Below are 142,482 nucleotides of genomic sequence, written 5' to 3'. Positions count from 1 at the left end.
TTTTCTGAGAGTTTATGGAGGAAAGTAACACAGATGAAATTATGCTTTTTGGGGGAAGATGTTACCAGAAAGGGTCCCAATCCAGACTCCAAGAAAGGGTTCTTGGATCTCTCCCAAGAAAATTTGGAGCAAGTCCACAGAGTAGAGTGAAAGCAAGTTTATCAAGAAAGTCAAGAACTGGGCTGGGCGCGGTGGCTCACGCCTGTAATCCCAGCACTTTGGGAGGCCAGCGGTGGCTCACGCCTGTAATCCCAGCACTTTGGGAGGCCAAGGTAGGCAGATCACAAGGTCAGGAGTTGAAGACCAGCCTGGCCAATATGGTGAAACCCTGTCTCTACTAAAAAAAAATACAAAATATTAGCCAGGCGTGGTGGCAGGTGCCTGTAGTCCCAGTTACTCAGGAGGCTGAGGCAGAAGAATCACTTGAACCCGGAAAACAGAGGTTGCAGTGAGCTGAGATCGCGCCATTGCACGCCAGCTTGCGTGACACAGCGAGACTCCGTCTCAAAAAAATAAAGTAAATAAAATAAAAAGAACTAAAGGAATGGCTACTCCATACAGCAGCCCCAAAAGCTGCTGGTTGGCTATTTTTATGGTTATTTCTTGATCATATGCTAAACGAGGGATGGATTATTCATCAAGTTTCTGGGAAAGGGGTGGAGATTTCCAAGAACAGAGTTCCTCTTCCTTTTAGACCATATAGGGTAACTTCTGGATGTTGCCATGACATTTGTAAACTGTCATAGTGCTGGCTGGAGTGTCTTTTAGCATGCTAATGCGTTATAATTAGCTATGACATGTGGTGAGGACGACCAGAGGTCACTTTTTTTTTTTTTTTTTTGGATATTCTGCCACTCAGGCTGGAGTGCAGTGGTGCGATCTCTGCTCACTACAACCTCGCCTCCTGGTTTCAAGAGATTCTCCCACCTCAGCCTCCTGAGTAGCTGAGATTACAGGCGCGTGCCAACATGCCCGGCTAATTTTTGTATATCTTTAATAGAGATGGGGTTCCGCCATGTTGACCAGGCTGGTCTTGAATTGCTGATCTCGAGTGCTGGGATTACAGGCATAAACCCCACTATGCCTGGCCGTAATTTTTTTTTCTTTGAGACAGAGTTTGCTCTGTTACAAAGGCTGGAGTGTGGAGTACAGTAGCACAATCTCTGCTCATTGCAACCTCCACCTCCTGGTTCAAGGTTTTCTCCTGCCTCAGCCTCCTGAGTAGCTGGGACTACAGGCACGTGCGACCACATCCGGCTAATCTATCTTTCTTTCTTTTCTTTCTTTCTTTTCTTTCTTTCTTTTCTTTCTTTTCTTTCTTTCTCTCTCTCTTTCTTTCTCCCTTTCTCCTTCTTTCCTTCCTCTTTCTTTCCTTTCTTTCTCTCTCTTTTTCCTTCCTTTTCTCCTTTCCTTTCCCTTCCTTCCTTCCTCCCTCCCTCCCTCCCTCTCCGCCTCCTTTCCTTCCTTCCTTTCCTTCCTTTCCTTCCTTCCCTTCCTTCCTTCCATGGAGTCTCGCTCTGTCGCCCAGGCTGGAGTGCAGTGGTGCGATCTTGGCTCACTGCAAGCTCTACCTCCCAGGTTCCCACCATTCTCCTGCCTCGGCCTCCCAAGTAGCTGGGACCACAGGCGCCCACCACCATGCCCGGCTAATTTTCTGTATTTTTAGTAGAGACGGGGTTTCACCATGTTAGTCAGGATGGTCTAGATCTCCTGACCTCTTGATCCACCCGTCTCGGCCCCCCAAAGTGCTGGGATTATAGGCGTGAGCCTCCGGCGCCTGGCCTCATTTTTGTATTTTTAATAGAGACGGGGTTTCACCATGTTGGCCAGGCTGGTTTCGAACTCCTGACTTCAAGTGATCCACCCACCTTGGCCTCCCAAAGTGCTGGGATTACAGGTATGACCACTGCGCCGGGCCCAGAGGTCACTTTAATTGCCATCTTGCATTTGTCAAATTTTGGCCAACTACTTTACTGCATTCTTTGTGATGAGCAGGGCCTTTGTGACCTGTATCGTTGCTGACCTGTCTCATCCTGTGACTAAGAATGACTAACCTCCTGGGAATGCAGCTCAGGTCCCAGCTTCATTTTCCCTAGCTCTTATTCAAGATAGGGTTGCTCTGGTTCAAATGCCTCTGACACGCTGGGTGCAGTGGCTCACACCTGTCATCTCAGTACTTTGGGAGGCCAAGGTGGGTGGATCACCTGAGGTCAGGAGTTCAAGACCAGCCTGACCAACATGGTGAAACCCCATCTCTACTAAAACTACAAAAATTAGCCAGGTGTGCTGGCAGATGCCTGTAATCCCAACTACTCGGGAGGCTGAGGCAGGAGAATCACTTGAATCCAGGAGGCAAAGGTTTCAGTGAGCCGAGATTGTGCCATTGCACTCCACCTTGGGTGACAGAGCAAGACTCTGTCTCAAAAAAAGAAAAAAAAATGCCTCTGACAAAAAATGTGTGGAATACAGGTGGACAGATGAAAGGGGGTAGGAAAAGCAAAGCTCATCTGCTTTAGTTTGTTACTTGATGACTGGTTATGTTATTACCTTGTTTCATGTTGAAACTAGATCATGCATCAGCCAGCCCTGTGTTCTCAGAGCATTTTTTCTTTCTGTTGAGGTTTTTCTTTTCTTTTCTTTTCTTTCTTTTTTTTTTAGGGACAGAGTCTTGCTTTGTTGCCTGGACTGGAGTGAAGTTTTGGGATCATAGTTTACTGAAGCCTTGAACTCCTGGGCTCAAGTGATCCTGCCGCCTCAGCCTCCTGAGTAGCTGAGACTACAGGTGTATGTCACCATGTCTAGCTTGTTTATTTAAATTTATTTAAATTATTTTCTGGCTGGGTGCGGTGGCTCACGCCTAGAATTCCAGCACTTTGGGAGGATCACGAGGTCAGGAGATCGAGACCATCCTGGCTAACACGGTGAAACCCTGTCTCTACTAAAAATACAAAAACAAAATTTAGCCGGGTGTGGTGGCAGGCGCCTGTAAGTCCCAGCTACTCGGTAGGCTGAGGCAGGAGAATGGCGTGAACCTGGGAGGTGGAGCTTACAGTGAGCTGAGATCGTACCACTGCACTCCAGTCTGGGCAACAGAGCGAGACTTTGTCTCAAAAAAAAAAAAAAAAAAAAAAAAATTAAAAAAAAATTTTTTGACATAGTTTGAGAGATAATTTTTTGAGATTTTTTTTTTCTCCGTCACCCAAGCTAGAGTACAGTAGCACAGTCTTAGCTCACTACAGCCTTGACCTCCTGGGCTCAAGTGATCCTCCCATCTCAGCCTCCCAAGTAGGTGGGACTATAGGCTTGTGCCACCACACCCTGCTAATTTTTTTTTTTTTTTTTTTTTTTTGAGGTGGAGTCTCACTCGATTGCCCAGGCTGGAGTGCAGTGGCGCAATCTCGGCTCACTGCAACCTCTGCCTCCCGGGTTCAAGCGATTCTCCTGCCTCAGCGGATCACTTGAAGCCAGGAGTTTGAGACCAGCCTGGCCAACATAGCAAAACCCCATCTCTACTAAAAATACAAAAAATTAGCTGGGCATGGTGGCACACACCTGTAATCCCTGTAATCCAGCTACTCGGGAGGCTGAGGCACAAGAATCACTTGAACTCAGAGGCAGGGGTAGCGGTGAGCCGAGATTGCACCATTGCAATCTGGGTGACAGAGCCTGGGTGACAGAGCATAACTCTGTCTTAAAAAAAAAAAAAAAAAATTAATGGAACATATACACACAAACACACAATTTTTTTTTTTTTTTTTTTTTTTTTTTGAGACGGAGTCTCGCTTTGTCTCCCGGGCTGGAGTGCAGTGGCCGGATCTCAGCTCACTGCAAGCTCCGCCTTCCAGGTTTACGCCATTCTCCTGCCTCAGCCTCCCGAGTAGCTGGGACTACAGGCGCCCACCACCTCGCCCGGCTAGTTTTTTGTATTTTTTTTTTTAGTAGAGACGGAGTTTCACCGTGTTAGCCAGGATGGTCTCGATCTCCTGACTTCGTGATCCGCCCATCTCGGCCTCCCAAAGTGCTGGGATTACAGGCTTGAGCCACCGCGCCCGGCCTTTTTTTTTTTTTTTTTGAGAGGGAGTCTTGCTCTGTCGCCCAGGCTGGAGTACAGTGGCGCAATCTTGGCTCACTGCAAGCTCTGCCTCCTGGGTTCATGCCATTCTACTGCCTCAGCCTCCTGAGTAGCTGGGACTGCAGGTGCCCACCAGCATGCCTGGCTAATTTTTTTGTAGTTTTAGTAGAGATGGGGTTTCACCGTGTTACCCAGAATAATCTCCTGACTTCGTGATCCACCTGCCTTGGCCTCCCAAAGTGCTGGGATTACAGGCGTGTGCCACTGCGCCCGGCCACACACACACACAATTTTGTATGCTACTTAAAAAGTGTGCCTGGTCAACATGGTGAAACCCTGTCTCTACAAAAAAAAAAAAAAAAAAAGTAAAAAGGGGCTGAGTGAGGTGTCTCAGGCCTGTAATCCCAGCACTTTGGGAAGCTAAGGCAGGCATATCCCTTGAGTTTAGGAATTTGAGATGAGCCTGGGAAATGTGGTAAGACCCCATCTCTATTATATAAAATTTTTTTTAAAAAAAGTATTTTTGAAAGGATATTAGGAGGCTTCTTTTTTTTTTTTTTTTTTTTTTTTTTATTATTTTGAGATGGAGTTTTGCTCTTGTTGTCCAGGCTGGAGTGCAGTGGAGAGATCTTGGCTCACTGCAACCTCCGCCTCCCCAGTTCCAGCAGTTCTCCTGCCTCAGCCTCCTGAGTTGCTGGGATTACAGGCACCTGTCACCACGCCCAGCTAATTTTTTGTATTTTTAGTAGAGACAGGGTTTCTTCATGTTGGCCAGGCTGGTCTCAAACCCCTGACCTCAGATGATCAACCTGCCTCTGCCTCCCAAAGTGCGGGGATTACAGGTGTGAGCCACCGCGCCTGGCTTTTTTTTTTTTTTTTTTTTTGATGGAGTCTCACTCTGTCGCCCCAGGCTGGAGTGCAGTGGCATGACCTCGGCTCACTGCAACTTCTGCCTCCCGGGTTCAAGCAATTCTCCTGCCTCAGCCTCCCAAGTAGCTGGGACTACAGGCACGTCCCACCATGCCTGGGTAATTTTTGTATTTTTAGTAGAGCCGGGGTTTCACCGTGTTAGCCAAGATAGTCTTGATCTCCTGACCTAGTGATCCGCCTGCCTCGGTCTCCCAAAGTGCTGGGATTACAGACATGAGCCACTGCGCCTGGCCTCTCCATTTAGTTCTAATTTGATTTCTGTCATCAGAGTTTTGTAGTTTTCCTCATATATATGTTGTATATATTTTGTCACTGTTATACCTAAGTATTTCTTTTTTGGGGGTGCAAATATAAATGGTTTTGTGTTTCTATTATTTAATTTTTTTGAGACAGTGGCATGATACAAAAATTAGCCGGGCATGGTGGCGTGTGCCTGTAATCCCAGCTACTCAGGAGAATTGCTTGAACCTAGGAGGCAAAGGTTACAGTGAGCCGAGATTGAGCCACGGCACTCCAGACTGGGTGACAAGAACAAAACTCCATTTCAAAAAAAAAAAAATTTTTTTCACAAATTGGATGGGAATATAGCTGCTGGAATGTCCTCATGTACACATAATAGTCACTAGTAATATTTGGAAAAAATTATTAACTTTCTTAATATTCATCTGTTCTTTCTAATAGGTATAACTGTAAGAAATGAATTTTAATGTCTGGAATATCAAAGAGATGCTCAGTATTCCTTCAGGCTCTGGGTAAGTTTTCTGGTTATATTCTCTGATCCTTAAGAGGATTTTCTAGTTTCATTGATTCCATAGAAAAAGTGTTCCTGGCCAGGCGTGGTGGCTCATGTCTGTAAATCCTGCACTTTGGAAGGCCGAGGCAGGTGGATCACCTGAGGTCAGGAGTTCAAGACTAGCTTGGCCAACATGACAAAACCCCGTCTCTACTAAAAAATTACAGAAATTGGCCGGGCGCGGTGGCTCAAGCCTGTAATCCCAGCACTTTGGGAGGCCGAGACGGGCGGATCACGAGGTCAGGAGATCGAGACCATCCTGGCGAACACGGTGAAACCCCGTCTCTACTAAAAATACAAAAAACTAGCCGGGCGAGGTGGCGGGCGCCTGTAGTCCCAGCTACTCCGGAGGCTGAGGCAGGAGAATGGCGTAAACCCGGGAGGCGGAGCTTGCAGTGAGCTGAGATCCGGCCACTGCACTCCAGCCTGGGCGACAGAGCCAGACTCCGTCTCAAAAAAAAAAAAAAAAAAAAAAAAAAAAAAAAAAAAAAAAATTACAGAAATTAGCGGGGGGAGCTGGTGTGCACCTGTAATCCCAGCTACTGGGGAGGCTGAGGCAGAATTGCTTGAGGTGGAGTTTGTGGTAGACCAAGATTGCGCCCCTGCACTCTAGCCTGGGCGACAGAGTGAGACTCAATCTCAAAAAAAAAAAAGAGGGTTCCCTTCCTATTAGGTTATAATAATGGAGGTACCCTATACAGCCTCTTCTTCTCTTCCTCTTCTCTGTCTCTGCTGCATCTTGTGCTTTTTTTTATTCTGTCCATTACAAAAATGGTACCATTCCAGCTCTGTGTGTTGAGTAATGACTTTGTATCCAGCATTGGGCCAGTTAGTGTCAGAGAAGGTCCAACATCTGGACACTCAGCCCAGTTGCAGCAACTGCTACTGAAATAGCAAGGAGCAAAATCGAGACAATGTTCAGATATATGTTCAGTTGTACAGTGCAATTTATAGGTACTGTGGAGATTAAGAGCCACTCTAGGTATTGACAAGGCTCATTGAGGTATTGCCCTTTCAACTACTCCACTAAGGTACTTAACATTGATGTCTACCATCCTGCAATAAGCCTGTCACTGCTAACTTGGTGAGTATGCCTGAGAAGTAGTGTGTATTTAAGGGATTTGTAATTGCTTATGGTATGCTTTATCACCGGATAATTTCTTTCCTCTTTAACACCTTCCTGAAGTTTTATCAATTGATCAGAAACTAGAGCACTGCTCTTTTTGTTTTTTTTTTTTTTTAATTTCTGAAAAAGAAAAAAAAAATGCTTACAGTTGGTAGGGAGTAGTGAAAAACTATCTTTACTTCCAGATCATAGTTTTTTTTGTTTGTTTGTTTTTTGAGATGGAGTTTCACTCTTCTTGCCCAGGCTAGAGTGCAATGGTGTGGTCTCAGCTCACTGCAACCTTCGCCTCCTGGGTTAAGCGATTATCTCACCTCAGCCTCCCAAGAAGCTGGGATTACAGGTACCCGCCACCACGCCCAGCTAATTTTTGTATTTTTAGTAGACATGGGGTTTCACCATGTTGGAAAGTCTGGTCTCAAACAACTGACAGGTGATCTGCCCTCCTTGGCCTTCCAAAGTGCTGGGATTACAGGTGTGAGCCACCATGCCCAGCAAATCTTCATTAAGTCCAATTTGTCTGTTGGACTTTTTTGTTTTTGTTGCTGCTTGTCCCTTTGGTATCATATCCAAGATTGCCAAATCCAGTGTCATGAAGCTTTTGCCTTCTGTTTTTTTTTTTCTGAGACAGAGTCTCACTCTGTTGCCCAGGCTGGAGTGTAGTGGCACGACCTCAGCTCATTGCAACCTCTGCCTCCCAGGTTCAAGCAATCCTCCTGCCTCAGTGCCCCCCAGTAGCTGGGATTACAGGCATGTGCCACCCAGCTAATTTTTGTAGTTTTTGTAGAGACGGGATTTCGCTATGTTGGCCAGGCTGGTCTTGGACTCCTGACCTCAGGTGATCCAATGGCATCAGCCTCCCAAAATGCTGGGATTACAGGTGTGAGCCACCGTGCCTGGCCTTCATAGTTTAAAGATATAAATCCTACATAATTTCAGTAGGCTCACAAAACTGTTCCTGGCCTACCAAGCCTAGCTAATTATTGTCTTTGGCCCAAAAGGAAAATCACAGAGAACTATTTTGAGCAATGATTATGTTACCCATATTATATGTTTGTAACCCATTTCTTAGTTTACCTCAAGAAATAGTTCTGTTACCAAAAGACCAGGGGTTCATTCTAGGTCCTGCTGCTCACCACACACAGAGCCAGTCACGAGATGAGGAATATTACCAAGGAAGAAGGCTTTAATTGGCAGCAGAGAAGATGGGAACTTGGTCTCAAATCCCTCTCCCTAACTAAAATTAAGGGTTTATTTAGCAGGGAGGAAATGTAACAATTTGTAAGAAAACAAGAACTAGGGGGGAGCAAGGAGGCATCTGGTGCAGTGATCTGGTGAGTTTCAGTTATTTGATACTTTTTTGAGAGGCCTGAAGGTCCTTTCCTGAGGAAGGAACTCAGAAAAAACATGGGAGTTTCAAGCTTTAACAGGAGAAGGGTCAATTTCTATGTTTATCCAAAAACAACTGTGTATGGGACTGGGGCTGGTTTCATTTCTGAGTAAAAATAATCACCCTTCTCTATCCTGAACTATTAGAGTTTCTTTTTGTTTTAAAAATAGTATGTTTATATCAAAATAGAAACAAGTAGTTTGTATTAATATTATAAAGGTTTCTTTGGCTCAGAATATGTACTTATATGTTATCTAATTGCTTTAAATTTAACATTTGATAAAGGAATGATTCGTGTGTGTGTTTTAATGCAGGAGTCCCTAAACTTTTTGGTAACAGGGACCAGTTTTGAGGAAGACAATTTTTCCACAGACCAGGATATGGAGAAATGATTTTGGGATGATTCAAGTGCATTAAATTTATCATGTACTTTATTTCTATTATTACATTGTAATATATAATGAAATAATTATGATCAGACACAGTGGCTCACACCTGTAATCCCAGCACCTTGGGAGGCCGAGGCAGGCAGATCGCTTGAGGTCAGGAGTTTGAAACCAGCCTGGCCAACATGGCAAAACCTTGTCTTTCCAAAAAATTACAAAAATTCGACGGGTGTGGTGGTGGGCTCCTGTAATCCCAGCTACCCAGGAGGCTGAGGCATGAGAATTGCTTAAATGTAAGGCCTAACACCATAAAAACCCTAAAAGGAAACCTAGGCAATACCATTCAGGACATAGGCATGGGCAAAGACTTCATGACTAAAACAACAAAAGCAATGGCAACAAAAGCCAAAATAGACAAATGGGATCTAACTAAACTAAAGAACTTCTGCACAGCAAAAGAAATTATCATCATGCAGCCCGCGATGCCTGAACTGCTCCCCGCGGTGGGCTCCAGCGCCGCCTGAGCCTCCCCAACAAGCACCGCCCCCTGCTCCGTTGGGCTCAGTCCTGTTGACCGCCCAAGGGCTGACGAGTGCAGGCGCAACTTGGGACTGGCGGGCAGCTCTGCCTGCAGCCCCTTCGCGGGATCCACTAGGTGAAGCCAGCTGGGCTCCTGAATCTAGTGGGGACTTGGAGAACTTTTATGTCTAGCTAAGGCATTGTAAATACATCAATCAACACTCTGTGTGTAGCTCAAGGTTTGTAAATACACCAATCAGCACTCTGTGTCTAGCTCAGGGTTTGTAAATACGCCAATTGGTACTCTGGACGAGTTGATGGGTGCAGCACACCAACATGGCACATGTATACATAAGTAATAAACCTGCACGTTGTGCACATGTACCCTAGAACTTAAAGTATAATATAAAAAGAAGAAAAAAATATACAGCTCACTGTGATGTAGAATTAGTGCGATCCCTGAGCTTGTTTTCCTGAGACTAGATGGTCCCATTTGGGGGTGATGGGAGACAGTGACAGATCATCAGGCATTAGATTCTCATAAGGAGTGCACAACCTAGATCCCTTGCATTGTGCAGTTCACAATAGGGTTTGTGCTCCTGTGAGAATCTAATGCTGGCACTGATCTGACAGAAGGCAGAGCTCAGATAGTAATATTATTGAGACCAGCCTGGGCAACATGACTGTCAGTTCCTGGGGTCTGGGTACAGCCCATGCTGAAGTCCAAGGGGAGTTGGTGGATAAGCAGAAAGAATATTTTGGAGTCTGTAGACAGATGAATATGGTTTTATTCTGCAGCTTTCTGATTAGCAGCTTACTCTCACACTGGCTTTCTTATTAGCAGCTTACTCTCACACTGTCCGCCCTGTCTTGTCTGCTTGAGCTGGCTGCCCCCATGCACAGGTGTGCAGCTGGCTCTCCCTTCCCTTCAGGATCAGCAGCTTAACTCTTTCTCTTGGCACAAGCAAGCTGAGGTGTATCCTGGTTCGCTCCTGTCAGTCTGCAAAGGACAGCTCCGGCTCTCTCTCTTTCTCTGGGCACCAGCATGCCCACCATATCAAGTCATGTTGAGCCGAGCCAAGCCAAACCCCCAAGAGATCCCTGTACAATGTCAGCAGGACAGTTATACCTTTTTTTTTTTTTTTTTTTTTGAGACAGTGTCTTGCTCTGTCACCCAGGCTGAAGTGCAGTGGTGTGATCTTGGCTCACTGCAGCCTCCGCCTCCTGGGTTCTAGTTATTATCCTGCCTCAGACTTCCAAGTAGCTGGGACTACAAGCACATGCCACCATGTCTGGCTAATTTTTGTATTTTTAGTAGAGATGGGGTTTCACCATGTTGGCCAGGCTGGTCTCGAACTCCTGACCTTATCCTTATGATCCACCCACCTTGGCCTCTCAAAGTGCTGGGATTACCGGCATGAGCCCCTGCACCTGGCTGCAGTTATACCTTTTTCAGACAATAGTGGCATAGAGCCAAGTATGAACTTACACAAACAGGTTATATAACAAGTAGAGTTATGCGCTTGCACACCAAACTCACCGAGTCATGCAGGCCTGAATATCCGCCTTTTCCTATTCCTTGACTAAAGCACATCCATGTACCTTACAATGACAAAACCCCATCTCTACAAAAAATAAAAAAATTAGCTGGGCGTGGTGGTGCATGCCTACTAGGGTGGCTGAGTTGGGAGGATCACCTGAGCAGAGGTTGCAGTGAGATGGGATCATGCCATGGCATTCCAGCCTGGGCGACAGAGCAAGATCTGTCTCAAAAAAAAAAAAAAAAAAAAAAAAAAAGAGGCTCATGCTTGTAATCCCAGCACTTTGGGAGGCCGAGGCAGGTGGATCACTTGAGGTCAGGAGTTTGAGACCAGCCTGGCCAACATGGTGAAACCCCATTGTTGAGAACAGACCCCCAAGTCTGGCCATAAATGGGCCCCAAAACTGGCCATAACCAAAATCTCTGCAGCATTGTGACATGTTTGTGATGGCCTTGACGCACACACTGAAGCTTGTGGGTTTACCGGCATGAGGTCAAGGAACATCTCGCCCACCCAGGGCAGAAAACCGCTTAAAGGCAATACTAAACCACAAACAATAGCATGAGTGATCTGTGCCTTAAGGACATGTTCCTGCTGCAGATAACTAGCCAGAGCCCCCTCTTTGTTTTGGCCCATCCCTTTGCTTCCCGTAAGGAATACTTTTAGTTAATCTATAATCTGTAGAAATAATGTTTATCACTGGCTTGATGTCAATAATATGTGGATCAAACTCTGTTCGGGGCTGTCGGCTCTGAAGCCTGTGAGTCCCCTAATTTCCCACTCCACACTCTATATTTCTGTGTGTGTCTTTAATTCCTCTAGCACCACTGGGTTAGGGTCTCAACAACTGAGCTGGTCTCAGCAAGTGATGCCCATATGTGGGGCTCGAATCCTGGCCAAAGGGTCGCCATAGCAACAGTTGGAGAATGTGGAACTAAGCTGGAGGACCCCTGAGTACTCTTAAGCAATCCCTGTGGTGAGTAAGAAGGGGAGCTCGGAAGCATCAGGGCAACAGTGGGACAAGTGTGGGCTCTGGTTCATTCCATCTTGGAACCTTTTCACACTAATCATGAGGAGTAACAGAAGAGGTAACAGAGCAGGTTTGTTTGCCAGCTAAAGCTAAAGTGGCAAAGGAGGAAGAGGTTCATCCCTACTCTTCTGCACCCCCTCCTTATTTTGAAGAAAAAGAGTGGCCTGACCCTCCAGATCTTTCTTTTCCAGAAGACACTGGGTGAAAAGTGGTTGCCTCAGTGACTCAGCAGTGCCTTGAGCAACCCCTCTCAGTTCTATTCACGCAGGAATTCAGTGAGCTAGACACGAGTGTGATATAGAGGCTTGGCAGTTACCTGTTAGGATACACCCCCTAGATCAACAGGGAAATATTATAGCTACATTTGAGCCTTTTCCTTTTAATTTTGGGAAATGCCATGAGGGTCCCATCCCAGGCTCTGTTCCAAACCGGGGCATTTCTGGTTCAGGCCATTCCCTCATCCCTGTACAATGCCTGTCCCCCACCATACCCGGTAATGCCACAGTAGATTTGTGTCCAGAATTTATTCCTTCCAGGGAGTTCTTGGTCTTGCTTACTTAAGGAATGAAGCCGCCAACCTTTGCAGTGAGTGTTAGAGTTTGTTCCTTCAGATGTTCAGATGTGTCTGGAGTCTCTTCCTTCTGGTGGATTCGTGGTCTCGCTGACTTCAGCAGTGAAGCCATAGACCTTTGTGGCAAGTGTCACAGCTCTTAAAGGTGGTATGGACCTGGTTGGGCACGGTGGCTCATGCCTATAATCCCAGCACTTTGGGAGGCCAAGGTGGGTGGATCACGAGGTCAGGAGATTGAGACCATACTGGCTGAGACAGTGAAACCCCATCTCTACTAAAAATACAAAAAATTAGCAGAGTGTGGTGGTGGGCACCTGTAGTCCCAGCTACTGAGGAGGCTGAGGCAGGAGAATGGCATGAACCCAGGAGGCAGAGCTTGCAGTGAGCCAAGATAGCGCCACTGAACTCCAGCTTGGGTGACAGTGCAAGACTCTGTCTTAAAAAAAAAAAAAAAAAAAAAAAAAAAAAGGTGATGTGGACCCAAAGAGAGCAGCAGCAAGATTTATTGTGAAGAGCAAAAGAACAAAGCTTCCACAGTGTGGAAGGGGACCCGAGTGGGTCGCCGCTGCTGGCTCAGGTGGCCAGCTTTTATTACCTTATTTGGCCCTGCCTACATCCTGCTGATGGGTCCATTTTACAGAGAACTGATTGGTCCATTTTACAGAGTGCTGATTGGTGCGTTTTTACAGAGTGCTAATTGGTGTGTTTTTACAGAGTGCTGATTGGTGCGTTTACAATCCTTTAGCTAGACACATAGTGCTTTCTGGTGCATTTTTACAAAGTGCTGATTGGTGCATTTACAGTCCTCTAGCTAGACACAAAAGTTCTCCAAGTCCTCACTCGAGCCAGGAAGTCCAGCTGGCTTCACCTCTCAATCCCTCCTCTAAACAGGACACTCCAATTGCTGTTGGGAATTGGGCAATGACTACTCTAGCTACTTCCTGCTGATTAGGGGCAAAGAAGGGGACCTGCAGCAGTAGTGTTCTCCAGAGGGGAACTCTCTAGGCCTGCCAAGGAGCCAGTGAGTTGATCTAGGGGTCCTCGGTAGAGGTTGTTAGTTGAGCTCATTTGGGGTTCCATTTGTGAGACCATCTGTAGCTTGATGGCCTCGATTCTAGAGGAAACAAATTTGACAAGGAGGTTAAAACACAGGGCCCAAAGGCAAGTAATAGCAAGACAGCTGTCATGGGACCTAGAAAGGGGAGAAGCCATGTCGCCCAACTCCAGAGGTTGGTATAAGAGTTTGAAAGGCATTGTCTGATTTCAGAAGCGTTTTCCTGTAAACGCTGGGTGGACCCATCTTGTACTATCCCTGACTGGTTGGTGTAAAAAAACACTCTTCCCCTAAGAAGGTGCAGAGTTCTCCTTTCTCAGCAGTGAGGAGGTCTAGGCCTCAGCGGTTTCGGAGAGTCACTGCTGCCAAAGAGTCTATTTGGGATTGTAGAGTAAGGATAGTTTTCATTATTTCTTGCAAACTGCCTGAGAAATCCTTTGAGAGTGTGTGGTAGTAGGATAATGAAGTAGATAAACCGGCTATTCTGGTTCCTATAGCCATTCCTAACCCTGTAAGTAGGGGTATTAGTTTTATGGCTCTGTGCTGATAGATAGACAGCTACAAAGCCAACAGTCATTTTCCAGGGAAGGATTGGACTGGTTTAACAGAGAGTGGGTTAAGTTGAGAATCTTGAAGAGGTAATTAGGAGCTAGTGTAAGGGGAGGGGCAATTGTATGAGGTGTCCAAGGAAGCAGGAGGGATGGATAGGCAAAGAGTAAATAGGAAGGTAAAGAGGGTGTTCCAGAAGACGAGATCATTTTATCTAGTCTGAGTTAAAGGTAGGAGTAAATTGCTGTCAGAAGGAAGGAAGATAGAAAAAAGGTTGATGTGATTATGATTTTCGTCCTGGCAGGAGCTACAGTGTGTAGTTCTATCACAAAGAGTATAGTTAATATGCTGCTTAATAATATGATGAAATAGTAAAAGGATTCCATTAAAGGGGCAAGGAGAGGTGTTAAAGATTATGTAGGCTTTCACTTAACTTTTTTAAAGAGGAAGGGGTTTTTCCTCAGGATCAGCTATAGGAGCCTTTTTAGTCTGGGATGTTTCCTTCTGAAATAGGAAATGCAAGTCCTCCAATGGTTTGCAGGCATATCGAGACTGATCTGGCTGATCTTGGGACTCCTGAGCTGACAGTCCTGCAGGTTCCTCAGGGGGTGTCCAAAATTTAACTTGGGTGTGGTGAATCTAAGATTCCACTCCTGCCACCTTAACTACAGTGAGGGTAGAGGGGATTACCGAGTATGGTCCTTCCCACAAAGAATCCGTAGATGGGCGGGGAGGTAGATGGGAGAGATTTGACCAACACTAGATCTCCTGGTTGAAACAACTCTGTTCCCTTTTCTCTGTGACATCCTTCAGGTAGATTTTTAAGGTTTCATTGATATTTTGTCAAAGAAATTATGTCTTTGACCAAGTTGGCCGTTTCCTGATCAAGTAGGAGGTCATTTGTGAGAAAAGGTTGTCCATACAGCATTTCATATGAACTGAGCCCCATATATATATATATATATATATATATATATATATGTATTTTTTTTTTTTTTTTTTTTTTTGAGACAGAGTCTCGCTCTGTCGCCGGGGCTGGAGTGCAGTGGCCGGATCTCAGCTCACTGCAAGCTCCGCCTCCCGGGTTCACGCCATTCTCCTGCCTCAGCCTCCCGAGTAGCTGGGACTACAGGCGCCTGCCACCTCGCCCGGCTAGTTTTTTTGTAGTTTTAGTAGAGACGGGGTTTCACCGTGTTAGCCAGGATGGTCTCGATCTTCTGACCTCGTGATCTGCCCGTCTCGGCCTCCCAAAGTGCTGGGATTACAGGCTTGAGCCACCGCGCCCGGCCGTGAGCCCCATATTGTGAGAAGAATTTCGGATTCTCAACAGGGCCGTGGGCAAAAGAGTAGGCCATGGGAGATGAATTTCTTGTGTTAGTTTCCTTAAGTCCCTCTTGAGTGTTTCATTTGCCTTCTCGACCTTCCCTGAGGATTGTGGCCTCCAGGCACAGTGAAGGTGGAAATTCCAGGAGTTATTGTGGCTTTAAAAGCTGGACCATTGGCCGGGTGCAGTGGCTCACGCCTGTAATCCCAGCACTTTGGGAGACTGATGTGGGCAGATCACAAGATCAGGACGTTGAGACCATCCTGGCTAACATGGTGAAACCCCGCCTCCAACTAAAAATACAAAAAATTAGCCCAGCGTGGTGGTGGGTGCTTATAGTCCCAACTGAGGCAGGAGAATGGCATGAACCCGGGAGGCGGAGCTTGCAGTGAGCTGAGATCGCGCCACTGCACTCCAGCCTGGGCAACAGAGTGAGACTCCGTCTCAAAAAAAAAAAAAAAAAAAAAGCCAGACCATTGTTGCTCTGTAAGCTTTGGGGAAGCCCAAATCTAGAAATTATTTCATGAGTTAGGACTTTAATCACTTCCTGAGCCTTCTCTGACTTGCAGGGGAAAGTGTCTATCCAATTTGTAAAGGTATCAACACACACACAAAGAAGTATTGAAATCCCTCTGACTTAGGCGTATGGGTGAAGTCTAACTGCCAGTCCTCTCCGGGATAGTGACTTATTCTTTGTTCCCCCAAAGGAGCCTTATGATGGACCAAAGCATTATTCCTTTGGCACATCTCACAGGCTTTGACTACCTGTCGGATGGTCCAGAGGAGCTTTGGCTCTGTAAATAGGGATTTGGCCATCTGATGAGTGTTTTTAATACCTGTATGTAAAGTTTGATGGAGGGTTTTAAGTATTTTCCAGTGACTGGCTTCCGGTATAAGTACCTTTCCTTCTTCTGTTGTTAACCACCCTGAGAGGAGAAAACTATGCCCCCGTGAAAGTCCCCATTCTGTTTCAGTCGGGGAATACTGGGACTTAATCTCTTGGAGGGGGTTGTTCCATACCAAGGGTCCTTCCGTAGGTATTTCTTTTTTTTTTTTTTTTTTTTTCTGAGATGGAGTTTTGCTCTGTCGCCCAGGCTGGAGTGCAGTGGCGCAATCTTGGCTTACTGCAAACTCCACTTCCCAGGTTCACACCATTCTCCTGCCTCAGCCTCCCGAGTGACTGGGTCTACAGGCGCCTGCCACCACGCCCAGCTAATTTTTTGTATTTTTAGTAGAGACGGGATTTCACCGTGTTAGCCAGGATGGTCTCGATCTCCTGACCTCGTGATCCGCCTACCTCGGCCTCCCAAGGTGCTGGGATTACAGGCGTGAGCCACCACGCCTGGCCCCATAGGTATTTCTAATGAGATGTTCCACCTGACAGCAATTTTGGCCTCAGCATCTGCCTGACAGTTTCCTTCTGTCTTTTCTCCTTCACCTTTCTGATGGCTTTGGCAGTGTAAGACTGCCACCTCCTTGGGTTTTTGCACTGTATGTAATAACTCCATAATTTCCTTGTGGTATTTAATGGGGGTTCCCCCCAGAGGTTAGGAACTCCCTTTCTTTCCATATTGCAACATGGGCATGTAGGATTAGGTAAGCATACTTGCTATCTGTATACACATTTATTCTTTTTCTTTTTCCCAGTTCTAAGGCTTGGGTAAGTGCCACTAGTTCTGCTGACTGGGTGCTGGTCCCTGGGGGAAGAAGCTTACTTTCAAGTACAGTTACATCACTAATTATGGCATAACCTGCCCTTCATATCCCATTCTCCACAAATGAACTTCCATCGGTATATAGGTTAAGGTCAGGATTAGCTAAGGGGACTTCTAAGAGATCATCTCAGGCAGTATAAGTCTGGACTATAATTTGTTGGCAGTCACGCTTGATTGGTTCCCCATCCGCTGGGAGAAAAGTGGCAAGGTTGAAGGCACGTACGTATTTGAAGCACTGTTCCCTCAAGGAGTAGCACCTGATATCTAAGTAGGCAGTTGTCTGATAGCCATAAACTTCCTTTGGCATCTAGTATGCCATTTATATCATGAGTAGTCCAGACAGTGAGATTCTTTTCTTGTATTATTTTGATAGCCTCTGTCACTAAGACTGCCACTGCTGCAACTACCCGTAAACAGTGAGGCCAGCCTTTTGCTACTACGTCAATTTCTTTACTTAGGTATGCCCCTGGTTGTGGGGTTGTCCCGCGAGTCTGAGTAAGGACTCCAGGAGCTATCTCTGCTCTCTCTGATGTATAAAGAGAAGTTTTGTCTTGTGGGATGGTTTAAGGCTGGAGCTTGAGTTTGTTCCTTCCAATGCCCAGACTTCAGGGTTGATTCCCTCCTCAAGTAGGGGACAACAAATGGGTAACTTGTTCCCCATATTCATGTAGATAATAGCTCCAGCTTTGGCTAATATATCCTTCCCTAATAAGGGTGTTAGACTTTCAGGCATAACATGAAAGGCATATGAAACTCTCAATTGCAACTGAGGAGGTGGGAGAAAAACCTGGTTACAGGCTGTCCCAGTATTCCTCGGATAGTAATGGGCCTTGAGGACAGTTGCCTGGGACAGGAGATTAACACTGAGAAGGCTGTGCCAGTGTCCAGGAGGAAGTCAATTTCTTGGCCCTCAATGGTTATGTGTACCTGGGGCTCAGTGAGAGTGATGACATGAGCTGGTGCTTGCCCCAGGCACCCTCAGTCCTATTGTTGGATCATCTGGTTGGGGGCTTCTGGCCCAGAGAACCTTTGTCCTCTGGGGCAGTGCACCTTCCAGTGATTGCCTTGGCATAGTGGACATGGGCGAGGGGGCAGTTTGTTTCTCATTGGACAATCTTTTTTAAAGTGTCCTTGCAAACCACACTGGTAACAAGTCCTACCAGGTGATTGGCCTGCTCCATTTTCTGTCCTCTCTGAACTACCAAGGTTTGTTTGTCTGAGGGCCATGACTAAGGCTGCGGCCTTTCTCTGATCTCGCTTTTCCTTTTGGGCCTGTTCCTCTTGGTCCCTATTATAGAACACTGAGAATGCCAGGTTTAATAATGCCTCCAGATTTTGTTTGGGGCTCAGGGCTTGCTTTTGGAGCTTTCTCCTGATATCTGTGGCTGATTGGGTAATAAACTTATCTTTTAGGATCAATTGACCCTCGAGTGAGTCGGGTGACAGGGGAATATATTTTCTTTCTTTCTTTTTTTTTTTTGAGGCGGAGTCTTGCTCTGTCACCCAGGCTGGAGTGCGGTGGCCGGATCTCAGCTCACTGCAAGCTCCGCCTCCCAGGTTTACGCCATTCTCCTGCCTCAGCCTCCCGAGTAGCTGGGACTACAGGCGCCTGCCACCTCGCCCTGCTAGATTTTTGTATTTTTTAGTAGAGACAGGGTTTCACCGTGTTAGCCAGGATGGTCTTGATCTCCCGACCTCGTGATCCACCCATCTCGGCCTCCCAAAGTGCTGGGATTACAGGCTTGAGCCACCGCGCCCGGCTGGGAATATATTTTCTTAAGGTCTCCCATAACCGCTCGAGGAAGGCAGAAGGATTTCCTTTCCCTGAGTTATGGTGGACATCATTGAATAATTCATGGGCTTTTTCCTAATTCTCCTTAGTCCTTCTAGAACACAGATCAACAGATGTTTGTGACTCAGTCCCCATGATCTAAGTCGAGGTCCCAATGGGGATCCATAGTGGGGATGGCTTGCTGACTGGTAGGGAATTTGTCCCTTTCTTCAGCTGTCATTCTATCATTTACTTGAGTAAGATACCAGGTATCTCCAAACTCTCAGGCTGCAGCTAAAGCCGCATTCTTTTCATTAAAGGCCAGTGTTTGATCTAGCAATAGCATGACATCTCTCCAAGAGAGATCAAAGGTTTGCCCTAGACCCTGTAGGACATCTATATACCTATCAGGATCATCTGAAAACTTCCCTAGATTGACCTTGATCTGCTTTAAATCAGAGAAGGAGAAGCGGACATGTACCCGGGTTGGGCCAAATTTCCCTCCCCCTACAGCTTGAAGGGGACATAACCGATAGCCTGGGGATTTTTGTGGTCCTTTGGAGATTTTTTTACTTGTTTCCTTCTGGGCAGGGGAGATTAGAGGAGGCTTATCATTAATAGGAAGGGGAGCTATAGGGAGGCTAGGATATGGAGGTAAGCTGAGAGGTCCTTCTGTGGGATGCAAGCTTTGCATAGTTGTGTATTCTCCTTCAATGAAAAGAAAGCTTGGACAGAAGGTATTTTACTCCATTTTCCTTCCCTCTTACAGAAAAGGTCAAGCTGCAGGATAGTATTGTAATTTATACTTCTCTCAGGTGGCCATTTTTCCCCATCAAAGAGAGAATATTGGGGCCAGGCCATAGTGCAGAAAAAAATGAGCTGCCTCTTTTTCACGGTTTGCAGGTCAAATTGGTCCCAATGGCTTAGGATGCATTTGAAGGGTGAGCCTATTGATGACTGAGTGTTTCCCATCTGAAAGACAAAACTGCCCATGGTTTTCGTTTGTTTGTTGCTACCCCCGGCCCAAGAACCTGCAATGGTCCCTGGACCCTGCTGATTGGAATAGTTGCGCTCACCAATGCACAGCAGAAACACCTCTTGCCCAAGAACGCACAACGGTCCCTGGACCCTGCTGATCGGAATAGTTGCACTCACCAACGCAGGAGCAGAAACAGTAGTTTTCCTCTTAGACCATAAGGAGGATCAAGGAAGGTTGGATTTAGTGGCCCTTACCGACACATTCTTGGAAACTTGCACCCTTGCCTGTCCTCCTAGATCACAAAGAGGACTGAGAAAAATCGGATTTAGTGGCCCTTACCAACACATTCTCAAAAACCTGTTAGAGTACTAAGCATTCTCCTGTTAGTACTGGGACTTTACCCCATCCTATAAAGATGTGAAGCCCTGGCCGGGCGCGGTGGCTCAAGCCTGTAATCCCAGCGCTTTGGGAGGCCGAGATGGGTGGATCACGAGGTTGGGAGATCAAGACCATCCTGGCTAACACGGTGAAACCCCGTCTCTACTAAAAAATGCAAAAAACTAGCCAGGTGAGGTGGCGGGCACCTGTAGTCCCAGCTACTCGGGAGGCTGAGGCAGGAGAATGGCATAAACTCAGGAGGCGGAGCTTGCAGTGAGCTGAGATCCCGCCACTGCACCCCAGCCTGGGCAACAGAGCAAGACTCCGTCTCAAAAAAAAAAAAAAAAAAAACAAACAAAGATGTGACGCCTCCAAAATGAAGTGGAGGGCCATACCCTGAGAGAAGGGAAGGATCTCCAGGGTTGGAAGAGTGACGCCTTTTATCCTTACTTGAATAGAAAGGATATCATATCTGAAGCTCCCCATATCCTAGCTTCAGGAATAGCTTTTGTTAGGCCTGGTAGTCTGAAGAGAGATCCTAGAATTCCAGATAGTACCCCCTATGGCAGGACTTTGGGCAAAAGTTATGTCTTTCTGATTGGTGAGCCTGGATGCCTCAAGAAGGGAATAGAGTCCTGGAGTTTATGCTAGAAATCATTCTTACAGGAGAAACTAGAAAAGCACCAGAGACAGGGAGTGGTTTTTAGAAGCAGGACTAGCCTCAGAGAAGAGAGGCAAGAGAAAGTTTATCTGACAAGCATTAGGACCCAGGAGGAAAGGGTCAGGATAGATAGGATAGATGGGCGAGTCTTGCTTGGGCGACATGACTTTGAGAGTTCCACTCATGGCCGCTGGGTCAACCAACTTGTCAGGACCCCAGAGCTGAATGACTTTTATCTCTGTCAACTGTTGGCTCAGCCCAGAAGTACAGGAAAAGCAGAAGCTGGTTCCAGGCAAACCAATGTTCCCCACTCCAAAGAGTCAGGAGTTGTTAAAGAGCCCTTTCCTAGAAAGCCTGACACCCATGTCCTTATTCTGGTGGCCACGCTAGTCACCTTTAACTGGCAGACAGGTGCCTGGTATTTAGCCCCTGAATTCTAAGGAAAAATAGAGTAACAAGCAAAAGGGGTGTGATGGTACTCATCGCTTGGCGAAGGCCCCACATTGGGCGCCAGAATGTGTCCAGAATGTATTCCTTCCAGTGGGTTCTTGGTCTCACTGACTTCAGGAATGAAGCCGTGGACCTTCACGGTGAGTGTTACAGCTCTTAAAGATGATATGTCCCGAGTTTGTTCCTTCAGATGTTCAGATGTCTCTGGAGTTTCTTCCTTCTGGTGGGTTCATGGTCTTGCTGACTTTGGGAGTGAAGCCACGGACCTTTGTGGTGAGTGTCACAGCTCTTCAAGGTGGTGCAGACCCAAAGAGTGAGCAGCAGCAACATTTATTGTGGAGAGCAAAAGAACAAAACTTCCACAGTGTGGAAGGGGACCCATGCAGGTTGCTGTTGCTGGCTCAGGTGGCCAGCTTTTACTCCCTTATTTGGCCTCACCCACATCCTGCTGATTGGTCCATTTTACAGAGAGCTGATTGGTCCATTTTACAGAGTGCTGATTGGTCCATTTTACAGAATGCTGATTGATGCATTTACAATCCTTTAGCTAGACACAGAGTGCTGATTGGTGCATTTATACAGAGTGCTGATTGGTGCATTTACAATCCTTTAGCTAGACACATAGTGCTGATTGGTGCATTTTCACAGAGTGCTGATTGGTGTGTTTACAATCCTTTAGCTAGACACATAGCGCTGATTGGTGCGTTTTTACAGAGTGCCAATTGGTGCATTTACAGTACTTTAGCTAGACACAGAGCACTGATTGGTGCATTTATAATCCTCTAGCTAGACAGAAAAGTTCTCCAAGTCCCCACTCAACCCAGGAAGTTCAGCTAGCTTCACCTCTCAGATTTACGCTGCACAAAAGCTGTGAGCCTTCTGCCTGGGGAACCCCTGCAAAAAGTTCCAACGGGTCTGTGGACCCTTGCCAGCGGGGATGATAGGATTACTTCTAGGTAGATCTAGTTTAAATTTAAAAGGAGTGCAAGTACAAACAGGAGTCATTGATTCAGATTACAATGGGGAAATTCAAATTGTTGTATCTACTTCTGTTCCCTGGAAAGCAGAGCCAGGAGAGCGTATAACACAACTCCTGATTGTGCCGTATGCAGAAATGGGGAAAAGTGAAATTAAATGAACAGGAGGATTTGGAAGCAGAAATAAGGCAAAGCAGGTTATTGGGTGAATCAAATTACTGTTAAACATCCTACCTGTGAAATAACTATTCAGGGAAAGAAATTTAAAGGTTTGGTAAATACAGGAGCGGACGTTTCAATCATTTCTCTACAGCACTGGCCGTCCACGTGGCCAATTCAGCCCGCTCAATTTAACATAGTTGGAGTAGGTAAAGCCCCTGAAGTATATCAAAGCAGTTATATTTTGCATTGTGAAGGGCCCGATGGACAACCCGGGACTATTCAACCATTTATAACTTCTGTACCTATAAATTTACGGGGAAGAGATTTATTACAACAATGGGGAGCACAGGTTCTAATTCCTGAGCAGTTATACAACCCTCAAAGTCAACGTATGATGCGTGAAACAGGGTATGTCCCTGGTATGGGACTAGGAAAAAATTTTCGAGGTTTGAAGGAACCACTTCAAGCGGAAAGACAAAGTTCGTGCCAAGGTTTAGGTTATCATTTTTGATGGCGGCCATTGTTAAGCCTCCAGAACCTATACCTTTAAAATGGTTAACAGATAAGCCAATTTGGATAGAACAACGGCCACTAAGTAAAGAGAAACTGGAGGCTTTAGCGGACCGACTTACTGAACAATTAGAAAAAAGGACACATAACTCCAACATTTTCCCCTTGAAATTCTCCACTCTTTGTTATTAAGAAAAAATCAGGTAAATGGAGTATATTAACTGACTTAGGAGCCATTAATTCAGTTACACAACCTATGGGGACATTACAACAAGGATTGCCTTCTCCTGCTATGATTCCGAAAAACTGGCCTTTAATAGTCATAGATTTAAAAGACTGTTTCTTTACTATCCCCTTAGCTGAGCAAGACTGTGAACGGTTTGCATTTATAATTCCTGCAGTAAACAACCTGCAGCCTGCTAAGCGTTTTCATTGGAAAGTGTTGCCACAAGGCATGTTAAACAGTCCAACAATTTGCCAGACTTATGTAGGGCAAGCAGTTGAACCTACTTATAAAAAATTTTCAGTGTTACATTATTCATTGTATGGATGATATATTTTGTGCTGCCCCCACTCAAGAAATATTACTCCAATGTTATGATCACTTGCAAAATTCAATTTCTCACACTGGTTTATTTATAGCTTCTGACAAAATTCAGACTAATACCCTTTACTCCTACTTGAGGACCTTAGCAAATGACACTACTATTGTGCCACAGAAAGTAACCATATGTAGGGATCAATTGAAAACATAAAATGACTTTCAAAAATTACTAGGGGAGGGAGGCCGAGATGGGCGGATCACGAGGTCAGGAGATCGAGACCATCCTGACTAACACGGTGAAACCCCGTCTCTACTAAAAATACAAAAATTAGCCGGGCGCGGTGGCGGGCGTCTGTAGTCCCAGCCACACGGGAGGCTGAGGCAGGAGAATGGCGAGAACCCGGGAGGCGGAGCTTGTAGTGAGTGGAGATTGCGCCACCACACTCCAGCCTGGGCGACAGAGCGAGACTCCGTCTCAAAAAAAAAAAACAAAAAAAAAAAACAAAAACAAAAATTACTAGGGGATATTAATTGGGTATGACCTGCTCTAGGCATTACTACCTATGCCATGAGTAATCTATTTTCTACCTTCAGAGGAGATCCTAGTCTCACTAGCCCTCAACAATTAACAGAGGCTGAGACAGAGTTACAGCTGATTGAAAAGCAAGTCCATAAGGCTCAAATAAATAGAATAGATCCAGAGAAGACTCTAGATTTGCTAATTTTTCCACTCATGATTCACCTACTGGTGTTACTGCCCAAGAGCACAACTTAGTAGAATGGCTTTTTCTTTCACATACTAATTCACAGACTCTAACTCCTTATTTGGATCAAATCGCTACTATGATGGGAAATGGGAGAACTTGGATTGTTAAATTACATGGATATGATCCTGGAAAAATTATTGTCCCTCTCACTAAGGCACAAATACAGCAAGCTTTTATAAATAGTCTTACTTGGCAAACCCATTTAGCTGACTTTGTGGGTATTCTTGATAATCATTTTCCTAAAACAAAACTGTTTCAATTTTTGAAATTAACTAATTGGATTCTCCTTAAAATAACTAAATTTAAACCAATTGAAGGTGCTGAGAATGTTTTTATAGATGGGTCTACAAATGGTAAAACTTCTTATTCTGGCTCGAAAGGTAAAGTTTTTCAGATGCCCTATACTTCACCTCAAAAAGCAGAGTTTGTAGCTGTAATTGAGGTATTGACTGTTTCTGATATGCCTATTAATGTGATTTTGGATTCTTTGTGGTTCATTCCACACAATTAATTGAAAATGCTCAGTTACGATTTCATACAGATGAACAACTGATAACTTTATTTACCCAATTACAAACAGCAGTTAGGAGTAGGATGAACCCTTTTTACATCACTCATATTAGGGCTCATATGCCTCTCCCAGGACCTTTAACTGAAGGGAATCAAATGACTGATTGCCTAGTTGCTACTGCAATATCTAATGCCAAATACTTTCACAATTTAACCAATGTTGATGCCTCTGGTCTCAAACACAGATACAGCATTACCTGGAAAGAAACTAAAGCTATCATGCAGTGATGCCCAACTTACCAAATGGTACATTCCTCATCTTTTACAAGAGGAGTTAATTCTCAAGGATTGGAACCTAATTCTCTTTGGCAAATGGATGTCACACATGTTCCCTCATTTGGGAGACTATCTTATACACATGTATGTGTGGACACCTTTTCTCACTTTGTCTGGGCTACATGCCAATCAGGAGAGTCTTCTGCCTGTGCTAAACGTCACCTTTTGCAGTATTTTGCAGTGATGGGCTTTCCAGCTTCTATTAAAACAGATAATGCCCCAGGCTATACTAGCCAAGCTCTAGCTACATTCTTCTCTCTATGGAATATTAAACACATTACTGGCATTCCATATAATTCTCAAGGACAAGCCATAGTAGAAAGAATGAATCTCTCCCTGAAGCAGTAGTTGCAAAAGCAAAAGGGGAGAAACAGGGACTACGGGTCACCCCATATGCAATTTAATCTAGCATTATTGACTTTAAATTTTTTTGAGCCTGCTTAAAGGCCAGATGGTATCAGCAGCTGAACAGCATCTACAGAAACTAGCTGCAAAGACAGAAGCAGAACAACTGGTTTGGTGGAGAGATCTGATAAGAAAAATTTGGGAAATAGGTAAAATAATAACTTGGGGTAGAGGTTATGCTTGTGTTTCTCCAGGACAGAATCAACAACCAATTTGGGTGCCATTGAGACAGTTGAAGTCTTAATTATGAGCCAGATACCCAGGAAGAGGTTTGGGGAGGATCCCAAAACCCACCAGTTGCAGCCATGTTGAGACTGATGCTGAGGAGGACCCCAAGTGTCACGAGCAACACCTGTTGAACACAGCCACCTACCTGGGGACAGATCAAGAAGCTGTCACAGATGGCGGAAGAAAACTTTAGGAAAGCAGGACACCAGTCACAATTAGTAATTCAATGATAGCTTTGATAGTGGTGATCACCATTGCTGTGAGTATTCCTTCAACAAGGGCTGACACAGAACAATTATACTCATTGGGCATATTTATCAGTTTTGGCTGGCAATAATGCCTGGATATAATCACCCTATGACACATTTACACATACTTTCTGGTCTCAGTATTTACCATAATAAATCTGCTCCTATAATTGAGGCATACTGCCCTCAAAAACCTATTTGTAAACAGAATTGGACCTGGCCAGAAATAATGAATATACTTATTTGGGAAGATTGCATTGCAGAACAGGCAGAGGTGCTGTGCAATGATTCCTACGGAATCATTATTGATTGGTCCCCTAAGGAGATGTTTAGCTTGAATTGCACCTCTCAGTCAGCATGCCATGGCCACACTATGTTCAGCTGGTTTAAACAAAATGGTCAGATGGTAGAAATGGGTAAGAAAGATGGCAAGAGTTCCTATTATCTGTAAACATGGCGCTATCGTGGCACCTCAACCTCAAATGATATGGCCCACTGTAGGAGCTAAACATAAGGATTTGTGGAAACTATTAATGGCTCTTAAATAAGATCAAAATTTGGAAAAGAATTAAAAAGCATCTAGAAGGACACTCTACAGACTTGTCTTTGGATATTGCAAAATTAAAGAACAAATATTTAAAGCTTCCCAGGCACACCTGACCTTAATGCCAGGAACTGGAGTGCTTGAAAGAGCTGCAGAGAGATTAGCAGCTGTTAACCCATTAAAATAGATAAAGACACTTGGAGGCTCTGTGATTTCAATGATGATTGTGCTTTAATCTGTGTTGTTTATCTTTGTATAGTCTGCAGATGCGGGTCTTAACTCCTGCAAGAATTAGCTCACCATGACAAAGCTGCCTTTGCTTTTATTGCTTTGCCAAACAAAAAAGGGGGACATGTTGGGAACAGGCCCCCAGATCTGGCCATAAATGGGCCCCAAAACTGGCCATAAACAAAATCTCTGCAGCACCGTGACATGTTCGTGATGGCCATGACACCCATGCTTAAGGTTGCGGGTTTACTGGAATGAGTGCAAAGAACACCTGACCCACCCAGGGCGGAAAACTGCTTCCAGGCATTCCTAAGCCACAAACAATAGCATGAGCAATCTGTGCCTTAAGGACATGTTCCTGCTGCAGATAACTAGCCAGAGCCCATCCATTTGTTTCCCGTAAGGAATACTTTTAGTTAATCTATAAGCTATAGAAATAATACTTGTCAGTGGCTTGCTGTCAATAAATATGTGTGTCAAACTCTGTTCAGGGCTGTCAGCTCTGAAGGCTGTGAGTCCCCTGATTTCCCACTTCGCACTCTATATTTCTGTCGTGTGTCTTTAATTCCTCTAGGGCCACTGGGTTAGGTCTCCATGACTGAGCTGATCTTGGCACCCCATCTCTACTAAAAATACAAAAATTAGCCAGACATGGTGGTGCATACCTGTAATCCCAGCTACTCAGGAGGCTGAAGCCAGAGAATCGCTTGAAACCAGGAAATGGAGGTTGCAGTGAGCCAAGATCACACCATTGCACTCCAGCCTGGGCAACAAGAGTGAAATTCTGTCTCAAAAAAAAAAAGAGGAAAAAAAGGAAAAGCGTGTTTTCTCAAGTTATGCAACAATGTTAAGTAACACAAATTGTTATAGAGATATCTTTCTTTTTTTTTTTTTTTTTTGAGACGGAGTCTCACTCTCTTGCTAGGCTGGTGTGCAGTGGCACAATCTCACCTCTCTGCAACCTCCAACTCCCTGGTTCAAAGAATTCTCCTGCCTCACCTCCCAAGTAGGTGGGACTGTACAAGTGCACACCACCATGCCCAGTGGGTGCCATTTTTTTTTTTTTTTTTGTATTTTAGTAGAGATGGGGTTTCACAGTGTTGCCCAGGCTGGTCTCAAACTCCTGAGCTCAGGTAGTCCGCCCACCTCAGCCTCCCAAAGTGCTAGGATTACAGGCATGAACCCCCGTGCCCAGCCTCTGGTGTCCCTTTTTATGAGGACACCAATCCTATCATAAGAGCCATATCTTCATGACTTCATCTAATGCTCATTACCTCCTAATGAACCCATTTCCAAATATTGTCATATCAGGGTTGTTACGATGATACCATCATAGCAACATGTGAATTTTTGGGGGACACATTCAGTCCATAACAAGGTCTATCTGTGATTGTTTTATTATGGCTCCTTCTCTCCCTTCAGCCCTGCTCTGTTCCTTCTCTGTAGGCACACACTCTAGAATTAATGTGTACCCTCCAGTTACCTTCTATATACTCAATTACATAATTGTTTGGTGTATATAATGTAGGTTTAAAAATTTATATAAATGATCTGTAATAGAGTAAATTCTTTTTTGTTGTTGTTGTTTTTTGAGACTGAGTCTCGTTCTATTGCCCAGGCTGGAGTGTAGTGGCGCAATCTCAGCTCACTGAAACCTCTGCCTCCCGGGTTCCAGTGATTCTTCAGCCTCAGCCTCCCAGGTAGCTAGGATTATAGGTGCCTGCCACCACACCCGGCTAATTTTTATAGTTTTAGTAGAGACAGGGTTTCACCATGTTGGCTAGGCTTGTCTCGAACTCCTAACCTCATGATCTGCCCGCCTTGGCTCCCAAAGTGCTGGGATTACAGGCATGAGCCACCGTGCCTGGCCAAGTTCATTCAATTTTTACCTTTTCTTGTACTCAAAACTATGTTTTTGAGAAGTCTCAAAATCCCATGTGATTATATATAAATCTTTTTTTGTTTGTTTGTTTGTTTGAGAAGGAGTCTTGCTCTGTTGCCCAGGCTGGAGTGCAGTGGCACAAACTCGACTCACTGCAAGCTCTGACTCCTGGGTTCACGCCATTCTCCTGCCTCAGCCTCCTGAGTAACTGGGACTAGAAGCACCCGCCATCACTCCTGGCTAATTTTTTTGTATTTTTTAGTAGAGACGGGGTTTCACTGTGTTAGCCAGGATGGTCTCGATCTCCTGGACCTCATGATCTGCCTGCCTTGGACTCCCAGAGCGCTGAGATTACATGCGTGAGCCACCGTCCGTGCCTGGCTGATTATATATAAATCTAACTTAATACTCATGGCTGCTGAATCAGCTAATGCATGTACCTTATTTTATTTATCTATTTTAATGATGAACAGATTGATCTTTTAAAAAGATAACATTCTTGGCCAGGTGCAATGACTCATCACTGTAATCCCAGCACTTTGGGAGGGTAAGGTGGGCAGATCACCTGAGGTCAGGTGTTCGAGAGACCAGTCTGGCCAACATGGTGAAACCCCGTCTCTACTAAATATACAAACATGGCCAGATGTGATAGCAGGTGCCTGTAATCTCAGCTACTCAGGAGCTCAAGCAGAAGAATGGCTTGAACCTGGGAGGTGGAGGTTGCAGTGGGCCAAGATTGCACCACTGCATGCCAGCCTGGGCAACAGAGCGAGACTCTGTCTCAAAAAAAATTAAAATAACATTCTTGGCCCTGCACGGTGGCTCACGCCTGTAATCCCAGCAATTTGGGAGGCTGAGATGGGCAGATCACCTGAGGACAGGAGTTTAAGATCAGTCTGGTCAACATGGTAAAACCCCATCTCGACTATAAATACAAAAATTAGCCAGACGTGGTAGCACATACTTGTAGTCCTAGCTGCCCAGGAGGCTGAGGCTGCCATGAGCTGAGATCACGCCACTGCACTCCAGCCTGGGCGACAGAGTAGGACCCTGTCTCAAAACAATAAAATAAAATGATAACATTCTCTTAATCTCTACAGTTTTATGAACTGTAATTTCCAATATGGTGTTGTAGCCTAGAATGCTGTTATACAAAGAATGACGATGTCAGTCTTTTCTGTTTGAGTTTCCATCTGGTTGTTCCCAGATTTTAATAAAAATGTGTGGTACTCAGAATTTCCTTGTGTTTCTTTGTGTTTCATTGTACTGACAATATACAGGGGACTTGAAGGTCAGAACAAGCTATCACTCTGCCCAAAATATTCTCAAATGGACAGCTGTGAACTATGATTTCATTTGTTCAGGATATTTGTCCATTTGATACACTTTTTTTTGCTTAATTTCAGGAACAAGAAGTTATCCAATTGGAATAATAATCAAAATGATTATTCCAGTCTCAGTGATTCCCAGTTCCTCTTTGGATCTCAGTTCTGTCCAGAAAATTCAGAAACCCTATCAGCACCCTTGGACTTCAGTGCCCACTTGAGACATTCAAAACAGTCACAACAGAATTCTCTGGAGGTGAGTCTGGTTTCCAGAATTGCTCTGCACATATTTCACAGTTATTATGGAGATAAACTATAAAGGATACTTATTCTGGCCAGGTGCAATGGCTGACACCTGTAATCTCTGCACTTGGGAAGGCTGAGGCGAGTGGATCCCTTGAGCCCAGGAGTTTGAGACCAGCCTGGGCAACATGGCAAAACCCCATCTCTACAAAAAGTACAAAAATTAGCTGAGTGTGGTAGCTGAGGTAGGAGGATTGCTTGAGCCCAGGAAATCAAGCCTGCAGTGACCCAGGATTCTGCCAGTGTACGGCAGCCTGGGTGACAGAGTGAGACCCTGTCTCAAAAAAACAAACAAAAAAACAAGGCCAGTCATGGTGGCTCACGCCTGTAATCCCAGCACTTTGGGAGGCTGAGGCAGGTGGATCACAAGGTCAGGAGTTCAAGACCAGCCTGGCCAAGATGGTGAAACCCCGCCTCTACTAAAAATACAAAAATTAGCCAGGTGTGGTGGCAGGCACCTGTAATCCCAGCTACTTGGGAGGCTGAGGCAGAGAATTTCTCGATCTCAGGAGGCGGAGGTTGCAGTGAGCCAAGATCAAACCACTGAACTCTAGTCTGGGAGACAGAGCATGACTCTGTCTCAAAACAAACAAACAAAACAAAACAACCCAACAGCCAATACTTATTTTCTAGCCTTAAAAAAATAACTTATTCTGTTGGAGTATATTTTAAAATTGTACATCTGTAAGGATTAGTCTGTCTTTCTTTCTTTCTTTCTTCCTTCCTTTCTTTCCTTTCTTTCCTTTCTTCCTTTCCTTTCCTTCCTTCCTTCCCTTCCTTCCCTCCTTCCTTCCTTCCTTTCTTCTTTCTTTCTTTCTTTCTTTCTTTCTTTCTTTCTTTCTTTTTCTTTCTTCCTTCCTTCCTTCCTTCCTTCCTTCCTTCCTTCCTTCCTTCCTTCCCTTCCTTCCCTTCTTTCCTTTCTTTCTTTTCTTTCTTTTCTTTCTTTTCTTTCTTTTCTTCCTTTCTTTCTTTCTTTCTTTTCTTTCTTTCTTTTCTTTCTTTCCCTTCCTCCCTTCCTCCCTTCCTTCCTTCCTTCCTTCCTTCCTTCCTTCCTTCCTTCCTTCCTTCCTTCCTTCCTCCTTCCTTCCTTCTTCCTTCCTTCCTTCCTTCCTTCCCGGAGTCTCGCTCGGTCGCCCAGGCTGGAGTGCAGTGGCACGATCTCAGCTCACTGCAAGCTCCGCCTCCTGGGTTCCCACCATTCTCCTGCCTCAGCCTCCCGAGTAGCTGGGACTACAGGCGCCCACCACCTCGCCTGGCTAGTTTTTTCTATGTTTTAGTAGAGACGGGGTTTCACCGTGTTAGCCAGGATGGTCTCGATCTCCTGACCTTGTGATCTGCCCGTCTTAGCCTCCCAAAGTGCTGGGATTACAGGCTTGAGCCACCGCGCCCAGCCAAGGATTAGTCTTCTAAAGGGATTTGTGCTTGATTAGTGACTCATTTGACTTAATAGTCTGAAATGGCAACATTTATATTTGCAGTTTCTTCTATTACAAAGCAACATAAAATAGCGTCAATCCCTTGGCCACTTCTAGAATATGTATATACATATTCTATATATGTATATACACATATTCTATATATGTATATATACATATTCTATATATGTATATATACATATTCTATATATGTATATATATTTGCCTAAGGCTAGTCGTACTATTGTTTGTGAGAATTTAATAAGTAAAAAGAGTTTTCATAAAATAGAAATAAATAACAAATTTTATTTTAGACCTTTTAAAATAATAAACTTCATGTAATTTGTATACTTTAGTGAACTGTACTACATTATGTCCTTGAAGAAGAAGGAGATGAGGATTCTGAGGCCTAGGTTAGTGAGTAAAGGCCAGAATGAGGAACAGAGTCTCTTGAATCCTTGATTTTTTGAGATTAATCTTTCCTTCCTTCCTTTCTTTCTTTCCCTCCCTCCCTCCCTTCCTTCCTTCCTTCCTTTCTCTCTTTCTTTCTTTTCTCTTTCTTTCTTTCTCTTTCTTTCTTTCTTTCTTTCCTTCCTTCCTTCCTTCCTTCCTTCCTTCCTTCCTTCCTTCCTTCCTTCCTTCTTTCTTTCTGTCTTTCTGTCTTTCTGTCTTTCTGTCTTTCTGTCTTTCTTGTCTTTCTTGTCTTTCTTTCTGTCTTTCTTTCTTTCTTGACAGAGTCTTGCTGTGTCACCTGGGCCGAGGTCCAGTGGCATGATCTCGGCTCACTGCAACCTTTGCCTCCCAGGTTCAAGCAATTCTCCTGCCTCAGCCTCCCCAGTAGCTGGGATTATAGGTGTGTGCCACCTATAATCCCACTACTGGGGAGGCTGATTTTTGTGTTTTTAATAGAGATGGGGTTTTGCCATGTTGGCAGGCTGATCTTGAGCTCCTGACCTTAGATGATCTGCTCACCTAGGCTGCCCAAAGTGCTGGGATTACAGGTGTGAGCCACCATACCCAGCCTGATTTTTTGAGATCAACCTGTCTTTTTTTGTGAGTCAAAAACATTTTTTATTCTGGAGACACCTATAACTAAATGTAGGTTTGTTTTGTTTTGTTTTGTTTTGTTTTTGAGACAGAGTCTCACTTTGTCGCCCAGGCTGTAGTGCAGTGGTGCTGTGGCAGGAATCAGAGGACCAGAGAGACCAAATGGGTGAAACAGGAGGATTTTATTAAGGTGTGCACTGGCTCAGCGGATTCGCATCCAAAAGGCTGAGACCTGAACAAAACAGGGCTTGACTTTTATACACACTTCTGAAAGAGGATTGGCCAGTTTGAATGGCGTGGTGGGTATTTGGTGGCATGAAGTTTATAGTGCAGGCAAGCGGGCATACAGAAGCAGAACAAAGGCAGTTAATCAAACAGTGATGGGTTTCGTCACCCTAGCATAGCTCATGACCTTGCAGCTGCATTGGAAGGAAAACAGGAACTTACAAACTAAAGCAGGCTTTGCATCTGGTACATATCTTACTCAAGCTCGTCTTGTGACCTTGTTGTGTTGCACAGAAGAGAAACAGGAATTGTAAAACTCTGTGAAGTAACCTTGAGTATCACTAAGGAAGGATTATCAAAGGGGAGGGGGAAGTTGGGAAAAGAGAAAAACCTGCTTTCCCACCCTTGCCTGGGAATGAGAGGAGAGGGGGCTCTGGAGCACATTCCTTGAGGGCTCTGGTTTTGCAGATAGTGTTATCAAAGTCCTGTCAGAGCTCTGCTTCCTATTGCTGGGTCTTGGAGTGAGTCAGCTCAGCAGGAGAAAACTTGTTTTTCTCTTTACATCTCCTGCTTCAGTGCAATTTCAGCTCACTGCAACCTCTGCCTCCTGGGTTCAAGCAATTATCATGCCTCAGCCTCCTGAGTGGCTGGGATTACAGGTGCCTGCCCCCATGCCCGGCTAATTTTTGTATTTTAGTAGAGACAGGGTTTCACTTTCTTGGCTAGGCTGGTCTTGGACTCCTGACCTGAAGTGATTCACCCGCATTGGCCTCCCAAAGTGCTGGGATTACAGGTGTGAGCCACTGTGCCTGGCCACACCTGGCTAATTTTTTTTTTTTTTGAGAGGGAATCTCACTGTCGCCGAGCTGGAGTGCAGGGGCACGATCTCAGATCACTGCAACCTCTGCCTCCTGGGTTCAAGAGATTCTCCTGCCTCAGCCTCCCGAGTAGATGGGACTATAGGCGTGTGCCACCATGCCCAGCTAATTTTTGTATTTTTAGTAGAGACAGGGTTTCACCATGTCAGCCAGGATGGTCTCGATCTTCTGACTTCATGACCCACCCGCCTCAGCCTCCCAAAATGACGGGATTACAGGCGTGAGTCACCGTGCCCAGCCGCACCTGCTAATTTTTATATTTTTTGTAGGCATGGGGTTTAGCCATGTTGCCCAGGCTTATCTTGAACTCCTGGGCTCCAAGGTTTTTTGTTTTTTTTTGAGATGGAGTTTTGCTCTTGTTGCCCAGACTGGAGGGCTATGGTACCATCTCAGCTCACCGCAACCTTTGCCTTCCAGGTTCAAGCAATTCTCCTGCCTCAGTCTCCTGAGTAGCTGGGATTACAGGCAAGCGCCACCGTGCCTGGCTAATACCGCATTTTTAGTAGAGCCGGGGTTCTCCATGTTGGTCAGGCTGGTCTTGAATTCCCAACCTCAGGTGATCTGCCTGCCTCAGCCTCCCAAAGTGCTGGGATTATAGGCGTGAGCCACTGTGCCCAGCCTGGGCTCAAGTTTTATGTACAGACTTACATGCATCAAATAAGGACTTAACAAATAAGATTAAGTTGGTGCTTTTTTTTTTTTTTTTTTTGAGACAGAGTCATGCTCTGTCACCCAGGCTGGAGGGCAGTGGCATGATCTCGGCTCACTGCAACCTCCTCCTCCCGGGTTCAAGCGATTCTCCTGCCTCAGACTCCCGAGTAGCTGTGATTACAGGCGTGCGCCACCATGCCCGGCTAATTTTTGTTTTTGTTTTTGTTTTTTGAGATGGAGTTTTGCTCTTGTCGCCCAGGCTGGAATGCAGTGGCGCAATCTCGGCTTACTGCAACCTCCTCCTTGTGTGTTTAAGTGATTCTCCTGCCTCAGCCTCCTGAGTAGTTGGGATTACAGGTACCTGCCAACATGCCTGGCTAATTTTTTGTATTTTTACTTGAAACAGGGTTTTGCCATGTTGAGCAGGCTGGTCTCAAACTCCTGCCCTCAGGTGATCCACCTGCCTCGGCCTCTTAAGGTGCTGGGATTACAGGAATGAGCCACCACACCTGACCAATTTTTGTATTTTTAGTAGCGACGGGGTTCACCATATTGGTCAGGCTGGTCTCGAACTCCTGACCTTGTGATCCGATCCGTCCACCTCGGCCTCCCAAAGTGTTGGGAGTATAGGCGTGAGCCACCGTGCCCAGCCAGTCAGTGCTTTAAGTTAGTAAAGTATGCTCTGAAATAAGTATTTCAGTACAAAAATTGGTATCTAGTGATATGAAGGAATAAATGACCTCCCTGAATGTTTCAGAGTTTTGCCTAAGAATGCAGAAAGTGGCTCACCATGTGTCAGCATGCCCACTGTCCAGTCCACATCAAACTTACCAATATGAGTTTAGTTCACTAGTGGCTGAGCAACAGCAATTTGAGTTAAAATTATGATTCTGAAAACTTCAGCACATCATCTCAGCAATAGCATAAATGGTTCTCTGTTCTTGCCTGTAAATTTATGCAGTTGATTCTAAGCTATTTTAGTTGACATTTAAAATCTCTCTGGGCTGGTAAGGCAAAATCTATATTAATAAAATCAGTTGCTTTATTTTAAATATAATTTTCTGGTATATACAAAAATAAAATGGAAATACTACTTGCTATATTATGTTACAGCAATATGGTTTGCACTTAAATGTGACTCTGCATTGTACAGAAAATAGTGAATGCTATAAATATTTTTGTGTGTGAAATGCTATATATTTTTTCATTTAACAGGGTGAACCTAGCATTTTCACAAAGTACCAGACAAAGCCCCAGCTGTTTGGAGGAGATATAAAAGATGGAGGTTTATTTCCTCCTCCTTTGTCAGTTGGAAAATCAAAAGGCCTCTTGGAACAGTTTGAGGAGAAAAAGAAAAGGGCAAAAGACAAATATGACAGGTATGTAAACCTTTCAAATGGATGAGACAACTCATCTTTTCTGAGTAAAACAAGACATAGAGTGTCAGTAATTAAATAATTCAATTTTAGCATAATAGCACAATAGAGTTCTCCAGAGAAACCAAACCATAGGACTTAAACACACACACATGCACACGCAGACACACACACAGACACAGACACACCGAGAAAGAGGGAGAGAAAGAGGAAGAGAGAGAAATATAGATTGATGTTTTTTTGTGTGTTTTTTTTTTAAGACAGAGTCTTGCTCTGTCACCTGGCTGGAGTGCAGTGGCACAATCTTGGCTCACTGCAACCTCTACCTCCCGGGTTCAAGCGATTCTCCTGCCTCAGCCTCCTGAGTAGCTGGAACTACAGGCGCCTGCCACCACGCCCGGGTAATTTTTGTATTTTTAGTAGAGACGGAGTTTGACCATGCTGGCCAGGATGGTCTCTATCTCTTGACCTTGGGACCTGCCTGCCTCAGCCTCCCAAAGTGCTGGGATTACAAGTGTGAGCCACCACGCCCAGCCTATAGATTGATTTATTGTAAAAATTTGTTCATGAGATTATGGGGGCTAAGAAGTCCCACAGTCTGCCATCTGTAAGCTAGAGAGCCAGGAAAGAGAATGGTGCAATTTAGTCTGACTCCAAAGCCCTGAGAACCAGGAGCTTTGATGTCCAAGGGCAGGAGAAGTTGGATGTTCCAGATGAAGAATAGTGAATTTGCACTTCCTTTGCCTTTTTGTTCTATTTGGACCTTCGCAAGATTGAATGATGCCCACCCACACAGGTGAGGGCAATCTTCTTTACTCAGTCTACCAATTTTTGGGTATTTTTTTTTTAATATTTTGGGACAGGGTCTCACTCTTGTCATGCACGCTGGAGTGCAGTGGCAAGATCATGGCTCACTGCAGCCTCAACCTCTTGAGCTCAAGTGATCCTCCCACCTCAGCCTTCCTAGTACATGGGACCATAGGCATGTGCCACCATGCCTGGCTAATTTTTTATTTTTTGTAGAGACAGGGTCTCACTCTGTTATCTAGGCTAGTCTTGAACTCTTGACCTCAAGAGATCCTCCCATGTCAGCCTCCCAAAGTACTAGGATTATAGGCTGAGCCACTGTGCCCAGCCTAAATGCTAATCTCTTACAGAAGGACTCTCACAAACATACCAACTATCTGGGCATCTCTTAGCCAAGTCAAATTGACACATAAATTAACCATTTCATAGCACTCTTCCCTTTGAAGTTCATCTATATTACTATCATTTTTTTTTTTGTGAGATGGTATTTTGCTCTTGTTGCCCAGGCTGGAGTGCAATGGTACAGTCTCAGCACACTGCAACCTCCGCCTCCTGGGTTCAAGCGATTCTCCTGCCTCAGCCACCCAAGTGGCTGGGATTACAGACACCCGCTACCACGCCTAGCTAATTTTTGTATTTTTAGTAGAGACAGAGTTTCACCATGTTGGCCAGGCTAGTCACAAACTCCTCACCTCAGGTGATCCACCCACCTCAGCCTTCCAAAATGCTGGAATTATGGGCGTGAGCCACCACGCCCGGCCATTATTATTATTATTATTATTATTATTATTTATTTTATTATTATTTTTTCTTTTTTTTTTTTTTTTTTTTTTTTTTAAGACGGAGTCTCGCTCTGTCACCCAGGCTGGAGTGCAGTGGCCCGCTCTCTGCTCACTGCAAGCTCCGCCTCCCGGGTTCGCACAATTCTCCTGTCTCAGCCTCCCGAGCAGCTGGGACTACAGGCGCCCGCCACCTCGCCCGGCTTATTTTTTTGTATTTTTAGTAGAGACGGGGTTTCACCATGTTAGCCAGGATGGTCTCGATCTCCTGACCTCGTGATCCGCCCGTCTCGGCCTCCCAAAGTGCTGGGATTACAGGCTTGAGCCACCGCGCCCGGCTATTTTTTTCTGAGATGGAGTTTCAATCTTGTTGTCCAGGCTGGAGTGCATTGGCACAATCTTGGCTCATTGAAACATCTGCCTTCTGGGTTCAAGTGATTCTCCTGCCACAGCCTCCTGAGTAGCTGGGATCACAAGCACATGCCGCCATGCCCAACTCATTTTTGTATTTTCAGTAGAGACTGGGTTCGTCATGTTGGCCAGGCTGGTCACAAACTCCTGACCTTAGGTGATCTGCCCACCTCGGTCTCCCAAAGTGCTGGGATTACAAGCATGAGCCACCACAGTCTTCCCACCTTAAATTCCCAAGTAGCTTCGATCAGAGGCACACACTACCGTGCCCACCTAATTTTTTTTTTCCAGAGATGGTGTCTCACTATGTTGTCCAGGCTGGTCTTGAACTCCTGGGCTCAAGCAATCCTCCCACCTCGACCTCCCAAAGTGCTGGGATTACAGGCATGAGCCACCATACCCGGCCTTCTAGTTATTCTTAATTGCCTTCTTGTCAGTGTGGTTTGTGGTAGATTTGCATATAGTCTACCACAATTTTTTTCTCTCTGAAAAATAAAAACTAGAGGATTTCTAAGAGAAATGTAATATTCAAGTAAGGTTACAGTTATTTTTCCTAAACATCTGCCCCCTGATTTTTCTTTTCAAATCATCAGGATTAGGAAGTTGGACAACTTTATTTTAGAGTCTAGAATAGAATGCGGCCAGGCACAGTGGCGGGTGCCTATAATCCCAGCTGCTCGGGAGGCTGAGACAGGAGAATCACTTGAACCCAGGAGGCAGAGGTTGCAGGGAGCCTAGATTGCACCATTGTACTACAGCCTGGGCGACAAGAGTGAAACTACATCTCAAACAAACAAGCAAAAAAACAAAACAACAACAAAAAAGAATAGAATGCATGAAATCTTTTAAATTTTACATTGAAAAAATTTTTTTGAATTTTTTTAAACTTTTAGGTTCAGGGGTATATGTGCAGGTTTGTTACATAGGTAAACTCTTGTCACAGAGGTTTGTTGTACAGGTTATTTCATCACCCAGGTACTAAGCATAGTACTCAATAGCTATTTTTTTTCTGATCCTCTCCTTCCTCCACCCTTCACCTCAACTAGGCCCCAGTGTCTGTTGATCTTCTGTTCATGTCCGTGAGTTTTCATCATACAATGTATGAATTCTTTGGTTTTTGTTTTGTTTTGTTTATTGAGATGGAATAGGTTGGAGTATAGTGACATGATCTTGGCTCACTGCAACTTCCACCACCTGGGTTCAAGCGATTCTCGTGCCTCAGCCTCCCAAGTAGCTGGGACCACAGGCGCATGGCACCATGCCTGGCTAATATATTTTTATTTTTAGTACAGATGGGGTTTCAGCATGTTGGCCAGGCTGGTCTCAAACTCCTGACCTCAGGTGATCCAACGGCCTTGGCCTCCCAAAGTGATGGGATTACAGGTGTGAGCCACCATACCCGGCCCCTGTGTGAGTCTTTTTTTAAGAGTTGGATGTGGCCAGGCGTGGTGGCTCACGGCTGTAATCCCAGCACTTTGGGAGGCCGAGGCTGGCAGATCACAAGGTCAGGAGATCGAGATCATCCTTACTAATACAGTGAAACCCCGTCTCTGCTAAAAATTCAAAAAATTAGCCAGGCATGGTGGTGGGCGCCTGTAGTCCCAGCTACTCGGGAGGCTGAGGCAGGAGAATGGCATGAACCCAGGAGGCGGAGCTTGCAGTGAGCTGAGATGGCACCACTGCACTCCAGCCTGGGCAACAGAGCGAGACTCAGTCTCAAAAAAAAAAAAAAAAGAGTAGGATGTATAGTTGAGGAATAACTGTGATAGCTTCTTTTTCATTAGAAATTAATATTTTCATATTAATATTTACATATAAATATGTATATGAATATGGACTTTAAAAAGAAAAATGTGATTTGCCTTAGCAGTGGTCATAGGAAGTCTGTGTTCCTTTTTTTTTTTTTTTTGAGATGGAGTCTCGCTCTGTCACCCATGCTGAAGTGCAGTGGCATGATCTCGGCTCACTGCAAGCTCCGCCTCCTGGGTTTACGCCATTCTCCTGCCTCAGCCTCCTGAGTAACTGGGACTACAAGCACCCGCCATCACTCCTGGCTAATTTTTTTTGTATTTTTTAGTAGAGACGGGGTTTCACGGTGTTAGCCAGGATGGTCTCGATCTCCTGACCTCGTGATCCACCTGCCTCGGCCTCCCAAAGTGCTGGGATTACAGCCGTGAGTCACCGCGCCCGGCCCTCTTTTTACTTTACTATTTTCATTTCTTCTATTTTATTTATTTTATTTTATTTATTTTTATTTATTTTATTTTATTTTATTTTATTTTATTTATTTTATTTTATTATTTTATTTTATTTTGAGGTGGAGTCTCGCTCTCTCTCTCAGGCTGGAGTGCAGTGGCATGATCTTGGCTCACTGCAACCTCCGCCTCCCAGGTTCAAGCAATTCTCCTGTCTTAGCCTTCCGAGTAGCTGGAATTACAGGTGCTCACCACCACGCCTGGCTAATCTTTATATTTTTAGTAGAGACGGGGTTTCACTATCTTGGCCAAGCTGGTCTTTTTTTTTTTTTTTTTTTTTTTTTTTTTGAGACGGAGTCTTGCTCTGTCGCCCGGGCTGGAGTGCAGTGGCCGGATCTCAGCTCACTGCAAGTTCCGCCTCCTGGGTTTACGCCATTCTCCTGCCTCAGCCTCCCGAGTAGCTGGGACTACAGGCGCCTGCCACCTCGCCCGGCTAGTTTTTTCTATTTTTTAGTAGAGACGGGGTTTCACCGCGTTAGCCAGGATGGTCTCGATCTCCTGACCTCGTGATCCGCCTGTCTCAGCCTCCCAAAGTGCTGGGATTACAGGCTTGAGCCACCGCGCCCGGCCACACCAAGCTGGTCTTGAACTCCTGACCTCGTTATCCACCCGCCTTGGCCTCCCAAGGTGCTGAGACTCTCTTTTTTTATTTCCCTGCTGGATACTAAGGTTTCTCAGCGTCAAGTCTTCAAATCTAATCAAGCAATGTTTTAATGCTATGCTAGGTAGAGATCTGCCATGTTTGTGGAATCATTTATGTTACTTATCACTTCAATATTTCACAAAGATTTGTTTTCTTTTTTCCCTCCTATTCTAGTGAGACTCTATACAACTTTGTTTCTAATGTTAGAGAAAGCATTCACAGGGTAAGTACAGCTACTTTTCAAGGAGTTAGAACATCTTATATTTTAAGAAGTTTAATATTTATATTGTATTGACTTTAGTTAATGTAGAATAGCAATATTTTAACTACCCCTATTTATCATGAAATGACAATTCTCTAAGATAGTAAAATAAGGCAACAGCCTGTGAATTATTTCATAATTTTGGGTTTCTTAGTTGCAGACGTCTGTGGAAAAGTCTGAGGAACATCTCAGTTCAAGAAGCCAATCTATTTTGGATTCTTTGGAGACTGTGGCCAAGACATGTGAGTGCCTCATGTTTGAGGTATCAGCAGAGGGCACTGGTGAATGATGAACGTGAACTTTCTGACCCTAGCCTGGTTTCCAGTGGTGAGGTTCCTCACAGGGTTTCAGATGAGAGTATGGGTACATAGGGTTCGTCCTGAAGAGATGTGGGGCACACTAAGCTGGGTAGTGGGGCCCACCTCTGTGACAACGTTCTGGTCCCATGATGCCTTTTGTGAAGCGCTAATCCCCCACCTGGTAACCATGCTGCCTCAGGGCAGGTAGCTCTGCTAGGTTTCTCATCTCACTGCCTGAAGTGAGTCAGCAACATCCTTGAGTCCCACATGAATTGCTGCCTGTGCTGTCTATAGACACTGACTGCCCCCTAAGGAGTCAGAAATACTGTAGTACCTACTACTCTTCTTGCTGCCTTGGTTTCAGTGACAGCTGTATTGTGAATCACAGCATCATTCTCTTTTTTATTTTTTTGAGACGGAGCCCAGGCTGGAGTGCAGTGGCGCAATCTCGGCTCACTGCAAGCTCCTCCTCCTGGGTTCACACCATTCTCCTGCCTCAGCCTCCCGAGTAGCTGGGACTACAGGCGCCCGCCACCATGCCCAGCTAATTTTTAAAATTTTTTAGTAGAGATGGGGTTTCACTGTGTTAGCCAGGATGGTCTCCATCTCCTGACCTCGTGATCTGCCTGCCTCAGCTTCCCAAAGTGGTGGGATTACAGGCGTGAGCCACCACGCCCGGCCCCATTCTCAATTTCACTTATAGTTTGTGGTTTATAAAATCCTATGTTCCACCAATTAGTGGTTTACATTTAGATGAAAACATGGCCCTTGCCCTATAAAGAGAAGACAGCGAATATACCGTTCTCCTTAGGTGAATACCTCTCTAGAACCACCTGTTTCCTAGCAAAATGATGAGCTGATGACTGTGCATCTGCACTTGTTTGCATTTGTCTGTGTGTTTATTTTATAAACAAGTTGAAATCAACTTATTCAAATGCCATGGGGTGGACTGCTCATAATTTATGAAAATTAATGTCTTTGTGTGGCCTAAAAATTAATCCACAACTGTCTGCATAGAAGCACTGTACTGTCTGCTGGATTTCAACCTGGGCATCCCACACACAGGGCAACTATGCATCTGTTTAGAAACTTGTTCTGGGGCCGGGCACAGTGGCTCACACCTGTAATCCTAGCACTTTGGGAGGCCAAGGCGGGCAGCTCACAAGGTCAGGAGTTCAAGTCTGGCCTGGCCAATATGGTGAAACTCCATCTCTACTAAAAATACAAAAATTAGCCGGATGTGGTGGCGGGGCCTGTAGTCCCAGCTACTCGGGAGGCTGAGGCAGAAGGATTGCTTGAACCCGGGAGGCGGAGGTGGCAGTGAGCCAAGATGGTGCCACTTTACTCCAGCCTCGACGACAAAGCAAGACTCCGTCAAAAAAAAAAAAAAACAAAGAAACTTATTCTGGAAGCCTTAAGACTGTTATCCCCACAAGAAGTAGCAAGACAGAGAGCAGAAGCAAATCAGGGATGCTTCCTTTGTATAACATGATAGAGTAACTCATTTATAAGTACCCAAGGAAAGTACTCTGTTTTTGTTTTACATTTAAAACTGGGTGGGCCAGGCACGGTGGCTCATGCCTATAATCCCAGCACTTTGGGAGGCCAACGCAGGAGGATCACCTGAGGTCAGGAGTTCGAGACCAGCCTGGCCAAAATGGCAAAACCCTGTCTCTATTAAAAATACAAAAAAAAATTAGCTGGGCGTGGTGGCAGACACCTGTAATTGCAGTTACTTGAGAGATTGAAGCAGGAGAATCGCTTGAACCCGGGAGGCAGAGGTGGAAGTGAGCTGAGATCGTGACACTGTACTCCAGCCTGAGCAACAGAGTGAAACTCCCCATATCAAATAATAATAATAATAATAATAATAATAATAAAACTGGATGAAGTACAGAAAACGAGGACTGCAGCAAAAGTATGGCATTTAAATCCCAGAAAAGGGAAAGGAAATGCCTGTGGCCCAACACAAGATCAAGGCAGAGACAGAACTAAAACTGGATCTGGCTTAGAGTAGGCAAAGGGATCCTGATCCTTTGCTCCAGTGGTTCCTTAATTTTCTTTTTCTTTTCTTTACTTTTTTTTTTTTTGAGATGAACGAACTCTCGCTCCTGTCCCCCAGGCTGGAGTGCGATGGCACAATCTCAGCTCACTGCAACCTCCGCCTCCCGGGTTCAAGAAATTCTCCTTCCTCAGCCTCCCGAGTAGCTGGGATTACAGGCGCCTGCCACCATGCCTGGCTAATTTTTGTATTTTTAATAGAGATGGGGTTTCACCATGTTGGCCAGGCTGGTCTCGAACTCCTAACCTCAGGTGATCCACCCTCCGGCCCGGCCTCCCAAAGTGCTGGGATTATAAGCGTGAGCTACCCGCGCCTGGCTGGTTCCTTAATTTTCAAAGGGTAAGACTCAGAAGAGAGGCCCTGCGTGGTGGCTCCCGCCTATAATCCCAGCACTTTGTGTTTTTGTTTTAGTTTTTCTGAGATAGAGTCTTGCTCTGTCACCCACGCTGGAGTGCAGTAGCATGATCTCAGTTCACTGCAACCTCTTCCTCCTGGTTCAAGGGAGTCTCCTGCACGAGTCTTTCCTGCACAAGTCTCATGCAGGTGCACACCACCACACCTGGCTATTTTTTTTTTTTTGTATTTTTAGTAGAGACAAGGTTTCACCATGTTGGCCATGCTGGCCTTGAACTCTTGACCTCAGGTGATCAGCCCGCTTCGGCCTCCCAAAGTGCTGGGATTATAGGTGTGAGCCACCACGCCCAGCCTAATTCCAGCACTTTGGGAGGCCAAGGTGGGTATATTGCTTGAGTCCAGGAGTTTGAGACCAGCCTGGGAAACATAGGGAGACTTCGTATCTACAAAAAATAAACAAAACCAGCAGGGCGTGGGCATAATGCCTATAGTGCCAGGTACTAGGGAGGGGGAGGTGGGAGGATAGCTTGAGCCTGGGAGGTCAAAGCTGCAGTGAGCCAAGATGGTGCCACTGCACTCCAGCCTGGAAGCTAGAGCGAGACCCTGTCTCTAAACACTAAAACTAAAACTAAATAAATAAAATTTAAAAAAAAAGAAAAAAGAAAGACTCAAGGGTGGACGTGATGGTTCATGTCTGTAATCCCAGCACTTTGAGAGGCCAAGGCAGGTGAATCACTCGAGGTGAAGAGTTCGAGACCAGTCTGTCCAACATGGTGAAAACCCGTCTCTACTAAAAATACATAAATTAGCCATGCATGATGGCTGGTGCCTGTAATTCCAGCTACTTGGGAGGCTGAGACAGGAGAATTGCTTGAACCCGGGAGGTGGAGGTTGTAGTGAGCCAAGATGGCGCCACTGCACTCTAGCCTGGATGCTAGAGTGAGACTCCATCTGAAAAAGAAAAAAAAAAAAAAGGCCGGGCATGGTGGCTCACGCCTGTAATTCCAGCACTTTGGGAGGCCGAGGTGGGCAGATCATGAGGTCAGGAGATCAAGACCATCTTGGCCAACACGGTGAAATCCCGTCTCTACTAAAAATACAAAAAATTAGCCGGGCATGGTGGTGAGCGCCTGTAGTCCCAGCTACTCAGGAGGCTGAGGCAGGAGAATGAGGTGAACCCAGGAGAGGGAGGTTGCAGTGAGCCGAGTTCACGCCACTGCACTCCAGCCTGGGCGATAGAACCAGACTCTCTCTCAAACAAAAAAACAAGAAAAGCCCAGGCGCAGTGACTCATGCCTGTAATCCTAGCACTTTGGGAGGCCGAGGCGAGTGGATCACTTGAGGTCAGGAGTTTGAGATCAGCCTGACCAACATGGTGAAAACACGTCTCTACTAAAAAAAAAATACAAAATTAGCCAGGCGTGGTGGTGCAGGCCTATAATCCCAGCTACTTGGGAGGTAGAAGAATCACTTGAACCCGGGAGGCAGGCACTCCAGCCTGGGCAACAAGAACGAAACTCTGTCTCAAAAAAGAAAAAGAAAAAAAAAAAAGACTTAGTAACAAACACAGTAGCATCATATCAATCAGAAGGACAGGTCATTCTTGAAAACGGGCACACGTAGCCTATGCAGATTAATTCTCTTTCTTGGTAGGAAATGATGAGGAGTAGAAAATCATTGAGAGAGGAACCAGACAAATCCTATAGCATATGGCCAGGTCCAGTCCAGCTATCCTAGAGCATTGAACTCCACCTCAGTGCATTCTGCAAGCTTTCAGTCTCTACTCACCACACTCATCAGGGAATAGGGAAGTAAAGATACTGTGTGAAAGTGCTGTCTTGCATTGTTATGTAATTGGTGCCTTCACAGATGAAGTCATTAAATATTTTCCCAGTCAGCCTGCCCAGCCAGAAGGGTCACTGTGACCATCCAATCTAACTCTTCCTGTTCTTCAACTGAGGACACTAAGGACCAGAGTAATAAAGTGAATTACCAAAGCCTCTTGTATACTACTTTACCTCATATGTTAAGTCTGGTGACTAAATTATAAAAAGAACTAGAAGAAAACATGGACAACTTTTTTTTTTTTGAGACGGAGTCACGCTCTGTCACTAGGCCAGAATGCAGTGGCATGATCTCAGCTCACTGCAACCTCTGCCTCCCGGGTTCAAGCGATTCTCCTTCCTCAGCCTCCCAAGTAGCCTGGACTGCAGGCACGCACTATCACGCTCTGCTAATTTTTACATTTTTAGTAGAGACGGTTTCACCATGTTGGCCAGGCTGGTCTCCAACTCTTGACCTTGTGATTGTCCACCTCAGCCTCCCAAAGTGCTGGGATTATAGGCATGAACCACCACACCCGGCCAACCAAATGGACAACATTTTTATAATTTTAGAATGTGAGAAGCCTTTCTAAGCAAAATAGATAAAATTGTTAAGAAGAGTGAGATCCATCTATATGAAAATGGTAGAATGGAAATATCTGTTCACTGTTAAATTAAAACAACAAAAAGGTGCTCTTCACGTGCTCCAGGATACATCTTGTCAGTAAGTGTGACCAGCCAGTGAAAACTGGGAAGAGTATTCCTAAAAAAGTTGGAGGAGGTCTCATCTTATACAAGGAGGCTGCCAGATCTTTCCTTAGGCTCTCATCAGCACCTGAGGGAGAATAAAACTACAGAGTAAAAGGAAAATCACTGGCCATCTGGGGAAAAGCATTCATTTCTAAGTTGCATCACAATCTGATCTCATCTCAATTGAGGCCTTGTCAAATTGCTAAATAAAAACAAATTGTTTAAAAACTATCTTAACAGGAAAACAGATACTGTCCAGAATATGGAAATAGATTTTAAATAGCATTTTTACATAAAAGCTAAAAATATCTAATGTTTATAGTCAAAGCAAAGAAGAATACTCTTCTAAACATACATACACATACAAACACAGGACCTATAATGTATATATAGATACGCACACGTATTAATATAAAATTCCAGCAACCAGTGATAATGTTAAATCCAGGAAGTGAGACCAAGGTCTGCAGAGGAGAGATTCAATCATTTTTTCATTGTATGCCTTTTTATACTTTTATGGTTTTCAGTTATTTTCATAACTAAATTTTTTAAAAGAAAAAATATGGATAGACTTTGGAAGTAATGAGTCTGATACAAAAGCTCTTATAAAAGAGAAGACACCAAACATACGTTGCCCTGGGGACAAGAAGTGAACGTATGGGACCTCAGATGGATGTTTTCTGAGCACTTAATCCAGAATCAAACACTTTGCTTGCCTTTCTCATGCTCTGCTTTTGTGAGGGTCGGTAATTTCTACTGTTGCTAAGAAACATTACTATTTAGGAACTTCTCTATGGAAGGATAATTACATTTGCTCTCTACTATAAATATCTACATGGATGTCTGAAGAATATTTGACTAATTGAGTTTAGGAGCAGGAATCCAATACAGAGCGAGACTCTGCCTCAAAAAACTAAAAAAAAAAAAAGAAAATAACTATGCTGGATTAAATTGTTTCATGTTAGTTTAGGGGTTCCATTTTCACTTCTCAAGATATTTTACTTAGTTTTTGTTTGTTGGTTGGTTGGTTGGTTTTGAGACAGTCTCTTGCTCTGTCACCCAGGCTGGAGTGCAGTGGTGCGATCTCAGCTCACTGCAACCTGCCCTTCCCAGGTTCAAGTGGTTCTCCTGTTTCAGCCTCCTGAGTAGCTGGGACTACAGGCACATGCCACCATGCCTGGCTAATTTTGTTTTTGTTTTTGTTTTGAGATGGAGTCTCTCTCTGTCACCAGGCTGGAGTGTAGTGGCGTAATCTCAGCTCACTGCAACCTCTGCGTCCCAGGTTCAAGTGTTTCTCCTGCCTCAGTCTCCCGAGTAGCTGGGACTACAGGCGTGTGTCACCATGCCCAGCTAATTTTTGTATTTTTAGTAGAGACAGGGTTCACCATGCTGGCCAGGAAGGTCTCAATCTCCAGATTTTGTGATCCGCCAGCTTCAGCTTCCCAAGGTGCTGGGATTACTGGCATAAACCACTGCACTTGGCCTTAGTTTTTTTTTTTTTTTTTTTTTTTGAGATGGAGTTTTGCTTTTGTTGCCCAGGCTGGAGTGCAATGGCGTGATCTCAGCTCACCGCAACCTCTGCCTCCTGGGTTCAAACGATTCTCCTGCCTCAGCCTCCTGAGTAGCTGGGACTACAGGCGTGCGACACCACACACGGCTAATTTTTATATTTTTAGTAGAGATGGGGTTTCTCCATGTTGGTCAGGCTGTTCTCGAACTCCCGATCTCAGCTGATCTGCCCGTCTCGACCACCCAAAGTGCTGGGATTACAGGCGTGAGCCACCATGCCCGTCCTACTTAGTTTTTATATACTTCTTCACTCATTAGTTCATGTGGTTCTGAAGGGTTACTTAGTGTCACCTTGATCAGCCAACCATCTTCATAAGATTTGTTTACAAGTCCAGTATGTTCTACAAGAGCTTCATTAATTTTGGTTACTTCTGCTATTTGAGAATAGAGTTCTTTAGCAGCTTTCACATTTTTCAAAGCACCAAATTCATCTTTTTTTTTTTTTTTTGGGGACGGAGTTTCACTCTTACTGCCCAGGCTGGAGTGTGATGACGTAATCTCAGCTCACTGGAACCTCCGCCTCCCAGGTTCAAGAGATTCTCCTGCCTCAGGCTCCTGAGTAGCTGGGATTACAGGCATGTGCCACCTGGCTAATTTTATATTTTTAGTAGAGGCGGGGTTTCTCCATGTTGGTCAGGCTGGTCTTGAACTCCTGACCTCAGGTGGTCTACCCTCTGTGGCCTCCCAAAGTGCTGAGATTACAGGCATGAGTCACCACGCCCTGCCACCAAATTCATCTTGTTTGTTCAATTTTTTCCCAACTGTAGGGAGACTACAGTAAACATTTCCCAAAACTTCCTGTGAAAAATTGCTGATTCCTACTGTTTTCATGCCATTTTCTGTTGTTATCCATTAGTGTTTGTTAATTTACACACTGAGGGAGTGAGGCATATGCAGTTTCCAGAAGGCAGCCAGCATTGCCAGTGGGGTGGTGCAGCCCTGGACCCACTTTTTAAAAATTGTGGTAATTGAACAATGAGAACACTTGAACACAGAAAGGGGAACATCACACACCAAGGCCTGTTGTGGGGTGGGGGGAGGAGGGAGGTATAGCATTAGGAGATATACCTAATGTAAATGACGAGTTAATGGGTGCAGCACACCAACATGGCACATGTATACATACGTAACAAACCTGCAGGTTGTGCACATGTACCCTAGAACATAAAGTATAAAAAAAAATTGTGGTAAAATACACATAACATAAATGTACCATTTCTTACTGCTTTCTTTTTTTTATTTTTGAGATAGGGTCTCGCCTTGTCGTCAAAGCTGGAGTGCAGTGGCACAATCACAGCTGACTGTAGTCTTGACCTCCTGGGAGCAAGCAATTCTCCCACCTCAGCCTCCTGAGTAGCTAGGACCATAGACACATACCACCCCATCTAGCTAATTTTTATTTTTCATTTTATAGAGACAGGATCTCACTGTGTTGCCCAGGCTGGTCTAGAACTCCTGGGCCCAAGCAATCCTCCCACCTCAGTGGCTTCCCAAAGTGCTGGGATTATAGGTGTAAGCCACTGTGCCCAGCCTGTATTATTATTATTATTATTATTATTATTATTACTATTATTATTTTGAGACGGAGTCTTGCTCTGTCGCCCAGGCTGGAGCGCAGTGGCCGGATCTCAGCTCACTGCAAGCTCTGCCTCCCAGGTTTACGCCATTCTCCTGCCTCAGCCTCCTGAGTAGCTGGGACTACAGGCGCCCGCCACCACGCCCGGCTAGTTTTTTGTATTTTTTTAGTAGAGACGGGGTTTCACCGTGTTAGCTAGGATGGTCTCGATCTCCTGACCTAGTGATCCGCCCATCTTGGCCTCCCAAAGTGCTGGGATTACAGGCTTGAGCCACTGCGCCTGGCCAGCCTGTTTATTATTTTTTCCCTCTTCTAGACTGTAGAATTCGGCTGGGTGTGGTGGTTCACGCCTGTAATCTCAGCACTTTGGGAGGCCGAAGCCAGTGGATCGTGGGGTCAAGAGATCGAGATCATCCTGGCCAACATGGTGAATCCCGGCTCTACCAAAAATACAAAAATTAGCTGGACGTGGTGGCACACACCTAAAGTCCCAGCTACTTGGAGGCTGAGGCAGGAGAATCGCTTGAACCCAGAGGCAGAGGTTGCAGTGAGCCGAGATTCCACTACTGCACTCCAGCCTCACAACAGAACGAGACTCAGTCTCAAAAAATAAAAAATAAAAAATAATTAAAAAAAAATTCATGTAGGTAGACAGTTTTGTTCAAAATTGTTTCCTATGCTCCTAGCACAGTGTCTGACAATAAACTTTCAGATAAAGGTGTATTATCTCTGCCAGGTGTGGTGGCTCATGCCTGTAATCCCAGCACTTTGGGAGGCTGAAGCAGGTGGATCACCTGAGGTCAAGAGTTCGAGACCAGCCTGGTCAACATGGCAAAACCTCGTCTCTATTACAATACAATTAATAGCTGGGCATGGTAGTGCATGCCTGTAATCCTAGCTACTCCGGAGGCTGAGGCTGGAGAACTGCTTGAACCCAGGGGGCAGAGGTTGCAGTGAGCTGAGATCATGCCACTGCACTCCAGCTAGGTGACAATGAGATTCTGTCTCAAATAAAAAAAAAAAAAAAAAGAATGAAGCCCACCAATCTTGCCATGGCCCATACACCCCTCTGTGTAGCTGTGACCTGCCTCCCCTCAGCTGTGGCCTGCTCCTGGACCCCTTGCTCACCTGATGTTTCAGCCATGCTGATCTCAGTTCCTCTGTTTGGAACATGCTCTTTCTTCTGCTGGTAATATTCTTTCCCTTACAGTTTTATGATAATTCAGCTAAATAACAGTTTCTTAGGGAAATCTTAACCCTGAGAGTGACTAAGTCTACATGTTACATGGTCTCAAGCACAATATACTTTTCCTTTAGAGCAGTTATTACATTTATAGTTATTTGTATAATTAGTCATTAACTACCTGTTTTCCCTAAGATTGCAATTTCAAGAGGGCTTTGTCTTTTTTTTTTTTTTTTTTAGACGAAGTCTCGCTCTGTCACCCAGGCTGGAGTGCAATGGCAGGATCTCAACTCACTGCAACCTCTACCTCCCAGGTTCAAGCAATTCTTGTGCCTCAGCCAACTGAATAGCTGGGACTACAGGCACCTGCCGCCATGCCTGGCTCATTTTTCTATTTTTAGTAGAGACAGGATTTCACCATGTTGGTTAGGCTGGCTTCGAACTCCTGACCTAAGGTGATCTGCCCGTGTCAGCCTCCTGAAGTGCTGGGATTACAGGCGTGAGCCACCACGCCCGGCTAGCTTTATCTGTTTTGATAACTATTATATCCACAGTGCCTGGCACATAGTATATGCTCATTAAACATTCATTGAATAAATATAAAAGCATCCTCATATGACCTGTAGTCTAGCAAGAGGATGGCAATAAATTGCAACACATTGTGTCATTAAATGTGTGTGTGTATGTGCAGAATCTCACTGTGTAAAAGAGGGAAATCAGTATCAGTCCTGATGTAGTTAGCACCTAGGTCCCCAAGTCTATTTGGGTCCAAGTGTAAGTATGGGATAAATAAATGGAGGGCAATAAATGATGGTAGGGCACATACACGGTGCTACCAGCAGAGAGAAGCAACACCCTAGCCGAGTGGAAATGGTATTTTCTGAGGAGGTTACTGCTGAAAGTAGACGGAAGAACAGGAATTAGCTGGACTAAGGTGGCGATTGGTGGGTCGGGGGGATGACAGGGACAGAAGCAGGGTACTTGAAGCTAAGGGAAGACTTTGCACAAAGGCCAATGGTGAGAGAGAAAACAGAGTCCAGTGATGTGGAGGAGGACAAATGGGTAAAGGGAAGTGAGCCCAGATCTTGTTAGCCAATTTAAAGATTTAGATTTTGTTCAGTGGCCAGTGGGGTGCCATTGAAAGTTTCAATGGGCTGGGCACAGTGGCTCATGCCTGTAATCCCAGCACTTTGGGAGGCTGAGGCGGGCAGATCACCTGAGGTCAGGAGTTCAAGACCAGCCTGGCCAACATGGTGAAACCCCATCTCTACTAAAAATACAAAAATTAGCCGGGTGTGGTGGCACACGTGTGTAATCCCAGCTACTTGGGAGTTGAGGCAGGAGAATCGCTCAAACCTGGGAGGTGGAGGTTGCAGTGAACCAAGATCGTGTCACTGTGCTCCAGTCTAGGTGACAGAGTTAGTGTCTGTCTCAAAAAAAAAAAAAAAGAAAATGTTTCAATGAAGGTTTCAGAGGGTGCATGATGATACCTACATTCTACAAAGATCACTCTGATGACAGGGCCAAGAAGGAAGGCCACAGAGGTTTGTGCTGTTGTCTCAGAGTCCCCATTCTCAGAGTCCCCAGGAGGTGCTGAGGTTACGTCTGCCCTAGCCAGGATCTTGTCAAGGAGGGAGGGAAAGAGAACCTGGAGGAACCACTCTGGTCTGCATCCAGCTCCTCCCTTTTCACTGCTGTGGTTCTGTGGTTTGGGCAGATGCATACATAGTCTTCAGGAGGTAAATTGTCATTGTTTTGTATTTAGTACAAGAGACTGTGCAGGCCCAGAATGACCTGGTGTTTGAGGCAGTCCAGGACAAAGGCAACATGGAGCAGGCCATCCTTGAGATGAAGAAAAGATCTGAAGCTGTAAGTGTAAACCCCAACCTCTTTCCAAGTGTGTTTTGGGCTTTGTAACCAGATCCAGAGAGAAACTTTTTTTTTTTTTTTTTGAGACGGAGTCTCGCTTTGTCGTGCAGTGGCACGATCTTGGCTCACTGCAACTTCCACCTCCCGTGTTCAAGCAATTCTCCTGCCTCAGCCTCCCGAGTAGCTAGGACTTAAAGGTGCACACCACCACACCTGGCTAATTTTTGTATTTTTAGTAGAGATGGGGTTTTTCACCATGTTGGCCAGGATGGTCTCAATCTCTTGACCTCATGATCCACCTGCCTCAGTCTCCCAAAGTGCTGGGGATTGCAGGCGTGAGCCACCGTACCCGGCTGAGAAACCTTTAAAGTTGCAAATTTTCAGCTAAGACCAGAGGCCAGCACAGGCCACTTGGAAAGGGGCCAGCATATAGGCTAGCTTCCTTTCCCAAGGTTCCTTGACATGATGTGGGCCCCAGGAGTTCAACTCCAAAGTGGAGTTTTGCTTACCCTGGGAGGTTCCCTACAGGGAGCAAGCTGTGGTTCTGCGGTCACATCCAGTGGTCTGTTCTCATGTTTATTGTGCTTTCTGACTTGCACTGTCCATCACTGTCTTTCTCACTGCCTCTCTCCCCAGAGACAAGCAGAGTTTATAGAAATGAAGTCCAACCTGAAGCACCTTGAAGTTTTAGTTGCTCAACAGAGTCAGGAATTCCAGCAGCTGTGTGAGCAGCTAGGCCAGCTGAATGTGCCCAGTGTCCTAGCAGAGCTGAAGAGATTGATCTCAGTGCCTCCAGTACCTGGGCATGTAAAAGACAGCGCTTCTCAGACGTCACCACCTTTGGCCCAGAACCTCAATCTCACCGGGCAGGAAAAATACACCTTTGAGAAGCCAGTTTTATGGCAGGCCCAGGCCCTCCCTGCTGCATGGAATCCTGGTATGGGTTCCCTACAGCCTGGAGAATTTGGTGTCTGGGGTGAAGGAGCAAAGAATGATGCTCTCCAAGAAGAGGCTGCACTGCCAGCATTTGTGTCCCATGAAAGAAATAGGCATGTAAAGGACAAGGCAGTGCAGACTAACTGCAAGAACTGGGCTGTTATTAAAACAGGTGCCAAGAACTGTGGTTCCAGCATCCAAGGCCATAAGATTCCTAGTGACAGGGACCTGGTTTCCCAAGGAGCCTCACAGCTCACATCACTGGAGATAAACAACTTTTCAACCAGCATTAAGAATGCCTGCCAAAAATATCAAGCCCAAAGTATGTTTTTGTGTGACCCACGTGAACATTTGGTGACTAAACAGAAAGATGGGACTGAAGAAATGCAGGGGAAAGACAAGAAGCAGCAGCCCAGGAAGGCCCACAGGGCCCACAGAGGCAGGCTCCTAGCCAGGAAGCAGAAACAAATCCCAAACCAGACCTGTAAATTCAATTCCAAATATCAGAGTCCTCAGCCTGCAATTTCTGTCCCACAAAGGCCCTTCCTGGGGCAGCAGGAACCCCATGCTAAGCCTTTGCATCTGCAGTATCCCAGGAGCCCCAGAAAACCAGTCTTCCCTATTCTGGGAGGAACAGTCATGCCCAATAAGACAGCAAGGGCAGTGCAGGGAAGACTCTTGCAGTTCAGCAGATGCTCTTCCCAAGACAACAGGCTACTTTCCAGCAGTTCCCAGGGGGACCACCAGATGAGCTGGTTCAGTGACCTCAATCTTGGATGTTCAGAGACCCCTCTATGCAAGGAGGCAGGAAAGAATTTGCTCTATGACCTGGGTTTTGATAGCAGTGATGATGATGGCTTCTGACCAGCCCACAGTTAATTTATTGGTCTCAGCTAGAAAGACAAATTGCAGGACATTTGGGCTGGCCAAGAGCAGAAAGTCCCTGAAGCCTGCCAAGTACCCTAGGGTCAGAGGCCCTGCTGAGGTGGGGTCAGTGGGCACGAGGGGAGGGAAGGTCCAGCACTTTGGGTACCAGGTGCTGCCCACGACAAGGATTAAGTGCATCCTTATTTGTTGGAATGAAATGTGAAAATGGTGGTGATGAGAGCTGAGGCAGCAGCCTGGTTGTGGTGCATCTGGAGCCCCTGGGTGCCTGTACTTGGTGAAAGGCGGGCAGGCCTCCTTACGGAATACTGTGTAGCAGAAGGGCTCTCATAAAACTTGCTGTGGCAGCATGACTCCAAACAACACTTTTGGGTCTTTAAAATATTCCCTACACATGACCAGTACATTTTCAGGCCTCAGGATTTTTTTCTTTCTTATTTTTAGCCACTTATGCTGTCAGAGTGTTTGCATTTTTTGATCAGTAGACATATTACAGGACACCCTATATCTTCTTGTGAACAGAGAAAATGATAAGCCTGACAGTGAAAGAGGTGACATGCACTAGCAAATGTCCAGAGCATCACTGCTCACAAGCCATTTTTCTTCCTCGCTGCTTTTTCCCTTGTCCTGTTTTTCAAGCACTTTCTTAAAACTAATAATATTGTAGACCTTGTATTATTTCTGAAGAGCAGTGGGCTTATATGGGACTTTGGCTTTCCATTTATATCTTGCTGAAGTTTTTTGAATTTTTGCAACACATATGTATTTTTTGTTATCAGAAATAAAACATTTAAAAGCATATATATATATTTTTTTCTTTTTTTTTCCCCCCTGAGATAGAGTATTGCTCTGTCACCTAGGCTAGAGTGCAGTGGTGTGATCTCAGTTCACTGCAACCTCTGCCTCCCAGGTTCAAGCAATTCTCCTGCCTCAGCCTCCCGAGTAGCTGGGATTACAGGCACCCACCACCATACCCAGCTAATTTTTGTATTTCTAGTAGTAGAGACGGGGTTTAACCACGTTGGCCAGGCTGGTCTCGAACTCCTGACCTCATGATCCGCCTGCCTCAGCCTCACAAAATGCTGGGATTACAGGCTTAAGCCACTGCGCCTGGCCTATTTTTTCTTTCAAGTTTATCAAACTGATGTCCCAGTTTAAGTTTACTTATGAAATGAAATAGAGGCCAGGCACAGTGGTTCACACTTGTAATCCTAGCACTTGGGGAGGCTGAGGCAGGATTGCTTGAGGCCAGGAGCTCAAGACTAACCTGGACAACATGGTGAGACCCCATCTCTTTTTTTTTTTTTTTTAAGAAGGAGTTTCACTCTCGTTACCCATGCTGGAGTGCAATGGTGTGATCTTGGCTCACTGCAACCTCCACCTCCCGGGTTCAAGCGATTGTCCTGCCTCAGCCTCCCGAGTAGCTGGGATTACAGGCATGCGCCACCATGCCCGGCTAATTTTGTATATTTAGTAGAGATGGGGTTTCTCTGTATTTGTCAGGCTGGTCTTGAACTCCCAACCTCAGGTGATCCGCCCACTTCAGCCTCCCAAAGTGCTGGGATTACAGACGTGAGCCACTGCGCCCAGCCTGTGAGACCCCATCTCTACAAAACAAAAACAAACAAAAACAAATTAGCCGGACGTGGCAGCATGCACCTGTGGTCTCAGCTACTTGGAAGGCTGAGATGGGAGGATCACTTGAGCCCAGGAGTTTGAGGTTACAGTGAGCTATGATTGTGCTACTGTACCTCCCCTCTGAGTGACAGACCAAGACCCTGTCTCTTAAAAATGAAAAATCAGGGACCAGGAGTGGTGGCTTACGCCTGTAATCCCAGCACTTTGGGAGGCCGAGGCAGGTGGATCACGAGGTCAGAAGATTGAGACCATCCTGGTTAACACAGTGACACCCTGTCTCTACTAAAAATACAAAAAAAAAAAAAAAAAAAAAAAAACTAGCGAGGCGTGGTGGCAAGTACCTGTAGTCCCAGCTACCCAGGAGGCTGAGGCAGGAGAATGGCAAGAACCCGGGAAGGGGAGGAGGAGTTTGCAGTGGGCCGAGATCGCACTGCTGCACTCCATCCTGGGCAACAGAGCAAGCGAGACTCCATCTCGAAAGAAAGAAAATCAGGGCACCCACCTGTAATCCCAGCACTTTGGGAGGTCGAAGTGGGTGGATCACGAGGTCAGGAGTTCGAGACTAGCCTGGCCAATATGGTGACACCCCACCTCTACTAAAAATACAAAAATTAGGCCGGGTGCGGTGGCTCACGCCTGTAATCCCAGCACTTTGGGAGGCCGAGGCGGGCGGATCACAAGATCAGGAGATCGAGACCATCTTGGTTACCACGGTGAAACCCCGTCTCTACTAAAAATACAAAAAAATTAGCCGGGTGTGGTGGCGGGCGCCTGTAGTCCCAGCTACTCAGGAGGCTGAGGCAGGAAAATGGCATGAACCCGGGAGGCGGAGCTTGCAGTGAGCCAGGATTGCGCCACTGCACTCCAGCCTGGGCGACAGAGCGAGACTCTGTCTCAAAAAAAATAAATACAAAAATTAGCTGGGCATGGTGGCACGTACCTGTAGTCCCAGCTATTCTGGAGGCTGAGGCAGAAGAATCACTTGAACCCGGGAGTTAAATGTTGCAGTGAGCCGAGATCATGCCACTGCACTCCGGCCTGGGTGACAGAGTGAGACTCTGTCTCAAAAAAAAAAAAAAAAACAAAAACATGAAAATCAGATACCATCTTTTTAGTTCCTAAGGCTCTCACAAGATGATTTTGAATAAACAACCCATTCAAACTGGTTTTTCCCTTTCCTGTATTATATGAAGGGGAAAATCCTCATGGGTTGGATAGTTTCCAGAATTTGCCCATTTCCAAGCTAGTACAGTAAATAACATTGGGGCCGCTGAGTGGACCACTGTAGAAAGCAATGGTTCTTGTTTCTTATTTTTTACATTATTTTCAGGGATGTGTGTCCCATCAAAATCTCATTATGGAGGAGTTGAATTTTCCTGGGACACCTATAGCAGGGCTGCCAGACACCAGCCTAAACTGCTCTCACTCTCATTTCCAGACCAAGGGCCTCCTGTGGCCTGTAGGGAGCCACGGGCAATCACAGCAGCCCTCTCTGAGGCCAAGGAAGTTAAGGTATGAGCTGTACCTGAGGCTGCCCTGGCCTCTCCTCTCCCTTCAGTCCTCACTGGGTGTCTTCTCACTCTGCCTTCTGCCAGCTCCACTGCTTTCCCTGCTGGGTTTCATTGCTTGTGCAAGGAAGATATGGAAGGAGCCCAGCCACACAAAGGGTTGGTTCTTTCTAACCCTTCCCAGACTGACTATAGGCCAGAGGGGTCTGTGTCTAGACATGTTTTATTACTCTAAGTTGAACAGTTTAATGATTAGTCATTTTAATTTAGAGTTGAGACTCCATAAGTATTTGTGGCCTTTTTGAGAACTGTGTCCAACTTTGAAATGCGAAAGCAGGACCCTTTGTTCTTTGATCCTGCTACGAGTTAAGAAATTCTGTATTTCTTCAGAAGTATTTCATTTTGTGTAATAAAGTCAAGGGTCAGAGTGACTCAGTGTTCCATGAGTTAAGTGTCTTTGTAGAATGAAGAGTAAACTTATCTCCTAATAAGACTGGGTTAATTAAAAATTACACTGCCTGTCTCTGGGGATCATCAGAAAAAGATATCGTTTCTTAATTTATTCCTAAGGTTTAAAAAAAAAAATTAGGCCGGGTGCAGTGACTCACGCCTGTAATCCCAGCACTTTGGGAGGCCGAGGTGGGTGGATCACGAGGTCAGGAGATCAAGATCATCCTGGCTAACACGGGGAAACCCCATCTGTACTAAAAATACAAAAAACTAGCCAGGCATGGTGGCGGGTGCCCGTAGTCCCAGCTACTCGGGAGGCTGGGGCGGGAGAATGGCATGAACCCAGGAGGGGGAGGTTGCAGTGAGCTGAGATCACACCACTGCACTCCAGCCTGGGCGACAGAGGAAGACTCCGTCTCCAAAAAAAAAAAAAATTAACTACTATGTTCCTGCCAGGTTTGGCAAGGGTGTCACGGCCCAAGCATCCAAGCATGTCCCTGGGAAATCAATATCTTTGGCTCTTTAGATGTTCCTGGAACTGTATGTGGCTACCCAGGGGCAGATGTGGTGGGAAGCCTATGGTCCTGGGGCCTAAAAAGCCACACAGGGCTGGGCGCGGTGCCTCATGCCTGTAATCTCAGCACTTTGGGAGGCTGAGGCAGGTGAATCACGAGGTGAGGAGTTCGAGACCAGCCTAGCCAACATGGTGAAACCCCATCTCTACTAAAAATACAAAAAAATTAGCTAGGCATGGTGGGGGGTGCCGTAATCCCAGGTACTTGGGAGACTGGGACAGGAAAATCGCTTGAACCCGGGAGGCAGAAGTTGCAGTGAGCCGGGATCGCACCACTGCATTACAGCCTAGGCGATAGTGCGAGACTGTCTCAAAAAAACAAAACAAACAAAAAGCCACCAGGGGCTTCTCCCTCTGATACAACTCCAGCTACAGCCCAAGGATGGAAATGAAGCTGATTGCAGTACCTAATTTTCTTGACATTCACAAGTTATCTATCTATCTATCTATCTATCTATCTATCTATCTATTATTTGAGATGGTGTTTCGCTCTTGTGGCCCAGACTGGAGTGCAATGGTGCAACCTCAGCTCACTGCAATCTCCGCCTCCCGGGTTCAAGCGACTCTCCTGCCTCAGCCACCAGAGTAGCTGGGATTACAGCGCCAGCCACCACACCAGCTAATTTTTGTACTTTTAATAGAGATGGGGCTTCACCATGTTGGCCAGGCTGGTCTTGAACTCCTGACCTCAGGTGATCTGCCCACCTCGATTTCCAAAATGCTGGGATTATAGGCATGAGCCATCGTGCTCAGCCAATTTCTCCTTTTCATGTTTTGCCTCAGAAGCTCCAAAGGGCTCCTGTCAAGGGGCCTCCTACAAGATGCTTTCTCTCCCAGATCAGTTCCCAGCAACTCCTCTCACCCAAAGTGCCCAGAAAACAGCCTGTCTGCTCTCAAAAAAGATAGTTGCAGCCTGGCACGATGGTTCATACCTGTAATCCCAGCATTTAGGAGGCAGAAGAGAGAGGATCTCTTTAGTCCAAGAGTTTGGGACCAGCCTCAGCAACACAGTGAGACTCTGCCTCTTTTTTCTTTTTTTTTTTTGAGACAGAGTTTCACGCTTGTTGCCCAGGCTGGAGTGCAATGGTGCAATCTCGGCTCACTACAACCTCTGCCTCCCAGGTTCAAATGATTCTCTTGCCTCAGCCTCCTGAGTAGCTGGGATTACAGGCACCTGTCACCACACCCAGCTAATTGTGGTATTTTTAGTAGAGATGGGGTTTCATCACGTTGGCCAGGCTGGTCTCGAACTCCTGATCTCATGATCTGCCCGCCTTGGCCTCCCAAAGTGCTGGGACTACAGGCATGAGCCACCATGCCAGGCCTGACTCTGCCTCTATTTTAAAAAAGGATAGTTGCTTCCTAGAAGTTAGTTTTGACTTTTTTTTTTTTTTTTTTTTTGAGACAGAGTCTCACTTTGTCACCCAGGCTGGAGTGTAGTGGTGCGATCTCAGCTCACTGCAGCCTCGACCTCCTGGACTCGAGCCATTTTCTTAGCCTCCAGAGTAGCTGGGATTATAGGCACCCATCACCACAACCCAGCTAACTTTTGCATTTTTAGTAAAGGCAGGGTTTTGCCCTGTGGGCCACAGTGGTCTCAAACTAAACTGACCTCCAGTGATCTGCTTGCCTCAGCCTTACAAAGTGCTGGGATTACAGGCGTGAGCCATTGGGCCTGGCCACACCTGGCTAATTTTTATATTTTTTGTAGGGATGGGGTTTCACCATGTTGCCCAGGCTGGTCTTGAACCCCTGGGTTCAAGTGATCGTTCCTACTCAGCCTCTCAAAGTGCTGGGATTACAGGCATGAGCCGAGTTTATGGCAGGCCTGAGGCCAAAACTCTTTGTCAAATCAGGCATTTTCCAGACAGTCTCTAGAACACAGAGTCCTTCCCCACTATGGCTGGGATCCACTGTCAAATAGATTTTCTGAGTAAATCTTTGTTCTCTCTAGATATTTAGTTGGAACCTAAAATATTAATGTACTCCCACACATTCCAAGAAGAATGCAAATAATATGAGCCTCATATTGTTTCTGGATGACAGAGCCTTTTTCTTTTTTTTTTTCTTTTTTTTTTTTTTGGAGACAGAGCCTTGCTCGTCGCCCAGGCTGGAGTGCAATGGCGCAATCTCAGCTCACCGAAACCTCTGCCTCCTGGGTTCAAGAAATTTTCTGCCTCAGCCTCCCAAGTAGCTGGGATTATAGGTGCCTGTCACCATGCCCGGTTAATTTTGTTTTTAGTAGAGATGGAGTTTCACCTTCTTGGCCAGGCTGGTCTTGAACGCCTGACCTCACAATCCACCCGCCTCGGCCTCCCAAAGTGCTGGGATTACAGGCGTGAGCCACTGCACCCAGCCTTCAATTTTTTTTTTTTTTTTTTTGAGATGGAGTCTCGCTCTGTCACCCAGGCTAGAGTGCAGTGGCCTGATCTTGGCCCACTGCAAGCTCCACCTCCTGGGTTCACTTCATTCTCCTGCCTCAGCCTCCCGAGTAGCTGGGACTACAGGCACCCACCATCTCGCCTGGCTAGTTTTTTTGTATTTTTTAGTAGAGACGGGGTTTTACCATGTTAGCCAGGATGGTCTCGATCTCCTGACCTCATGATCCACCCGTCTCAGCCTCCCAAAGTGCTGGGATTGACGGCGCCGCTGGTGTAGTGGTATCATGCAAGATTCCCAAAGTGCTGGGATTACAGGCTTGAGCCACCACGCCTGGCCTAATTTTTTTTTATAAAAAACTTTTTTAAAAGGGCCGGGTGCGGTGGCTCATGCCTGTAATCCCAGCACTTTGGGAGGTTGAGGTGGGCAGATTGCCTGAGGTCAGGAGTTTGAGACCAGCCTGACCAACATGGAGAAACCCCATCTCTACTAAGAATACAAAAAATTAGCCAGGTGTGGTGGTAGCTGCCTGTAATCCCAGCTACTCGGGAGGCTGAGGCAGGAGAATCACTTGAATCTGGGAGGTGGAAGTTGTAGTGAGCAGAGATGGCACTATTGCACTCCAGCCTGAGCAAGCAGAGCAAAACTCCGTCTCAAAAAAAAAAAAAAAAAAAAAAAAAAATTAAATATAGGCCGGGCATGGTTGCTGACGCCTGTAACCCCAGAATTTTGGGAGGCCAAGGCAGGTGGATCGCTTGAGGTCAGGAGTTCCAGACCAGCCTGGCCAACATGGCAAAACTTCATCTCTACAAAAAATAAAAAATTAGCCGAGTGTGGTGGCAGGAGCCTGTAATCACAGCTACTTGGGAGGCTGAGGTAGGAAAATCACTTCAACCTGGCAGGCGGAGGTTGCAGTGAGCCAACATCACACCACTGCACTTCAGCCTGGGTGAAAGAGTGAGACCCTGCCACACACACACGCACACAAAATTTAAAAATAGAGATGGTGTCTCCCTGTTTCCCAGACTGATCTCAAACTGCTGGGCTCAAGTGATCCTCCCGCTTTGGGCTCCCAAAGTACTGGGATTATAGGCTTGAGCCACTGCACCTGGCCCAGAGCCTTTTCAATAATTATCTATAATCAGGTGTATTGGCTTCCCAAGGCCTCCCACAGTTTGCATGACTCATTGGTCTTTGCTACCACATTAAAACATCTTGTGGCTCAATCAGAAGTACCACTCTGAAGCTGGGCACAGTGGCCCATGCCTATAGTACCAGCACTTTGCAACGCCGAGTGAGACTCCATCTCAAAAAAAAAAAAAGTACCACTCTGGGCCGGGCACAGTGGCTCACGCCTGTAATCCCAGCACTTTGGGAAGCCAAGGAGGGCAGATCACGTGATATCAGGAGTTCAAAACCAGCCTGGCCAACATGGTGAAACCCCATCTCTACTAAAAATACAAAAATTAGCCAGGCGTAGTAACGGGCACCTGTAATCCCAGCTACTTGGGAGGCTCAGGCAGGAGAATTGGTTGAACCCAGGAGACAGAGGTTGCAGTGAGCCAAGATCTTGCCACTGCACTCTAGCCTGGGTGCGACAAAGTCTCTATTTTTTTTTTTTTTTTGAGACGGAATCTTGCTCTGTTGCCCAGGCTGGAGTGCAGTGGCGCGATCTCCGCCTCCTGGGTTCACACCATTCTCCTGTGGTGAGCCCCTGGTCTAGCCATTTCAGGGGGGAGATTGGCCTGAGCTAGGCCCCTTTTACAAATCTCCATTGACCTTTGAACATTGACAACTCACAGTTTCACCAGTTGGCAGAATGGTGTTACTCTTATCACTGCATTCCTGAGTGAAAAGGTGAGGGATATAGGCCCCCAGGTTGTCTGTCTCCTTCCTTCTGGTCTCCGGATGCTGTTGGAATCATCTCTGGGATTGAAAGAGATGGTGGTGGGGTAGGCCCAGGAGAATGCTAAGGAGTCAGGGCAGGTGTGCCAGGAGTTAGATCCCCTATCCTAAGAGTGAGGGGCACAGCAGGCAGATGGGTAAGGGGAACCCTGAGTCCTAGAGATAAGAAGGTACATCCCAGTGCCAATTGTGGTGGCCTGAGCCTCACAGAGGCAGAGGTGTGCTAACGTAAGTGCTCCCAGAGCTCAACTGGCAAGAGTTCACAATCTAGAACCCGATCCATGTGACTGCACAGGCAGTGATGCCTGTGAGTGTGGGGAACACAGGAATCGGAATGAACTGAGGGCCGGGTCATCATTTCCAGTCTGCAGCCAGCCCTTTTTAATGTCCTCTTTGAAAGAACTGCTGGCCGGACGCGGTGGCTCACGCCTGTAATCCCAGCACTTTGGAAGGCTGAGGCAGGCGGATCACAAGGTCAGGAGTTCGAGACCAGCCTGACCAACATGGTGAAAACCCATCTCTACTAAAAACACAAAAATTAGCCAAGAGTGGTGGCGCACGCCTGTAATCCCAGCTACTCGGGAGGCTGAGGCAGAAGAATCCCTTGAACCTGGGAGGCTGAGGTTGCACTGATCCAAGATCACGCCACTGCACTACAGCCTGGGCGACAGACCAAGACTCTGTCTCAGAAAAAAAAAAAGAATTGCTGCTTTTCTCCCAGGCCTCAGCTGGGACTCTGTGCTCCCTGCTGGAACTTCACTCTGCCATTCACTTATCTCTCTCCTTGTTCCTGCCCCTTCTTCTCAGTCTTCCCCTCCAGCTCTCAAATCTTTCTAGAAGCTTCTAAAGACCAGCTCCTTAAGTATTGTTACGAAGTTTATCATCAGTTGGCTTACAACCCTGGTTTCTAGTGGCTTTGGCATTAACACTGGTGGGATGCAGCCATAGATCCTGGAAACCTCTTGTCATAGGGTTGGATGGGTCCAGCTTCTCATATGCCTTGTGCTATGGCTTGAATTTGCAGTTTGCAACTAGCAAGTTCCAAAGCTATTTATTTTTGAAGCTGTCTTGTTTCTATTTTGATTCTGGTAATCTAAATTGCAGTTTGGTGTTTCCATGGAAACAATTCAGTGATTGTTTGGCTTGCCAAGATGAACTGTGGGGGAGAGAACTGAATGATGTAAAAACATTTAAAGTTTCTCAGTCATGAACAAGGTCAACTATCAAGTCTCCCTGAGAAAGATTTGGTCCTAGCTCCTTACAAACCTGAGGAAGTTTTATTAAAATTCTGGGCACCTGTTCTCCCTCCAACTAAATCCCTGGAGAACAGCTCCCCAAACCCTGTTCTGAGCAAATAAGCATAGATCTGCCCACTGTATAGATTCAGATGACGAAGGCGGGAAGTTCTTCTTGGGCACCTCAGGGCGCCAGAGATGCAGAAACAGATCGTGTCACCAGGGAAATGATGAGGCCTATGGGCCCACTCACTGCTAATCTGGGACTGCCATGGAGAGGCTCAGGGCTCACCTGCTTGACTGTACAGCTGCATTTCTACAGTGAGGAAAAGTTCCACATTCAAGGATTCCAGGACGAATTGCCTGTTTGGCAAATCTGAATTTTTACATAAAGGCTTTGCTTAAGCAAAGACATACCTGTCTCTCTGGCCAGGGAGAGCCTGTATTCTCCCTCATTCCCCATCCTCACCCTGTGCTGGGCCCTCATTCCCATCTCTACTCCAGGTAGGTAAAAATAAATAAATTTCAAAGTCTTCTAGAGTTAGGGATAGATAGATCCCCATTTAAAAAAATTTTTTTTGAGACAAGAGTCTCACTCTGTCACCCAGGCTGGAGTGCAGTGGCACGATCTCAGCTCATTGCAATGTCTGCCTCCTGGGTTCAAGCGATTCTCCTGCCTCAGCCTTCCAAGTAGCTGGGACTACAGGTATGTGCCACAAGGCCGGCTAATTTTTCTATTTTTAGTAGAGACAGGGTTTCACCATGTTGGCCAGGCTGGTCTCAAACTCCTGACCTAAAGTGATCCACCCACCTCAGCCTCCCAAAGTGCTGGGATTACAGGCGTGAACCACCCTGCCCGGCTAGATCCCCATTTAATACAGCCACGTCTGCAAAGCCCCACCTGAGAGGGGCCAGGCCCTGACCAGTAGTAAACCAGTGAACTAACTAAGCTCCTGAGACCTAGAGAATCCTGCTCCTGAGGATCTAGCTCCCCCAGAAAAGGACTGCCCTTGTGTCAGGGTCCTGCCAAGCCCTCCTGTTGTGGCCCCTAGACTCCACTTCAGAAACTGAAAGTTGGGTCTGGACAGGTACTTTGTGAAGGATGTCCATGGCTAGTTGACTAGAGATGAGGATTTTAAAACTAACTGCTTTTGTCTTTAAAGAAGTGATTGATACATATCCACTGCATATAAATTAGAAAATACAGATGACAAAAAAAGACTATACCCTCACTCCTAAAAGTTTTTTTTGCACATGAGCTCATACACATTTTCACAAACTTGAGATCAACTGCACTTGATCCAAAGTGCAATTACATGCATTTTAAGTCTGGGGATAACTTTAGATTTACAGAAAAGATACTTCATATATATCCTTCACTCAGCCTCTCTAATGTTAACATCTTACATAACTCTGATACATTCGTCAAAACTGAGAAACTGACATCAATACATTAAACACTAGTTTTTATTCAAGTTTTATCAGTTTTTCCAATAATGTTCTCTTTCTGTTCCAGGATGCACTCCAGGATTCCATGTTACATTTAGCCATTCTGTCTTCTTGGTCTTTAGTAGTCTGTTGATAGTTTTTGAGTCTTTCTTTATTTTTCATGACCTCAACAGTCCTTTTTTTTTTTTTTTTTTGAGGTGGAGTCTCACTTGTTGCCCAGGCTGGAGTGCAGTGATGCGATCTTGGCTCACTGCAACCTCCACCTCCTGGGTTCAAGCAATTCTCCTGCCTCAGCCTCCTGTGTAGCTATGACTAAAGGCACATGCCATGACGCCTGGCTAATTTTTGTACTTTTAGCAGAGATGGGGTTTCACCATGTTGGCCAGGCCCATCTCGAACTCGTGACCTCAAGTGATCTGCCCACCTCAGCCTCCCAAAGTGTTGGGGATTATAGGCATGAGCCACTGCACCCGGCCATCTCGACAGTCTTGAGTTCTGGCCAGGTACCCTGTAGAATGTCCCCCACATCTGGATTTGTCTAATATTTGTCTCATGATCATATACTGGGAATTTTGGTTTATGGTAGGAATACCAGGGAAGTGATGTACCCCTCTCATGACATATACATGACATCACTTGGTTAGGTATCTGCCAGGCTTTCCCACTATAAATTTGTGACTTTTCCCTTTTCCCACTTTAATTGTGGGAAGAATCATTAAGTCTAGTTCACCTTCAAAGGGTGGTAATGAGGTGGGAATATGGGGGTAAGGACAGGAATTAAGCTCCACCTCGTCTATAGAAGAGTGTCCACAACCACATGTATTATTTGGAAGGCACTGTTTTGAGACCTGTTTTTCTGAGTATCAAGTAACCTGACATCTCTCCATCCAGACAGGCTAATCTTCACCTGAGCAGGGGCAGTTGAGCATGCTGTGAGCACTTCTCATTTGCTTCCATTCTTCTTGCTCAGGGAGAAGAAATTGGCCTCTGACTCCACAGGCTGTGAATGCTTATCGAGTGTGTTACCTCCTGCAAGGACTGAGTGGTAGGCGGCCTGGAAGGAGCCTCTAGTTAGTCTCAACCTCTACTCCTGCCCCAGGCAGGGCAGTGACAGTGACCACAACTGGTTGGGAACCAGGGCACGCCCACTGGGGAAGCACATGCAATCAAGTGGCCAGGGTCTAACCATACTATAGTTCTTGGGGCGCCAGCAGGTGCCAGGCCAACCTCTGCTAATGAGTGGGTGTGTAGCCTCCACCTTCGAGCCCAGAGGAATCACTAGACCTGTGGTAAGGGGTGTTGCTGGCTATGCAGCTGGCCCTATGCCAGAGTCACTGGCCTGAAGGACAGTCTGTTCAGCAATCACTCAGCTATTAGGCCTTTCTCCCCAACTCTTTGGTTTGTTCAGGCTTTAGCACTTATAAACAGCCCTGGCTGGTCCAAAGGTAGTGAGTTATCTCAATTGACTACTAGACAGTTACGGATCTAACTCCTTGTTCCACTCTTTCTCCCCTTCTTATACTATACTTCACTTGGTCTTTAAAAACAATCAAAGCAAAAAGCCTTTCGTCAGCTCTGCCTCACCCCCATATTCCTTCCTTCTTATTAGCTCAGGAGGTGGGCACTTCCCTGAGATTCAGTTTCCTTTCTTCCCCATTTTTTTCTTTTGAGAGAGGGTTTCACTCTGTCACCTATGCTGGAGTGCAGTGGCATGATCTCAGCTCACTGCAACCTCCGCCTCTTGGCCTCAAGTGATCCTTTCGCCTCAGCCCCCACCCAAGTAGATGGAAATACAGGCATGAACCACCATGTCCAGCTAAATTATTATTATTTTTTGAGACGGAGTCTTGCTCTGTCACCCAGGATGGAGTGCAGCGTTGCCATCTAGGCTTATTGCAACCTCTGCCTCTGGGTTCAAGCAGTTCTCCTGCCTCAGCCTCCCAAGTAGCTGGGACTACAGGTGCACACCACCACTCCTGGCTTATTTTTGTATTTTTAGTGGAGATAGGGTGTCCCCATGTTGGCCAGGCTGGTCTCAAAACTCCTGACCTCAAGTGATCCACTCGCCTTGGCCTCCCCAAGTGCTGGGATTACAGGTGTGAGCCACTGTGCCTGGCCACTCCTGCACTTTTTTAGGGGTCCATGGAAAAGAACACCAAGAGACACAGCAGAGGCCCACAACCCACACCTACCATGGGTACTGGGTATATTGAACATCGATCAAAAAAACACATTCGAGATGTCAAGTTAAAAAAAAAAAAAAATCAGTAATAGGAAACATTTCAAAGCAATGGAATTCAAAAAAACTGGTCTCACAGCTTAAAAAGGGACATAACTGGGATTTTAAAAGGGTCTGGTAATTCAGGTTCTGCCAATCTTTTGAGAAATGTGGCCCCTGACGGCCACTGTGGCTGCTTCTGCTCAGGCTGAAGGACAGCCTCCTGCTGTAAGGAATCAAAGCTTAGATAACTGTCCTTACTCAATTTGGTATTTCAAAGAGGTCATCACATTGTAGTCCTCTTCCAAGTCCAGAACAGTCTCAATGATATTATGATCATCAAAAGCCCGTTTGAGGCTGCCAGGGTCAGCATCTGAGGCCTTCTGAGGGCTCTTGTCCACGAGCAGGGCCCAGGCTTCCTCTTTGAAGGGTGAACCTTGGCAATGACCACACACGTGGTTCAATTCGTTTTCAAATTCTATTTTTCCAGCCAATTCTTCAATAGTTCGGATGCTTGTATGGTCTTAAAAATAAGAACATTCAGCTTTACAATTCCAGTGGAAGGTTTCTGAAGACATTTCAGGTGCAAGTTAAAAACCATGAATGGGTTGTCATTTGTCAGGGATTATGCAAAAGCAGGCATTCCTGCCCCAGGACAGGCAGGCTGCCAGACTGCCAAATTAAGGTGGGTTTGGTACCTTCCTTTCAGGCCCAAGCTTTTACTCCAACTACATGCCAGTCCCCCAGAAAGGTGTAAGTGTGAGGGTACAGAAATGTACATGGTTGTCTGTCCTGGCTCTCAGGGATGACAAGACATAATGTGAAAAAAAAAAAAACAAGGTCTTTAGGGTAATCAAAATGCTGCCCAGCCAGGAGCAGTGGTGTGTACCTGCAATCCCAGCAACTTGAGAGGCTGAGGTAGAAGAATCACTTGTGCCCAGGAGTTTGAGACCAGCCTGGGCAACAGAGTGAGACCGTGTCTCAAAAAAAGGCTCCCTGATGTTGGTGAAGGCCAAAGGAGATGGTGGGTAGAGGCAGTAATGACTTCAGTTTACCTCCTGGAGCTACTGGAGGAGACTCACAGGCTGACAGGGGTTTTACTTTGTGGCCCAGGGTGAGTATCTACCCTCACCAGGCCTCCCTTTCCTCCCTCATAACCTGGAGACCCTTCAGAAACAACAGCTTCAGGTAGCACCCAAGGTTATACATCCCTTTACTAGGAGCTGTAGTATGAGTTTTTTAAAAACAGGACACATTGGCATGATGTGCCTGTAAACTCAGCACTTTGGGAGGCTGAGTCAGGAGTATCACTTGAAACCAGGAGTTCAAGACCGGCCTGGGTAACAAAGCAAGACCTCATCTCTATAAAAAATACTACTACTACTAATAATAATAAAAGACAAGACAAAAAATAGAGCACATGTAGTTCACATACAAGACAGAGATTTGTATGTAGAAAAAAAGTCTGACAGGATGTGTGCTATACTGTATTAACAGTGGTTATCTCTGGGTGGTAGAATTATAGGAAAGCTTTTGACTTCTAATTGTTCTCCTAATCTTTTTTTTTTCTTTTTTTTTTGAGACAGAGTCTCGTTCTGTCACCCAGGGTGGAGGGCAGTGGTGTGATCTCGGCTCACTGCAACCTCTGCCCTCTGTCTCCTGGGTTGAAACAATTCTCATGCCTCAGCCATCCAAGTGGCTGGGATTACAGGCGTGCACCAACACATCTGGCTAATTTTTTGTGTTTTTAGTAGAGAAGGGGTTTCGCCATGTTTCCCAGGCTGGTCTCGAACTCCTGACCTCAAGTGATCTGCCCGCCTCTGCCTCCCAAAGTGCTAGGATTAAAGGTGTGAGCCACTGTGCCCAGCCCTTCTCCTAACCTTTAATTACCGACCCCAGCTAAACTATTCTCTCCTTTTTGCCTATGTCCTGTTTCCTAAAAATCTAAACTCAATCACCATGTCCTAGTGGCCACCATCCCTTGCCTTCAGGGACTCAATATATCTAGACATTTATGACATGACCTGATTGATGTATCACCTCACAAGATAATCAATTGTATGAGGGAAGGAACAGGGTTTGTTAACATTCAGTTCTGTACTCAATGCAGAGTCTGAGCAAAACAAATCTACCAAATAAAAAGATAAGAGTGTTTTGGCCAGGCGTTATGGCTCTTGCCTATAATCCCAGCACTGGGAGGCTACAGTAAGTGGATCACTTGAGCCTAGGAGTTCGAGACCAGCCTGGACAACATAGCAAAACTCTAATACAAAAATTAGCCAATCATGGTGGCGTGCACCTGTAGTACTACTATAGTACTATGGCTACTTGGGAGGCTGAGCTGGGAAGATCACCTGAGCCCAGGGAGGTTGAGGCTGCAGTGAACTGTGATTGTGCCACTGTACTCCAGCTTGAGTAATATAATGAGGCTCTGTCTCTCCCTGCAAAAAGTGGTGGTGGTGTTTTTTTTGAGATGGGATCTCATACAGTTGCCCAGGCTGTAGTACAGTGGTATGATCATAGCTTGAACTCCTGGGCTCAAGTGATCCTTCCACCTCAGCCTCCCTAGTAGCTGGGATTACAGGCACACACCACTGTGACCAGCTAATTAAAAAAAATTTTAAGAGACAGATCTTGGTATGGTACTCAAACTAGAAGAGAATGTTTCTTTTTTTTTTCTTTTTGAGACAGAGTCTCACTCTGTCCCCCAGGTTGGAGTGCAGTGGTGCGATCTCAGTTCACTGCAACCTCTGCCTCCCAGGTTCAAGCGATTCTCCTGCCTCGGCCTCCCGAGTAGCTGGGATTACAAGTGTGCACCACCACGCCTGGCTAATTTTTTTTTTTTTTTTTTTGAGACTGAGTCTCGCTCTGTTGCCCAGGCTGGAGTGCAGTGGCACGATCTCGGCTCACTGCAAGCTCCTCCTCCTGGTTTCACACCATTCTCCTGCCTCAGTCTCCCAAGTAGCTGGGACTACAGGAGCCCACCACCATGCCCGGCTAATATTTTATATGTTTTAGTAGAGATGGGGTTTCACCATGTTAGCCAGGATGGTCTCAATCTCCTGACCTCGTGATCCACCTGCCTCGGCCTCCCAAAATGCTGGGGTTACAGGTGTGAGTCATTGGGCCCAGCCAATTTTTGTATTTTTAATAGAGACGGGATTTCACCATATTGGTCAGGCTGGTCTTGAACTCCTGACCTCGTGATTTGCCCGCCTCGGCCTCCCAAAGTGCTGGGATTACAGGCATGAGCCACTGTGCCTGGCCGAGAGTGTTTCTTAAATCTGAGATACTTGCTGACTCAGACCCATGTGAAGGACCTATCTTCCCAAGGACAGGATGGACTGGCCCACTGTACTCACCGATCATTTCAAGCAGATCCTTTGTGACCTCTTGGCTAGAATTGTTGAGTGCCATGTTTGAGTCAGCCTTCAAATCTCTCTCCATATCTTTCCTGCAGCCCCCAGGTTGGGGGGAAGAAAAGGTGGCGAATTAGATTCTCTTTCAAGAAAATATTGAAGGGAAATTCAGTTTTAGATAATTTCAAAGACAAAAACTTACTGGTGATCTTGTCATTTATGCTTTGATTAGAGGACAGTTGGAAACTGCTACGTCAGTGGAGAAACCGACTAACAACTTTACCATAATAACTCACATGACTGTATTACAGACTCACATGACTGTATCAGACTGTATTAATTTTTTTTCTTTTTTAGAGACAGGGTTTAGCCATGTTGCCCAGGCTGGTCTCGAACTCCTGGGCACAGATGATCCACTCACCTCGGTCTCCCAAAGTGCTGGGAATACAGGCATGAGCCACCTCACCCAGCCTGCATTTGTTTTATTTATTTATTTATTTATATTTATTATTTTATTTTTTTGAGACGAAGTCTCACTCTTGTCCCCCAGGCTGGAGTGCAATGGCGCAATCACAGCTCACTGCAACCTCTGCCTCCCGGGTTCAAGCGATTCTCCTGCCTCAGTCTCTGCAGTAGCTGGGATTACAGGCGGCCACCACCACGCCCAGCTAATTTTTCTATTTTTAGTAGAAACGGGTTTCACCATGTTGGCCAGGCTGGTCTCAAACTCCTGACCTCAGGTGAGCCATCCGCCTCAGCCTCCCAAAGTGCTGGGATTCAGGCGTGAGCCACTATGCCCAGCATTTTTTTTTTTTTAGATGGAGTCTTGCTGTTACCCAGGCTGGGGTGCCGTGGCAAGATCTCAGCTCACTGCAATCTCTGCCTCCTGGGTTCAAGCAATTCTCCTGCCTCGGCCTCCCGAGTAGCTGGGATTATAGATGCGCGCCACCACGTTCGGCTACTGTTTGTGTTTTTAGTAGAGACAGGGTTTCACCAGACCTCAAGCGAGCCACCCACCTCAGCCTCCCAGTGCTGAGATTACAGGTGTGCCACCACACCCAATAAGGCCTGCACTGCTTATGAGTACCAATTTATTTGTGGAGTTGAAAGGAAAAAATTTTTTTGTGGAGTTGAATGAATTAAATGGCCTCTTTATTCCCTTCCTATGAAGCAGCCAAGATGGCAGAACTTTGAAGCTTCATCTCTTATGTTCATCCCTTCTCCAAGTCAAGCTGTCTGGGACCAGGCAATTTCAAATTACTTGGGAGAAGAAAAAGTCTAGAGGAGACCTGGTGATGGTCCAAAAAACTCTGGGGTAAGACTGGGGAGCAGAGGCAAAGATAAGCCAGGAAGTAGGGCCCAGACTTCAATTCAGCCTCTCCCTAATGTGGGCAAAGGAGGGTATCAAAGGCCCCAGTGTCCAGATTCAAACACAGGAGTTAAGATGGAATTAAGACTTTTGTTTCTGCAACTTAAAAAATAAGGTTATTTTAAACACCAGGTTATTTTATATCCACTACCCCTTTGGGTACTGCAAAGTGGTTTCCATGACTGGTTTGACATCAACGATTGACAACTAGCCCCTCAACTGGAACACATACACAAAATATAACTGTTTCCTAGGCCAGATTCTGAAGAATGTCTATGAACTCCCCAAATGCAGTCACAGAGTTGCCAAGAGGAGGTAAGAGCACTGTCATGAACTAAATCTAGGATCTTCAACAGTTTTTTCAAAAACAAGAATCCCCTTAATTGTAGCTGTTAAGCTATCAAAATTAGAATCACCTTAAATTTTCTTTTCTCCAGTTTTCCCCCTCTCCTGCAGTTCTCCAAGACTCTCTTTCAGATGCCAAAATGGAGGAATGCATCAATACATTTTCCTTGCTGGTCAGAGGTTTTCTCTCGGGGCACAGAGCATGTGGTTTTGCATTTACCGGGGCATGGTTTGTTGCAAAGGCAGGGTTCTCATTCTCAGGAGCACATGGGACAGCAGCAAAAGGAACAGCAGAGGAGCAGGCTGCCAGAGGATGTCTTCTGCAGAGGAGCCTGTGCACGGGCAGCGAGGAGGAGAGCGGCGCAGCGCTCAGTTCCAGCCTCCGCTGGCCTATGCACTCCTGGGAATAACTAACTCCTTCAAAGGCCCGGTCAATGGCTGCAGTCAGTTCCTTTCTGCATCTTCTTAGTTTTTCAGACATTTCTCCTAAAAGCGACCATGTCTTTATGTAATGCATTGGAAATGCACAGGGCAACACAATAATGTTACAAATAAGGCTGCAAACTACCCCTGAGTAGCACGATTTCCCGGAGCTTGGCCCTGGCTACAGCAGGACCCACAACCCTCGGGCTTTCCTCCTGGAGTAGGCGGTTCTCGGCTATCCATGATAGCCGAGAACCGCTCCCGCGATCTGCCAGCAGCCCCAAGGACGCCCCGCCCCACTTCCCACAGCTTCCTGGCCCGCCCCGCCACTGCCTCTCGCCCCACCGTGGCTCCCAGGCCGCCCGGCCGTACCCCGCACCCCGCCCTCCGGCAGGTCGCAGCCTCGTCCTTGTCCTCACCCGCAGCGCAGTGACGCCGACCCAGCCAGCCGACCCAGCCAACGGTCATCGCATGCGCGCGCCCTGCGCAGGCCCCAGACCCCCACGGATTAGGTTAAAGGTCAAACAAAAAAGCCCAGACCCGTACGTCCGGTTCCTTAAGGCCTTGTGGCCCCACACGCAGCAGCTGGCCCCTCGGTGGGAGTGGGGACGCATCTTTCGACCGGGGTCCCGATAAGAGTCTTGGCAGGGATGAGGAAAGAACCTGTTCTAGAAAGCATCTGGGTAACACCAAAATGTATTACTACCCTAAATCGTCATGAACTGGAGCCCTTTCCAGGCTGACAACTCCCACAAAGATTTCTGTTCTCAAGCCAACATGGAAACAACTGGATGGGACACAGCACCAGGCAGTTTTATGTACTGACTTCCTTTAAGTGTTACCTAATAAAAAGTGTGTTATCTAATAAAAGTTCCACGCAGCATTTGACCGTCTTAATTCATCTAGGGTAGCAGGGGATGTAACATAACTGCTGGGTTCCACAGGAGGTTGAGAGGCCAGGATCCCCAACACTAAATATCTTCATTTCCTTAGCGGGGAGAAAGCTGGAAATTACAAGATGACTCAACGGAGAAATGGGCTTCAGTGGGTAACTTTCAAAAAATTATAAACCCGTATCAGTGCACATAGCGAGGGAAAGGGGAGTTTACTTGAGGCTTGGGTTACTGTGAGCAGACTACTTGGGGTGACTAGTATCAGCATCAGAACCAGAAATCCAGGCGCTCAGGGAAGCCCTGCAGGTGGGGTGGGTCTCCAGGCTGCTCCATACTCAGCGCCTGTGTTTCTCTCCATTCTTTGGGATCCATCAGACATACTCCATTGTGTACCCCCATCCCACCCCCTTTTCAGCTTCACAGGTTTCACAGAAATTTCTCACCACCTGTTTAAAAATAAAAATAACTCAGCCTCTTGACATAGCTTCTTCTAGGTAAACGGTCTTTTTTTTTTTTTTTTTCCCCTTCTGCTCATAAAAGAAGGGTATTTCCTTGTCTGGTTTTTGGACAGAACACTAGCAGTCTGCAGAGTGTCAAAGATGTTCTCCTGGGGGATTACGCTGGTGCTGCAGGGTGGCAGGATCGTGGAGTCAGCATCAGTTGGTGTCCATGCTGCAAGCCTCATCATCCCCCATGCCCTGCTGACAGCTGCTTGGTTGTGTCCCTCCATCAGAGGAACCAGAACTGCTGAGTGAAGGCGTCTTATAAAATTCATCATCTCGACGCTGGTAAAATAGCACATAAGCTGCTTTAGTCTAAAATACAAGAGGAGGAAAGGCCATTCAGTGGTTGGAAAAATCACCCATTTTCCCCAGCTTTTCTCTCGTTGTCCAAAACTCTCAAAGATCTGCCATATCCACACAGAGGAGACCTTTCCAGCTCTGCCAGGGAGCAGGGAATGGAAGGAGCCCTGTGCAGAGAACTCTGAAGTGAACTGAGCATCTCATTTATGAAGGTCCCTGAAGGAATGCCAGCCAGCTCTGTCACACCTAGCTCCCACTGTCACATCAGGATGATGAAATAACCAACTAGCCTGACAGAGGCTCTTCCCACCTTTAATCCATAAAGACATGAGGAAGAACCACATATCATGGCCTACTCACCACTATCTGATCCTCAGAGGCCAGGGACACGTTGCTATCATCAAAGTAATACCATTTCCCATTCAGTTTGTTCTTCGCATATGCGGTGTCTGCCAAGTTAACAAAGAAAATACTCTAGCGGTCTCCAGAGAATTAATCTGGCTAGCTTATTAGGCATGCACTAAATAAACACAAAAATCCCCAAAACAAAACCCCTGAAATTAAAAATAGTTTACAGTGTGTGTCTTAACAATCAAAAAACAACTCACCTTCTTTTCTAATCTGTTCCTTCTCAAAAAGGATGAAAAGGCTAAATATGGAGCTGTCAGGGACCAAGGTTTTAAACTATAATTTTGGGAAACTAATCCAAAAAATAGAGCTATTCAGTGCCAATCTTCAGGATGGCTATGTGCAATAATCTAAAACCAGGGAACCCGTAAAAGGAGCTGAAACTTCGAAGATTTAAGCAAAACAATAGCTCTCACAAGGACATGTCAAGTCAATCTCCCCCACTGCGTCTAGGCAGGTGGCTACTAACATCAACAGAATGCTTAGTGCCTCTGGAGCCTGCAGAATAATCCCAGTTAGGGGAACACTGGGTGTTTGGGTTTGCAGAGCTGGAATGTGAACAATATACCTTAGTCTCTTGTCTCAAAAAAAAAAAAAAGAAAAAAAGAAAAAGAAAAATTTATCTTTCAAACTAGGAGTCCAGAGTCTGTAGTTGGGTAACAGTTTCCCACAATGATTTAAGCATTTCTCACAGATGATGCTCCCTGTCTCGATTTTAGACTATTCCCAAGCAGGATGTGTTTATTACAGAAATCCCAGCCCAGTTCCTGCTCCACCCACTCTCAGAAACCTCAGAATCCAATGGAGATCTGATTTCCAGTGTCATCGTACTGCGTGGCTTTAGGTAAGGGGTTCAACACTGCAGCCTCAGTTCCTCACTATAGCATTGATTGCACAAAGTGGTGGTGAGGATCATGGGAAAGGGCAACAGAGAAGGTGTTCACGGCCAGTTCACACAGTCTGTGCTTGACACAATAGCAGCAATGGTGGCTTTCAATCTTGAAGTTCCAACTGTAGGCCCAATGTGTACCCTCACACAACCAGCCTAACCTCATGGATGAGAAAACTGAGGATGAGAAACTTGCCCAAATGGTATGTTTGTGTGCAAAAATTAGCAAATAAAAATGAACACAGGCTGGTCACGGTGACTCACACCTGTAATCCCAACACTTTGGGAGGCCAAGGCAGGGTGGATCACTTGAGCCCAGGAGTTCAAGACCAGCCTGGGCAACATGGCAAAACCCCGTCTCTACTAAAAATACAAAAAATTAGCCGGGCATGGTGGCGGCGGGCACCTGTAGTCCCAGCGACCTGGGAGGCTGAGGCAGGAGAATGGTATGAACCCAGGAGGAGGATCTTGCAGTGAGCCAAGATCGTGCCACTGCACTCCAGCCTGGGCAACAGAGCGAGACTCAGTCTCAAAAAAAAAAAAAAAAAGCAAACCTTACAGAAATTTTGCAAAAAAGTAAAGCAAAGAGGAAAAAAGTAAAATTAACATTTTGGTGTCAATCCTTCCAGGCTCACAGCCCTCGGCCCATCACAGTTTCTTTGCTTGTTTGTTACCACAGTTGTGATAATACCTTTTGTAAGGATATAATTTTGTGTAGTTGTTTTCATTTAACATACCATCAGCATTTCCCCAGGTTAGTATTAATTTAATTTTTATTTTCTTTTTATCTTTTTTTTTTTTTGAGATGGAGTTTTTCTTGTTGCCCAGGCTGGAGTGCAATGGCATGATCTCGGCTCACCACAACCTCCGCTTCCTGGGTTCAAGTGATTCTCCTGCCTCAGCCTCCTGAGTAGCTGGGATTACAGGCATGCACCACCACGCCCAGCTAATTTTGTATTTTTAGTAGAGACCAGGTTTCTCCATGTTGGTCAGGTTGGTCTTGAACTCCTGACGTCAGGTGATCCACCTGCCTGACCTCCCAAAGTGCTGGGATTACAGGCGTTGAGCCACCGCGCCCGGCCTACTTCTTATCTTTTTAAGATAGGTCTTGCTCTGTTGCTCAGACTGGAGTGCAGTGGCACAATCATGGCTCACTGCAGCCTCAACCTTCCAGGTTCAATGGATCCACCAGCCTCAGTCTCCCAAGTAGATGGCACTACAGGGGTGCCATCACATCTAACTAATTTTTTTTTGTTGTTTTTTAGAGAGAGGAGCTTGCATTGTTGGCCAGGCTGGTCTTAAACTCTTGGTCCCAAGTGATTCTCCCGCCTTGGCCTCCCAAAGTGTTGGGATTATAGGCATGAGCCACCATGCCTGGCCTAATTTTATTTTTAATGTTTATGTATTCTTCCATCAAGTAGATAGACAGTAATGCCAGTTGGTCACCAATGCTCTAACTTTTCACTGTTTTAAACAGGTGAGTATCTGTGTGTATAAAGCTTCTCCCCAGTGTCAAGTTATTTCCTTAGGATAGATTCCTAGAGGTAGGGGTACTGAATTAAAGAATATGAAAATGGAAAAAAGAACTTTAAAAAAAGAATTAAAAAGCCGGGCACAGTGGCTCACGCCTGTAATCCCAGCACTTTGGGAGGCCAAGGAGGGTGGATCACGAGGTCAGGAGATCAAGATCATCCTGGCTAACACGATGAAACCCCGTCTCTACTGAAAATACAAAAAAATTAGCTGGGCGTGGTGGCAGGTGCCTGTACTCCCAGCTACTCGGGAGGCTGAGGCAGAAGAATGGTGTGAACCTGGGAGGCGGAGCTTGCAGTGAGTGGAAATCGCGCCACTGTGCCTGGGCAACAAAGCGAGACTCCATCTCAAAAAAAAAAAAAAAAGAATTAAAAAAAGAACAGAGAGGGGAATCACTATGAAGAAAGACTGCAGCATGAAGCCTGTGAAACTGCATAAGCAAAGCATTTAGGGCAATGCCTGGTTCACTGGTGAGAGATGATGGCCAAGCGCATTTCAACATCTCAGAAGGAAGCAGATGTCAATACTTACAGTGGCCAACCCCCATGGCTCCATAATGATTGGACACGGCAATGAGGTCGTACACATAAGGCCTTGCTGACGGGTTACAGACAAACTCAGACATGTTCAGCCCTCTGAGCACAAAACACAAAAATAGTTCTTGAATATGTTAAACCTAGACAAAGTAGTTAGAGCAACCCAGCAACCTCTGTTATGCAACAGAGCAGAACACAGGGAGGCACTCAAACTATTCGAGAAAGACCAAGATGTAAGGGGCCCTAGGGTCCATGTTCTGCCCACTGACATATTCAGGGTAGAAAATGGGGCCGGGTGTGGTGGCTCCTGCCTGTAATCCCAGCACTTTGGGGGGCTGAGGCAGGTGGATCACCTGAGGTCAGGAATTTGAGACGAGCCTGACCAACATGCTGAAACCCTGTCTCTACTAAAAACACAAAAATTAGGCTGGGCACCGTGGCTCACGCCTGTAATCTCAGCACTTTGGGAGGCTGAGGCGGGCAGATCACAAGGTCAGGAGATTGAGACAATCCTGCCTAACATGGTGAAACCCCGTCTCTACTAAAAAATACAAAAATTAGTCGGGCATGGTGGCACATGCCTGTAATCCTAGCTACTTGGGAGGCTGAGGTAGGAGAATCGATTGATCTCGGGAGGTGGAGGTTGCAATGAGTAGAGACAGTGCCATTGCACTCCAGCCTGGGCGACAAGAGCGAAACTTCGTCTAAAAAACAACAACAACAACAACAACAACAAAAACACCAGGCGCAGTGGCTCACGCCTGTAATCCCAGCACTTTGGGAGGCAGAGGTGGGCGGATCATGAGGTCAGGAGATCGAGATCATCATCCTGGCCAACATGGTGAAATCCCATCTCTACTAAAAATACAAAAATTAGCTGGGCTAGTGGCACGCACCTGTAGTCCCAGCTACTCAGGAGGCTGAGGTAGGAGAATTGCTTGAACGCAGGAGGCAGAGGTTGTAGTGAACCGAGATCGCGCCACTGCACTCTGGCCTGGCGACAGAGCGAGACACTGTCTCAAAAAAAAAAAAAAAAGAACAACAAAAGAAAATGGGAGAAACTTTCTGGGTAACTCCAGCACCAGACAAAATGGTGATGAGAGGGTCTAGAGATACACACAGAGGGCTTCAGCAACTATGCAGAAATGGCTGTTCTTAAAAGAATTACAATTGGTGCCATAATAATTTAAATTCAACCAAAACAGGCCCCAGAAAGCTTTCTTCCTCCAATTCTTTATTTAAAATTTTTCAAACACACAGAAAAGATAAAGAATTTTTTTTTTTTTGAGACGAAGTCTCACTGTGTCACCCAGGCTGGAGTGCAGTGGCATGATCTTGACTCACTGCAACCTCCGCCTCTTGGGTTCAAGTGATTCTCCTGTCTCAGCCTCCCGAGTAGCAGGGATTTACAGGCATGCACCATCATGCCTGGCTAATTTTTTTTTTTGTGCTTTTAGTAGAGACGGGGTTTCACCATGTTAGTCAGGCTGGTCTCAAACTCCTGACCTCATGATCTGCCCGCCTCAGCCTCCCAAAGTGCTGGGATTACAGGCGTGAGCCACTGAGCCCAGCCAAGAGAAAGAATTTTTACAACAAATACTTATTAGCCATTACCTGGAGTCTCCTGCTGACATGCTATACTTCATGTATCTATTCTTTCCCCCAGAAAGCATTTTAAAATGTACATTTTGTGGGCAACTCCCTTTTTTTCCTTTTTTTTTTTTTTTTTTGAGATGGAGTCTCACTCTGTTGCTCAGGCTGGAGTGCAGTGGCACGATCTTGGCTCACTGCAAGCTCCACCTCCCAGGTTCATGCCATTCTCCCGCCTCAGCCTCCCGAGTAGCTGGCACTATAGGCGTCCACCAACACACCCAGCTAATTTTTGTATTTTTAGTAGAGACGGGGTTTCACCGTGTTAACCAGAATGGTCTTGATCTCCTGACCTAGTGATCAGCCTGCCTCGGCCTCCCAAAGTGCTGAGATTACAGGTGTGAGCCACCAAGCCTGGCCTACTTTTTTTTTTTTTTGAGAGAGGGGCTTGCTCTGTCACTCAGGTTGGCGTGCAGTGGCACAATCTTGGCTCACTGTAACCTCCACCTACTGGGTTCAAGAGATTTTCCTGCCTCAGCCTCCCAAGTAGCTGGGATTATAGGCATGCACCACCACACCCACCTAATTTTTGTAGTTTTACTGGAGACAGGATTTCACCATGTTGGCCAGGCTAGTCTCCAGCTCCTGATCTCAAGTGATCCACCTGCCTTGGCCTCCCACAGTGCTGGGATTACAGGTGTGAGTCACTGTGCCGGCCTCTTTTTTATTTTTATTTTTGAGATGGAGTCTCGCTCTGTCACCAGGCTGGAGTGCAGGGGCACGATCTTGGCTCACTACAACCTTTGCCTCCCAGGTTCAGGCGATTCTCCTGCCTCAGCCTCCTGAGTAGCTGGGACTACAGGTGCGTGCCACCACGTCCAGCTAACTTTTGTATTTTTAGTAGAGATGGGGTTTCACCATGTTGGCCAGGATGGTCTCGATCTCCAGACCTTGTGATCCGCCCACCTTGGCCTCCCAAAGTGCTGGGATTACAGGCGTGAGCCATCATGCCCAGCCTATTTTTTTTTAATATATTTTTTATTTTTTGTAGAGAGGAAGTCTGTTTCCCAGGCTGTTTTTGAACTCCTAGGCTCAAGTAATCCTCCCACCTTGGCCTCCCAAATTGATGATATTACAGGTGTGAGCCACTGTGCCCAGCCAGGGAACATCTATCTGTTGACTGACTTTCCTGTTCTTAGTTACGGTCTGTACCGTGGGGCTTGAGAGGATATGAGTAGACAGCCAGTCCCAGTTCCTACCCCACGGACAGGACCATGGCAGGTCTGCAGCCCAACTGCATCCCCCAATAATAACCCAGCTCTCCCTGGCAGGCTATTCTTGGTTGCCTTGTCCCCTATTGGACTGCCTCTGCTAAGGTGAGGCTACCTGTGACAGATGATGGACAGGAAAAACAGGATAGTTAGGTAGCCTAAGTGACCTGAGAGGGAAACTAGCAGTGGCAGGGATGACTGTGAACAGGCTGTGTCTGGGCAAATGCTTCCACTGAAAAGTCTCTTCCCCGAAGATGCAGGATAGGGACAGGAGGGGTAACTACAGCTAAACTCTGACCTCCTAGAGCCCAGCAACACACATCCTTACTCAGAAAAGTTTTTGGTGGCAAACCACTCAGCCAATCAGTGCCAAGATTTTCTGCCTGTTTTTAAACGTTCCTAACACCGTAGTTACCATGACCCACCTGATTGGGAATTCTACAACTGTGTCGAGCTTATCCCTCCAGTATCTGTTGTAGGAGAAACGTTTGAGGTGGACCACCAGGATCTTGGGCAAGGACCATAGGTCAAACTTTTTTGTTGCCTGTTGATGCTTCTTACAGTTGGGACAGTACCTGAAAAGAAAAACCTCTACTTAGTAGGGCAGGCAGGCAGCCGGTACCACCTGGGCACTCATGCATGGAGGCACAGCTGCAGTCCCCTGACAGCTGCCATCCTTTAGGTCAGCACTCAACACTACTGCTTCTGGCCAGGGACCTGTCTTCCAAAATGGGGTGATGGCTTTCCTAGGAAACCTCAACTCACAGAGGACTATGTTGTAGGGTTGGCTATATAAAGAAGTGACACATCCAAATAAAAAGGGGTTTATGTGCACAGATGGCCCTGGCAGATCTGAGTCCTGGGGTGCATGGGGCCTCTGCTCAGAGAGTGAGGAGCTGCATACCAGGGGTCATGCTCCCCAAGGGTCTCCATGGTGGTGAAGAGCTCTATGCAGTCTCTCAGGGCCACTGTGGTCTTCTTCTTCTTCTGAGGCTGCAACATGCTCACATGCTTCTCGTAGGCCTATGGGAAACAAAGCACTCAGTTCTGCTGGAGAAAGAGATCTTACTGCATTAAGACACGAAGGCCTTCAGAGGCTCTCCCACCTGGAATGTAGTAACCTTTCTAGAGACTCTGAACATAACATGACAAACTCTTGAAGTGCTTTTCCTTCTCAGTCTTAAATATAACTTGCTAAATTGTTGTGCAACTGGTGAAAGTGATCGCAGTCCACATCCAGAGCAGAAATCAGGAGACACCACCGACCACAAACCCCAAGGGACCTACCTCAGATTCTTGCTCATCATAGTAAAGGCTCCGAGTTTCACTGTCCCAATCGATGGCCAGTGTAGATCGAGCTGAGGAGGACCAAAATGTCACTTGTTATGGAATGGCAAGCAACAGGAGAGGCTCTCCAAGTGACAGGAGTGAGAAGAATCACACTCAGGCCACACCATCAACACCTTCTCCCCCATCAGCAGCCACTGCCAAGAGCAATGCTCTGCAATGGGCCAGCCCTTCTGACCCCCAGACCCAAAAAGCCTTTGGCAAAGACTTCCTTAGTGATACAGATAAGCTACAAAAGAACTAACTGTGGAGAATTCTGAAAGGGCACAGGTCAAGATGGAGTAATAGGGCCCAGATTTATCATCCTACCACAAACCAAAAAAAACCTGAAAATGGATGAAACAATTGTTTTCAGACATTGGATAGAGCAGGAAGGAGATCCCTAAGAGAAGGGGAAAAAAAGAGACCCCTACATCGTCCTAACTTATTGCCTGCAGGCAGCTGCCAGGACTTAGCATAGGGAAGAGAGGGAAAGATTAAGCTGAAGAGTCAAAGACTGGAGTTTGAGAAGATGGCTAGAATTTGCAAGGCATTCCAGCCTGGGCAACATAGTGAGACCGTGTCTCTACAAAAACTACAAATATTAGCTGGGTATGGTGGTGCGCACCTGTAGTCTCAGCTACTCAGGAGGGTGAGGTGGGAAGGGAGCTGAAAGACAGAGATGCTTCCCCTCCCCCAGCTGGCACGTGTCCTCACTGGCCAATTGTGCTTTTCACACAACCCCTCGGAATGCCTCTTCCTGTCTGTACAGCAGTCTCCATTACAACCTCCGTGTGACGGTGAGGCTACAAAATCCATGACCATCCTCTGAATGGATCACACTTCTTGAGCATTAATGAACAAAATAAATATGCGTTTATTCTTATAAGTGAACAAGTATGGGGAAATGTTACTGCCAAGAGTGGCCATGGGAAAGGTTATTGACCCACAGCAAACTCCCACAGAGGGAGTGGAGAGAGACCTACTTTCCTCCGAGGTCATCGAGGACCGAGGAGAAAAGCCTGAAAGGTAGGGAGACCTTTGAAACAGTCCTTAGGGGGCTTCAAGCCAAGGATCATACGAGTGTCTGCTCCTGGAGGCACAGAGACTGTGAAAGCCCAATGCGGTAAGTATCGACTGCAAGGATTTTCAAACAGATCCTAAGTCCCTAAAGCCCAGCTTGAAAGGTCAGAAAAAGTGCTTACAGTTGAGTTTAAGTAGTTTTCCATCAGTTGCAAGTGAATTTATGTCAGCTGTTCCATAGGAGTTCACAAGACTGAAGGTAAAAAGCCTTTTTGGGCAGGGCTGGCCTTTGATCTTCTTTTGCGTGGTCTTAGTGGGGTCATTTCCCAGCTCATCTTCCCCACTGCCTTCTGTTTCTGAAAGCTGCTCTTTGCCTTCTTCCTGATGCTCCATTTCTTCCTCATCTTCTCCTGGCACATAAATGGAAAACAATATGTATATAATTTCCCACCATTTCAATGTTAAAAATTTTATTTAATACATAACTATGGTGTTTCCTTCCAGATTTTGTTCTGTGTATATGAAATTAAATCTATTCCTTTGCATTTAACTTGAATTCACATGTGACCCTCACCACACCCTTGCAAGACAGGCAGACTGGGCACTGCTATTCCACGATGAGGAAGTACAGGCTCAGAGAGCTTAAATGAGCCACCTGCAGGCACAATGAGATTCAGCAGCCCTGCTATCCTGTCTAGTGGCCATCACAGCACATGGTCTCTCACTCTTGCAACTTCATCATTAGGCCCACAGAAAGAAAAGGGCGTAAATGAAACACATATTCAACACTCAAGAAGACAGCTTGGTGAGAAACACTATCTTTCATCCATCCATCCATCCACCCACCCACCCATCCATCCACCCACCCACCCACCCACCCATCCACCCACCCACCCATCCACCCATCCACCCACCCACCCATCCATCCACCCACCCACCCATCCGAGACAGTCTCACTCTAGCCATTCTATCTATCTATCTGTCTGTCTGCCTGCCTGCCTGTCTGCCTGCCTGCCTGCCTGCCTGCCTGCCTGCCTGCCTGCCTGCCTACCTATCTATCTATCTATCTGAGATGGAGTCTCACTCTGTCACCCAGGCTACAGTATAATGGCACGATCTCGGCTCGCTGCAACCTTCACCTCCCGGGTTCAAGCGATTCTCCTACCTCAGCCTCCTGAGCAGCTGGGATTACAGGCATGTGCCCATGCCCAGCTCATTTTTATATATTTTTTAGGAGAGACGGGGTTGCACCATGTTGGTCAGGCTGGTCTTGAACTACTGACCTCAGATGATCCACCGGCCTTGGCCTCCCAAAGTGCTGGGATTACAGACGTGAGCCACCGCGCCTGGCCCTATTTATTTATTTTTTGAGATGGAGTCTCACTCTCGTCCAGGCTAGAACGCAATGGTGTGATCTCAGCTCACTGCAACCTCTGCCTCCCGGGTTCAAACGATTCTCCTGCCTCAGCCTCCCCGGTAGCTGGGACTACATGTGCGTGCTACCACATCCGGCTACCTTTTTCTATTTTTAATAGAGACAAGGGTTCACCATGTTCACCAGGATGGTCTCTATCTCCTGACCTCGTGATCCGCCCGCCTCAGCCTCCCAAAGTGCTGGGATTACAGGCATGAGCCACCGCACCTGGCCGAGAAACACAACTTAAAGGTCAATTGTCTTTTTTTTTTTTTGAAGCAGAGTCTCACTCTGTTGCCCAGGCTAGAGTACAGTGGTGCAATCTTGGCTCACTGCCACCTCCGCCTCCCAGGTTCAAGCAATTCTGCTGCCTCAGCCTCCTGAGTAGCTGCGATTACAGGCATGCACCACCACGCTCAGCTAATTTTTGTATTTTTTAGTAGAGACAGGGTTTTTCCATGTTGGCCAAGCAGGTCTCCAACTCCAGCCCTAAAGTGATCTGCCCTCTCAGTCTCCCAAAATGATGGGATTACAGGCGTCAGCCACCATGCCCAGCTATTTTCAAATATTATAATAAACACAAATATTAAGTATTCAGTTCCTCCAGAAAAAAACCTATCCTGAATTTTCCTTTAACTAGTATTTACTAAAGGTCTCTTAGGTGCAGGTTTACCATGCTAGGTCCCAGGACTCCATAAGGGGAGCACACAGTCTAAGGGGAAAGTTAAAGTATCAAATAAGTAACTATAGCAAAGATGGGGACCACTCCAAAAGGTGGTGTAAAGGTAACAGAGAAGAGCAGATTTAAAACAAAGAGTCTACATACTTGATCAGTAAAAATGGAAATTCTGAGAAAAGGAGAATGTGCTATTTAAAAGCCCACAACCCCTGGCTCTCATGGAGGTTCCTTTCCAAACTTGCTTAACTCCTGAGACATGACACTGTCCCTTTACACACAATAAGCCTGTCCCCCTCCTACACTGGCAAGGAAAAACCTGTCCTGCCTGATGCCTGTCGGAGAAGGGCAGAACCCAAAACTGCCTCAGTCCCACTCAGGAAATGCAGTGCCCTCATACTCATAAGAACTCTGTCCTGGCTCATGCCACCAGCTGCCAGTTACCTGGACAATGCCACGAGCCTTGGGCCAATGCAGTCAGAATTAAATGCCATGGACTGTATTTCACAGGATGAGAAAAAAAGCAGCCTATGATCCCAGCACCTTGGGAGGCTGAGGCAGGTGGATCACCTGAGGTCAGGAGTTTAAGACCAGCCTGAGCAACATGGTGAAAATCCATCTCTACCTAAAAATACAAAAATTGGCCAGGCACGGTGGCTCATGCCTGTAATCCCAGCACTTTGGGAGGCCGAGGTGGGTAGATCATGAGGTCAGGAGATCGAGACCATCCTGTGAATGGTGAAACCCCATCTCTACTAAAAATACAAAAAATTAGCTGGGCGTGGCAGTGTGCGCCTATAGTCCCAGCTACTCGGGAGGCTGAGGCGGGAGAATGGTGTGAACCCAGGAGGTGGAGCTTGCAGTGAGCCAAGAGCGCGCCACTGCACTCCAGCCTGGGCGACAGAGCAAGAGCCTACCTCAAAAGAAAACAAAAAACAAAAAAAAAACCTTTGTGCTTAAACAAGGTCTGAAGTCTACACACCAAGATTCACCTGTAGGATTCAAAAGGTGACACTGTCCCAGACATGCCTAAGAAGCAGGGTTAGCAATAAAAATAGCAAACACACTCACAAGACGTTGTTACTGATTGAGTGCCTTTCATGTGCCCTGTCCTTTAAGCATATGACCTCAAATTGTAATCACAGATCTGTGAAGCAGATATCTTTTTGCAGATAGGTAAACCAAGGTTCAGAGGGATGAAGTGACTTGTTCAAGTCCACCCCACACCTTGAGCTGGGGATCAGAGTGCCTTAGCTCCCAGAGTGCCACAGATCACCCAGGGTCTGTTCAGAGACTACCATTACCATTCCAACACCTGCTGGTGGACCTATACACAAAATATATTCCTGTTTTATCCCTAGTGGAAAATGAACATAACATTTCAGGCAAGAACAAGAAGCCAAATATTGGGGCTGGGTGCAGTGGCTCACGCCTGTAATCCCAGCACTATGGGAGGCCAAGGTGTGTGGATCACCTGAGGTCAGGAATTCGAGACCAGTCTGGCCAATATGGTGAAACCCCATCTCTACTAAAAACACAAAAATTAGCTGGGCATGGTGGTGGGCACCTATAATCCCACCATTGCACTCCAGCCTGGGTGACAGAGCGAGACTCAATCTCAAAAAAAAAAAAGAATCCAAATATTGGCCGTATGTGGTGGCTCACGCCTATCATCCCAGCACTCTAAGAGGTCAAGGTGGGTGGATTGCTTGAACTCAAGAGTTCAAGACCAGCCTGGGGAACACGGGAAGACCTTGTCTCTACAAAAAATAATAATAATAATAAAAGAAAAAGAAATTAGTTGGATATGGTGAGACACATTCCTGCAGTCCTGGCTACTCAGAAGGATGAGGTGGGAGGATCACTTGAGCCCAGGAAGTCAAGGCTGCAGTGAGCCATGACTGCGCCACTGTATTCCAGCCTGGGCAACAAGAGCAAAACTCTGTCTCAAAAAAAAAGAAAGAAAAAAAAGAAAAAGAAAAAGAAAAAGCAGGATCCACTGAAAGCAGCTACCCAAGATCACTCAGAGAATCAGCAGGGGACCTAAAGGAGTATGTGGATCACCTGAGTGAGAACCTGTCTCAAAAAAAAAAAAAAAATAATAATAATAATAATAAAACTTATTCAACCCTAAAATGCCAAAAATAATTTGGAGTATCTCTTGAAGACAGAGCCTTGTGGTCATTATTTTTAAAGTAAATTCTCAGCTGGGCACAATGCCTCAGGCCTGTAAGCCCAGCACTTTGGAAGGCGGAGGTGAGCAGATCACTTGAGGCCAGGAGTTTGAGACCAGACTGGCCATGATGGAGACACCCTGTCTCTACTAAAAATACAAAACTAGCCAAGTGTGGGTGGTGCACACCTATAGTATCAACTACTTGGGAGGCTGAGGTGGGAGAATCCCTTAAACCCAAGAGATTAAAGTTGCAGTAAGCCAAGATTGCGCCACTGCACTCCAGCCTCGCCAACAGTGTGAAACTCCATATAGAAATTAATTAATTAGGCCGGGCGCGGTGGCTCAAGCCTGTAATCCCAGCACTTCGGGAGGCTGAGACGGGTGGATCACAAGGTCAGGAGATCGAGACCATCCTGGCTAACATGGTGAAACCCCGTCTCTACTAAAAAATACAAAAAACTAGCCAGGCGAGGTGGCGGGCGCCTGTAGTCCCAGTTACTCGGGAGGCTGAGGCGGGAGAATGGTGTGAACCCAGGAGGCGGAGCTTGCTGTGAGCTGAGATCCGGCCACTGCACTCCAGCCTGGGCGACAGAGCGAGACTCCATCTCAAAAAAAAAAAAAAAAAAAAAAAATTTACTAATTAATTAATTAATTAAAGTTAATTCTCACTTTCTAGGACAGCATGTCTTGGAGGAATCTGGACATTTGGTTTTGCAACTGATAATTTTTTGTTGTTGTTGTTTTGTTTTTGTTTTTGTTTGAGGAATCTTGCCGTGTCATCCAGGCTGGAGTGCAGTGATGCGGTCTCAGCTCACTGCAACCTCCGTCTCCTGGGTTCAAGCAATTCTTGTGCTTCAGCCTCCCAAGTAGCTGGGATTACAGGCACACGCTGCCATGCCTGGCTAATTTTGTATTTTTTAGTAGAGACAGGGTTTCACCATGTTGGCCAGGCTGGTCTCGAACTCCTGATCTCAGATGATTTCCATGCCTTGGCCTCCCAAAGTGCTGGGATTACAAGCATGAGCCATCGCGCCCATCTGCAACTGAGAATTTATGTGCTGGGCGCAGTGGCTCACACCTGTAATCCTAGCATTTCAGGAGGGCAAGGTGGAAGGATAGTCTGAGCCTGGCAGGTTGAGGCTGCAGTAAACCATGATTGCACCACTGCACTCCAGACTGGGTGATAATCAAGCCCCTACTCCTCTTTTTTTTTTTTTTTTGAGACAGACTGTCACTCTGTTGCCCAGGCAGGAGTACAGTGGCACGATCTCGGCTCACTGCAAGCTCCGCCTCCCGGGGTTCACGCCATTCTCCTGCCTTAGCCTCCCGAGTAGCTGGGACTACAGGCGCCTGCCACCATGCCCAGCTAATGTTTTGTATTTTTAGCAGAGGCAGGGTTTCACCATGTTAGCCAGGATGGTCTCGATCTCATGACCTCGTGATCCACCTGCCTCAGCCTCCCAAAGTGCTGGGATTACAGGCGTGAGCCACCGCGCCCGGCCTTAAGACCTTACTCTCAAAAAGAAAAGAAAAGAAAAAAAGCCAGGCGCGGTGGCTCATGCCTGTAATCCCAGCACTTTGGGAGGCTGAGGCGGGCGGATCATGAGGTCAGGAGTTCAAGACCAGCCTGGCCAAGATGGTGAAACCCATCTCTACTAAAAATATAAAACTCAGCCAGGCATGGTGGCATGTGCCTGTAATCCCAGTTACTCGGGAGGCTGAGGTACACAGCATTGCTTGAACCTGGGAGGCAGAGGTTGCAGTGAGCCGAGATCGCGCCACTGCACTCCTGAGTGGGCAACAGAGCAAGATTCTGTCTCAAAAAAAAAAAAAAAAAGGCCAGGCACGGTGGCTCAAGCCTGTAATTCCAGCACTTTGGGAGGCCAAGATGGGCGGATCACGAGGTCAGGAGATCGAGACCATCCTGGTCAACACGGTGAAACCCTGTCTCTACTAAAAAAATACAAAAAAACTAGCCGGGCAAGGTGGTGGGTGCCTGTAGTCCCAGCTACTCGAGAGGCTGAGGCAGGAGAATGGCGTACACCTGGGAGGCAGAACTTGCAGTGAGCCGAGATCCGGCCGCTGCACTCCAGCCTGGGCGACAGAGTGAGACTCCATCTCAAAAAAAAAAAAAAAAAAAGAAAAAGAAAAAATTTACAGCACTAACTTGAAAGACATATATGGTTTTACAGAAATAAAGCCACTGAGTCACCTAAGTCCCAAAAAGAAAAGTGACATGTCAGGCGCGGTGGCTCACGCTTGTAATCCTAGCCCTTTGGGAGGCTAAGGCAGGAGTATAGCTTCAGGCCAGGTTCAAGACCAGTCTGAGCAATATGGCAAGACCCCTGGTCTTTACAAAAAAATGTAAAAATTAGCTGGGCATCGTGGCATGCACCTGTAGTTCCAGCTACTCTGGAGGCTGAGGTGGGACAATCACTTAAGCCCAAGAGTCTGAAGTAACAGCGAGCCATGATTGCACCACTACATTCCAGCCTGGGTGACAGGAGTGAGACCCCTATCTGGGGGAAAAAAAAAAAGGAAGATTCCACAAAGTAGCAAGTTGGACAACAGGGACTGGCAGAGTGGAATGTTGTAGACCTAGCTCCTAAGTCTGCTGCTGTAGGCAGAGACCCAGCCCAGTCCCAACCCCCTTCTCCCATGTGTATAACACCTTTAGAAGAAGAGGGAAATCAGGGGGTATTTGGTCAGTCACAGCCACACAACATGGTGCATGCTTACCTTCACAGCTGTTCCTGGAGCCATTGCAGGTGCCTGGCTCCAAGGGTGAGCTGCCAAAATCATCAGGTAAAGGCTGTTTCACATAGCGGCTTCAAAAAGAGAAAAAGAGAAGGAAGAAAAAAATATTGTTAGTTGTAACATTTATCTATTTTTTCCACCATGTGGCTAAGAAGTAGTTTATAATTTATATGGATGACAGCTACTCACAAAGCAATTTATGTAAATAAAAGTGCTTTAGAATTATCCACTGGGCCGAGTGTGGTGGCTAATCCCAGCACTTTGGGAGGCCGAGGCAGGTGGATCACCTGAGGTCAGGAGTTCGAGACCAGCCTGGCCATCACGGTGAAACCCCATCTCTAGTAATACAAAAATTAGCTGGGCATGGTGGCACATGCCTGTAATCCCAGCTACTCGGGAGGCTGAGGCAGAAGAATTACTTGAACGTAGGAGGCAGAGTGAGCTGAGATTGTGCCACTGCACTCCAGCCTGGGCACAGAGCAACTCGGTCTCAAAAAATAAATAAAATAATAAAATAATAAAATAAAATAAAATAAAATGAAATAAAATAAAATAAAATAACGTGGTGGCTCAGTATTTTAAGAAATTAAAAACACAAATGGCCAGGCATGGTGGCTCACACCTGTAATCCCGGCACTTTGGGAGGTAAAGGTGGGCAATCACCTGACGTCAGGATTTCCAGACCAGCCTGGCCAACGTGGTGAAACCCCATCTCTACTAAAAATACAAAAATTAGGCCAGGCATGGTGGCTCATGCCTGTAATCCTAGCACTCTGGGAGGCTGAGGCGGGAGGATCACTTGAGGTCAGGAGTTTGAGACCAGCCTGGCCAACACAATGAAACCCCCTCTCTACTAAAAATACAAAAATTAGCCAGAAATCACTTGAACCTGGGAGGCAGGGGTTGCAGTGAGCCGAGATTGTGCCACTGCACTCCAGCCTGGGCAACAGAGCAAAACTCCATCTCAAAAAAAAAAAAAAAAAAAAAAAACACACACACACACAAAATTAGCCAGGCTTGGTGGCGCATGCCTGTAATCCCAGCTACTTGGGAGGCTGAGGCAGCAGAATCACTTTAACCCGGGAGGTAGAGGTTGCAGTGAGCCGATTTCGCGCCACTGCACTCCAACCTGGGCAACAGAGCAAGATTCCATCTCAGAAGGGAAAAAAAAAAAAAAAAAACCCACAAGAAATTAGGTGTTTAATTAAGCCAATGAAGACTCTCAGAAAGTTTGTCTCGAGTCTGATGTGAAAGTCATGTGGCACCATCATTTTTTAAGGTATTTCCCAATAATCCTAATTTCTGGCTTCAGAATGATAGTGGAACACTTCAGAAATAAAATACAAATGCCATCAAAGCACTACCCTCCCTAACATGATTCTAAGAGGACTGGACTCCTAGGATCATGGTGTCTAAGATGTGCCAGGTGGCTCATCCCAATAGCACCTGCCCTGGCCCATCCAAGGGCTGGCACAAGTGCATTTTTTTTTTTTGGAAATTGAATCTCGCTCTGTCACCCAGGCTGGAGTGCAGTGGCGCGATCTCGGGTCACTGCAGCCTCCAGCTCCCAGGAGAATCAAGGATTAAGCGATTCTCCTGCCTCAGCATCTCAAGCAGCTGGGATTACAAGCACCCACCAGCATGCCTGGCTAATTTTGTATTTTTAGTAGAGACGGGATTTCACCATCTTGGCCAGGCTGGTCTCGAACTCCTGACCTCAGGTGATCTGCCCGCCTTGGCCTCCCGAAGTGCTGGGAGTACAGGCATAAGCCACCACGCCTGGCCTACAAATGCATTTCTTACAGAGGTGAGCATGTAGGATCAACACAGCCACTTGGTAGCAGTTGCCACTCTACTATTACTGGGTATATCTTGATCTCAGATAACAACCAAATCACATTCCCGCCACCAACCTGATACGATCACAAACAGCCTGGTACAAAGACTCAAGGGTTAACTTGTGCTTGGGGACAGAAAGCAGCAGTGGCTGCCCATATAGCGCTGACCCAGAGGAAGTACTTGATGGCCTGGACTTCCTCTCCCTGAAGTAGACTGGAAGCGTGACACATTCTGAGCCGTCCACGGAAGTGCTGCAGACCTGGTACCTGCGTTAATCACACAAGAGGGCACCTTTAGCAGTAGGTCCTTGTGAACAACAGAGATCTCAGCTGAAGCTATGTGGTGGCCAGGGCTACCATTACTGGGACAGAGAATATTTGAGTAGAAAAGGTGGCTATAACTATTGCCAAGATGTTTCTAGAGGTTGAGTCAGGAATCCAAAGAAGGACCATTGTCAGCACAATGTGAACCTATACAACCTGGGGCTGAGGGCTAACCGTGATACTCCTTCTTCCAACCACAGCCTCAAACTCTATGGTCCTTCAACTGGGACCCAACACAGATAACAGCCATCATTCAGATCATCACTCTGAACACAAAGGCACACAGCTGGGTCCAGCCACCAAGTTCATCTTTTGTGATCAAAGAGCTCAACTTTAAAAAATGCATTGAGTTGGCCGGGCATGGTGGCTCATGCCTGTAATCCCAGCACTCTGGGAGGCTGAGGCGGGCGGATCATGAGGTCAGGAGATTCAGACCATCCTGGCCAACACGGTGAAATCCCGTCTGTACTAAAAATACAAAAAATTAGCCAGGCATGGTGGCGGGCACCTGTAGTCCCAGGTACTCGGGAGGCTGAGGCAGGAGAATGGCATGAACCCGGGAGGTGGAGCTTGCAGTGAGTCGAGATCTCTTCACTGCACTCCAGACTGGGCACCAGAGTGAGACTCCATCTCAAAAAAAAAAAAAAAAAATGCATTGAGTGCCCTGCCCTTTAATAAGACAAATATTGTACAAAGATGTTATATTAGTCTAGGATATTAGCCAAAAGCTCTTTTTTTCCAAATGAGCAAGCAAATTTATAAAACTAATTGTCATCTTTGTTCAAAAACACTGAAGTAAAAGAATCATATCTAATTCTGAAAAACATCAGAGATAATCAAATAAACTGCTAGATACAAATCAATGATTTTGAAAAATGTGTCTTACTTCATGAATACATGAAATTGAGGAGATTTAAGATGTTTTATCCTGGAACAGATGTTACCAAAATTGCTGGCAACTGACTGTAGTCTTTCCCTCTTCCTATAGGGGGAGACACAAACTTACTGATTCAAATTTTGAAACTAAACATGCATGTATGTGCGCGCGCACACACACACACAGACACACACCCCTCCCCAAATGCCAAATGCCTAATGCCTAGCAAACAGTCCTGAATGAAGTTTATGCAGGAGGAATTTCTAAGAATACACAAAAATGTCCAAGGTGTGCTCTCGAGTAAATATTGTGGTCCAGCATAGTGGTAAAGAACTAAGCCTTGGAGTGCAGCCACCCCAGGTTCCAGGTCCACATTGCCATTTTCTGCCTGCTATGACCCAGTAATAAGCATCTAACTTCTTAGTCTATTTATTCGGTGGACAATGGGATTACCCACTTTAAAGGGTGTGGTAAGAATTAAATAATTTAGTAGCACAGTGTACAAAACATTAAAAAATAGCGGATGCAGGCTGGGTGCGGTGGCACACGCCTGTAATCCCAGCACTTTGGGAGGCCGAGGCGGGCGGATTACGAGGTCAGGAGATCAAGACCATACTAACTAACACAGTGAAATACTAAAAATACAAAAAATTGGCCAGGCGTGGTGGCACGTGCCTGTAGTTCCAGTTACTCAGGAGGCTGAGGGAGGAGAACGGCATGAACCCAGGAGACGGAGCTTGCAGTGAGCCACAATCACGCCATTGCACTCCAGCCTGGGCGACAGAGCGAGACTCTGTCTCAAAAAAATAAATAAATAAATAATAAAAAATACCAAATGCTGGCCAGGCGTGGTGGCTCATGCCTGTAATCCCAGCACTTTGGGAGACCGAGGCGGGAGGATCACGAGGTCAGGAGATTGAGACCATCCTGGCTAACACAGTGAAACCCTGGCTCTACTAAAAATACCAAAAATTAGCCAGGTGCGGTGGTGGGCGCCTGTAGTCCCAGCTACTCAGGAGGCTGAGGCAGGAGAATGGTGTGAACCCGGGAGGCGGACTTGCAGTGAGCCGAGATCGCACCACTGCCCTCCTCCTGCCTAGGCGACAGAGCGAGACTCCATCTATTAAAAAAACAAAACAAAAAAAACCCAGATGCTACTATTGCTTTCATAAAACAATTGTCAATTCATCTATAAAAGATACAAAAGAATTTGTTTTTCCAATGGTTGGCCCTTAGGCCCTCTGAAAATTCCTTTGTTGGTGGTCTGCTAAGCTCCCCACAGGGTAATCCTCCAGTTCCTTTCAGCTCAGGTGTGTGAAAACACTAGTTTCTGGAATTTACGGAGACCATGTTAAGGGCTTGGGGTTATAAATGTCTGTGAAAGCAGACTTTCCCTTGGCACAGTGTGAGCTCTTGGCTGTGTCTGTGCAAGTGAGAACAGAAATAGATCTTTGGTGCGGCTAGGAATTATTCCTTTTAGAGTGATCTAGAAGTCATAGGCCCAAAAATGTAAAGAGAAGGAACTATCTCCTTTGCATACTGAATTCTTCAGCCAAAAACAAAAACCAAAACAAAATCCTAAAACCCTTTCTCAGCAGAGGCAAGTTCCTGAGTGAGAGGTAAAGCGGGAGGGACAGTATGGCTGTGCTCCATACTTCCTGGGCAAGTGGCTGCCTGGGAGCATCAGGCAAGTTCATGTATGGGAGCAGCAGGCAAGTTATTACCCCACTGTGCCTGGAAGAGGGACACACACACAATTACACAGAGCAGCCATGAAGCAGCACGTAGGAAGGCCGAGGAGACCTCTGTATTGTCCTCACAGAGATGAAAACACTCAGTCTCAGAGCTTACAGAATGAGCTGAAAACAGCGTTTTTTGTTGTTTTTTTTTCTGAGACAGAGTCTCGCTCTGTTGCCCAGGCTGGAGTGCAGTGGCATGATCTCCGCTCACTGCAAGTTCTACCTCCTGGTTTCATGTCATTCTCCTGCCTCAGCCTCCCGAATAGCTGGGACTACAGGCACCCGCCACCACGCCCGGCTAATTTTTGTATTTTTAGTAGAGATGGGGTTTCACCGTGTTAGCCAGGATGGTCTCAATCTCCCGACCTCATGATCTGCCTGCCATGGCCTCCCAAAGTGTTGGGATTACAGGCGTGAGCCCAGCGCCCGGCCAAAAACAGCTGTTTAAATCAACCCTCTCTGTCATTTCTGCATTGGGGATGGTAGTATCATGGTACTCGCTGAGAAGCCACAGCCTGTGGCAGAGAAAGGACAAGATCCTTCCGTACCACACCCCTACTACCATCTTCCCATCACACAGCTGTGATTCCTCTTAAAGAAAGGAATCTCTGATGGTAGGACCATCTGTAGGAGCGGTGATTTGGTCTTCTTCACAGGCAAAACTGTTGAAAAAAGGCTGTGGCTATGCTGAGGAGAGTTATCAGAATGTCTAGCTCTGCAGAGCATGAGGGGTTGAGCACTGAGGGCTACCCACGATGCCCTCAACACCCATCTCTTGCACCTAGGGGTCAGGGCCAATCCACATGAGCAATGACTGCCCACATTTTTGTTCTGGAGATATGAATGCAGCAAAGTCTCCAGAACCGGTCCTCTGATCTGACCTGCAACAGAAACTGCTGAGTACTCACACGAAAATGTCATCTCGAGGCATGATGTGGTTTAAACCTTCATCCATTTGGAAAATTTTGTGGAATCGGTGATTATATACATCTGCGACCACCATCTAAGAATGAACAGTAATAGAAAGACCACAGAATGGCTAAGAGTGCCCCTACTAACTGCTTAAAACCCAGAAACAAATGAAAAAAAAAAATACCCATACTCAAGTGTTGTCTCTAGAGAAACCACTACACAAACAGCCCCAGAGAGCTCAGGCCCAACGCTTGAGGAGGAGCAGCATGGCTGCCATCAGAATTGAACATGCTGGTAGCATCTGCCCTCGAGTGGCAGGAAGGGTGAGGAGTGTGGTGCTAACTAGAAACCAGCAGTTGTCCAGAGTCTCTGGAGTATTCCGTAATGTGCAGTCTCTATGCCACTCTCAGTGCACAGAACTGACAGCAGAGTCCTACTTCTGGTCCTTTGACCATAGCTAGTGTGAACCCAATGAAGGAAAGACGGTGTTTCCTGGAGCTGGAAGGCACAGTCTCAGCCACAGTGTGCATAGTGAGTGAGGCATCCAGACATACACAAATAATCACATTTGTGCTGGCAATAACAGCAACCCCGAAAAAGTGGCTTCAAGGATGAAAGTAAACTCCAAATTCTATGAAGTATCCCAAATAGACCGAGTGCCACTGACCACCCCGCCTTACATTTTCTGCAGCAATGCCACACAGCCTGGAGAGAGCCTCGCACAGGTCGGACACAGCCCCCATCAGCGGCACAGTCACACGGTACTGCAAGAGAGAAATGGTCAAGGTCACAAGGGTGCCCCACAAAAGGTGGGAAATGAATTAGGAGAAGCAGGCATTACCAGGAGCAGAGGAGCCCTTCCAGAAACAGTGTAGGGTGAAGTCAGGGTATAGATGAGTCAGCAGTAGAGCAAACAAGCAAGACCTCTATGTCAGCATCCTCCTCAATACATAGCATGGGGGCTGGGCCATCTCTTTCTCTTCCAAACATTGTTTCATTTTATTCTTAATTATTTAGAGTACTTTCTAAAGAACTGCTAAAATTATACAAATTCAAATGGCCATCTGGTCCTACCTTTTTTTTTTAATTTTATTTTTATTTTTTATAGAGACAGGGTCTCAAACTCCTGGCCTCAAGCAATCCTCCCACCTCAGCATCCCAAAGTGTTGGGATTATAAGTGTTGGCCACCAAGCCCGGCCTTAACTTTCTTTTTTTTTTTTTTCGAGACAGCCTCACTCTGTCACCCAGGCTGGAGCGCCGTGGTGTGATCTTGGCTCACTGCAACCTCCACCTCCCAGGTTCAAGTGATTCTCCTGCCTCAGCCTCCTGAGTAGCTGGGATTACAGGTGTGCACCACCACACTTGGCTAATTTTTGTATTTTTAGTAGAGACAGGGTTTCACCACATTGGTCAGAGTGGTCTCGAACTCCTGACCTCGTGATCCGCCCACCCTGGCCTCCTGAAGTGTTGGAATTACAGGCGTGAGCCACCACGCCCAGCCTGCCTCAACTTTCTTTTTTTTTTCTTCTTTTTGAGACAGAGTCTAGCTCTGTCGCCCAGGCTGGAGTGCAGTGTCGCAATCTCGGCTGACTGCAAGCTCCGCCTCCCAGTTCACACCATTTTCCTGCCTCACCATGTCACACCATGTTAGCCAGGATGGTCTCCATCTCCTGACCTTGTGATCCGCCTGCCTTGGCCTCCCAAAGTGCTGGGATTACAGGCGTGAGCCACCGTGCCTGGTCCTCAACTTTCTTTAGAGATAAAGAAACCAAAGACAGAAGCTACTAAGCAATACAATTACTCAGTGAGCCATCAGCAGGGTTAGACACTAAGACCTGCTGCTCACACCTCTCATCTGGTCTAATCTTCTGTACAGGCTGTCCTAGATGATTTGAGGGTATATCTGAGTACAAAAAGTACCCTGCTTCTGGTTCTCCAACATTCAGATTCAAGAACCACTTAGTAGATCAGGTTACTTTAGTCGCGTGAACGAAGTGTGGCCAAAAAAGTGACAGAGGCCAGGTGCGATGGCTCACACCTATTATCCCAACACTTTGGGAGGCCAAGATGGGCGGATTACTTGAGGTCAGGAGTTCTGGCCAACATGGTAACATCCTGTCTCTACTATATCTCTACTAAAAATACAAAAATTAGCTGAGCATACAGGTACACGCCTGTAATCCCGGCTACTGAGTGGCTGAGGTAGGAGAATCGCTTGAACCTGGGAGGAAGAGGGTACAGTGAGCTGAAATCGTGCCACTGCACTCTACAATGGGTGACAGAGCAACTCTGTCTCAAAAAAAAAAAAGTGACAGAGAAGCAAAGAAGCCCCAAAGACCTTCACAATAGGCCTTAAACGATATGGGATTACATGAAGGTCTAATGGAGGCCAAGGGCCCATACCCAGGCAAGTACCAAGGGGACTCAGAGGCATCCAATGCAGCAGATAGGAGCAGTCCCACTGGGATCTGGAGACCACTTGCAGTGAGGGGTGGCATGAGGGTGTGGATTCTGTTACCTGGGTAGGTCTGCAGTGAGGGTCAGCAGGAACCAGGAAAACCTCCATAACTCGATCTTTCTTCAAGGGCAGTGGGAGCGTTAGATAGCAAAATGGGTCAAAGGTCACCGAAACCTTAGCACATTCTGGACAAACCAAAGTAGATTTGAAGAGGCCATGGAAAGTATCCACAATCACAGAATCATTCCTCAACCTGTGATTCTCCCAGGCTTCCTTTGCCACCACCTGCATGAAGGGATAAATAGGACATTCTCAACACCACTCAGTCCCTTGCCCCTGCATCCAGAATGACTCACAGCAAACCTGGAGATGAATCAGGCGCCAATCTGTACAGCCAAGAGCTTGATCCAGGACAAGCAAGGCCAGGACTACTCTTAGTGTATCATACTCATACCACATGCCAGCTCTACACCCAATCCCCACCCCAATACACATATATATATTTCATATATATGTTTACATATATATTTCAAATATATATTATATTGATTGATTGAGACATGGTCTTGCTCTGTCGCTCAGGCTGGCACGATCATGGTTCACTACAGCCTTGAACTCCTGGACTCAAAGCGATCTTCCTGCCTCAGACTCCCAAGTAGCTGGGACTATAGGCACGACCCACCATGCCTGGCTAATGTTTTTTTAGTTTTGGTAGGGATGGGGGTTTTACTATGTTGACCAGATGGTTCTAGAGCTCCTGGCCTCAAGTGATGCTCCCACCTCAGCCTCCAAAGTGCTGGAACCGCAGGGGTAAGCCACTATGCCTCGTTGTAATCCCCACACTTAATAAGGTTGGCACCATAGGACCTATTGGAAACTAGGGGTTTGTGTGTCCTGATAGGAAATAGAAGCCCGGAGGACACTATGGGTACAGATACATGGCCAGGACAAGGAAAGTCCCCCTATATGTTTCCAGTGATCTAAAGTAGTTTTTGGCCGGGCACAGTGGCTCATGCCTGAAATCCCAGCACTTTGGGAGGCCGAGGCAGATGGATCACCTTAGGTCAGGAGTTCAAGATTAGCCTGGCCAACATGGTGAAACCCCGTCTCTACTAAAAATACAAAAATTTGCCGGGCGTGGTGGTACATGGCTGTAGTCCCAGCTACTCAAGAGGCTGAGACAGGAGAATCGCTTGAACCCGGGAGGTGGAGGTTGCAGTGAGCGAGATCACATCATTGCACTCCAGCCTGGGTGACAGAGTGAGACTCCATCTCAAAAAAATAAATAAATTTTAATAATTTTATCTATACTACAGTTCAGCTAACTCATAGTTTTTCTAAGAAGATCTAAATTTTACTTTAAAGCATTCATACTGATTATCCCAATGTGATAGGGCAGCTGAAACACTAAAATCCTCTTGCACTGATCAGAAAATCAAGGTAAAAAGTATAAATGTCCTAATGATATTAATAACAAATTAAGTAATCATGGATAGCTTTTATTGTGAGCGATAACAATCTCAGGGGTCCTCATTACAGGCACTTTACAGAGTGTTCTTAGTCCCTAGTTCACCAGTGAAATATCAAACAAGCTCACTCGAATTTGAAAAAGCCCAAGAGGAAGCATTAGGAGTAACTAGGGGACAGTGGCTCATGCCTGTTGTAATCCCAGCACTTTGGGAGGCTAAGGTAAGAGGACTGCTTAAGCTCAGGAGCTGGAGACCAGCCTAGACAACATAGCAAGATTTTGTCTCTATTACCAAAAAAAAAAAAATAGCAGTAACTACAGTTAGCCCTTTTCTGACCAGAGACCATATACCTATAACTAGCTACAGTGAGAAGCAACCAGGGCCCTGGCAGCAACACTCAAAAGACCAGAAGAATATCCCTGCACTCTCAGTATGAGGCAGCTTCTTCGTTCAGACATCATTAACGGCATACCGCATCTGGCCGCCCATTGGCATCCTTCAGCTCCAAGTAGGGCTTCTTCTTTACTCGGTTCAGATCTTCATGCAATCCATCTAGAAGAAAGGCTAACAGCTCCTGAGAATCTTGTTGCTGGTAGCCAGAAAATTGAGGTGCAAAACGTCCTACTTGAGTCTACAACAAAAGCAACTGCATCAGAAGGCATAATATGTAAAGAACTAGTTAAATCAAATGAGAACTGTCATCAAAAATAGCTTTGAGGAGTTAGCTGGGTAGTGAGAGAGAACACTTGGTTGAGTAGTCCAATTAACTCCTGAAGAGCCTACAGGAGGCCAGTGGTTCCCACCAGAGAGAAGGCCTAGATCAGAGAGCCAGGAGGATGAATCTGGAACCTGGGCCACTACCTTAAGTCCTAGGGAGGAAGGGTGGGGTATCCTGAGTAAACACACCCAAGTACTGACATGAATCCCTCTCCAACATGTCCTTCTTTGGTTCAGAGTCTTAAACTCCATAAGGACATTACAAATGATACTTTCATCAGCTGGAGGAATCCTCCTGTACATAACAGCCCTCAGGTCCCTAAATACTGTTTGTCCAGTATTATTCTCCACCAGTTATTCTGAGAGTATGGTCCCTAGCCAGCAGCATTAGTATCACCTGGGAGCTTAGTAGAAATGCACATTCTCAGGCCCCCACAGCAAACCTATTCAATCAGAAACTCTGCGGATGGGTCTAGCAGTCTGTGTTGTATTAAGCACTCCCAGAGACTGTGATGTATCCTATGGAGAACCAGCCAGGCACAGTGGCTCACGCCTGTAATCCCAGAATTTTGGGAGGCTGAGGCAGGCAGATCACCTGAGGTTGGGAGTTCAAGACCAGCCTGGCCAACATGGTGAAACCTGATCTCTACTAAAAATACAAAAATTAGCTGGGCATGGTAGTACACACCTGTAATCCCAGCTACGCGGGAGGCTGAGGCAGGAGAATTGCTTGAACCCAGGAGGCGGAGGCTGCAGTGAGCCAAAATCGTGCCAGTGCACTCCAGCCTGTGCGACAGAGCAAGACTCTGTCTCAAAAAAAAAAAAAAAAAAATGGAGCACCACTGTTCTACACCTGTTCTCTAATACCATAGCCACTAGCCACATATGGCAACCTAAATTTACATTAATTACAATTAAAAACCATTAAAAATTCAGTTCCTTGGCCAAATGAACCACATCTCAAGTGCTCAGAGGTGCTTGAGTTGGTGGCTGCCATAACACAGTACAAATATATAACACATCCATCACTGAGGAAGCTCCACACTTCCCTAATATCCCTAAACACTACCTTCCAGTTGTTTATTTACATTAGCTTCAGCACAGTGTTACCACCCAATTCTTTTTTATTTTTTTATTCTGGGACAGGGTCTGTGTCACCAAGGCTGGAGTACAGTGGCACAATCACAGCTCACTGCATCCTTGACCTGTCAGGCTTAAGTAATTCCTCCCACCTCAGCCTCCCTGGTAGCTGGGACTATAGGTACATCACCATGTCCAGCTAATTTTGTTGTTGTTTTAGAAAGAGTCTCGCTCTGTTGCTCAGGCTGGAGTGCAGTGGTGCGATCTCAGCTCACTGCAACCTCCGCCTCCGAGGTTCAAGCAATTCTCCTGCCTCAGCCTCCTGAGTAGCTGGAATTACAGGTGGGCACCATCACACCTGGCTAATTTTTGTATTTTCAGTAGAGACGGGGTTTCATTATGTTGGTCAGGCTGATCTCAAACTCCTGACCTCGTGATCTGCCCGCCTCAGCCTCCCAAAGTGCTGGATTACAGGAATGAGCCACCACGCCCGGACTTTTTTTGTTGTTGTTGTTTTTTCTTTGAGACGGAGTCTCGTTCTGTCACCCAGGCTGGAGTGCAAAGGCGCGATCTCGGCTCACTGCAAGCTCTGCCTCCCGGGTTCATGCTATTCTCCTGCCCCAGCCTCCCGAGTAGCTGGGACTACAGGCGCCTGTCATCACACCTGGCTAATTTTTTTTTTTTTTTTTTTTTTTTGTATTTTTAGCAGAGACGGGGTTCCACCATATTAGCCAGGATGGTCTCGATCTCCTGACCTCGTGATCTGCCCGCCTCGGCCTCCCAAAGTGCTGGGATTACAGGCGTGAGCCACTGCGCCTGGCCAACTTTTTTGTTGTTTTTAAAGAAACAGAGACTTGATCAGGCGCAGTGGCTCATGCCTATAATCCCACCACTTTGAGAGGTTGAGGCAGGCAGATCACCTGAGATCAGGAGTTTGAGACCAGCCTGATCAACATGGCAAAACCCCATCTCTACTAAAAATACTAAAATTAGCCAGGCATGGTGGTGCACACCTGTAGTCTCAGCTACTCAGGAGGCTGAGGCATGAGAATCGCTTGAACCTGGGAGGTGTAGGCTGCAGTGAGCCAAGATCGTGCCACTGCACTCCAACCTGGGCAAGAAGAGAGTCAGACTCTGTCTCAAACAAAACAAAACAAAAACGGAGTCTCACTATGTTGCCCAGGCGGGTCTCAAACTCCTGGGCTTCAGGGATCCTCCCACCTCAGCCTTCCAAGAAACTGAATTTTTATAGTCTGGCTTAGGAAACTGACCATTTAAATACTGCCATCACAGAATACAGCATTCTGAGGAATGAGCTTACAAATAACTTCTGAGACATCCCCAACCCAGAGGTGGGCAGTGAAGACACTTGGGGTGTGCTAAATTACTGAATGACAGAAAAAAAAGGGTTTCACAATGTGGTGCTTTTAGTCTCAGATTCCATCTTTTTTTTTTTTTTTTTTTTTTTTGAGATGGAGTCTTGCTCTGTTGCCTAGGCTGGAGTGAAGTGGCGTGATCTTGGCTCATTGCAATCTCCATCTCCCAGGTTCAAGCAATTCTCCTGCCTCAGCCTCCCACGTAGCTGGGATTACAGGTGTGCACCACCATGCCCAGCTAATTTTTGTATTTTTAGTAGAGAAGGGGTTTCACCATGTTAGCCAGGCTGGTCTTGAACTCCTGACCTCAGGTGATCTACCCACCTTGGCTCCCCAAAGTGCTGAGATTACAGGCGTGAGCCATCGTGACTGGTCATCAGATCCCATCTTTTTTTTTTTTTTTTTGGAGACGGAGTCTTACTCTGCCACCAGGTTGGAGTGCAGTAGCGCAATCTCAGTTCACTGCAACCTCCACCTCCCAGGTTCAAGTGATTCTCCTGCCTCAGTCTCCCAAGTAGCTGGGACTACAGGCACGCACCACCACGCCCAGCTACTTTTTGTATTTTTAATAGAGACGGGGCTTCACCATGTTGGCCAGGATGGTCTCAATCTCTTGACCTAGTGATCCACCTGCCTCGGCCTCCCAAAGTGCTGGGATTATAGGCGTGAGCCACAGCGCCTGGCCCAGATCCCATCTTAATCCCAAAATGCAACAAAAGGAATGCCTCATAACAACACTAAACCACTCTCCCCAAAGTGGGAAAAAGGAAGTACAGGAGCGTATCCTTTACCCGAAAATCTGAAATCCAAATGCTCAAAGATCCATAACCTTTCTAACACTGACACGATATTCAAAGGAAATGCTCACTGAAACATTTTAGATTTTGGAATGGGGATGCTGAACTAGTAAGCGTAATGTAACTACTGTAAAAAAAAAAAAAAAACCCTAAAAAACCTGAAGTCCCAAAACATTTCTGGTCCCAAGCATCTATATACAGAGATACTCAACCTGTATATATATGTCTACCTACTTTGAACATGCGAGGTGCCACATGGGCGTCCCTTCCAGACCACATCTGCTTAATGAGCTCTGCATAGGCCTCTGCAATTTCCCCTTTCATCCCCAGAGGGTTGTCTCTGTTGATTTCGGCTTCATACTCATCTTTGAGAAAGTAGTCAGTCAGTGGTGCAGTGTTGCTCAAGCACTGAAATAGAAAATGATGAGGGCTTTACATACCTTCTAGATAGTACCAGAGATACAAGATAAATCAAGTTCTAAAGGGTCACTGACGGGCAACTCCAACAAAATGAGGCACTCAGGAGATTCTCTGAAGGCTCATGACGGACGGTAAAGCACAGCCTCAAGGAGGTCAAGCTGGTGGACCCCTCGCAGCTAATCTCTGAGGGACATGGTCTTAGAGGATTGCAGATGCATTGGCTAAGATTTTGTCTCTGAAAAAAACACCTTAGGAAAAAAGCTGAATAAACAAATAATTCTTGTTTAATGAGAAAGTTTTTTTTTTTTTGGCTTTTTTTTTTGAGACAGAGTTTCACTCTTGTCGTCCAGGCTGGAGTGCAATGGCGTGATCTTGGCTTACTGCATCCTCCACCTCCTGAGTTCAAGTGATTCTCCTGCCTCAGCCTCCTGAGTAGCTGGTATCACAGGCGCTGGCCACCACACCCAGCTAATTTTTGTATTTTCAGTAGAGATGGGGTTTCACCATGTTGGCCAGACTGGTCTCAAACTCCTGACCTCAGGTGATCCGCTCGCCTCAGCCTCCCAAAGTGCTGGGGTTACAGACGTGAGCCACTGCGCCCAGCCTTTTTCATTAGTTTCTGTTCTTACTGCTATTATTTCTCTCCTTCTACTTCCTTTGGGTTCTTTCCCCTAGCATCATGAGATGGAAGCTTAAATCGTGAAATTTTGGCCGGGCGCGGTGGCTCACGCCTGTAATCCCAGCACTTTGGGAGGCCGAGGCGGGCGGATCACAAGGTCAGGAGATCGAGACCATGGTGAAACCCCGTCTCTACTAAAAATACAAAAAAAATTAGCCGGGCGCAGTGGCGGGCGCCTGTAGTCCCAGCTACTCGGGAGGCTGAGGCAGGAGAATGGCGTGAACCCGGGAGGCGGAGCTTGCAGTGAGCTGAGATTGCGCCACTGCACTCCAGCCTGGGCGACAGTGCGAGACTCCGTCTCAAAAAAAAAAAAAAAAAAAAAATCGTGAAATTTTAACCCTTTTTGCCCTAATATTTACATTTAGAATTTTAAAACTCCTCATCATTATCCTCACTCAATAGCTAAGGAAAACTGAGGGTACAAAGACTTGGAAAAACTTGTCCATGAAAAGCCAAATCACACCTCTTCTTTAGTACTAGGCTATTTCCACGTCACCACAAGAGGAAAATAACTTTTTTTTTGTTTGTTTGAGACAGAGTTTTGATCTTGTTGCCCAGGCCAGAGTGCAGTGGCACGATCTCGGCTCACCGCAACCTCCACGTCCCGGGTTCAATCGATTTTCCTGCCTCAGCTTCCTGAGTAGCTGGGATTACAGGCATGAGTCACCATGCCCAGCTAATTTTGTATTTTTAGTAAAGATGGGGTTTATCCATGTTGGTCAGGTTGGTCTGGAACTCCCGACCTCAGGTGATCTGCCTGCCTCGGCCTCCCAAAGTGCTGGGAGCGACCGTGCCCAGCCAGAAAATAATTTCAAAACCCAAGGGTTATCTAATCTTTTAACAAATGTTTTATGTTTTCACTTACACTACAAAAAACTTCAAAGTTAGACTGTAAGTCAGGTGTGGTAGTTCATGCCTGTAATCCCAGCACTCTGGGAGGCTAAGGAGGGTGGATCACTTGAGGCCAGGAGTTCCAGACCTTCCTGGTCAACATGGTGAAACCCCATTCTACTGAAAATATAAAAAATTAGCTGGGCATAGTGGCACATGCCTGTAATCCCAGCTACCCAGGAGGCGGAGGTTGCTACAAGCCAAGACTGCATCACTGCACTCCAGCCCGGGCAAGAGAGCAAGACTATGTCTCAAAAAAAAAAAAAAAAGTGAGAATGTAAGTCTTTAATTTTTTTTATTATTTTTTTTAATTTTTAGAGATAGGATCTTGCTCATGTTAGCTAGGCTTGGTCTTAAACTCCTGGGCTCAAGTGATCCTCCCATTTGGACCTCCCAAATCACCGGGATTACAGGTGTGAGCCACTGTACCCAGCCAGATTATCAATTTTATGGGGACAAAAACCATTGCTGGGTTGCTTACCACTGAGTCCCTATGTAAAGAATATCAGGCCAAGTGCAGTGGCTCAGACCTGTAATCCCAGCACTTTGGGAGGTCAAGGTAGGAAGACCGCTTAAGGCCAGGAGTTTGAGACCAGCCTGGGCATCATAAGTGAGACCCCATTTCCACCAAAAAAAAAAAAAACACACACATACAAAACAAAACGAAAAAACAATTAGCAAGGCCTGGTGGTACACACTTGTAGTCTCAGCTATCTGGGAGGCTGAGGTAGGAGGATCACTTGAGCCCAGGAGTTCAAGGTTACAGTGAGTTATGATCATGCCACTGCACTCTAGCCTGGCAACAGAGAGATCCTGCCTCTAAGAAAAAAAAAAAAAAGAATTTTGCTTTGCTCAAACAGAAGGTCTAGCTTTGCCCCTGGCTTCTGGGAGGTAATCTATTTGCCCCTGGAATGTTATGCTTGATAGAACTGTCTGTCTGCCTGGTGGGCCTTGGGTCATACTGGATAATCTAATAATACCATTTTGGAGGTGGAGAGGAGGCTGACCAGAAGGGCACAGTCTAGTCTTAGGGTGAGAAGGGCTAGCCACTCCAGAAAAACCAACAATGTGACTTAGGGTGGGAGCTTTGGGTCATACGGTACCAGTTCACCTAGGTAATTAGTCAATCATATTTATACTTTATTATTTTATTTTTTTTGAGACACAGTCTCTCACTGTCACCCAGGCTGGAGTGTAGTGGCACGATCTCGGCTCACTGCAACCTCCGCCTCCCGAGTTCAAGCGATTCTCCAGCCTCAGCCTCCCAAGTAGCTGGGATTACAATTGCCCGCCACCATGCCCAGCTAATTTTTTGTATTTTTAGTAGAGACAGGGTTTCACTATGTTGGCCAAGCTGTTCTCAAACTCTTGACCTCATGATCTGCCCACCTCGGTCTTCCAAAGTGCTGGGATTACAGGCATGAGCCACCACGTCCTGCCAGTCAATCATACTTATAAAATGAAGCCCCAATAAAAATTCTGGACACTGAAGCTCAGGTGAGCTTCCATAGTTTGCAGCACTCCATACGCATCATTACACATCAATGCCAGGAAAGTACCATGTTCTGGCCAGGCACTGTGGCTCACGCCTGTAATCCCAGCACTTTGGGAGGCTGAGGTGGGTGGATCACCTGAGGTTGGGAATTTGAGACCAGCCTGGTTAGCCAACATGGTGAAACCCTGTCTCTACTAAAAATACAAAAATTAGCCAGGCATGGTGGCGTGTGCCTGTAATCCCAGCTACTTGGGAGGCTGAGGCATGAGAATTGCTTATACCCGAGAGGCGGAGGTTGCAGTGAGTCAAGATTGCGCCACTGCACTCCAGCCTGGGCAACAGAGAGAGGAGAGAGATGCTGTCACAAAAAAAAAAAAAAAAAAAAAAAAAGGAAAGTACCATGTACTGACTCCATAGGTAGAAAACAACAGAAGCTCTACATTTTGACCCTCCTGACCTCTGCCCTATATGCCTCTTCCCTTGGCTGATTTTAGTCTACATCCTCTCACTACAATAAACCATTATCATGAGTATAATAACTAAGTAAATTCCGTGACTCCTTCTAAACAAATTATCAAAACTAAGGCTGGTCTTGGAAACCTGCAAACTTGCAGGTGGTTTTGGAAATGAGGGCAGTCTTGGGGACTGTGCCCTCCTAACTTTGAAGCTGGACTTTAACTCCTTGCAGCCCATGACTATTACAGTGCTGTCATGTAATATATGCCCAATAAATATTTGATGAATTAATAAACAAGGTTTATTTTCTTTTCCATTCTGAGACAGGGTCTCGCCATGATGCTCAGGCTGGCCTCAAACTCCTGGCCTCAAGCAATACTACCCCCTCAGCCTCCCAAACGGTTGTGATTACAGGTGTGAGCCACTGTGCCTGGCCAATAAACAAGTTTCAAATAGGGGATTTTGGAGTTTCTCTAGTAAGGAGCATGGGGCGGGAGAGCTATTTTTTTTTTTTTTTTTTTTTTTTGAGACAAAGTCTCGCTCTGTCGCCCGGGCTGGAGTGCAGTGGCCGGATCTCAGCTCACTGCAAGCTCCGCCTCCTGGGTTTACGCCATTCTCCTGCCTCAGCCTCCTGTGTAGCTGGGACTACAGGCGCCCGCCACCTCGCCCGGCTAGTTTTTTGTATTTTTTAGTAGAGACGGAGTTTCACCGTGTTAGCCAGGATGGTCTTGATCTCCTGACCTCGTGATCCACCCATCTCGGCCTCCCAAAGTGCTGGGATTACAGGCTTGAGCCACCGCGCCCGGCCTTTTTTTTTTTTTTTAAATTGGAAACGGAGTTTCACTCTTGTTGCCCAGGCTGGAGTGCAATGGTCCAATCTCGGCTCACTACAACCTCTGCCTCCCGGGTTCAAGCGATTCTCCTGCCTCAGCCTCCCGAGAAGCTGGGATTACAGGCATGTGCCACCACACGCGGCTAATTTTTGTATTTTTAGTAGAGATGGGGTTTTGCCATGTTGGCTAGGCTGGTCTCGAACTCCTGACCTCAGGTGATCCACCCACCTTGGCTTCCCAAAGTGCTGGCATTATAGGCGTGAGCCACTGCGCCTGGCTGGGACAGCTATTTTTAGTGAAAAGGTAGTCAGCCTTCAGCAAGGCATAATTGAGCTTGGCATCACCTGCTATAAGTTCTCCTCATCCCATCAGAGACCAATCAGGGATGCACTCCAATATTTTCTAGAGAGATCATATCTAAACAGTCAATAAAATTCAAAATAATCTTACTATAAAACCAAACACAGAACTGACTACAAAGACATCTGGGGTCCACAAATACTGATGAAGCCATTCTGTACCACCTAGTGGGAGATGCCCTGGCAGAGACTACTGAAGCACTAACAAGGGGTAGGCAGGGACTCCTGGGACAGGATCCACCCAGTATCTCTGCAGGCCACTTCCACCCAAACCTCAAGATGCTGTGTTATTTGAATGGAAGTTCTTTCCTCTACCTGCAAAGCGGAGTTCATGAAGCAGGTGTTTCCCAGGTTTCCAAGTCCACAGAGCCCAGGTTGTATATGAGAGGATGGTGGCTCCTGACAATTATACGAAGCAGAAAAGCCAGATCCACTGGAAAACACAACATACATCAGCAATAAAAGCAAGTGTATAACACATGCCCTCAAGATGTTTTTTGAGGCTCCTATGGGGGCCTCTAGAACTTGTGTGTGGTAGTAAGCCCATGATGCAAATTCCCTCTACCCCCTCCCCTGCCCTCCAGACCTGCCCCACCCTTTACTTGACACACTAGCAGCTGGTAAGCACATCCTTAAGGAAAGAAACACCATTTGAATTTTCCTGTTAGGCTTTGGTAAATGCTAATTTTGCCAGGTGACTTAAGGGAAGACCATTTTAGTTATCAAGAGCTTGCATCTGCTACCACCCACTAGGCCACACCTAGGCTTGACTGGCCCTGAAAGTTCATGCACACTTCCTCACCTCATTCTCGCTCTTCCCCAATCTATGCCATGTGGCACGTGTGCCTGAAATGCTTGGAGAAAGGATCACGGCCATCCACAGCTAAGCACTGTCCCTTCACAACTACTCTGCCATATGTGCCAGCCCATCCCTTCATAAACAAATGCAGAGACCCCCACCCCGCCCCACATTAAGACTACCTGTGATGTAGGCTGTGGGGAAAACACCAGCTCACAGGAGGACAAGCAACACAGATCAGAACTTGGAAGCACACTTTACTACAGGTATGAAATACAGCGAGAAACTACATGCAGCACGTTCCCATGAGGAACTCTAACCCCACCATGCTTAGTGTAGCGGCAGATGAGCTCTCAAGATACAGCCTGGGAAAGGACAGAGGGAAAGGAAGCAGAGTGAAAGGACCTGCTCTTACCCCCTGCTGACACCGGAACTGTGCATCCCACAGGTGCTAGTGCTATCACCATTTGCAATGGGAGAGGCAGACACTGAGGAATAGGGACTTGCTGATGATTTTGGAGAGGTAGTAAAATTTCTGCTAGGCGCAGTGCTTGATCTGGGAGAGAGAAGCAGAAACAATGCTACTGACTTTTTGCAAAGAGCAAGCCCTATTTAATGCCTTAGGTCGCTTCTCAAGAAATAAATGTTCTTCATATTCAGTAAGTTAAAATAAGTTACAAAAAGCCTGTATTCATACTACTTCAAGGTAAACTTAAAATGAGAGTCCAGAAATTAATTGGTCTTCCTGTCACATCAGTCCACAGCATCATATACCCTTTCAGTGCGAAAAACCACAAGGCTGGCCAGGCGCAGTGGCTCATGCCTGTAATTAAAGAGCTGGGTACAAGGACATGAGAAGAGAAAAATGCCAATTTGGTTTCACTATGCTTTCTATGGAGAATTTTGTTTCTTCAAATTTGCCACTATAACCTGTTTCAAACTCATGTTTTAATATTTTTCAGGCTCTTATTTTAGATTTCTACTTTCAAAATAATTCAAGGGCTAATTGCCCAAATTTTAAATTGCTATCAATATCATCAATCTGCTAGAATCTATATAAGGACATAAGGAAGAAAGTAAATCTTATTTTAAAATTTTTAATTTTTACCTCTTTTTTTTTGTACTCCATAGCACTTTGGGAGGCCGAGACAGGCAGATTGCCTGAGCTCAGGAGTTCGAGACCAGCCTGAGCAACACAGTGAAAACTGTCTCTACTAAAATGCAAAGGAAATTAGCCAGGCCGGGCGCAGTGGCTCACACCTGTAATCTCAGCACTTTGGCAGGCCGAGGCAGATGGATCACCTGAGGTCAGGAGTTTGAGACCAGCCTGACCAACATGGAGAAACCCTGTCACTACTACAAATACAAAATTAGGCCAGGTGAGGTGGCTCACCCTTGTAATCCCAGCACTTTGGGAGGCCAAGGCAGGCGGATCACGAGGTCAAAAATTCAAGACCAGTATGGCCATGAGGTCAGGAGTTCAAGACACAGTGAAACCCCATCTCTACTAAAAATACAAAAATTATTTGGACGTGGTGGCGGGCACCTGTAATCCCAGCCACTCAGGAGGCTGGGGCAGGAGAATCACTTGAACCTGAGAGTGAGCCAAGATTGCACCACTGCACTCCAGCCTGGTGACAGAGCGAGATGCCGTCTCAAAAAAAAAAAAAAAAAAAAAATTAGCCAGATGTAGTGGCGCTATTCGGGAGGCTGAGGCAAGAGAATTGCTTGAACCCGGGAGGCGGAAGTTGCAGTGAGCCAAGATTGCTCACATTGCACTGTGACTGCAATGGAGCCATTGCACTCCAGCCTGGGCAACAAGAGCGAAACTCTTTCTCAAAAAAAAGAAAATAAAGAAATTAGCCAGGCATGGTGGCATGTGCCTGTAGTCCCAGCTACTGGAGAGGCTGAGGAGCAGGAGAATTGCTTGAACCCGGGAGGCAGAGGTTGCAGTGAGCCGAGATCGCGCCACTGCACTCCAGCCTGGGTGACAGAGTGAGACTCTGTCTCTTTTCTTTTTTTTTTTTTTTTTGAGACAGAGTCTCGCTCTGTCGCCCAGGCTGGAGCGCAGTGGCGCGATCTCGGCTCACTGCAAGCTCCACCTCCCGGGTTCATGCCATTCTCCTGCCTCAGCCTCCCGAGTAGCTGGGACTACAGGCACCCGCCATCACGCCCGGCTAATTTTTTGTATTTTTAGTAAAGACAGGATTTCACCGAGTTAGCTAGGATGGTCTCGATCTCCTGACCTCGTGATCCGCCCACCTCGGCCTCCCAAAGTGCTGGGATTACAGGAGTGAGCCACTGCGCCCAGCCGATACTGTCTCTTAAAAAATAACAAACAAACAAAAAAACCCCAAAAGGTTCATCTTCAAGCATCCTAGTTTGACTTACAAATCATAAACTACCCTGAATTTTTTTTTTTTTGAGACGGAGTCTCATTCTGTCACCAGGCTGGAGTGCAGTGGCACAATCTTGGCTCACTACAACCTCCATCTCCCGAGTTCAAACAATTCTCCTGCCTCAGCCTCCCGAGTAGCAAGCACTACACGCACGTGCCACCACACCTAGCTAATTTTTTTGTATTTTTAGTAGAGACAGGGTTTCACCATGTTGGCCAGGATGGTCTCGATCTCTTGACTTGTGATCTGCCTGCCCTGTCCTCCCAAAGTGCTGGGATTATAGGCATGAACCACCGCATCTGGCCTGCTTCCCTGAATTTTAAGAATTATCAGTGAAAGGCAAAGAGAAATGGTAATAAGGCCAGCTGAGGTAGCTCACGCCTGTAATCTCACCACTTTGGGAGGCTGAGGTGGGTGGATGGATCACTTGAGATCAGGAGTTCGAGTCTAGCCTTACCAACATGGTGGAACCCCATCTCTACTAAAAATACAAAAAAATTAGCCAGGACTAGTGGCGCATGCCTGTAATCCCAGTTACTTGGGAGGCTGAGGCAGGAGAACTGCTTGAACCCAGGAGGCAGAGGCTGTAGTGAGCCGAGATTGTGCCACTGCACTCCAGCCTGGGCAACAAGAGCAAAACCCCATCTCAAAAAAAAAGAAAGAAGAAGAAAAACGGCAATAAGAGATGACTTTCCCCAAAAAGGCTGGATGCAAATTAAATAGCTGGGTATCAGGACATGAGAAGAGAAAAATGCCAATTTGGTTTCACTATGCCTTCTATGGAGAATTTTGTTTCTCCAAATTTGCCACTGTAACCTCTCTGTTTCAAACTCACGTTTTAATATTTTTCAGGCTCTTATTTTAGATTTCTACTTTCAAATTGATTCAAGGGCTCATTGCCCAAATTTTAAATTGTTATCAATTTCATCAATCTGCTAGAATCTATATAAGGACATAAGGAAGAAAGTAAATCTTATTTTAAAATTTTTAATTTTTACCTTTTTTTTTTGTACTCCATAGCAACAGTCTCCTTATGTTGCCCAGGCTGGTCTCAAACTCCTGGACTCAAGCAATCCTCCTGCCTCAGCCTCCCAAAGGGCTAGGATTACACACATGAGCCACTGCACTCAGTCAAATAAGAAAGTGAATCCTCTTCCATTGTTTCAAATATAAAACTGGGATTTCCCTTCTAGAATACTGGGTTACTTTTAGAATACAGAAAATGACTAAGAAGATGTGCTGTCCCCACACAGTGCTCACCCTCATGGGATCTGATCTCAACTTGGCTTCCCTATGAGAAGAAAAACGTGGCAGCAAAAACAAGTATGATCTTGTATACCAGCAGTGGGCACATCAGGAAATTATATACGGCCTAAGCGGGTACCTGAACCGAGGTTTGCTCCACAGTGCAGTCACAGCAAGGGAGAATGAGGGCTCCTCAGTCTTTCACCTTCCCATAAGGAAATGTACCCTTCTCTAATTCTAAAGAGGATTTGGTTCACACAGCTTCATCCTCATGCTGCAAAGGAGTCCAAGAACTCAAGCAGCTGCACTAAGCGAGATTCACCATAGTCAAGGGTACTCTCATTCACCACATGGGAGACTTAAGCATGCATGCATTCAATCCTGTCCAGTGAGACGTCCAACGTGATTTCCTAGCCTCTTTTTTTTTTTTTTTTGGAGACGGAGTCTCGCTCTGTCGCCCAGGCTGGAGTGCAGTGGCCGGATATCGGCTCACTGCAAGCTCCGCCTCCCGGGTTCACGCCATTCTCCTGCCTCAGCCTCCCGAGTAGCTGGGACTACAGGCGCCCGCCACCTCGCCCGGCTAGTTTTTTTGTACTTTTTAGTAGAGATGGGGTTTCACCATGTTCGCCAGGAAGGTCTCGATCTCCTGACCTCGTGATCCGCCCGTCTCGGCCTCCCAAAGTGCTGGGATTACAGGCTTGAGCCACCGCGCCCGGCTTCCTAGCCTCTTATGCATAAAGAAAGTCTGCTGCCCAAGGCTGGTCTTATAGGCAATAGCAGACTCAGTCATCTCAGCACTGAGAGCAGGTAAGACAGAATAGTGATATTCAAATTCTGATGCACAGAACCTCAAATTGTATGGTATGGCACTCCTCTTTTCAGTAACTATTCATTGGTAACTTATCTATTTTCTTGAGCTTAAAAGGGCAAAAATCAGCTGGGCCTGGTGGCTCATGCCTGTAATCCTAGCATTTTGGGAGGCCAGGGTGGGAAGACTGCTTGAGGACAAGAGTTCAAGATCAACCTGGTCAACATAGCGAGACCCTGTCTCTATTTATTTTATTTATTTTAAAAAAGGGCAAAAATCCATACAAATCATTTGAGATATCCAAGACCTGTCGATTTCTTAAAGAGACAACAGGCCGGGCGCGGTGGCTCAAGCCTGTAATCCCAGCACTATGGGAGGCCGAGACGGGCGGATCACGAGGTCAGGAGATCGAGACCATCCTGGCTAACACAATGAAACCCCCTCTCTACTAAAAAATACAAAAAACTAGCCGGGCGAGGTGGCGGGCGCCTGTAGTCCCAGCTACTCCGGAGGCTGAGGCAGAAGAATGGCGTGAACCCAGTAGGCGGAGCTTGCAGTGAGCTGAGATCCGGCCACTGCACTCCAGCCTGGGTGACAGAGCGAGACTCCGTCTCAAAAAAAAAAAAAGAGACAACATTTCCGGATGACAGAAATTAAAGAAAAATTTTATTTGACGTTTAAAATGTTCTAGAAAATACTGCCAGTAGTTTTCATAGTAAATTCAATCAAAAAGAAACCAAATTAAGGGCATAAAAGGATACTTTTTATGTGCTTGAAAATTTACACAGTAAGATTTAAAAAAAGAAAAACAAAAAAACTCTATCGTTAGGCTGGGTGCAGTGGCTCATGCTTATAATCCCAGCACTTTGGGAGGCTGACCTTGTCTCTACAAAACAGAAAAAGTCAGGCATGGTGGCTCATGCCTGCAGTCCCAGCTACTCAGGAGGCTAAGCCGAGAGGATCCCTTGATCCCAGGAGCTAGAGGTTGTAGTAAACTATAATCATGCCATTGCATTCCCGTCTGGGCAACAAAGCAAGACCCCATCTATTAAAAAATACTCTATCTTTGACAGACAAGTCAAAAGCAAAACTTCTCTTCAGAAAATTTACTACAACCTGGGAAATGCTGAGCACTAGGGCAGGGACTAGTCTCGAGACCTTCAGGCAACTGTGGAACACATCCTGGGCATTACAGGCTGGAAAATAGGCAGCCAGGGGAAATGTCTGAATCTCAGGCATATATATTAGGTAGGCAGTATCTCACTCTAATTTGTGACTGGGTCTCATGCCACACTCTGAAAACAGATACCACGCCTCCAAACAAGGATACCTCTGCTCCTAAGAGACACTGTAGGCAAGCCTCAGGACTCCCAGGCACCTTTCTACTGTTAAGTCCTGCTCCCAAGGCATGTCAGGTGATTACCAATTACAACTCAAATGTGTGCCTGAAACCATGGTGGAGACCTGTAAAACATCCCTGTGCCCAGGCCCAAAGTGAGGCTCTGGGCAAACTTAGGCAGAGCCCATGCCTACCCTCCTTAATCTACTGCACTCCACTTGCTTCTCAGACGTTCTCCGGACTGAATGCTGCTCTGAGAATAAGTCCATCCTTTAAGACTAGGCCAGGCACGGTGGCTCACGTCTGTAATTCCAGCACTTTGGGAGGCTGAGGTGGGCGGATCACCTGAGGTTGGGAATTTGAGACCAGCCTGGTTAGCCAACACGGTGAAACCCTGTCTCTACTAAAAATACAAAAATTAGCCAGGCATGGTGGCGTGTGCCTGTAATCCCAGCTACTCAGAGGCTGAGGCAGGAGAATCACTTGAACTCAGGAGGTGGAGGTTGTGGTGAGCCGAGATCGCGCCATTGCACTCCAGCCTGGGCGATAAGAGCGAGACTCCAGCTAAAAAAAAAATAAAAATAAAAAAAAAAAAAAAAAAAAAAGACTGACCTCAGGTATCTAGAGTCTGGTACCTGGAACTATAATTAAGATAACGATAAACTCTTTTAATTTAACTTATCTACTTATTTATTTATTTTGAGAGTGTCTCATTCTGTCGCCCAGGCTGGAGTGCAGGGGTCCAATCTCAGCTCACTGCAGCCTTTGCCTCCCCAGTTCAAGCAATTCTCATGCCTCAGCTTCCCGAGTAGCTGGGATTACAGGTGCACACCACCATGTCTGGCTAGTTTTTTTATTTTTAGTAGAAATGGGGTTTTACCATGTTGGCCAGGCTAATCTCGAACTCCTGGCCTCAAGTGATCTGCCCACTTCAGCCTCCCAAAGTGCTAGGATCATAGGTGTAAGCCACCAAGCCCAGCTAATTTATTTTTCATTCATTCACTCATTCATTCAGTCATTTATTTATTTTTACAAAGATAATGTTTATTGACAGTCACAGGCCACAGGGGCAAGCCTGTGGCTTCTGGGATGAAGGAGAACCCCTGTCCCCTGCCCTGGGCCACTGCTGGCTGAGGAGGCACAAGGTGAGAGGACGCCCAGGGTGCTCAGACTAACCAGGGCCTCCCTGGCAGCCCAGGAGTGTGCGTGCCACAGAGACAGGCCCCTTGCAGAGCTAACCTAGAGCCCACCATCCCCACAGCCTGTGTGAGCAGAAGCCAGGACCCACAGGCTGTGCCCCAGGCTTGTCACTGTTGCCAGTGGAGGTGGGCAGCTGCCCCTCTTGGCACCTGAGACAGTGAAAGAAGAGGGCTGCTGCCATGAAGAAGACACTCCGTGGACAGACTTGCTGGGGCTGAGTTGAGGGGCACATGGAGGCAGGTCAGCTGGTCTGGTCAGCTGTCCCTGTCACCGCTACTTTTGTGGTCTGAGGCTGTAGCCTTGGTCAGGTTCCCAGCTTTCCTCTTCAGGACACTGAGCAAAGTCTGGGAGCTCTCCAGCATCGTGAGGTAGATGGCCTCCGTCTCCGCGATGGTCTGGTAGAACTTACTGAGAAAGGCAGTCTTGCATGTCAGGTTCTCACTGATGTAGGCCAGCTTTTCTGTCAGCTGCCTCACCTCATTCTGCAGCCGCTGCTACTCATCCTCCTCCTGCTGGATCTGCCGGCACAGTTCCTCCTGCTTCTGGCATAGCTCCTCTACGAATTTGACCAGTATGTTGTTGTACTTCTGCAGCGCCACACCCTGCTGGGTCAACATCTCCTGGGGCCTCCTATTTTTTTTTTTTTTGAGATGGAGTTTCACTCTTGTTGCCCAGGCTGGAGTGCAATGGTGAAGTCTCAGTTCACTGCAACCTCTGCCTCCTGGGTTTAAGCAAGACTCTGTCTCAAAAAAAAAAAAAAAAAGAAAAAGGCCGGGCGCGGTGGCTCAAGCCTGTAATCCCAGCACTTTGGGAGGCCGAGACGGGCGGATCACGAGGTCAGGAGATCAAGACCATCCTGGCTAACACAGTGAAACCCCGTCTCTACTAAAAAATACAAAAAAACTAGCCGGGCGAGGTGGCGGGCACCTGTAGTCCCAGCTACTCGGGAGGCTGAGGCAGGAGAATGGCGTGAACCCGGGAGGCAGAGCTTGCAGTGAGCCGAGATCTGGCCACTATACTCCAGCCTGGGCGACAGAGCAAGACTCCGTCTCAAAAAAAAAAAAAAAAAAAAGAAAAAAAACGGCCGGGCGTGGTGGCTCATGCCTGTAATCCCAGCTAAGGCGGGCGGATAACGAGGTCAGGAGATTGAGACCATCCTGGCTAACATGGTGAAACCCCGTCTCTACTAAAAATACAGAAAATTAGCCAGGCGTGACGGCGGGCGCCTGTAGTCCCAGCTACTCGGGAGGCTGAGGCAGGAGAATGGTGTAAACCTGGGAGGCAGAGCTTGCAGTGAGCCGAGATTGTGCCACTGCACTCCAGCCTGGGCGACAGAGCGAGACTCCATCTCAAAAAAAAAAAAAAAAAGTTCTTCTCCGAGAGAACACCAAATGGCGGATGACGCCGGTGCAGCGGGGGGGCCCGGAGGCCCTGGTGGCCCTGGGATGGGGAACCGCGGTGGCTTCCGCGGAGGTTTCGGCAGTGGCATCCGGGGTCGGGGTCGCGGCCGTGGACGGGGCCGGGGCCGAGGCCGCGGAGCTCGCGGAGGCAAGGCCGAGGATAAAGAGTGGATGCCCGTCACCAAGCTGGGCCGCTTGGTCAAGGACATGAAGATCAAGTCCCTGGAGGAGATCTACCTCTTCTCTCTGCCCATTAAGGAATCTGAGATCATTGACTTTTTCTTGGGGGCCTCTCTCAAAGACGAGGTTTTGAAGATTATGCCGGTGCAGAAGCAGACCCGTGCTGGCCAGCGCACCAGGTTCAAGGCGTTTGTTGCTATCGGGGACTACAATGGCCACGTCGGCCTGGGTGTTAAGTGCTCCAAGGAGGTGGCCACTGCCATCCGTGGGGCCATCATCTTGGCCAAACTCTCCATTGTCCCGGTGCGCAGAGGCTACTGGGGGAACAAGATCGGCAAGCCCCACACCGTCCCTTGCAAGGTGACAGGCCGCTGCGGCTCTGTGCTGGTGTGCCTCATCCCTGCACCCAGGGGCACTGGCATCGTCTCAGCACCTGTGCCCAAGAAGCTGCTCATGATGGCTGGTATTGATGACTGCTACACCTCAGCCCGGGGCTGCACTGCCACCCTGGGCAACTTCGCCAAGGCCACCTTTGATGCCATCTCTAAGACCTACAGCTACCTGACCCCTGACCTCTGGAAGGAGACTGTGTTTACCAAGTCTCCCTATCAGGAATTCACTGACCACCTTGTCAAGACCCACACCAGAGTCTCTGTGCAGCGGACCCAGGCTCCAGCTGTGGCTACAACATAGGGTTTTTGTACAAGAAAAATAAAATGAATTAAGCCTGAAAAAACAAAAAAAAAAAAAAAGAAAAAAAGAAAACAACAACAACAAAAAAAAAACAAAGGAAAAAAAACAACAACCAAGGAATCCATGCATGGAAACATTTACTATCCTCTGCCAAGAAATATATTAAATTGGAGGGAGGACTGTTGAGGGATAAATAAACAAACAGAAATATATAGGCCGGGCACGGTGGCTCACACCTGTAATTCCAGCACCTTGGGAGGGGATCACGCCACTGCATTCCAGCTTGGGTGACAGAGAAAGACTTTGTCTCAAAAAAAAAAAAAGATAAATATATAAAACTGACCCTATTGGTAGGTTTTTAAAAAGTTTCTAAGCCAACTAGTGACCTTCCTTCGATAACATATTCCCTTGATGTATGTTTCTTTGTATTTTTTGCTCTGTCGCCCGGGCTGGAGTGCAGTGGTGTGATCTCAGCTGACCGCAACCTCCGCCACCCAGGTTCAAGAGATTCTCCTGCCTCAGCCTCCTGAGTAGCTGGGACTACAAGAGCACACCACCACACCCATTTTTTTGTATTTTTAGTAGAGACGGGGTTTCACCATGTTGGCCCAGGATGGTCTTGATCTCTTGACCTCGTGATCTGCCTGCCTCGGCCTCCCAAAGTGCTGGGATTACAGGCATGAGCCATTATTTCCATTCCTTTGATTTCAACTTCTCTGTGTCTTTGACACACAATGTATTACTAAACATGTTTGGTCTCTTTTTTTTTTTTTGAAATGGAGTCCTGCTCTCTCACGCACGCTGGAGTGCAATGGTGCCATCTCGGCTCACTACAACCTCTGCCTCCTGAGTTCAAGTGATTCTCCTGCCTCAGCCTCCCAAGTAGCTGGGATTACAGGTGTACGCCACCACTCCTGGCTAATTTTTTGTATTTTTAGTAGAGACAAGGTCTTGCTATGTTCACCTGGCTGGTCTTGAACTCCTGAAGTCAAGTGATCCACCTACCTCGGCCTCCCAAAGTGGGATTACAGGCCATGAGCCACTGTGCCCAGCCTTGTTTTATTTTCTTGTGTGTGTGTTTTGAGACAAGCTCTTGCTCTGTCACCCAGGCTGCAGTGCAGTGCACAATTATAGCTCACTGCAGCCTCAAACTCCTGTGCTCAAGGGATCCTTCCACCTCAGCCTCCCAAGTAGCTGGAACTGCAAGCACAAGCTACCATGCCCAGCTAATTTAAAAAGAAAAATTTGTAGAGACAGGAGTCTTGCTATGTTGACCAGGCTGGTCTTAAACTCCTATCCTTAAGCAATCTTCCCACCTCAGCTTTCCAAAATGCTGGGATTACAGGTATAAGTCACCATGCCTGACTCTTCTCTTTCCAAGAGACAGGGTCTCCAGCCTGACCAACATGGAGAAACCCTGTCTCTACTAAAAATACAAAATTAGCTGGGCATGGTGGCACATGCCTCTAATCCCAGCTACTCGGGAGGCTGAGGCAGGAGAACTGCTTGAACCCGGGAGGCAGAGGTTGTGGTGAGCCGAGATTGTGCCACTGCACTCCAGCCTGGGCAACAAGAGTGAAACTCTGTCTCAAAAAAAAAAAAAAAAGAGACAGGGTCTCACTCTGTTGCCCAGGCTGGAGAGAAATGATGCAATCATGGCTCACAGTAACTTTGAACTCCTGGGCTCAAGCAAGCTTCCTCCCTCAGCCTTCTGAAGTAGCTAGGACTATAGGCACACGCCACTGTATATTCCTGGTGTGATTTGTCTTTTAAAGTCTGATCTGAGAATTTGTCTTTAGGTTGGTAAATTTAACTGATCTAAAGTGATTCTAATGCTGTTATTAGACTTAAACGAATTTAATTCAGCCTCCTTATTTCAGGTTTTCTTTTTTTTTCCCCCCTTTTTCCACATGTTCTAACACATTTTCTAATTACCATACTACTTAGTTTTTTTCCCCCCTTCATTCTTGCCTTCCATTAAGTTTCCTTTTGCAGGTGTGGCAGTTTGCTAGTCACCTCCTGATAGCTATTTTCCCCTCCTTCCTTAGTTTGAGAACCCCAATTTTTAGTTGGACATGATGCAGTCCTGCTATACAGTATATCTCAGCCTTCCTGAAAGTCGGGTATTGTCATATGATTAGCCAATGAGATGTAAAAGAAAGTTTGATGTATGATATCTGAGAAATGTCCTAAAAAGGAAGCGGTAGGTCCTCCTTCCCTTTTCCCTCTCCCAGCTACTGGAATGCAGGTCTAATTACTGCAGTTCTAGCTATCACCTCGGACCAGAAGTGGCCATCTTTGAAGTAGAAGCCATACACCGTAAAGCAAAATTGTCAGACAAAACAGCTGGGTTTAATATTGCCATGGAGCTGCTACATCAGCAACGGACTGACTGCCTACGTCAAAAATTCTTTTCAGAAAGATGTAAGCCTCCATCTTGCTTAATACGCTAATTTGCAGATTTTTCTTACCTGCCAGCAAGCCTTTCCTAACTGACATAGCATGTTTCAAAGTTATACATTCAATTTTCCATTTCTATTAGTTGTTCCATTAACTTATTAGGATCTCTACTTTTATTTTTCCCCATAAATTACATGAACTTACAATTGTTCACCTTTCTCATCCCCAAGAAGAGTAGTTCTGGACATTCTCATCTCTCTCTGCTCTATACTAATTCCTACCCCCTCACCTATGTTGGCATTACCCAGAATTTATCTCTGGAATATTGCAGATATTAGATGCTTTCTTAAACCTTGCTTATTATTATTGTACCTTTATTTTTTTTTCCTAAGACAGAGTCTCACTGTATTGCCCAAGTTGGAGTGCAGTGGCATGATCCAGGCTCACTGCAAACACCATTCTCATGCCTCAGCCTCCCAAGTAGCTGAAATTACAGACATGCACCACCACACCTGGCTAATTTTGTATTTTTAGTAGAGACGGGGTTTCTCCATGTTGGTCAGGCTGGTCTCGAACTACCAACCTCAGGTGCTCAGTCCACCTCAGCCTCCCAAAGTGCTGGGATTACAGGCATGAGCCACCGCACGGGCCTTTTTTTAAAAAAAAGAGAGATGGGGTCTTGCTGTCACCCAGGCAGGAGTGCAATGGCAAAATCATAGCTCACTGCAGCCTCAAACTCCTGGACTCAAGCAATGCTCCCATCTGAGCCTGTCAGGTAGCTGGGACTACAGGCACTCACCATCATGCTTAATCCCATCTGCAAAGTCCCTTTTGCCATGTCACCTGACATAGTGAGAGATTCTGAAACTGACTCTAGGAATTAGGATATGGATATCTCAGGGTGAAGATGAGCACAGCTATGCCTACCACAGCGATTTTATTCATCTTGTCAACAACTGGCACCCAGGGTTTCTTAAACTGGAGTCCATGATTGAACTCCAGGGGTCTAACATTTCTTCTCTTAAGAACTCAGTTTTCATGGTTCTCAAATGAGCTAGGAGCTCCACTACTATGTAATGGTCACAGTCCAAGGCCTGCCAGAAGGAAAAGGACAGAGTGCAACATTGTTCCCATAACTACTGGAACACAGATATAATTTCCAAAACTTATACCATAAGGAAAATTCATCACTTCTTTATCTCCCTTTCTAGGAACATGCACAGTTCCACATACCACATGAACATCTCCTGAGACAGATGTGTCTTTAGTCCAAGTTTTGTAGCTGAACAATTCACCCAGCAAGCTCCCAGGGCAACAAAGAGTAACAGGCCACTGGGCAGAAACAGGTGGAATCAAGCTATCACCTTTTGTTGTTTTTTTGGGGTCAGAGTCTTGCACTGTCACCCAGGTTGGAGTGAAATGGTGCGATCTCAGCTCACTGCAACCTTCACCTCCTGGATTCAAGTGACTTTCGAGCCTCAGCCTCCCGAGTAGCTGGGATTACAGGCGCCTGCCACCACACCTGGCTAATTTTTGTATTTTTAGTAGAGACAGGGTTTTACCATGTTGGCCAGGCTGGTCTCAAACTCCTGGCCTCAGGTGATCCCCTTGCCTCAGCCTCTCAAAGTGCTGAGATTACAGGCATGAGCCACCATGTTCAGGCCTCAACTATCACTTTTAAGTCATATAAAACCCCATGCCTTAGCCCTCCTCTTATCCATCAAGGCCTCTTACTACAGGTGAAGAAAATAAAAGTGTGACAAAAACAAAGCAACCTCTTGGTAGAGCAGCAACCTTAGACTTGATCCCTCAGATCCCTTCCTCCTTTTCTCATTCTCCACGAGGAAAGGCTCGCCACCTTGCTGAGATATCCTGACAGGTTTCCCTTAGATGCCGCCCTACTACCAAAAGCCAGGGTCTTCATCCAGAAGCAGGAACTCTGGATATATAAAATAGGCATTTTTCATCTAAATCAGAACAGTTTTTCTTAGTACAAGTACTGCCTTAGGAAAGACTGTCTCTTTTGCACGTGTGAGCCTATGACAAGGGAGAAAAAATTCACTTACTTTGACTGCAAGGTCTGCCTGGGCCATGTGCCATCTTCATTTTGAGGCTCAATTACTAGCACCTGAGTAAAAGGGGAAACCAAATGAGGAGTGTTCAAACCACTGCATTTCCAACATGCTGAGAAGCAGAAAGAATCTGGCCACACACCCTGGGCAGAGCTACCTGCTGGGGAATGGCGTGGGCCCTCCTACCTGACCCTGGTATAGCCCAGCATCCTGGACAGTGTTGTCTAGCTTGCTCAACTGCTCGTAGGTGTTGCTCATGTATTTGTTCCAGAGCCGTGTTTCACGCTCCGCAGGGATGTTGAACAGCTTCCGCATCTCTTTCTCAATGGTTGCTAGGAACAGGCAGAAATATCACTTGGGGCTTTGTCCACATGCAAGGCTAAAGACAGCCATGGCAAACTAATGCTCATCTTCCTTCTTTTCAGATGCTCACAGGTGCTCTGGATCAACCCCGATAACTCTTAAAATCAGTCATCTCCCATGGGTGGCCTCTTGCACTCATACGCCTGGAAAGTCTCCCTGTGCTACTTCTCTAACGTTTGTCTCTCAATTACAGCGCAAAAACAACATAGAAAGTGAGAAAGCTTATCTTTGGAGTTAACTCAGATATGGCTTCAAAAGCTAGCTCCGCCATTTCCTGGCTGCGATTTGTTTTTTTTTTTTTTTTTTAGAGACAGGATCTTGCTCTGACACCCAGGCTGCAGTGCAGTGGTGGGATTGTAGCTCACTGTAAACCTTTCTGAGATTTTTTTTTTTTTTTTTTTGAGACGGAGTCTGGCTCTGTCACCCAGGCTGGAGTGCAGTGGCCGGATCTCAGCTCACTGCAAGCTCCGCCTCCCAGGTTCATGCCATTCTCCTGCCTCAGCCTCCCGAGTAGCTGGGACTACAGGCGCCCGCCACCTCGCCCGGCTAGTTTTTTGTATTTTTTTTTTTTAGTAGAGACAGGGTTTCACTGTGTTAGCCAGGATGGTCTTGATCTCCTGACCTCGTGATCCACCCGTCTTGGCCTTCCAAAGTGCTGGGATTACAGGCTTGAGCCACCGCGCCCGGCCTGAGATTTTTAAATAAGTTATTTTTAAACTTCTCTGGATCTACATTTCGTTATCTTCATTATCATAGACAAATGGGCAAGCAGCAGGCCCAGAGTTCTCTCCATAAGAATTCCCTGGGGGAACAGGCTCCCAGGTCAGGACTGGCAGCCACAGTTCAAGATGATTTGGGAACAAATCTAAAGAGGGCATATAAAATAATGCCCTCTTCCCTCCCATCAGCCACAGTGTTCTATACTCTCTCACCACATACCAGGGACCCCAGCCCAGCCTCTCACCAATGGTGTCTGCCTTGCTGAAATGGCAACTCAGCACATTGGTGGGGTCGCTGTTCTCACAGAGCTTCAGTTCCAGCAAATACACCTCGACTTTGCAGTGCTTGACAAACAGGCCATGCTCCACGACCTATGAACAAGAGGCAGGGGTGAAGGTATAGTGGTTTTGCAGCTGGGCAGTCTTGGATGAAGCACATCTTATCAAAAGCAAAAAGCAGAAAACTCATGATAATCAGTTTCCTTTACTGATCAAGGGATCAAAAGAACAGATTTTTAAAGCCACCAGTGCTGGACCAGGAGTTTAAAAATCTTTTTTCTGGCTGGGTGTGGTAGCTCACGCCTGTAATCCCAACACTCTGGGAAGCCGAGGTGGGTGGATCATTTGAGGTCAGGAATTCGAGACCAGCCTGACCAACATGGTTAAACCCCATTTCTACTAAAAATACAAAAATTAGTCGGGCATGGTGGCATGTGCCTGTAATCCCAACTACTCAGGAAGCTAAGACAGGGGAATCGCTTGAACCTGGGAGGCAGAAGTTGCAGTGAGCCAAGATCACTCCATCGCACTCCAATGTGGGCGACACAGCAAGACTCTGTCCCCCGCAAAAAAATATATATATATATATTTTCTACCCACTAAGACCAAGAGTATCTTGATGAAATCAGAGAGAAGCCTATTCTTCATTGTTTTTTGTTTTTAAGACGGAGTCTTGCTCTGTCACCAGCCTGGAGTGCAGTGGCGGGATGTCGGCTCACTACAACCTGCATCTCCTAGGTTCAAGAGATTCTCCTGACTCAGCCTCCCGAGTAGCTGGAACTATAGGGGCCCACCACCATGCCCAGCTAATTTTTGTATTTTTAGTAGAGATGGGGTTTCACCATATTAGCCAGGATGGTCTTGATCTCCTGACCTTGTGATCTGCCCGCCTCGGCCTCCCAAAGTGCTGGGATTACAGATGTAAGCCACCGCGCCTGGCCAAGACTCTTTTTTTTTTTTTGAGACGGAGTCTCGCTCTGTTGCCAGGCTGGAGTACAGTGGCACCATCTTGGCTGACTGCAACCTCCGCCTCCTGGGTTCAAGCAATTCTCTTGCCTCAGCCTCCTGAGTAGCTGGGACTACAGGCATGTGCCACCACGCATAGTTAATTTTTGTATTTTTAGTAGAGATGAGGTTTCACCATGTTGGCCAGGATGGTCTTGATCTCCTGACCTCGTGATCTGCCTGCCTCAGTCTCCCAAAGTGCTGGGATTACCGGTGTGAGCCACTGCACCTGGCTCAAAGACTCTTAAGCATAGAGGGAAAAGCAGTATCATAAAGGTTTTCTAAGATAAACAAGACGCAAGACATTAATTATGTCCATATGCCCCCAGTGAACTTTCTCTCATAGAATTTTCCAGAAAGTGCTCTCACAGCACTGCTGGGCACATTCCAAGCCACTGGGCAGCTCTGATGTTTAGAGGCCACTCATAACATCCTGAATGAGCAACTTTGCTCACAACCACAATTTCCTAAAGAGAATCAGAAACAGGCCAGGCGTGGTGGCTCATACCTGTAATCCCAGCACTTTGGGAGGCCGGGTCAGGCGGATCACAAGGTCAGGAGTTTGAGACCAGACTGGCCAACATGGCGAAACCCTGTCTCTACTAAAAATACAAAAATTGGCTGGGCATAGTGGCAGGCGCCTGTAATCCCAGCTACTCTGGAGGCTGAGGCAGGAGAATCACTTGAACCCAGGCAGCAAGGCTGCAGTGAGCCAAGATTGTGCTGTTGCACTCCAGCCTTGGCAACAAGAGACTCCATTTCAAAAAAAAAAAAAAAAAGAGAGATCCAGAAACAAGGCCTCAAGCATCACTATTCAACCACTGAGGTATGTTCATTTTCCTAGCAAATACTAGTCAGTGTCCAACAGAAAGCACCTGCAGACAGTAAAGAGCAAGTGGGACGATTCACATAACTCACTTTTCTGACGATGGGTTGCTGCCCTTCTACACAGCCGTACCAGTTTAGTAATTTATTCCAGGCCTCGGTGGGGACCAATACATAGTCCAATTCATCAATTAAGTGTTCTTTCAAGGTCTGACTCTCAGGATCTAAAAAAGGAAAAGAGCACGTAAGTCACTGCTCTTCACCCCAGAAATGATGGTTTTACATGATTTCCATGTACTTTTCAGAAATAAAAAAATTATTTACAGAAAGAAACAGGTAAGACATTCCAAAATTCTGTCACTGGTCATTATACAGAGCAGACTTTTGTCTTTATCCATGTTTTGTCTTTATCCATGAACATTTTATGAGGAATTTGTATTTCTTCTATAATTAGAGGGAGAGAAGAGGATAAAAATGAAAAACTCAGTCGGGCGCGGTGGCTCACGCCTGTAATCCCAGCACCTTCGGAGTCCAAGGCAGGCGGATCACGAGGTCAGGAGATCGAGACCATCCTGGCTAACATGGTGAAACCCCGTCTCTACTAAAAATACAAAAAAATAGCTGGGCATGGTGGCGGGCACCTGTAGTCCCAGTTACTTGGGAGACTGAGGCAGGAGAACGGTGTGAACCCGGGAGGCAGAGCTTGCAGTGAGCTGAGATTGTGCCACTGCACTCCAGCCTGGATGACAGAGCTAGACTCCGTCTCAAAAAACAAAGAAAAAGAAAAGAAAAACTCCAGGCCGGGTAAGGTGCTCACGCCTGCAATCCTAGCACTTTGGGAGGCTGAGGTGGGTGGATCACAAGGTCAGGAGTTTGAGACCAGCCTGGCCAACATGGTGAAACCCCATCCCCACTAAAAATACGAAAATTAGCTGGGTGTGGTGGCGTGTGCCTGTAATCCCAGCTACTCAGGAGGCTGAGGCTTCTAGAAGAATCGCTTGAACCTGGGAGAGTGGAGGTTGCGGTGAGCTGAGATCATGCCACTGCACTCCGACCTGTGTGACAGAGCGAAATTCCGTCTCAAAAAAAAAAAAACCTTCAATTTACATTTACAAAGGGCTTCCATATTCCACAATAAAAATTGTTCATTATGACTGACTATCTATCTATCTATCTATCTATCTATATATATATATATATATTTTTTTTTTTTTTTTTTGAGGTGGAGTCTTGCTCTGTTGCCCATGCTGGAGTGCAGTGGCATAATCTCGGCTCACTGCAACCTCCACCTCCCAGGTTCAAACCATTCTCCCGAGTAGCTGGGACTAAAGGCGCCCACCACCATGCCTGCCTAATTTTTCTTTTTTCTTTGTTTTGAGACAGAGTCTTGTTCTGTCACCCAGGTTGGGGTGCAGTGGCATGATCTCAGCTCACTGCAACCTCTGCCTCCTGGGTTCAAGCAATTCTCCTGCCTGAGCCTCAAGAGTAGCTGGGACTACAGGCACATGCCACCATGCCCGGCTGATTTTTCATATTTTTAGTAGAAACAGGGCTTCACCGTGTTAGCCAGGATGGTCTCAATCTCCTGCCCTCGTGATCCACCCATCTTGGCCTCCCAAAGTGCTGGGATGACAGGCATAAGCCACTGCGCCTGGCCTAATTTTTGTGTTTTTAATAGAGATGGGGTTTCACCAGGTTGGCCAGGCTGGTCTGAAACTCCCAACCTCAGGTGATCCACCCACCTCAGCCTCCCAAAGTGCTGGGATTACAGGAGTGAGCCACCACATCCAGATGTCAAAATATTCTTTTTTTTTTTTTGAGATGGAGTCTTGCTCTGTTGCCCAGGCTAGAGTGCAGCGATGTTGGCTCACTGAAACCTCCACCTCCCAAGTTCAAGCAATTCTCCTGCCTCAGCCTCCCAAGTAACTGGGATTACAGGCGCCTGCCACTGGGCCTGGCTAATTTTTGTATTTTTAGTAGAGAAAGGTTTTCACCATCTTGGCCAGCCTGATCTCAAACTCCTGACCTCATGATCCACCCACCTTGGCCTCCCAAAGTATTGGGAAACAGGTGTGAGCAACTGCACCCAGCCAAAATATTCTTAATGATAACACATTAAAATCAGAAATTGTCTTCCTCTGAAATATTTCTTAAGAAACTAAATAAACAAGGCACTGAAGTTAAATTCATTTAACCAACAGTCAATTAGCATTTTTAGCTTTAAACACTCTAAATCAAAGCCTAGCTGCATAATCCCCTGTGGAGTGGAGAGAGAACATATGCAACATGTTAAACATTCATATTACACCCACCAAACAGGCAATAGTACTCAGAGTCAGAACTGAACACCCATGGTCTGAAATACACTTGCTCAAAGAAAGGGAAGACTGATCACCTGCCAAGTGTGATGGGAGCTTCCCTGCCAAGTCTATGCCCATCAACACCCACTCAGAGAACAGTGGAAACCACTGTTCTCCCGATGACCAGTGAGGCCATGAAACTGTAAAAGTAAAATATACCCGCTATGGTGCAACTTATCTGTAACTCAAGGCAAAACAATGTTTAAAAAAAAAAAAAAATTGGCTGGGCACAGTGACTCACGCCTGTAATCCCAGTACTTTGGGAGGCTGAGGCGGGTGGATCATGAGGTTAAGAGATCGAGACCATCCTGGCCAACATGGTGAAACTCTACTAGCATTTTTAGTCTCTACTAAAAATACAAAAACTCCCAGCACTCTGGGAGGCCGAGACGGGTGGATCACGAGGTCAGGAGATCGAGACCATCCTGGCTAACCTGGTGAAACCCCATCTCTACTAAAAAATACAAAAAACTAGCCGGGCGCGGTGGCGAGCGCCTGTAGTCCCAGCTACTTGGGAGGCTGAGGCAGGAGAATGGCGTAAACCCGGGAGGCGGAGCTTGCAGCGAGCTGAGATCGGGCCACTGCACTCCAGCCTGGGTGACAGAGCGAGACTCCGCCTCAAAAAAAAAAAAAAAAAAAAAACAACAAAAACTAGCTGGGCGTGGTAGCACGCACCTATAGTCCCAGCTACTTGGGAGGCTGAGACAGGAGAATTGCTTGAACCCAGGAGGCAGAGGTTGCAGTGAGCCAAGATTGCACCACTGCACTCCAGCCTGGTGACAGAGTGAGACTCCATCTCAAAAATAAATAAATAAATCATACATGAGGTGGTTAGGGTTTCCCACCATCCCTCTGACTAGTTTACAAGCCTTTTTCAGGGCAGGGTTCCTTTGTTGTCATTTCAACAATGCTCATAACATCTTCACCAGATGTAGATTCCATCTCAAGAAACCATTTTCTTTGCTCACCCACAAGAATCAACTCCTCATCCATTCAAGTTTTATCATAAGATTAAAGCAATTCAGGCCAGGCAAGTTGGCTTATGCCTATAATTCCAGCACTTTGGGAGGCCAAAGCAGGCGGATCACTTGAGGTCAGGAATTCAAGATCAGCCTGGCCAACATGGTGAAACCCTGTTTCTAGTAAAAATACAAAAATTAGCTGGCCATGGTGACGTGTGCCTGCAGTCCCAGCTACTCGGGAGGCTGAGGCATGAGAATTGCTTGAACCCAGGAGGTGGAGACTGCAGGGAGCTGAGATTACCCCACTGTACTCAAGCCTGGGTGACAGAGCAAGACTCTGTCTCAAAATAAATAAAAATAAATTAAAATTAAAATTAAAAAGAGGCCAGGCACAGTGGCTCACGCCTGTAATCCCAGCACTCTCAGAGGCCAAGGTGGGCAGATCATGAGGTCAGGAGTTTGAGACCACTCTGGCCAGCATGGTGAAACCCCAACTCTACTACAAATACAAAAATTAGCTGGGTGTGGTGGTGCACACCTGTAGTCCCAGCTACTCGGGAGGCTGAGGCAAGAGAATTGCTTGAACCCAGGAGGCAGAGGTTGCAGTGAGCCAAGATTGCCCTTCTGCACTCCAGCCTGGGCGACAGAGTGAGACTCCATCTCAAAAAAATAAAAATAAAAATAAAAATAAAAAATAAAGCAATTCAGTCACATCTTCAGGCTTCACTTCTAAGTCTAGTTCTCTTGCTATTTCCACTTTTGCAGTTACTTCCCCGACTGATGTCTTGAGCTACTTGAAGTCATCTGTAAGTGTTGGAATGAACTTCTTCCAAACTCTTATTAATGTTGATTTCAACCTCCTCCCATGAATCATGAATGTTTTTATGCATGTGTGTGGGCAGGTGGGAGTGGCAGGCCTTACTCTATAACCCAGGCTGGAGTGCAATGGCATGATCACAGCTCACTGCAGCTTCGACCTCCCAGACTCAAGCAATCCTCCTGCCTTAGTCTCCCAAGTAGCTAGAACTACAGGTGCATGCCACCACACCTAGCTAGTTTTTGTAATTTTTATAGGGATGGGGTTTTGCCAAGTTGCCCACCCTAGTCTCCAACTCCTGGGTTCAAAGGATCCACTCACTTCAGCCTGCCAAAGTGCTGGGATTACAGGTGTAAGCCACTGCACCAGGTGGAATCATGAATATTCTTAATGGCATCTAGAATGGCAAATCCTTTCCAAAAGGTTTTTAATTTAATTTGCTTCAGGAGAATCACTATCTATGGCAGATAAAGTCTTATAAAATGTGTTTCTTAAATAATAAGACTTGAAAGTTGAAATCAAATCAGGCACGATGGCTCACACCTGTAATCCCAGCACTTTGGCAGGCTGAGGCAGGAGGATCACTTGAGGTCAGGAGTTCGAGACCAGCCTGGCCAACATGGTGAAACCCAGTCTCTACTAAAAATACAAAAATTAGCGGGGCAGAGGGAACGGGCACCTGTAATCCCAGCTACTCGGGAGGCTGAGGCAGGAGAATCACTTGAACCCGGGAGGAGGAGGCAGAAGAATCGCTTCAACCTGGGAGGGAAAGGTTGCAAGGAGCCGAGATTGAGCCACTGCACTCCAGTCCGGACAACAGAGTGAGACTCTGTCTCAAAAAAAAGAGAAAGGTAAAATTACTTCTTGACTCACAGGCTGCAGAATGGATGTTTTTAGTAGGCATGAAACAACATTAATCTCCTCATGCATCTCCATCAGAGCTCTTGGGTAACTAGGTACATTGCAATGAAGCAGTAACTTTTTTTTTTTTTTTTTTTGAGATGGAGTCTCACACGTTCCCCAGGCTGGAGTTCAGTGGCACGATCTCAGCTCACTGTAAGCTCCACCTCTCAACTTCATGCTATTCTCCCGCCTCAGCCTCCTGAGTAGCTGGGACTACAGGCACCCGCCACCACACCCCGCTAATTTTGTTTTTGTATTTTTAATAGAGACAGGGTTTCACCATGTTAGCCAGGATGGTCTCAATCTCCTGACCTCGTGATCTGCCTGCCTTGGCCTCCCAAAGTACTGGGATTACAGGCGTGAGCTACCACGCCCAGCAGCAGTAACATTTTGATAAGACTAGCTCAGTGCTTTTTCTGAGCAGTAGGTCTCAACACTGAGCTAAAAATATTGGGAGGCTGGAGGCCAGGCGCAGTGGCTCACGCCTGTAATCCCAGCACTTTGGGAAGCCAAGATGGGCAGATCACAAGGTCAGGAGATCGAGACCATCCTGGCTAACACGGTGAAACCCTGTCTCTACTAAAAATACAAAAAAATTAGCCAGGCGTGGTGGCAGGCACCTGTGGTCCCAGCTACTCGGGAGGCTGAGGCAGGAGAATCGCATGAACCCAGGAGGTGGAGCTTGCAGTGAGCTGAGATCATACCACTGCACTCCAGCCTGGGTGACAGAGCGAGACTAGGTCTCAAAAAAAAAAAAAATATTGGGAGGCCGGGTGCAGTGGTTCATGCCTGTAATCCCAGCACTTGGGGAGGCGCAGAGGTGGGCAGATCACCTGAGGTCGAGAGTTCGAGACCAGCCTGACCAACATGGATAAACCCCATCTCTACTACAAATACGAAATTAGCTGGGCATGGTGGCGCGTGCCTGTAATCCCAGCTACTTGGGGGCTGAGGCAGGAGAACTGCTTGAACCCGGGAGGCGGAGGTTGTGGTGAGCCAAGATCGCACCATTGCACTCTAGCCTGGGCAAAAGAGTGAAACTCTGACTCAAAAAAAAAAAACAAAACAAAAATTGGTAAACTTGTTGTGGTGGCTCATGCCTGTAGTCCCAGCACTTTGGGAGGTTGAGGCGGGTGGATCACTTGAGGCCAGGAATTTGAGACCAGCCTGGCCAACATGGTAAAACCCTATCTCCACTAAAAATACAAAAATTAGCCAGACCTGGTGGCGCATGTCTGTAATCTCAGCTACTTGGGAGGCTGAGCCATGAGAATAACTTGAACCCGGGGAGTAGAGGTTGCAGTGAACCGAGAGTGCACCACTGCATTCCAGCCTGGGTGACACAGCGAGACTCCGTCCCAGAAAAATAAAATAAAAACAAAAATATTCATTATACCATGCTGTAAATAAATATGCTATCATGCAGGCTTTGTTGTTGCATGTGTAGGGCACAGGCAGAGCAGATTTAGCCTAATTCTTAAGGGCCTTGGGATTTTTGGAATGATAAATGAGCGTTAGCTTCAACCTAAAGTTATCATCTGCAGTATCCCTTAACAGGAGAGTCAGCCTGTCCTTCAAGGCTCTGAATCTGGCTGGACGGAGTGGCTCATGCCTATAATCCCAGCACTTTGAGAAGTCAAGGCAGACAGATCACTTGAGCCCAGGAGTTGGGAGACCAGCCTGGGCAAACATGGCAAAATCCCATCTCTAGAAAAAAAAACAAAAAAACAAAAAAAAAAAACAAAGCTGGGTGCGGTGGCTCACGCCTGCAATTCCAGCACTTTGGGAAGCCAAGGTGGATGGATCACCTGAGGTCAGGAGTTTAAGACCAGACTGGCCAACATGCTGAAACCCCATCTTTATTAAAAATACAAAAAAAAAAAAAAAAATCAGCTGGGCGTGGTGGCGGGTACCTGTAATCCTAGCCACTTGGGAGGCTGAGGCAGGAGAATAGCTTGAATCCAGGAGGTGGAGGTTGCAGTAAGCCAAGATCATGCCATTGCACTCCAGCCTGGACAGAGCGACACTCTGTCTTACAAAAAATATATATATATACATATAAAAATCAGCCAGGCATGGTGGCAAGCACCTGTAGTCCTAGCTACCCAGGAGGCTGAGGTGGGAGGATCACTTGAGCCCAGGAGGTTAAGGCTGCAGTGAGCTGTGATCACACACTACAGCCTGGGTGACAGGGCAAGACCCTCTCTCAAAAAAAACCAAAAGAAAGTTCGGGGGGCTCTGAACCCAGGCACTGACTTTTCCCCTCTAGCTAGCAAAGAGGTAGATGGATGGCATCTTCCCAATAGAAGGGTGTCTTGTCTACATTTAAAATCTGTGGTTTAGGCCAGGCACAGTGGCTCATGCCTGTAATCCCAGCACTTTGAGAGGCCGAGGCAGGCGGATCACTTGAGGTCAGGAGTGTCAGATGAGACTGGCCAACATGGTGAAACCCCATGGTGAGGCTCTGTCTCCAAAAAATAATAATAAATAAAAATAAAATAAAACAAAATCTGTTGTTTAGGCCGGGCACAGTGACACACCTGTGATCCTAGCACTCTGGGACGTCAAGGTGGGAGGATCGCTTGAGCCCAGGAATTCAAGACCAGCCTGAGCAACGTGACAAAACCTACAAAAAATCTCCGCAAAAAATACAATAATTAGTCGGGTGTGGTGGTGGCACCTGTAGTTCCAGTTACTTGGGAGGCTAAGGTGGGAGGATCACCTGAGCCTGGAAAGGTCAAGGTTGTAGTGAGCCATGATTGTGCTACTGCATGAGGTAGCAGTAGCTACCTTTTTTTTCTTGAGACAAGGTGGCACCTTGTCTCAAAAAAAAATAAATGAATAAACAACTTTCTCCATATCAGCAATAAGGCTGTTTCAGTCTCTTATCATTCATGTGTTCACTAGAGTAGCACTTTTTATTTTTTTGAGATGCAGTCTCACTTCTGTCACCCAAGCTGGAGTGCAGTGGCGCAATCTCAGCTCACTGAAACCACCATTTCCTGGGTTCCTCCATCTCCCAGGCAACATGAAAAAAACCCATCTCTACAAAAAAAAAAAAAACACATACAAAAATATACAAAAATGAGCCACACATGCTGGCAAGCACCTGTAATCCTAGCTACTCAGGAGGCTGAGGTGGGAGGATCACTTAAGTCCTGGAGGTTCACATTTACATTCACAACTTGGCTAGCTATATGGCACAAGAGGCCTCGCTTACAACCTATTTCGGCTTCCTTTGCCAAACTCAAATCATTTCTAGCTTTGATTTGAAGTGAGAGATATGCAATTCTCCTTTTCACTTTAACATTTAGAAGGTGTTGTTAGGGTTACTAAGCTGCCTAATTTCCATATCATTGTGTCTCAGGCAATAGCAAAGCCTGAGGAGAGAGAGAGATGGAATGGCTGGTTGGTGAAGCAGTGACAATACACACAATAAGTTCGCTGTCTTACATGGGCTTCCTTCATGATGCCCCAAAACAATTACAATAGCAACATGAAAGATCCCTGTTCGTTGGGCGCGGTGTCTCACACCTTTAATCCCAGCACTTTGGGAGGCTGAGGTGGGCAGATCACCTGAGGTCGGGAGTTCAAGACCAGCTTGACCAACTCTACTAAAAATACAAAATTAGCCGGGCATGGTGACACATGCCTGTAGTCCCAGCTACTCGGGAGGCTGAGGCAGGAGAATTGCTTGAACCCAAGAGGCGGAGGTTGCCAAGAGCCAAGATTGTGCCACTGCACTCCTGCCTAGACAACAAGAGCAAAACTCCATCTCAAAAAAAAAAAAAAAAAAAAGAAAAAGAAAGCTCCCTGATCACTGATCACCATAACAAATAATAATGAAAAACTCTGAAGTATTTTGAGAATTACCAAAATGTGATAACAGAGACATGAAGTGAGCACATGCTGTTGTAAAAATGGCACTGACAGATTTTCAAGGCAGGGCTGCCAAATACCTAGATAATTTGCTAAAAATGCACTACCTGCAACATATAATAAAGCAAAGCACAACAAGCCAAAGTATACCTGAATTTAAAACCTTAAGAATTCTCCATTTCATAAAAATGAGAAAAAGAACAAAATGTGAACATAATGAAATGATTCCTTAGGGCAACTTCGTGGCATAGTGCCACCATCTGACCTATTTCAGGAAACAAAGTAAATGATATTGTTTATATCATGACCTCTCCTAAAACAAGGTATGAGCTGAAGCATTGCTCATTTTTAAAAATATCCAAGTTAGGCCAGGCACGATGGCTCACACCAACACTCTGGGAAGCCAAGGTGGCAGGATGGCTTGAGGCCAGGAGTTCAACCAGCCTGGGCAACATAGCAAGACCCTGTCTCTACCAAAAAACTTAAAAAACAGCTGAGAGTGATAGAACACTATAGTCTCAGCGACTAAAGAGGCTGAGGCAGGAAGATAGCTTGAGCCCAGGAACTCAAGACCAGCCTAGGCAACATGGTAGAGATGGGGTTTCACCATGTTGGCCAGGCTGGTCTTGAACTCCTGACCTCAGGTGATCCACCTGCCACGGCCTCCCAAAGTGCTGAGATTACAGGCAGAGACACCAGGCCTGGCACTGCCCTGATTTTTGACACCATGATAGATCACCTCTATCATGACTATAAAGAGGTCAGAAGTCAGGCAGAAGAAAGCCTGGGAAAAGCTGACTCTGTCATCTCAGTGCATGTACAAGTGCAAGCAAAGTTCTAGTGTGTTACATGTCAGTTTTCCCACAGTTCTCATTGGGAGCTGACTACAGTCTACTCTGTCTACTGACCTTCGACCTCGCCTCACACTAGTTATATGATAAAAACAGCCATCACAGGAATTCCTGTTGAAAGTTCACAGGTTTATAATTTGTTCCACTGCAAAGGTAACAAAAATTCTGGTTCTTAAATTTTAGATATAATTTCAAAATGACATCCTATTTCTTTCAATTCCATATACTAACTTAAAATGTGAAATAGCTAGCAGAACTAATTTGCAAAGAGAGATAGTTAAAATGTTAGAAGCATGCTCTTATGAGACGCAGTTAATTTAAAGGAATAAAAGTAGCTTAACTTCTCATTAAGGGTTTGCAAAGACTTCTGCTATAGATGCAAATTGAGGATACTTGTTTCTATCTCCTCACACTAGGAAAGTTCACAATGTCCATGTTATAGATGCACATAGTATCAGGCCACTGCCCAGGTGAATGTTTAGCTGGAAAAGCAACATTTACTATACCTGAAAATAGCCCAGAGTTGTCTATTGGGCCAGGAAATAGGTTATGTTCGCCCACATTGTACATGTCCCAGCTGTCAAAGCCCACATACTTCTTCCACTGCTTGAACCACCGGCTGTCAATAAGATACCTAGAGAGAGAGACAAAAATTTACTGTAGCAGAAAAGCTGAGATTATAAATGTCTGCAGCTGCTTCCTTAATCTTTTTTATGGTCCTTCCACTTGAGGCATATGCAATCCCCACTAAAAAACACTGTCACAAGAGCAGGAGCAGGGCCTAGGCCCCACATGGCACAGAGAGTCTGGCCCCAGGGTATGCATCCATTAAGTGAAATGATTGTTCAAAGAGTGAATAAAAGAAAGAAAACAAGTGGCTTCAAAATGCTTACTTAAATGGAGTCTCTTTTTTTTTTGAGACCGATACTTTCTTTTTTTTTTTTGAGACCGAGTCTTGTTCTGTCGCCCAGGCTGGAGTGCAGTGGCATGATCTTGGCTCACTGCAACCTCTGCCTCCTGGGTTCCAATGATTCTCCTGCCTCAGTCTCCCAACTAACTGGGATTACAGGCGCCCACCACCACACCCAGCTAATTTTTGTATTTTTAGTAAAGATGGGGTTTCACCATATTGGGCAGGCTGGTCTCGAACTCCTGACCTCAGGTGATCCACCCACTTCGGCCTCCCAAAGTGCTGGGATTACAGTGCCTGGCCTTTTTTTTTGAGACAGAGTTTCTCTCGTCACCCACGCTGGACTGCAACAGTGTGATCTCGGCTCTCCGCAACCTCCACTTCCCGGGTCCAAGCGATTCTCCTGCCTCAGCCTCCCGTAGCTGGGATTACACGTGTGTGCCACCACGCCCGGCTAATTTCGTATTTTTAGTAGAGACAGGGTTTCTCCATGTTGGTCAGGATGGTCTCAAACTCCTGACCTCAGGTAATTTGCCCACCTCAGCCTCCCAAATTGCTGGGATTACAGGCGTGAGCCACCGCACCCTACCACAAGTCATTAATTTCATAATGATCTTTATAGAGGTCCCGGTCCAGGCAGACAGTTTGGTTACACTGTTTTACTTGACATGAACAGCACTAAACTAATGCTCTTTCTGAAAATGGGTTAGAAACACCATCCACTTCAGTTTTCTTTTAAGGACCAAATGAATTCCAAAAATGTACACACAAGGCCAGGCACAGTGGCTCACACCTATAATCCCAACACTTTGGGAGGCTGAGGCGGATGGTCACTTGAGCTCAGGAGTTCAAGACCAGCCTGGGCAACAAACCCCGTCTACTAAAAATACAAAAATTAGCTGAGTGTGGTGGCACATGCCTGTAGTCCCAGCTGCTTGGGAGGCTGAGGCACAAGAATCACTTGAACCCGGGAGACAGAAGTTGCAATGAGCTGAGATCACGCCATTGCATTCTAGCCTGGGTGACAGGAATAAAAACCTGTCTCAAAAAAAAAAGTATATAACATGCGTGTACATATATAAATATACACATACACATGTACATATAACAGCACTTAGGTATGTTCATCTTGTCAAAAAGCATTAAGTTGTGCTTCATATTCAACTTACCACTTTTTTACTTAAATGTAAGCAAATGTGGTACTTTATCTATTTATTTCCTTAGAGAGAGGGTCACCCAGACTACAGTGCAGTGGCACAATCATAGCTCTCTGTAGCCTCAAACTCCTGGGCTCAAGTGATCCTCCTGCCTCAGCCTCTGAGTAGCTATGACTATAGGTACATATCACCATGCCTGGCTAATTTATTTTTTTATTTTTATTTTGTAGAGGCTAGGTCTTGCTATGTTGCCCAGGCTGATCTTGAACTCCTGGCCTCAAGTGATCTTCCTGCCTCAGCCTCCCAAAGTGCTGGGATTACAGACATGAGACACTGTGCCAGACCTATTTATATTTTTAAAGTATCACTATGCTGGCTGGGAGAGGTGGCTCATGTCTGTAATCCCAACACTTTGGGAAGCTGAGGCAGGTGGACCACGAGGTCAGGAGATCAAGACCATCCTGGCCAACATGGTGAAACCCCGTCTCTACTAAAAACACAAAAATTAGCTGGGCGTGGTGGTGCGTGCCTATAATCTCAGTTACTAGGGAGGCTGAAGCAGGAGAATCGCTTGAACCCGGAAGGCAGAGATTGCAGCGAGCTGAGATCATGCCACTGCACTCCTCCAGCCTGGCAACACAGCGAGACTCCGTCTCAAAAAAAAAAAAAAAAAAAAGTATCACTATGCTGTTTTACAATTAAAACAGAATCTCTGTGGAGCAACAAAGCATCAACAATTATATTGGTGCATCCTTAAAATTGTATAACCAACAAATGTGAGAGGAGTTCAGGCAACTTCCCAGAGGTCACAAGGATCCATAAACACATCCGTCTCGAAAATGCTATTTTTCTTCCAAATCCCTTGAGCAATACCTTCCATACAATTTTACTGTATGATTTTAGTCTTAAACTTCCTCTGCTTCTGCTGAGTATTCTTTATGAGCCCTATACAGGTTAACTTGAGAAGTACTTCTGCTAGGCCGGGCATGGTATCTCCTGCCTATAATCCCAGCACTTTGGGAGGCCAAGGCGGGTGAATCACTTGAGGTCAGGAGTTTGAGACAAGCCTGACCAAAACGGAGAAACCCTGTCTCTACTAAAAATACAAAAAAAAATTAGCTGGGCGTAGTGGCGCATGCCTGTAATCCTAGCTACTGGGGAGGCTGAGGCAGGAGAATCACTTGAACCCTGGAGGCGGAGGTTGCTGTGAGCCGAGATTACACCATTGCACGCCAGCCTGGGCAACAAGAGCGAAATTCCTCATAAAAAAAAAAAAAAAACCCACAAAAAAAGTACCTGTTTACTCTGACTTTCACAAACTGGCTAGCTCAAGGTGAATACATAAGCTGTTATCTGTACTCCTCATAACCCCAATTTTTCTATCCTCCCGCTCAATTCCTCTGTAGGTCATCACAACAATGGTTTCTTAAAGATGGGTAACACTCGGGCCGGGCACGGTGGCTCCCACCTGTAATGGGAGGCAGAGGCGGCTGGATCACAAGGTCAGGAGTTCGAGACCAGCCTGCCTAGCATGGTGAAACCCGGTCTCTACTAAAAATACAAAAAATTAGCTGGGCATGGTGGCGTGAGCCTGTAATCCGAGCTACTCGGGAGGCTGAGGCAGGAGAATCCTTGAACCCGGGAGACGGAAGTTGTCGTGAGCCGAGATGGCGCCACTGCACTCCAGCTTGGGCAATAAGAGTGAAACTCTGTCTCAAAAAAACAAACAAAAAAACAAGATGGGTAACACTCAATCATACTAAATGCAAAATCTAGCCTTAGTTTTTCTACTACACAATAATACCACCCAGGAATCTCTCCAGTAGTACAAAGTATTGTCCCCTCCACCAAACAATCTGTTAAGATGCCCAGTAACTCAGCCTGGGTCTTCTAAATTCTGGACTCTTCATCTTCTATCTAGCTCCAGGACCTAGGCTATCCCCCTCTCCCACTCCGAGATACTGCTGCTACAAATATTTTTGACACTTGCTACCAAAATAATCTGGGGCTCTCAGACATTTGTTCAGCTTCTGACCTTGACATCTGTTGGCAGTTTACAAGTTACAAAGTACTTCTGATTTTCGACTCAACCCACTGAGGGCGGAGAGCCAAATATTGCTATCCTGGTTTTAACAGTGAGGAATCCAGGTCTGTGACACCTTCGCCCAAGGTCACACGGCGAGTCCACATGGTAAAGGGCTCTCCCCACCCTCAGGGTCCCCGCCAACATTCCCCTTCTCCACATCCATCCCCCTGGCCCCCGCCGGGCCCACCCACTGGGGCTCCAAATGAGCCGAGGCGACCCTCAGGCCCCGCCTGCGCTTTCCCAGAGCTGATCCTGGAGTTCTCCCGAGGGGCAGGTGTCAGGCTAATCTTCCAGGGTCACTACATACCATCCTTGCCCAGCCCCTACTGTAGCCGAGAAAAAGGGGGCTGGCCTAAGGGCCAGACACTCGGCCCCTGGTTCTGCACAGAGGAAGAGCGAGCCGGATGCTCACCACTGCGCGCCGCGTTGGAGTGTGGTCCTCATTAAGGCTCCAAGCTCCGACTTCTGAGTCTCCGCATCCGGTCGCTCACGGCAGCCTCCACCTTCCGCCATCTCGTCCGCGGCCCCGGCCCAGCCGGCCCGGACATCCGCCCGGCGCGCGGCGTGCTATAGACCGCGCCCACGCACGCACGCACGCTCGCTCGCTCGCGTGCCCGCCCCTGCCCCACCTCGTGCCGCGGCCTTCGACTCCTGCAGCAGCTGTCTTTTATCGCCTCCAGTCTCGCGCCACTTCGCTCACCGGCAAACAGTGGAGCGAAAAGGCAGATGCGAGAGGGGTGGGCGGGGAGCAGCAGCTGCTACTTCCTCCCGCCCTGCCGCCCGCTACGCGGCCGTCGGGCGCCCCTTCCTCTGCTCAGGATGGCGCTACACTCGGAAGCTCTGTTCAGCCCGCCGATCTCAGGGAGTCAGACAGCAAGCCCACGACCCATCGGGCACCCTAGCCCGGCCTTCGAGGTTATCCTGGTCCTAAATAAATGCAGGCCAGGTGCGAGAAGCCCCGTAGTTAGGTCTGTTCATTCTCACCCCTGCCATTCCGCTTTCAGCTGGAGGCCTTAGGCGAGTCAGCTGCCCAAACGTGGGATCCGGGCTCCTGCTCCAGCGGCCCTACAGGGATTTCGGGAAGTACCACGTGCATCAGCGCCTTGGGACCAAGACTGAACGGTGTGCTGTAGTTATTAACAGTCGCCTTAAACAATCTGGACGCCAGAGCCACCTGGCCCACCGGAGAATTCCGTCAGCTCTTCATACTGAGCTACTTGCCAAGCAGCCACAGAGTGGCGATAGCAACAGGGGAAGGAGAGGTATTCCACATTAGTTACCCAGGCATGTACTTAGTTCCTGGAACAAGATACAACGTCCTGAACACTGTGTTCGCCAGTCGCCCCGCTCACACAAACACACAGCCCTTTTCCTGGAGGGAGAAATAAACCCAGAGGAAAGAGGAAGTCAGGCCTAGATGAGTCTCCATACACTTGTCTAACAGTTCTTGTCCTCAGAGAAAAATAAGACCTAGTTCCTGCCCTCATAGAATCTAGTGGAAGAGTAGAGATGTTTCAGAAATAACCTCAATGCCTAGCAGTATGTGGTAAGTGCAATTAAAGGGTGTGAACCGGGCCGGGTGCGGCGGTTCAAGCCTGTCGTCCCAGCACTTTGGAAGGCTGAGGCGGGAGGATAGCTTTAGCCCAGGAGTTAGAGACTAGCCTTGGCAACATGGCGAAATCCTGTCTCTAAAAAAATTAGCC

At 46.5% G+C, this 142,482-nt stretch overlaps 3 protein-coding genes and 1 pseudogene across 15 annotated transcripts in view; 2 read left to right on the top strand and 2 right to left on the bottom strand.

Moving 5' to 3' along the window:
- IHO1 (interactor of HORMAD1 1) overlaps positions 1-57,837 on the top strand; it is a 62,947-nt gene extending 5,110 nt beyond the window's left edge. For 4 of the 5 annotated variants that reach the window (XM_038003925.2, XM_038003927.2, XM_073010189.1 and 1 more), the window contains exons 2-8: positions 5,684-5,754; positions 29,984-30,158; positions 35,637-35,800; positions 40,867-40,915; positions 41,109-41,196; positions 52,336-52,439; positions 53,076-57,837. In XM_038003925.2, coding sequence (XP_037859853.1) covers positions 5,699-5,754; positions 29,984-30,158; positions 35,637-35,800; positions 40,867-40,915; positions 41,109-41,196; positions 52,336-52,439; positions 53,076-54,239 — 1,800 coding nt within the window. In that variant the 5' untranslated portion in view covers positions 5,684-5,698 and the 3' untranslated portion in view covers positions 54,240-57,837. Of the gene's footprint in view, positions 1-2,658; positions 2,785-5,683; positions 5,755-29,983; positions 30,159-35,636; positions 35,801-40,866; positions 40,916-41,108; positions 41,197-52,335; positions 52,440-53,075 lie in introns of all 5 variants that reach the window. The other variant, XM_038003926.2, reaches the window with a different exon arrangement.
- Positions 57,838-65,398: 7,561 nt separating this feature from the next.
- C22H3orf62 (chromosome 22 C3orf62 homolog) lies at positions 65,399-73,911 on the bottom strand. Its single transcript, XM_007984217.3, has 3 exons — positions 72,761-73,911; positions 70,979-71,070; positions 65,399-68,139 (listed from the first exon to the last, which is right to left on the bottom strand). Exons 1-3 carry the CDS (start codon positions 73,204-73,206, stop codon positions 67,874-67,876), a joined length of 804 nt encoding a protein of 267 aa, XP_007982408.1. The 5' UTR covers positions 73,207-73,911; the 3' UTR covers positions 65,399-67,873.
- Positions 73,912-74,579: 668 nt separating this feature from the next.
- USP4 (ubiquitin specific peptidase 4) lies at positions 74,580-141,347 on the bottom strand. 9 transcript variants are annotated; one of them, XM_073010183.1, is made up of 23 exons: positions 141,192-141,343; positions 137,133-137,260; positions 131,673-131,822; positions 126,948-127,078; positions 124,991-125,117; positions 123,850-123,995; positions 123,658-123,719; positions 110,343-110,483; positions 109,444-109,561; positions 104,230-104,403; positions 100,498-100,656; positions 98,617-98,841; positions 96,778-96,861; positions 96,094-96,188; positions 92,321-92,512; positions 90,390-90,478; positions 83,567-83,794; positions 82,323-82,393; positions 81,940-82,058; positions 81,461-81,610; positions 78,170-78,273; positions 75,169-75,257; positions 74,580-74,820 (listed from the first exon to the last, which is right to left on the bottom strand). In XM_073010183.1, the coding sequence occupies exons 1-23, from the start codon at positions 141,290-141,292 to the stop codon at positions 74,662-74,664; spliced, it is 3,042 nt and encodes a 1,013-aa protein (XP_072866284.1). In that variant the 5' UTR covers positions 141,293-141,343; the 3' UTR covers positions 74,580-74,661. The 9 variants fall into 9 exon arrangements, with proteins under 9 accessions (XP_072866284.1, XP_072866286.1, XP_072866287.1 ...); XM_073010185.1 differs by lacking the exon at positions 141,192-141,343 and adding an exon at positions 141,087-141,186; XM_073010186.1 differs by lacking the exon at positions 141,192-141,343 and adding an exon at positions 140,162-140,375.
- On the top strand, positions 118,276-119,315 carry LOC119625895 (small ribosomal subunit protein uS5 pseudogene; annotated as a pseudogene).
- Positions 141,348-142,482: the final 1,135 nt, after the last annotated feature.

This window comes from Chlorocebus sabaeus, chromosome 22 (genome assembly GCF_047675955.1).
Source record: "Chlorocebus sabaeus isolate Y175 chromosome 22, mChlSab1.0.hap1, whole genome shotgun sequence".
In the NCBI taxonomy this organism is placed as follows: Eukaryota; Metazoa; Chordata; class Mammalia; order Primates; family Cercopithecidae; genus Chlorocebus; species Chlorocebus sabaeus.
The sequence above is the reverse complement of the archived record's forward strand: the minus strand, read 5'-3'. Positions and strand labels throughout refer to the sequence as shown.

Excerpts from the sequence above, each read along its gene's own strand:
- USP4 (XM_073010183.1), bottom strand. The coding sequence starts at position 141,292 with ATGGCGGAAGGTGGAGGCTGCCGTGAGCGACCGGATGCGGAGACTCAG. Across the intron at positions 127,079-131,672 it reads CCGAGTAGCTGGGATTACAG|ATCCTGAGAGTCAGACCTTG; the intron begins GTGCCCGTTCCC and ends TTCCTTTTTTAG. Across the intron at positions 109,562-110,342 it reads AGTTCCGGTGTCAGCAGGGG|TGGATCTGGCTTTTCTGCTT; the intron begins GTAAGAGCAGGT and ends TGTGTTTTCCAG.
- C22H3orf62 (XM_007984217.3), bottom strand. The coding sequence starts at position 73,206 with ATGCATTACATAAAGACATGGTCGCTTTTAGGAGAAATGTCTGAAAAA. Across the intron at positions 71,071-72,760 it reads TGGAGAAAAGAAAATTTAAG|GAAAGATATGGAGAGAGATT; the intron begins GTGATTCTAATT and ends TGGGGGCTGCAG. Across the intron at positions 68,140-70,978 it reads GGATCTGCTTGAAATGATCG|ACCATACAAGCATCCGAACT; the intron begins GTGAGTACAGTG and ends CTTATTTTTAAG.